The sequence below is a fragment of the Apteryx mantelli genome, chromosome 3 (genome assembly GCF_036417845.1).
Source record: "Apteryx mantelli isolate bAptMan1 chromosome 3, bAptMan1.hap1, whole genome shotgun sequence".
NCBI lineage: Eukaryota > Metazoa > Chordata > Aves > Apterygiformes > Apterygidae > Apteryx > Apteryx mantelli.
In genome coordinates, this window is record NC_089980.1 from 11,496,977 (window position 1) to 11,625,650 (window position 128,674).

Genomic DNA, 128,674 nt, shown 5'->3' on the forward strand with positions numbered 1-128,674 from the left:
TTTTGATAGCATTGTAAGCTTGCAGCTTCTTTATTTTGAATTTATTTTCTTGTTACATGTTGCCTATATGCCAAAATTAAGGTGTTCTAAAATAGTTTATTTTTATTAGGATGGGCTTTCATGCCTTGATGCTGGTTTTTTGTACAATGTCAAATGTTTGAAACACCTTCCATAGTATCACTTTAAGACTATTTGTAAGTACTGACTGAGGCAGTTTAGATAATTAGACTAGAAAAAATTTTTTTGCTGCTTTAGACTTGACCAAGAGTGACAGGCAGATAATCTGCTAAGAAGCAGTTTAAGGGAACAAAACTGAGCTATAACTTTATGTAGATGAAATGTGAGTGGTTGCATGTAATTAAAATATCAAATTAGCGTGTGAAGTTGGAAACACGGCAATCTTATTTTGTAAATTCTGATTTTTATTTTTTTTCCTCACCATGAATATGTAATACTGAACCACTTGTAGATTTGACTTTTTTTTTTTTTGGTAATCTACTGCATTTAGGGAGTATTCTAATAAGCTAGTTGTTGAATACTTGAACAGTAGAATGTCCAGTAAGATCACTGTGTAGGTTTGCCATAGATTACACTGCCCGCCTTAACAAGTGAGGAAATCAAAGTGCTATTACAATGTTTAAGATCAAAAGGCTTATAAACATAGTAATCTCAGTGGTTAACCATTGAGATCATGAAGATACCTTGTATTGTGATATTAGTGTTACATGAAAATGCATCTTTGATGTGTTGTTCCTGGCAATAAATCTTGAAAAGTAATATTTATTAAATTTTTTGTATGAAAACATAAAACAGCGTGGAGATTATTGAGCTTGGAGGCACTCCCAACTAGTTAATTGTGCAAAACCAGTGGAAGGTGGCGCTTTACACTTCCAAGACTCGATACTGATTTAGGTAGAGTCCTTTTTTGTTAGGTGACTACCCCTTCTCATCTGGTTTTGAATCAATTTGGAGGGATTTAAAAGCAACATGTCCCTTTTTGTTTGTTTGCTTGTTTGTTTACTTGTTTGGTTTTTTTAATGTCTTTTGACTCCATGTATTTCTAAGAGAATTGTGATGTGACTAGTTTACTTTGCATGGGCCAATGAACTACCACCGGTGATAGTAAGCAAATCTGAGTAGCTAGGCAAGATTCAAACTGCTGACCTGGATGGGAAAGGATCCACAGATTATACTGATCTCTAATGGGCAAGAAGTGCTTCGTAAAGCACAAAATGAACTTTTAAAATATTCTGTAATGAGTTGATGCTTAACTAATGCAGCCTCTCCCAGTTAAGAGGGGCAGCATAGGGAAGTATTGGTTAGCTGTATGGTAGCCTACTCTTATTTTAGCACACACTCCCAGTGAAATGAAGCTGCAAATTTGTTTTGGTAAGGTACTAGTATAAATCTGAAGTAACAATTAAGTCTGTAACAAACTCGGTTGCAAAACAATGTAAAATAGAGTCAGGCTGCTTCTTGTACTTCAGTTTAAGCCAACCTGCTACAAGATGTTGAAAGATAATAGGCCTTTTGTTCTATATTTGGTTTGTAGTAAATGCAGAAGCTTTATATAGAAAAAGATTGCTGTAATATCCATACAATGAGCACTTGTTTTTCTTAAAAAAAAAAAAAAAAAAAAAAAAAAGGCAAGAGATCTTGTGCTTTGTAACTTTTCTACAGCTTTCAAAAAAATTTGCCAAAATCTATTTAGTATTACTTTTTATTTCAAACTCACCTTAGGTGGGATTTTTAACTAGTCACTACACTGCAATGAAAGGGGTACTATTTTTCTCTTTCCGTTCACATACTACATAACTTACAGAAGTATCAGAATTTTCAGTTTACTGCTCACTGAAGGAGAAGTCAACAAGACTAGCTTCATCTGACTACTTCAATAATTCCTCATCAGACAAACCCCACAACTAATATTCTCCTTTGTTTCCAGATTTCTTCCACTCTGCAATAAAGTAAACAAGTCACAAGTCACTTTTTTTTTTTTTTCAAGAAGCTACTTAAAGCCACAGTGATGATGTTACTTGAACAGTTCTGTACTTCTAATATTGAATTAACGGTCTTCCTGAAATCTACTTGCCATAAGTCTCAGAATTTTAGTGATGCATAAGCCAACTACTTCTTTTGAATGACTGAGCTGTTTATGCTTGAATTTGTAAGAAGAAAGCTGGGACTGCCTTCCATTGAGCAAAAGAGAGGAGGAAGAAGGAGGGGAGAGGAGGGGAAGAAAAAAAAAAAAATAGGCCTAGACTCTAGGAATATGCATTTGTCAGGCCATCTTCCCAACCTGCTGAAGTAAATTCTAATTAGAGTCTCAAATGGTTTTGTCTCTGTATTTACTGATTAGATCTCCAAAGACTCAATGTAGAGGAAAATCTGGGTTCCTTAAGGTTCAAAGCTTGTTAAAACTTTGACGGCACTATTTATTTTGAGCCTTTGCAGGGCAACAAAGTACGACATTGACCATGTAGAGGTTTTTGTTACGGCATAGTTTCTCCATACATAGCATATTTTTCCTATATAACTCATTTAATTGTCAAAGCAATTGAAGTCTGCGAAACTGCTATGATGGTATTTTTAAATTACATCCTCATGTGTTAGTTGTAGCTTCAAAACTTACTTTGGTGAGTTTAAAACAAAAACAGTCTTCCAAAGCCCAGAACCACCACCAAGTTGGGAGCTGGTATAGTGAGTGTTTTCCATTGTCATAAAAATAAATAGAAACACAGAAGTTTCTAACTGGAATATCAAGGCCCATTTATTTCTGTGGAAATTTTACTTTGCCAGTTCACAGTTTACTACTCCAGGAAGATACATTCTGTTCAGTCAGGGGCTGTTTCCTGCTGCTACTGTGTGTTTATTCTTTGGATTTTTATTCATCTAAGAACTGAAAAATGTCCTGAGTTGTCTTTTAAATATAAAAGCTTAAAAAAAAAATCACTCTCTGCTCAGCTATACCTATAGCTAAATGAACCTGTCACCTGTCATTTTGGTTCAACATGAGCTGAATATAGCCACATCAGTCACTGCACCTCTGCATGGAAAGGGCCCATCTTTCTTACATAGAGGTAACTTAGAAAAAGGTGCTGATCCTGCATGTTATATCAGCCTTAATTCAATATATCATGTCACTGGGGGAAAGACAGCTTTGGGAACAGCCGCTTCTGCGTTAATACAAGCAAGTGACAGCTAGCGAGTGCTTGTACATCCGAAGCCTAGCAAGCGAGTAACATAGGCTAGGGCCTAAACATGCGACTAGCAGCCTCCAAGCAATTTCACTGATGAAACTGTTTTCATTGGCCACTTCTGGCACAAACTGATACATTTCCACAGGAAGAATTAATATTATTAAAAAGCTCTCTGCCAAACTAGAGAATTTATAAAGTTGTGCTTGCTATTGCTCCTTGACAATCACAATTCAGCTGCTTATCTACCGTCCCCCAATGCAGCTGCTTCAGCCATTACACTAAGCTAATCTTGCCTCCTCCTCCTTGATTCAGAGGCCTAGATCACTACTTTTGCCATTTTTAGAGTCCCACTGGAACAAGTCACAAGGCAGAGGCTTAATGTTTTTTATTAGTGTATGCGAAGAGGATGAGAAGTTCTAATAAAGGAAGTGCCAAATTCAGCCTTTCTCCTCCCCAGAAGATGGAAGTGATTGCATAAGCTCCCCCTCCCCTTCCAAAAATAAGAAGCAGGATTCTAACATATGCTTGATATTTAAGAATTTTTCAACTTCCTCTTTTGCAATACTGACACTAAAGGTCTTCATGATTATTGTTTACTAGCACATACAGAGCTTTTTAAAACATCATTGGCTATTGTTCACAACAAAAAAAAATAAAATAGCAAAATTAGGAGAGGTGTGCTGCTGGACCTTGTACTAACAAACAAAGAAGGACTGGTGGAAGATGTGAAGGCTGGGGGCAGCCTTGGCTGCAGTGACCATGAGATGGTGGAGTTGAGGATCCTGCGAGGAGGAAGCAGGGCAATAAGTAGGATCACAACCCTGGACTTCAGGAGAGCAAACTTTGGTCTCTTCAGGGACCTACTTGGAGGAATCCCATGGGTTAGGGCCCTAAAAGGAAGGGGGGTCCAAGAGAGCTGGTTAATATTCAAACACTACCTCCTCCAGGCTCAAGAGCGGTGCATCCCTATGAGTAGGAAGTCAAGCAAAGGGGGCAGGAGACCTGCATGGATGAGCAAGGAGCTCCTGGCAAAACTCAACCAGAAGAAGGAAGTATACAGAAGGTGGAAAGGGGGACAGGCCTCTTGGGAGGAATAGAGGAACGTTGTCAGAGTATGCAGGGATGTGACGAGGAAGGCTAAGACCCATTCGGAATTAAATCTGGCAAGGGATGTCAAGGACAACAAGAAGGGCTTCTTCAAATACATCACTAGCAAGAGGAAGACTAGGGAAAATGTGGGCCCTTTGCTGAATGGGGTGGGTGCCCTGGTGACGAAGGATACAGAAAAGGCAGAATTCCTGAATGCCTTCTTTGCTTCAGTCTTTACTGTTCAGTCCAGCCCTCAGGAATCCCAAGCCCCGGAGGCAAGAGAGAAAGTCTGGAGAAAGGAAGACTTTCCCTTGGTTGAGGAGGATCGGGTTAGAGATCATTTAGGCAAACCTGACACCCACAAATCCATGGGCCCCAATGGGATGCACCCACGAGTGCTGAGGGAGCTGGCAGATGTTATTGCTAAGCCACTCTCCATCATCTTTGAAAGGTCATGGAGAACAGGAGAGGTGCCTGAGACCTGGAAGAAAGCCAATGTCACTCCAGTCCTCAAAAAGGGCAAGGAGGAGGACCCAGGCAGCTACAGGCCAGTCAGCCTCACCTCCATCCCTGGAAAGGTGATGGAGCAGCTCATCCTGGAGGCCATCCCTAAGCATGTGGAGGAAAAGAAGGTGATCACGAGGAGACAGCATGGCTTCACCAAGGGGAAATCATGCCTAACCAATCTGATGATAGCCTTCTCTGATGGAATGACTGGCTGGGTAGATGAGGGGAGAGCAGTGGGTGTTGTCTCCCTTGACTTCAGCAAGGCTTTCCACACTGTCTCCCATAACATCCTCATAGGGAAGCTCAGGAAGTGTGGGTTAGATGAGTGGCCAGTGAGGTGCATTGAGAACTGGCTGAATGGCAGAGCTCAGAGGGTTGTGATCAGCGGCGCAGAGTCTAGTTGGAGGCCTGTAGCTAGCGGTGTCCCCCAGGGTCCAGTCTTGTTCAACTTCTTCATCAATGACCTGGATGAAAGAACAGAGTGCACCCTCAGCAAGTTCGCCGACGATACAAAACTGGGAGGGGTGGCCGATACACCAGAGGGCTGTGCTGCCATTCAGAGAGACCCGGACAGGCTGGAGAGGTGGGTGGAGAGGAACCTCATGAAGTTCAACAAAGGCAAGTGCAGGGTCCTGCACCTGGGGAGGAATAACCCCAGGCACCAGTACAGCTTGGGGGTTGACCTGCTGGAAAGCAGCTTTGCTGAGAAGGACCTGGGAGTGCTGGTGGACACCAAGTTAACCATGAGGCAGCAATGATGTGCCCTTGTGGCCAAGAAGGCCAATGGTGTCCTGGGCTGCATTAGGAGCAGCATTGCCAGCAGGTCGAGGGAGGTGATCCTCCTCCTCTCCTCAGCCCTGCTGAGGCCACACCTGGAGTCCTGTGTCCAGTTCTGGGCTCCCCAGTCCAAGAGGGATGTGGCTGGAGCGAGTCCAGTGAAGGGCTACAAAGGTGATTAGGGGACTGGAGCATCTCTCTTTTATGAGGAAAGGCTGAGAGAGCTGGGCCTGTTTAGCCTGGAGAAGAGAAGGCTGAGAGGGGATCTTATTAATGTATAGAAATAGCTGAAGGGAGGGTGTCAAGAGGATGGGGCCAGACTCTTTTCAGTGGTGCCCAGCGACAGGATGCGAGGCAACGGGCACAAACTGAAACACAGACAATTCCACCTGAACATGAGGAAAAACTTCTTCACTGTGAGGGTGACAGAGCACTGGAAGAGGTTGCCCAGAGAGGTTGTGGAGTCTCCTTCTCTGGAGATATTCAAAACATGCCTGGATGCGATCCTGTGCAACGTGCTCTAGGTGACCCTGCTTGAGCAGGGGGGTTGGACTAGATGATCTCCAGAGGTCCCTTCCAACCTCAGCGATTCTGTGATTCTGTGATTCTGTGCCAGGGATGGCCGTGCAGGTGTGCCTGGTGCCAGCACAGGGTAGCAAGGTGCCAGCCAGAGCGACGCTCTTGGGGCCGGGAACGGAAGGCCTGGGGGGGGCTGGCACTGCGGTTTGGGAGATCTGCAGTGCACACGCAGACTGCCAGGCAGGCCAGCCGGCGTTCAGGTTCCGTCCCAAGCAACAAGAGCATGCCGGCCAAAGAGCCCAAAGGAGGAAAAAGGGCCAAAGCGTCCTGTCCAATGGACTTGCCAAGCACAGGCTTGGTCTTTCAGGCTGGGGGGGGGGGGCTGCCGGCTGCTGCCCCTGAGAGCGAGCCCTGTGATGTCAGCGCAGCGTCCCTGTGACTCCCGTGACATCACGCCTGTGAGGCGGCCGCAGAGTCGGGGCCCGCTCACTTTGCCCCACGCTTGTGGCCAGGCGGCACGCGAGGCGCCGAGGGCCCATCAGGGGTGCGGCTTCGTGGCTGGGGCTTTTTGCTTTGCGGCCAGCAGCGGTTCTGCCTGGCTGAGGTGGCGGCTGCGGACCCTGCAGGGCTGCTGTCCTGCAGCCAGGGGTGCCCAGCGGGTGCCAGGGCGTTGCACAGCCCCGAAGGATCACGGGGTGCTCCTCGCTCTGCAGGGACAGGCTTTTGCCGGTGACCTGAGCTGCTCCGAGTGCGGCAGGTAGTGTGTGTGGGGGGGTGCGTGGGGTGCTGGGGAGGCTTGGAGCTGCCAGCTCCTCTCCCGCCAGCGCCACAGGGCAGGCAGCAGGGGCTTGTCCTGTGCGCGGTGCAGAGCGCGGCTTCACCCCTTGGCAAGTGGAGGGGCAATCAGGGCCCCGCCCTTGTGCCCTGCTGGCCACGCACCGACAAACTCTGCCCAGCCACCAAAAAGCGCTCCAGAGCTCTGCCAGAGACCTGCTCTCTAGCAGCTTGTCCCTCTCTGATCCGGCAGCAGAGGCCAAACGTCTCCCACCCTGTGCCTTTGCCCCATGCCTCCCTTGCCCTCCTTGGCCGGCGAGACTCTTTGCCCAGGAGCCCCCCTTGCCCAGGGGAAGCCTTCCTGCAGGAAGCCCAGCACCGCAGGTGTGCAGGGGGGCCTTTTGCCCCGACCCCTTGCCAGCAGGGCTCCTGGGGGTTTTCTCAGTCCCGAAGGAGAAGATTGGGCACCTCGGGAGCTCTCGAGGTCGGCAGCTTTGCTACTGCTTCTGGCTCAGCCTGCATGGCTGTTCATGAGCTTTGCCCCCCTTTCTTTGGTAGCACTCGACGTTGGCAGCGGAGGACTTTCCAGAGCACAGCGGCTTTTGCCCCGGAGTCAGCGTGAGCCAGGTGCCTGGGGCAATGTGGCTGCACGCCTCTGGAGAGCAGATGTGCCCCATCTGCCTGGGCACAGTTGAAAACGTCGCCTACGTGGCCGGCTGCCTGCACGAGTTTTGCTTCAGCTGCATCCGGCAGTGGTCCGCCACCAAAGCGGAGTGCCCGCTCTGCCGGCGGCCTTTTCGCTCCATCCTCCACCGGGTGCAGGGTGACGATGACGTGCAGGAGTACCACGTGGCAGGCTCCGAGCATGGCTCTGGGGCACGCCAGCCGCGAGGAAGACTTCCTGCCCGCCTTTTGGCAAGGAGGCGGCAACGTTCTTCCGCCCGCCGGCACAGGAGCTCCTCCATGCCCCTTTCTGCCCGGGGGCCCTCGGGGGCACGCGAGAGGGAGCGAAGCAGGTCCCCGAGGAGGGACCGTGATGGCCACCATCAGTCTCAGCCCACAAGGGCCGACGACTCCTGGCTCCACACGGTCAGGGCGGAGGAGCGGGGCTCAGGCGACCACCGAAGGCAATGACAGGCCAGCTCCTAGCTCCGAGTGCCAACGCCAGGCCTTCTCGGGGAGGACCAAGCGGTGACACCGGAGAGGAGGCCACGAGAGCTGGCATTGCTCCTGGCAAAGGCACCGAGCAGTGGCAGACGATGGCAGCGGAGGTCCTGCAGCCGTCCTGCGCGCAGGGACTGGGAGCACGCCACAGAAACCCGGGATCCGCGCTGCTCGCCCTTTGGCCATTGGGGCAAATGCGTGCTTAGCCTCTTGCCAAGTCGTGCTTTTGTGAAAAATAAACAATGATGTCCCCCACGTGCCAATCGCCTCGCACCAGAAGGGGCGTTTTTGTCGGGCAAGGAGAGGGGCTGGGCGCAGAGACAGGCCTTGCTCTTGGGCAGGAAAGGCACTTTCGCCACTTTGCAGGCTGTGCTGCCCAGGCTGGGTGCCGGGCGGGCGTCCGTCGGCACGGGGGGACGCTGCCCCATGGGGAGTGCTGGTGCCAGCGCTGCCACGTGCTGCAGCTGTCTCCGGAGCATGGCTCCACAGGGAAAAGGAGTGGCAAAGCAGGCGCCAGGGCCTGGCCCTGCAGGGCCAGCCCAAACACCGCACTCCCCCAGCTCGGCCTTCGCTGGCGCCTGGCAACCCCGCAGCAACCTGGCTGCGGCTGCCCAGGGCAGCCGGCGCAGCACAGCTCCACAGCCACTGGCGCCCAGCTGCCGCTGCCGTTCCCTGCATGGCCGACCTCGCGGACAGCCCCGAGAGCACCACACAGATCTCTTAGCCGGGGGCCTGCCTTTCTCGGCTTTCCCGGGTGGCCTTTGGAGCACGGGGGAGTCCTGGCAGGGGCACTTGCTCAGCGCTGGCGCTCCTGCACCCGCCCTTGCCATTGCCGGCCAGGACTCCGTCTGCGAGGGCGAAGCAGGCCTTGGGCACAGCAGCCGCCCTCTTTGCTGGCGACCGCCGGGCACTGCTGAATGTGGGGCTGTGTCGCCTGCCGTTGCTCTCTGGGTGCTGCCGGGCAGGTCATTTGGGGGAGCTGCTGCGATCCCGGGCTCCTGCTCAGCAGGTAGTCAGCTCTCAGCCAGCATTTTTTCAGGTGGAGTTTGCAGGGCAGCAGCCTGACCTGGGAGCTGGGGCGCTGGTGAGAGCTGTGTCGCTCTTGCCCCAAGTCTCCTCTCAGTTAGTCGCCAGGGGCTTCTGCTCAGCACAGGCGATGATGCTCTGTCCCTGAAACGAAGTGCCCAAAGCCCCTGTCAAGGAGCACGGGCCTGACGATACAGGATGCAGGGGCAGGAGAGGAGGAGATGGTGGCGAAATGCCCCCAAGCGTCGAGTGACTTTAAACTAGGAAAGATGGGGGAAGGGGAGAGTTTTAGTGCCAGGGTAGCTGGCAAAAGACTGCTCAAGTCAGGATGCCTCCAGCAGGTGAATGCAGCCAGGGAAGTGCGCATGGGATGTGGCTATGGAGGATCCTCTTTTACCCCTCCTGGGAAACCTGCATGCTCGATCACCTCTCTGAAATGCCTGTACACCAATGGACGCAGCACGGGGAACAAACAGGAAGAACTAGAGATGTGTGTGCGGTCGCAGGGCCATGATCTCATTGCCATTACAGAGACGTGGTGGGATAGCTCACATGACTGGAGTGCTGTCATGGATGGCTACGTGCTTTTTAGGAAAGACAGGCCAGGAAAGCGAGGTGGTGGAGTTGCTCTTTATGTGAGAGAGCAACTGGAATGTATTGAGCTCTGCCTAGGGGTGGATGAAGAGCGAGTCGAGAGCTTGTGGGTAAGGATTAAAGGGCAGGCTAGCATGGGTGACACTGTTGTGGGTGTTTACTACAGGCCACCTGATCAGGAAGAGGAAGTCGATGAGGCCTTCTACAGACAGCTGGAAGTAGCCTCACGATCCCAGGCCCTGGTTCTCATGGGGGACTTCAACCACCCCGATATCTGCTGGAGAGACAACACAGCTAGGCACAAACAGTCCTGGAGGTTCCTGCAGAGCATTGGTGACAACTTCTTGACACAGGTGGTGGAGGACCCAACAAGGAGAGGTGTGCTGCTGGACCTCGTACTAACAAAGAAGGACTGGTGGAAGATGTGAAGGTCGGGGGCAGCCTTGGCTGCAGTGACCATGAGATGGTGGAGTTGAGGATCCTGCGAGGAGGAAGCAGGGCAATAAGTAGGATCACAACCCTGGACTTCAGGAGAGCAAACTTTGGTCTCTTCAGGGACCTACTTGGAGGAATCCCATGGGTTAGGGCCCTAAAAGGAAGGGGGGTCCAAGAGAGCTGGTTAATATTCAAACACCACCTCCTCCAGGCTCAAGAGCGGTGCATCCCTATGAGTAGGAAGTCAAGCAAAGGGGGCAGGAGACCTGCATGGATGAGCAAGGAGCTCCTGGCAAAACTCAACCAGAAGAAGGAAGTATACAGAAGGTGGAAAGGGGGACAGGCCTCTTGGGAGGAATAGAGGAACGTTGTCAGAGTATGCAGGGATGTGACGAGGAAGGCTAAGACCCATTCGGAATTAAATCTGGCAAGGGATGTCAAGGACAACAAGAAGGGCTTCTTCAAATACATCACTAGCAAGAGGAAGACTAGGGAAAATGTGGGCCCTTTGCTGAATGGGGTGGGTGCCCTGGTGACGAAGGATACAGAAAAGGCAGAATTCCTGAATGCCTTCTTTGCTTCAGTCTTTACTGTTCAGTCCAGCCCTCAGGAATCCCAAGCCCCGGAGGCAAGAGAGAAAGTCTGGAGAAAGGAAGACTTTCCCTTGGTTGAGGAGGATCGGGTTAGAGATCATTTAGGCAAACCTGACACCCACAAATCCATGGGCCCCAATGGGATGCACCCACGAGTGCTGAGGGAGCTGGCAGATGTTATTGCTAAGCCACTCTCCATCATCTTTGAAAGGTCATGGAGAACAGGAGAGGTGCCTGAGACCTGGAAGAAAGCCAATGTCACTCCAGTCCTCAAAAAGGGCAAGGAGGAGGACCCAGGCAGCTACAGGCCAGTCAGCCTCACCTCCATCCCTGGAAAGGTGATGGAGCAGCTCATCCTGGAGGCCATCCCTAAGCATGTGGAGGAAAAGAAGGTGATCACGAGGAGACAGCATGGCTTCACCAAGGGGAAATCATGCCTAACCAATCTGATGATAGCCTTCTCTGATGGAATGACTGGCTGGGTAGATGAGGGGAGAGCAGTGGGTGTTGTCTCCCTGGACTTCAGCAAGGCTTTCCACACTGTCTCCCATAACATCCTCATAGGGAAGCTCAGGAAGTGTGGGTTAGATGAGTGGCCAGTGAGGTGCATTGAGAACTGGCTGAATGGCAGAGCTCAGAGGGTTGTGATCAGCGGCGCAGAGTCTAGTTGGAGGCCTGTAGCTAGCGGTGTCCCCCAGGGTCCAGTCTTGTTCAACTTCTTCATCAATGACCTGGATGAAGGAACATAGTGCACCCTCAGCAAGTTTGCTGACGATACAAAACTGGGAGGAGTGGCTGATACGCCAGAGGGCTGTGCTGCCATTCAGAGAGACCTGGACAGGCTGGAGAGGTGGGCGGAAAGGAACCTCATGAAGTTCAACAAAGGCAAGTGCAGGGTCCTGCACCTGGGGAGGAATAACCCCAGGCACCAGTACAGCTTGGGGATTGACCTGCTGGAAAGCAGCTTTGCTGAGAAGGACCTGGGAGTACTGGTGGACACCAAGTTAAGCATGAGGCAGCAATGTGCCCTTGTGGCCAAGAAGGCCAATGGGATCCTGGGGTGCATCAGGAAGAGTGTTGCCAGCAGGTGGAGGGAGGTGATCCTCCCCCTCTACTCAGCCCTGGTGAGGCCACATCTGCAGTACTGTGTCCAGTTCTGGGCTCCCCAGTCCAAGAGGGATGTGGCACTACTGGAGCAAGTCCAGCGAAGGGCTACAAAGATGATTAGGGGATTGGAGCATCTCTCTTATGAGGAAAGGCTGAGAGAGCTGGGCCTGTTTAGCCTGGAGAAGAGAAGACTGAGAGGGGATCTTATCAATGTGTACAAGTATCTGAAGGGAGGGTGTCAAGAGGATGGGACCGGACTCTTTTCAGTGGTGCCAAGCGACAGGACGCGAGGCAACGGGCACAAACTGAAACACAGGAAGTTCCATCTGAACATGAGGAAAAACTTCTTCACTGTGAGGGTGACAGAGCACTGGAAGAGGTTGCCCAGAGAGGTTGTGGAGTCTCCTTCTCTGGAGATATTCAAAACCTTCCTGGACGCAATCCTGCGCAACGTGCTCCAGGTGACCATGCTTGAGCAGGGGGGTTGGACTAGATGATCTCCAGAGGTCCCTTCCAACCTCAGCGATTCTGTGATTCTGTGAAAATTATTAATTATAATTTTGGGGGGGTGAAGGAGAAAAAAGGTGAAGGTTCTGAAATGTCTTTTGGCCACTGGATGGAAGTTCAGCTGATGGTTTACCCAGGCTCACTTGGGCAGCAATGGAGTGATGTGCTATCAGACAGGGTGTCAGACCAGGTATCCAACCCAGCTCTTCCAGTGTGCACCTTCTCTGTGATGCGCAAATTGTTTCAAGCAATTTCTCAACAAGGTGGAGAAATAAATCTATTCTTTTCATTCTAGCACTATGAGATCATTTTATTATTAAAACAGAGCATGCCCCTCTCTAGAATTGTAGCTCAAGACACTTTTCTTTAAACAGTTGATGCATAAATCAAAAAGACAATTATTCTGGCAGCAAAAGAAGCAGTTATGGAGCTAGATTAACAATTCCTACCAGTGAAGTATTACTTGAGGGGACTATCTCAGCTACAGTAAAGTATGTAACTTTGACAACAGGTTAGCAAATTAGTGAAATTCCCATTCACAAAAAATGCATTATCATCAGCTCTCTCAGAAAACAATTCCCAACTCTGAAATAATTGAAATGGACAGTGAAGGAGGTAGGATGGTGGAGGTTAATTCCCTGGACCATTTTCAGGTTACGGCTCAAATGCCCTGTGCCACTAAATCATTTTCACAGCTCTTTTACCATTTTCCAGTATAAGCCCTTAGCAACAAAAAAGATGGGTCCAGGGTAAAAATGTCACCTGACTGCCATACACCCCTACTAGGTTCCATTTTGATTATCTGGCGGAGGGGAAAAAAAAAAAAAAAAAAAGCGAGCAGAAGGGAGAACTGTGTTCAGAAATACTCAAATGAGTTGACAAAAGAATTTGCAGTATAAGTTCCTTAACCAGCTTGCATTACCTTGAAGAAGTTGCTTACCCTCAGTGCTATCCCAACTGTCAAAATAAGCATATTCATATTCCTCCTAGGTTCAGCTGTTTGTAGAGCCCTTTGATGAAAGGCTAGATGTGCAACTATTCCCCCATCCCACATGTTCTTGTTCACATAGGATGTTTTTTATGCTAGTTAATGCTTCTTAGAGAAGCAAAAAAGCAGAAAGCAAAGGAGTGAGGAGTGTCTTTTATTAAAGCTAATTTCTGAGGCCAACTCACACTTCCCTACTGCTGGCTAAAAGACATGATACTATTAACTCTGTTTGCTCAAGCCTGCATTAATGTTTTAATACAGTATGAAACATTTTGTTAGATACTGATATAGGCAAGGAAACAACTATTCATAACACAAACAATCTGGGATATTCTAATTACATTTTTAATATCATTCTTCTTTCAATTGCCTGTTTATCAATGCAAACAGAAAATTCTTTCCTCCATCTTTTCACTTAAAACAGAATCTATCATTTTCCATTCAAAAGCCAACAAGATGATGATGTTAAAATGTCAGCTGAAACTCAACCCACACAAAACACATGCAGAGTTGTTAAAAGGAAGGAAGTTTACTCTGATTAAATGAACTTCTTAGGAAGATTTCCTAACACCTTGCTAGGACAAAAGTTTCTGCAGCCATGAAAAGTCCTGGTTTTAAGATTCTCCTTTTTGTTAGAAACAGGTGTTCTTGAAATTTTTCTAAGTGAAGTGTTAACACTGAAATGTGGTATATAATGGTAATAACATGCTAACACACAGTCTAGACCATACTATGCAGAACTACAACTTCACAGATAGTATCAGAGCTAGCACAATGTTTATTACTCAGAATAAATCTTGCCACAGTTAAACCTTCTAATAGATCAACACCGGCCAAGGGAGATTTTACATCAGCTGCTTCCTTTTAATAAATATGTAAAAGTCTGCTCTGGCTTTTGATGTGTGTTTAAACACGGAAGTTCACTAAACAAATATTTTTAACTACTTGGATATAAAGAATAATGAAAATGATAGTCTGCATGTAGAAAATATTTGCCTAGGGAAGGATTGTTTCATTATCAGCAAACAGCACAGACCAAATTAACCAGCTGATTTATTTAAAAAAAGGGGGGGGGTGGAAAAGGTGAAGGGGGCTTGCTTGAACTAGACAGTTATTTCTTTTTAAGGACAAATCTCTATTTTTCAATGTGAACTCTGCATTTTAGGCTTTAGCCAGTCAGTTCCTCATAATCTTGATGTATGTCAGAGAAGCCTGAAGAAGCTCTGAAAAAGAAAAAAACAAACTGAACCAGACCAAACAGAAAAAAAAAAAAAAGAAAAAAAGACATTGTTTCTGTGCTTCAATGCCAGTTTCAGAACAGAATAGCGCCTTAAATATTTATAACTTTTAGCTGAAAGATATGCTAATGCTGCTCTGAAGCAAATCTGTAATAGAAAGCCAAGGCCAAGAACTGCAAAATACTAGTTTTACATTACTCAGGCTCAGTTTCCAATCTTTTTTTTTTTTTTTTCTATTCCTAAACCTGATTTGGGAAATAAGGTTTGTGAATCAAGAGCATCTCAGACCACACAGACCTGTCAGTGATCCAGATGCAGGTGGACTGTAGATAAAAACCCAAAGACTGAAGAGAAGACCTTAGGGATAAAATACAAAGATAACAGAAACTTATGGTAACAATACAGTTGAGATGTCGTAAAAATCACATAAAACATCGTTAAAGTTTGCAAAAGGAAAACTTTTATAATAGTCCTGCTGTACAGAGAAAGAACAATTTTGGGCAGCAGCACCAGCTAAAATCCAAAAATGATCATGAATTTAAAGCTTTTCCCTGAATAACTGCATTTCCGAGAGGATCCAGGAGACAATTTTTCAAAGTAATGAGACTCTAAATATGTAGCAAGCACACAAAGCAGTGGGTCTTTCAAAAGAGTCTAGGAGGCCAACAACCCACTAATTACAATAGGAGTGAGGCAACTATGCACTTTTTCAGAAGTCCAGTTGCAATCCTTCTGAATCTCTAGGCCTCTAACACTTTTATACAATCTAGCCCCACACTTCTTATTGTTACTTGTCACAAGATTGCTGTTTGAAAAGGAGGATGTTCCTATGTTATCAGTAAAGTGATGGAAAACGGCACTGTAACACAGCAAAAGATCCTAAAGGCAGAACCAAGTGTTCCCAGCTGAATAAATAAAAACTTACCCAAGCGCCCTATACATGCACAATGACATTTATTTGTAAAGATGCATACCTGCATATGTTATTTACCTAAGATTAAAACTAAATTGTAACCTTATGGTTAAACTATGTATAACAGTAATACTATGTGATGATACCTACTATCTGTGGTTAGAGTTATGATTTCTAATACGTGAAGTAATTCGATTTGGAGAGGAGAGGGGCAAGAGGAAGGGAAGCTTCAGAATTCAAAACTGTAAGTTGTAGTACTTGCTTAGGCCTGTCCACAGTTTTCACAGGTACAATCACTGTGTTTCCCAGTTTGGAAAAGTAATCATAAGATCTTTTTTCTATCCAGAATAAAATGAAAAGAAGAAAAGAAGAAATGATTTTCTAAACTCAACATATGTCTGTCACAGTGTAACTGTCTGAACCCCTCTTGTAGGTATCTGTGTTATACCCAAAAACATAATAGAAAACTCACAAGGATTCAAGCAAAAACAAAACAGAAAAAATGAAAATTTACAGCTGTAGCCTAGAATATATGCTTGTATCAGTTTTTATCAATTTATATAGTGCATATATATTTTAAACAATCTCTCCAAAAAATACATGCTAAGACTTTAATATAAACTCTCAAGATGATTCTATTTTAATTACTCTTATTTTTCTGATAAATAGTTCAATAAATATATCCTTGTACCTCTTTCAAGTCCATCAAAAAAGTGCTCTTCCTCCTTCCCTGATGTATAACCTAGCATCTTTAGCCCATACAAAAGACAACGGTAAACATACCTTAGGCTATTCTTCTTCCAAACCCATGTTCATTTGCAGCTTTGGTTTTGCTTGTTACCAGGAAAGATCTTTTTGCAGGCCTGAAGATTGGTAAAGCATTAGCAACCTTATTGCGAAACACTGTCAGAAACACCATGCAAACAGACTGGAAGAAAAAAAGAAAAAGTGTCTTGTAGTGGGCATGCAGAATTTTTTTCATCTATAGGAAAAGCTGAAGTTATTTATAGCAGCAAAGATGCTGTTCAGTCAACAGTGCCTTGCTGTCAACTGCTGAGTTACTATCTCTCATAAGGACCTGTACTAAACTTACTATTAACTCTAATGCTTACGTGAATCTTCCTACTAAACTAGGTAAGGATATCCGCAGTAGTGACTGTTTGTCAGTTAGACTTTGCAAAACTTGCTTCACATAAAATTTCTGTGCTCACATTGATTTTGAGAGAATGATCAGAAGGAAATTGCTTGTGATTTTATTTTACCTCTTTAAAAAGATAAACGTGAAGTAAGAAGTTACATTTCCTTAGCACATTAGCATACAATTTACAAATGCAGTATTAAAAAGTGCTGTACAATTAAAAATTAACTTCATCTTAAAATAACAACTCACGTATCACTAAGACCTGAAAAAAACAGACATTACAGTACATTGTATTACAGTTGCACACAAACAGGGCTTGATTTTGAAACATGCATGTGTGAATATGCTTATGCATGTTTATGTATGATTTTTTCCCAATAGCAATGTTTGCACATGCAGGTGACTGCAAATATAAAACCTATCTTAATTTTTCCAAACAGAGAATACAGGATCACTTGTATCCACAGTTCATGTTAGAAATACATATTCATATCAAAACTGCATAGCACAAACTATAATTATTTTGAAACCCCACTGAAAATATAAGCCTTAACTTATCAGCAATATTAAATGCTGGATATAGATTTGATATAACCTGAATTTGCTTTACTATTGTAAAGATCATATGAATAAACCATGAACTTTCTAACACAGAAACAATTATTTCAACTAATATAAACAATTATATGTTCAGAAACAAGCAAAAACTGGTAACTATAGTTGTTAATGGCTCATGAAAGTGGTTTTAACTTTTGCTGTCACCAGCTGATACCAAGTTTTTTATAGTGCCAAAATATACATCCATCAGAAATTTTGCTTAGTAAATATTATAAGAGATTTCTTTCTATAAATACTACTTTTCATACAATAATACCAAAAAACTTAACAGAATTATCTTAATTACAGTTCCAAATCACAGAGCTGTTTAATTACTAAATTTGCTTTAAAAGTTTATCTAATTCAGACTTTTTGCATTTTTACTGTTTTTCATGATTTTGAATCGCTTCCTACTTTTTATATACGCTTTCTGAATACAAATCTGGTTGTTGATCCATACTATCAAGGTAATATTTAAGACACTATCATGACTTCTTAAGCCTTCGCAGTTTTAACTTTCTGAGACCATCTCCAACCTCTTTTTTTCTTTTTTGGATAGGCTTCTCTGGAGACATAGACAGCAGTTTAAAATGAGATGATGAAGGCATCAGAGATAAATCTTCAGTGGTTGTGTCTGGCTCATTTTTGTTTGTCTGCACTATATTGTTCCCCACAAGAAGAGGTCTGGAGAGGTTTTTTTCCAAAGTAAGTGACTCTTCATCAGACATCATCTTTGTCAAGTCTTGTTTAGAAAACAATCTTGAATCAAATGGGGTCTTCTCCTCCAAGAACGGACCTGAACAATCATCATTGCACTTGCTCATTTCTGTATTGTCAGGAATTAAAGGAGCCTCTTCAGAAAACACTTTTTTGGAATGGTCTAACTTTTCTTCTGAACCACAACTGTTTTGTTGAGCCTGTGTTTTAGTCACTTTTTGACTTTGTTTTGGATCTAGCAGTGCTGACTCATAGCTACAAGGAGGGTTCTTGCTTAGAAGTCTCATCTTTAACCACTCTGCAGAGTGAGGTTTTTGCTGGCTGCTAGCATCATCTGGCTGTCTCTGATTAACATCATTTTCCAACTCCAAAACAGGAAGCTCTAAGTTGCTCTCAGATGTATTTATGCAATCCTTTAGTTCTCCTATACTCCTACATTTTAATTCAGATGGAGGACTGGGAGAAGTTTGACAGTCATTCTTTCTGTTCCCTTTCTGTGAGTCCACTGAGCCAAGATATACTTTCTCGGAGTCCTTGCTGGTCTGAGGTTTGCTCACGCTACTTTTCCTTGGTTTTGTCCTTTTCACACTGCAATAAAAAAGGATTTTGTTTTTAATAAAAAGGAATCTTTACCACCTCAATCTGCCCTTTGTGCAAACTCTCAAAGACCAGTAGGGCAACCCTCCTTCTGAATGTGGAAAAAAAAAATGTGTATCACCTGACAAGCAGTAATGTTTGTCTAGTGTGGATAATACCAAGTGTTATCCATCTGATTTTCCACTGCACTAGGGGAATCCTATTTATTAATGACTAAGCCAGGAAGGAGTTCACATTCTATTCCAAGAGGCAGAACTGGATTCATTACAGATGTTAAAGGTCAACACTGCATAAGTACATTGAATTCCTTCCCAAATTAGCTAGATAAAATAGTGTTTCATAAGTGTCTAAATGATTTCAAACCATTCCCATATATTCATATACATTATGCATATCTAAAGAATAGAGGGGGGCAGGCAGGAAGATGCAGTGTGTGTGTCTGTGTATGAGAGTTTCTAATCTCTAGTTTAGAATGTTCCTCTGGAATTTTTCCCAGGACATTTCAAAGCATTACTTTAAAGTTAACCACTGCTCATCTAATATCAGGCCTGCTCATCTGGGAAGGACTTCGGTAACACAAATAGATGCATTATTTTAAAAGGAATTATACAGGAAAATGAAATCACAAGAGACATGATGGAGTGTTAGTACATAAACAGTCTTCAACCTACAAATCTAAACTTCACATAGGCTGTAAGATGAACTTTACATACAAGTATGGAAGCTGCCTATGTAAGATTTAAAGTCTGAAAACTATAGCATAGCTCCTCCCATGCTGAGACTGCTTTCTGCAGCTCTGCTGATGCCATCAGTTCGCAAGTCAGCATATCTAACTTCAGAAAAGGAGGACCTTCCAAGAGCTGGAATAGTAGCTCCAAATCTAATTTCACTTCTAAAGACAGCACGGATGAGACAATGTGGGTTAAAACAAATTTTACCAGGGTTCACAGCAATCCCCTAATTCCACAATAAACATTTTGGGCTGCTGGCAGCTCACACAAGTAAGAACAGCATAGTGGTATAGCACAGGACCACTGAAACGTTCAGCTGACCAGCTAACCTTCCTTATCCACTAAGCTATATAGCTGTACAGGGCACTCTTTAGTTGTAGCCAAAAATCCTGACTAAGACTGTGGTACATTGTACATTCTCAAAATGGAAAAAAAAAAAAAAAAAAGTATTTGCAAAGTGCTTTTTTTCTTTTTAAACCAGATTCAAACATCACATGTATTTATTTTGGCTCAGAGCTTCATTCAAGAAAAAAACCCTGTTTTGATTCTGCCTACTGCTATGTGAGATAGCTTATGTGGGTTGCAATAGCTTTTTTCATGCCCTGCAAAATAACAAAGAGCATTTTATGTGCTTATCCACAGTACAGTATCAGTCTCTTAACAATCAAAAATAATCTTTTATATAAGAGTTCATATTATTTGACATTTCATTACATACGCTGGGTCCTATTTACTCATATTTTGTCAGATTATAAATTTAACATCTCAGGAACAAGAGTGACGCACATTTCTTTCAAGATGTCTTGCTTTATCTGTTGACTCAGACTAAGCTTAAACTTTTTGTTCTCAGCAGATTCAGTAAAATATTCAGACGTCCCATTGGAAAGTTCTTCTTTCTGCTCCAAAAGAAAACACAGGTTTAAAACATGACACATTAAGCTATGATTATTCAACATAAAACTCCATTTGTACTACTAAGGCTTACAGATGTTCTTTATTATATTGATGTGAGCGGTCTAAGAGAAACAGCTAAGAACTAAATTATTTTTAATCTTATAATATCTGGGAGTCTGTAGTCAGTTTACTCTGCTTTCAGACTCCCGATGAACATACTTCATATGCTAAAATATACCGCAAACAAACAAGACTGCAATGTAAAGGATGTAGCTTTCCAAACCATCTGAGGAAACTGTTGGCAAATACTTGACATCTTTGTGGCTCAAACTGTGACAAATGCCAGGAATCTCTGTTGCAGACAGGAGCATTTTTGTCAGTGTTTTCTGAAGAGACTGACTGGCGCAGTGGTCTATAGACTTATTCTCAAAAGAATTCCCATAATTTTCTATACTTACAAAAAATATACAGAGTATTACTTGCTCATTTAAGAAGGCAAGGGTTAAAAGTTTTAATACTAACATTCGGACGCTCACAGCTTGTAGTGGTTGGCTACTACAGGACAACAGGGGAATTCTTTCTGGTCTCAACTAACAGCAGTACCATGGTTTTATATAATATGAGACTGGGGGGGGGAGGGAAGGAAAATGCTCTTTTTCTTCAAACTGTGAGCATTTCCTTTCACAATGAAGCAATCTCAATGAGAGAAGGGCCATTTGCTGACTTCACTATTAACTACCATATACTTCAAATAAATACGATCTCTGAGGCTACGGAGAGGAGAGAAAAAATGTCACAAAGCCAAGAAGAGAAGAGGCTTTGTGCTTCTCCTTTTCTTTGACAGCATTTTTCTTCATCAGCCTGGATGATGCAACTTCTGATTGGGGCTCATCAAACGTAGGGAGTACTCATTTATACTGTTGCCTGCTTAACATTGTGAACCTAGTACGTTAGAGCCGGGCAAAACAAAAGAACCGAAGAAAGCCAAGAGGGACTGTGGAGGCACAAGGCTAAAGCACGTACATGACCACTAGCTGGAACACAATTCGGGAACCTTTCACTTATGGGGGATTAAACCCTGCTGTTTTTCTAAAGGAGAGGAGGTAAACCCTACTTCTCTTCCCAAGAGAATGACCTAGTAAAAACAACTTCCTGTTTTGTTAAGGAGAAAGAGAGTAGTCTGGCAAAGAAACAGGGCATTTTGACAGTTTAAAAAACTGCAGATGTTTTGAGCCTCTGTTTCAGATGCAAGTTATGCAAACTTTTCTGTGTGTATTAATAGATGCATGAAGTTCTGTGCACTGCTGTTGCAATATGTGTGTTTACAGTAGGCAAACAACACATAAGACATACATGCAATGTGATTTCAATCTCAAAAATCAAGCCTAACTAGTTTAAGATAAGGAATGAATAGCTGCTTCTATTCTTGTCAGAGGTATGGACTCCCCTAACTTGACTTAATATATGTTCATATTTTTGTAAACTATTACAAGGAATAATAATATTATTATGATACTGAAAAGCTTTAAAAAGAGGCACAGACTCTTAACTTTAAAGCCAGTAGCAACTATTCTAATTTCCAGTTACAGCCCCACAACTTAGACTGAAGATCTTACACAATAATTCTGTATCAAAACCATTGGACAGCACTCTTATTTAGCCATAGAAAGCAGCACAAGCAGAAGCATTTGCACTTTCCTTCCTTATTCTACTTTATGGTAACTGGGAAGGCTATTCATATTAAATCTTTTCCAGTCCTCAGCTCATCAACAAGCTCATCAAGAAGGCAGACTGACAGAATCACCAGTCCACTAAGGCGCTTCTTTAGATGTGGTAAACCATCTTCTAGATGGGTGGAAAGTAATGCTTTGTATAAAACCTGAGTGTGCCAGTGAAGACAAAGGAGGATTATGGGCAGGAACTGGCCACACGTACTCACTACCGTAGGTAAGCCATAAACCTCAGATCTAACTTGTATCCTGTTATGAACAGTGAATGACTGTTGTCTGGAATTCAAAGCCATTTTAGGGTGTGAAGAGCAGACCCTAAAGAGAGGCAAAGACAGCAAAGTCATTTCACATGTGAACTGAGTCAGATTGGAAGTTAATAGTTCAGAGTTGAATGGCTAACACATTCACTTTCTACACCACCTTGAATCTTTTATTTTGTTTTCAAGTAACTTATTCCATCAAGTAGCAACAGAAAAGGGTTAAGATATTAAAAAAAAAAAAATTTATATGTGAAACACTTCTGAACATGCCCTCTAAGTACAGTAGATTTTCCCCTTGGAACCACACCCTGTAAGTGCTGTATTTTGAGAGCTGAACAATTAACATAAGGCATATGAGTCAGTCTTTGAAAGACTCTGTGGGAACCAGAGAGCCTTTTGCTATTACGAGTGATGTAAACTCCCTAAGGCTGGAATAAGTCCACAATAGAAGGCAAAAAGAGTCATAAATAACAACAATGGGCACTGCATATACTACTAAGACACTCAGCCATTATTGGTGATACTTCCTTTATTTTCTTTATTAAACTTAATAATTTTAGTTAACTAAAAAATTAAAAAACTGTCTGTTTTGGGAATACTATTTATTTCCTATGGGAACTTCAGGACTTGTTAGAGAAAGAAAAAAAAAGCTAATCTGCTCTCATCCTGTCTAGTAATCCCAAATTCCTTTTAGGCAGTGAAATAATTAAAGAAAAATATTTCAGGCATAAAAAGGAGGACAGCAGAAGCAGACTTCATATAAACAATGACACCATGACAGAGAAAAACGTCAAAGCACCGCCAGACTTGCGACTTGACTCTGAAAGAGCTGCAGGGAGTGGGATTGCTGCTAACAAATTAAAACCACATTTCTTGGCAAATTGTTAAAGACAGACATATTTACATTTGTATAGAGACTGGGTGGGCACAAAAGATTAAAATGGTTCTTTAGCCCTTGAACTGCCAAGTTCTATTAGAAATCTGTGCTCTGAAAATCCTAGGGTAAACTCACTCCTTTTTGTCACTAAAAGTCAACGGAGAAGGGCCTGCAGAAAGGAGGCTTACAAAGAAAGAGGAGTCACTACCTACCTGCTCATAATACTTGCTTCACAGAACCTGATTTGCAGATCCTTAGTACTTACCCAAACAGAGGTCTGGCATCAAGACGAAAAAACCCTATTAAGACCTACATAGAAACTTGACTGTTAGGCACACAGCATACTTGCTTTAAGGCTTATCAAATTGCAAATTTGTTCTTTTACTATCTAGACTCGAAGTGAAAAAGAATCCCTCAAAAATCTCAAAAAGAGTGGTGATTGCCATATGCACCTCTCTCCAGGAGAGTCTAGTTTAGCTATACAGCATTAAATACCTATAAAAGTATTACTTATGGATGTACACTTGTGAAGAATTCTTACAATTAATCATATTGAAGAAGACTGAAAGGTTTGGCCTCTTCAGAAATCAACCCGACAACACTGCTCACACAAACATTGAAATTCATGTCTGGTTAAAAAGAACACATTGTTTTTGAATTGCACTTATCAATGTGACTTGACTCATTCATCAAACAACAAACTTAATAGAAAACATCAATGGGTGCAATAAATCAAATTTAGTATCAGAGTGGCATATGGAGGTCCCCACTGAGGCCTCATATAGCACATGTAGTGAGGCAATCCCTAACATCAAAATTCCTAGACTCTGAATATAATAATGTAGATGAAACAATGGAATAAAGTATTATCCCAATTACACACAACTGAATAAAATTAAAATTAGTAAAAGGAATCAGACAGAAGTAGTTATTCTTGGGAGCGTTATCTGATCTTGTACTTCTATGATTTCTCTTAATGCCACCCTAGTGGTATCATGAGCTCAACCATATAAGCTTTTAGGTCTCAGAAAAGTTCTAATACATGACTGGCAGAGCGAAGAGGTCATATAGGACTCTTTCCAATCTGATAAATATCAAAGGCTTCCTAAAACAGGCCTGTGAATGAAGGATGAATCAGATCCAACTGACAGAAAATCAACAGGCATGGGACACTGGGTCTAGTCTTCTGGCTGACCCCACATGAAAGAAAATCTTTCCCTAATGTCTCCTTTCATGACTCCTACATGACCCAAATTCTTCAGTGTTTTTAATGTAGCACTGCATCTGTCCTACAGATTCCTACCATACCATAAACCATTCACAGAAATGTTCCAAGTACAGAAATGGATATTCTTAATCTGAAATAATGTTCGCTGGTTGGTCTTGAAGAATTTTGCTTTAGATTTTAAAGTGGACTGTCCCATTCTACAGGTCAATAATTTGCAACAAAAAACACTAAGGATCACATTCCACATTACAAATGGGAGTATTGATTTCCATATTTGAAACAGGTATTTTTAAGAAATGCTGATGGTTTTGAAACACATTCTTTTGACAAGACTGAATATCAACCAGAGAAAGCCACATCTCTCTTGTAACAAGCAGAACTGTATGACCTATTAGTAGCATACCACAGAAAGCAAGGTCTAACTTCTGGATCAGTACAGTCTTCATTATCTACTACCAAAATTCACTTTCATTTGACACTATGAATCTTAACTACTAAGTTTTTGCTTGCCAAAAGTCCCTGCAATCTGCACTGTTTAGTCCAAGATTAGGCCCTATTTGTTACAAGCCCCTGTGATACACATTCCACTTTCTCAAAACACAAGGTGTGAATGTGGGTATCGCACCTGCTACATCAACTACTGTCAATTCCGAACACTCAAGAGGTCCTCAAAACATCATTAGATTAGTTTACAGCATAAGACTTCTATCAGAAAAATGCCTTCTTGCTTTTAAAGTCTTTTGTATGTATTTTAATCATATTTTGGGTAGAGTAGGAATCCAAAAACTGTTCTGAATTTGAGAAATGACAGATTAACAAAACTAAAGAGTTACCTAGATTTTCATTTGAATACTTGCTAGGTAATGGAAAAACTCCTAATATGTAGTAAATGGCATAAAACAAATAAAAGTTGAGAGTACATTAAAAAACTAACATTACAAGGGGGTCTGTTTAAAACTTCATACTCATTATGTAATACAGATAGCAAGAAATTACATAACACTTTCTAAACCCACAGATGGTGCTCCTGAAACAAATGATTTATTTACATACTTAGAAACACGTGTGATACATACTGTGTGCATTTGCTTGAAGGCAAAAGTGTTAAAATTAATGTTAACTAATTGATCTGTTAATCACTCTGATTTTATATAGTATCTGAATCTGGCAGCATCACTATCTTCAGAGAGAATGTCCATTGATAAGGGAAGGAGGAAAAAGACATTATCTTTTCAAGTAAAATAATGTCTCTCAATGATACTGAAGGAAAATTTAAAGCATAGCCTGAATTTTTTTTTTTTCAAAAACATGCATCTTCAGCCAACCTTTCATATCGATTTTAAAATTCCTGCCTTCAATAGTTATAAAAGAGGACATGAATGTGAAACATTTGTGTTTTATACTTTAAAGATTTTTTTATAAAATAAAAAAAATAGTAATTTTATGTGTAGCTCAATCCCTTCACCCGAATTACAAACCACAGGAGAAGGAATCTACTTCTCAACTGTCACATGGGTATCTGGAAAAGCAAGGCAATCCTGTAATGATGTACTACAGCTTTTAGCAGTCTGAAATTTGGATCCTCTAAATGTAAGTGGTATATCAGAGTGAACCACTGCAGATGTCTAAACCAATATTAACAATCAGTAATAATTTAAGTAACCTTTGTATTTATCCTTGCAGATATAGTAAAATTTCCTTTGTTCTGGGTTATATGACATAACAGAACACTAATTAAAGTACATGACCTATACAACGTAATGACTGATCTACTTAAAACATCAGTTCTTACAGAATAAATACCTGGAAAAATAATACACCAATTTTAAAAACAACTGTTGTATTTATACAATTACAGTAGCATTTAACAACTGTAGGAGATCTCAGAAAGATTAACATTCTTGATCTTGTTGGTTATACAAATAGGTAGAAACAGACAAACTAACAGGCCTCAGCCCAGTAACATAGCTGCACAGCCTGGGAAAGCATTACTGTTCAACAGTTTAGCCAGTGTTTTAGTTTGGTTTCCAAAACAAAACAACCCCCCTCACCCCAAGATTTCTGAGCTCATGCTGTGGGCCTGTCCCTCCAAATAATTTCTAAACGTGCAGGTCAATCGCAGGCAACTATGACAGACTCACTGAGGTCTCAAATTCAGTAAGTTCTTAAATGTTTAAAGAAACTTAACAGCCAGGAAAAGGAAAGATCCCTTATAAATGTCTTCCCAGAGGGAAAGGCAGAGCTAGCTCAGTCGCTGTAGCCATTCAGCTTGCTGACAGCTGGTATGCAATCCAAACAAGTCACAGCTCTCCCTGGCCAGCAGTTCAAAGGCAGGTTAGGAACACTAGGCAACTGGAGGAGATTCATGGGGTCAAAAAACCCAAGGGTACCGTGGAAGAGTTATGTGGGCACAGAGAGAATTCCAGTGGACGTTGCAGTGGACGGTTTAGGGAGCGTAGGAACGAACTGCAGGCATGACATAGGGATTTTCTACCACACGTGGCAGGGAGCTGAGGTCACTCAGATGGATGAGGCATAGGAAATACATGAGGAAACTGGGGGTATCGTGGTGAAAGCTGATGGCTGGAGAAGGCAAAAGAGGACTCAGGATAAATACAAAGGCAATCTTCTTTATTAGTTCCAATAATGACAGAACAACCTGTTAGATTTTTTTTCTAATAAGGATTAAGGACACAACATGAGGAAATAATGAAAACGGATTTCATTCTATATCAACATACTCATTCTGAAACTCAGTCTTGGTCAGGTAATAGTCATTATCTATTTCAACCACATGGACAATTTGTACACAGTGACTGTATGGTGAGCAAAAAACACATCAGAAATGTTTGCATAAGGGTTGAATATGACAGAACTGGACTGCAGAAATTACAGATTGGTCAAAAATACATCCATGAACCTTCCCATTCATACATTTCAGCTTACTTTTCAATCAAGTTATGAAATTCCTACTAGTTATTACAGGGTTTCCTGCTGAAGGCTGAGGAACAGATTGCTCTTTAAAATGATATAAAAAAACTACCACATATTCTTTGGACAACAGGAATATAGAGAATTATTATCACAACATTAAGTCATTTAAGTCTCTTTCAGTACTTAAGTCATCAAAATCTCTCAGGTGCACAGTGACTAACAAAAATCTTTAGCTCACTGCAGCTTTCAACATTAGCATATGCCCATCCTCTCAAAGTCTGCAGAGAGGAAAGAACATCATTCAGTGCAAAGTCCAGAATCTTAGCTCAAATACACATTAACCACTAGTATAAGCTGTGACATCAAGAGAGTGAGAGTGGACAGGAAAATGATGCAAGTGAAAGGATGATGAGAGATAATATCTTAAATAATCACAAGGCTTTGACAAACAAGATCATGTGAATGCTGCTAAGTAGTTACTTAAATCAACTGGAGTACTCACATAAGAAACAACTACTAAAATCAGTAGATTACTGAACTTGTCCCTGCTTTTTGAATATTGCTTCATATGGGAATCATTTTATGTGCTTAATAATTTATATTGCAGCTGCAGGACCCTTCTTATTTCTGTTATCTTTCATTTGGATTTGCACAATGAGAAGTACAAAACCTTTTAATGAAGATGGATTCAACTTATTTATTGGCATTATCATAATTCTACTATTTTTTATTTCATTCTTTACGCACACTTATATTCTGTCTGCTTTTCAGATAAATAATGTTACTGAACAATCATTTTCAAATTAGTTCCCTGTAGCAATATCCTGGTCTTTTTCCAGAGATCTTACAGTTGATTCACTCAGCAGCATGCATGAAAACCGTAATTGCTCTTTGCAGTATAAATTACTTCACACACATCAACGCGTAATTTTCTTTTAGAGTCCTAAAGACCATTTACCGATCTCTATGAGGTTTCTCCAAAATTCTCCATAGTTTTCTCTAGTCTTGACTAATTGAAACAATTGTATCAACTTCACTATTTATCCACTTCTCTGGATCATTAATATAACAAATAGCAGACAGCTATTACACTTTTCCCATGCAGAAAATAAAGCAGTCAGTTTGTAAACTAAGAAACTAAGACGAGTTCAGACAAATCTCACTGAGGCAATCCACATTACCACTCTCAGATATCTTCCCTCCCCTTTTGCAGGAGGCTTCTGCCCCCACAGCAGGGTTGGCAGAAGGGAACACACACACACGCTCAGCTGCTCCCACTCATAGTTCAGCACATTGGCTTTAAAACCCAATAAAGTTTGGTTTGCACGAGTCCACAGCACTGTGATGCACAGCAAGATGAGGTGCAGGCACACATACCCTTTGGCAAACTGTTATAGGAGTGGTAATATCCAAGAAGAGGAAGGCAACTGGGACAAAAGGGAGTATCTTAAATTGCTGCAGCTTTCTTCTTTATGACTGAGTCAAAGACCTTAGCTCCACTACTTTGTGATTTAGTTTCTCAGAGAGTAGTTTTATGATTTAAGCTAATTTAAAGCTATATTGACATTGAAAGGGAAGCCTCACCCTTATCAAACACCTGGTCCTGCCAAGTCCCTGTATCAATACAAGCACTTATGCAGCCACATAGAGAGTCTGACCAAAGGAATCCAACTGAAAGCTAACCACGCAAACAACAACAACAAAAAAAACATTGTTTACAGATGGATCAGTGAACTAATTCAACTCTCCACACATGCTGATACTGACAGAAGTTGCAGACAAGTACGCATGGATAATAAAAGGGAAGAGAAGGCAGGAGAGATTGTATATCTCAGTGTCGTCAGTCTTGCGTCAGCTTGCGCTGAATATGAAGGATGAGTAGAAAAAGGTGACAAAAGCTTGAAGTGTTGAAAATGTAAACTCACAAAAGGAAAAAGTAATTCTTTATCTGTCCCGCTAAGAGATGTAGGGATAAGGCTCATTAGTCTGCAGTTTCCCTCTTCAAAAAAAATAATTGAAGTATTTGCTCTGATAGTTGTATTACTTCTACTACAAACAACTTTTAAAGAAAAATTGCATGTATTTCCTACAGTTTGATTACCTTTTCATTTTAATTCCTTAATAATTCTTGAATGAACATGCCGTTTACATGGTGACTTGCTGCTGCTTAACTGATAGATGTGATGGGAATTGCAGGAACAAAACTGTTGCTTAAAATGGGCACCAGTAACCAAATAGAGCATAGGGGCAGATTTGAAGAACACACAGAAGTGCCAGTGTCAGCTTGGTAGGTACAAAATGTCAAGAGAGGTATGGCTCCTGAATCCTAGCTCCCGGTGCATTTCTAACTCAGTATTTCAGATATATGAGTAAGCCTAGCAGCATAACACATCTGAACAAAGCAGGAGCTAAGAGGAAGATGGCCCTGGGGGCCATACCTCCCACCACACCTTTCCAGGTGCAGTAGTTCCCACCTCTGAGTTTGGGATTCAAAAGAAATACAAAATACATCTACACACAGAATAAAGGAGAAGTGACATAACTCAGTATTCTTGTATAATCTTGTTTCATATAATTTTGAAGAAGTCATGAATGAATGATAGGTTGTGACACTATCTTCTGGGCCACTGAGACCAGTGCAACGCATTTAACCCCATTCATACAATATATTTAAGCCTGTTTAGACAACTATCAAACTATAGCTTAATATTAAATTGTTCTCCTCTAGTTATGCCTCCTGCAACGGTTAAAAAGAATTATAGCATATTATCTAAACCCAAATGAAAATTAGATTTTATGAGGAAAAAAAAAAAGGATAATGCAATGACTTTGAAGAACAGTCAGACATGTATTGCGTCAAATGTAAAATTAATGTGTGCTTTGGATGCTACTCCCACTCCAGGGTAACTCTGCTGCTGCCTAAAGGGGTGGTCCTCCACTCTTCTTCCAAATCCTGTCACGCTCCTGCAATGTTCTTTGTGTCACAATTGGCAATTGCATGAGCACGGGATGAGTCGGTTCAGTGAACTGACATGACAGAAAACTAAGCCTCCAATAAAAAAAAAACAAACAAAGAAATCTAACAAATAAATAGTTTTCTGCTGGATCAACTCCAACTGATTTAATCTCAACTGAAGAATCCCTAGGCCCATTGCAACAGAAAGGAAAGCAATATGCAGCTGGAAATAGAGGGGACATTGACTGACCTTGTCAGGATTAGCCCACAAGTACATCAGTTTAACTGTGATATTATATATACACAACACAGTTTCACGCCAAGGTTAGCACCCTGTACACCGTGAACTGTACAAGTGTATTTCATGGTGTTTTCTCATTCCCTTATCTAATCTGATATCACTTAAGAATAAAATACTGTCTTTAAGGTATTTAAGATAACTGAATTTAACAGAAAATCTTCTACCAATCTTTACAAATTGCTCCTACCTAAAAAAAGGTTTTTCTTTTCATTCTACCTTCAAGTAGCCATAACTGCTAGTTCCAGCAGCACATCCTCTATTGAACAGTCTCTTGCTAATTCCTGCTAAATCTACGTGTTTTAATGAAAGAACTAGAAGCCTCTTCCCAACATAATCAAATTCCAAGCATATTATGTCACCTATGCTCTTAAAATATTTGTTTTATTAAAGAGAATTCTCTAATATAAGTACGAATTCACTAATATAAGTCTGAAGTATGTTACAATGACACAATTTATAAAATCAGACATGCATGAAAAAGACAAAATGCTTTGCTTTCTAGCGCTTACTTATCTGTTGGGGTTTAAAAAGCACTCTGCATATTTTTTGTACTTTTCTCTTTTTGTACTTTTTAAGAGTCAACTTCTGTTTGGAAAATCTTAATTTTTCCATAATATTCCCTATAACATAATAAGGCTCAGTGGAAACCTTGAAACCTCTTAAATCAAGACAGGATCTCCTACTCTCCATTTTCTTTTCCAATTTCATAGGAATAGTAATTTCAAATTTCCATTTTAATATCATCATTAGCTGAACCTCTTTCATGCTTTCCCTACAAGCACTTCCTCTCATAGATTCCAGTATAAAGCTTATGTGGTTATCAATGAATACTCCATTGTTAGCACATTTTAAAAATGTTCTCAAGCCTCCAATAAGCCTTCCACCCATTTCCACTGTTTCTTCAGATAACCCAGTTCCAATTTTCCATTCTAGCACTCTAAATAATAATCATTAAGAAAACGTCGTCATTTTGACACAGATGACTAATGTCTCTATAGCTGTTATATTTCCCTAGGTTTCCTCTTTTGCCATGTTCCCAAAGCTCACTCTTTTTTCAAGATAAAACTACTCAAGATTACAAATATAATTTGACAAAACATGAAACAATGGTTTTATGCCTACACTTAGCATTAATCAGCCAGGCTTTTCTTCCATCTTTTCTTTGAGACTTCCAATTTGTTCATGTATTTTTAATAGCTTGTTGTATTGTTTCTTTAATAGACATTTGCTTTCTTCCAAAATGATGCATTTTTGTCTGCAGCCAGTTTCCTAGATATGATCACAGCAACACCCAATATGGATTTTACAAAATAGAAAGTAAAATAGAAGACAACCTACTGATATTTAATTTCAGCTCTATTCCTTAGAAGTGCTCTCAAACTTTTTATTACATTTAAAACTAATTTGACAGAGACTGTTTAAGCCACAAAACACATCACAGAAGGCTTCAAATTGCTACTTTCAGCAACTGCTGATCAGATTTGTGCTTGTGAATATCTCAAAAGCAATCTAATCATGATTCTTCTTAAGATGCAGGATGTAAGGATTTTATTTCATATCTGGCTACATCTGTTGAAACTCTTGGTTTAATGAAGGCCTATTTTGGGAGATGTAGAGAATAGCCTAAAAGACAGTGAAAAAGCAAAGAACAAACTGCTGAAGATAGGTGAAGAACAGAAGAGTTGCAAGTGCGAAAGAAGGAGCAATGAATGAAATAAATGTGCCTCTATCAGGCTGACATAAAACTGGTTCAAAGTATTCAAAAGGAGGGCATTGAGCCTGACATTATTTGACACATCTCAGGCATTAAAGCTTGACCCAAAGCATAAAACAGCATAAAAGCAATTAAAAAAAAAAGATTTTAAAGTCTTGACTAAGCCAATGACAATACATAACACTGAAAAGTGACGAAGTCACTGTTAACTACTAGACAATTACTTTTATAAAACAGAGATAGACCCTGAAAGAGCTAATGAAACATCTAAAAGAACTTAAATGCAATTATGAAATGATTCAAACTCAAACAACATACAGAGGAAAAAAAAAAATATATGCCCCATTTTCAGTCCATGGCAGAATACAACAGAGTCTATCAATGGAAAGGTCTTCTTGGTGGTCTTTTGTAGTCCAATTTGGAATTCAAGCATACACACTGTTAAATTGCATAGAGGAAACCATATACGTGTAAGTGCAGATCCTTAGTTTTTACTTCTGGAGTGCCAAAAACCTGAAATTATCTTTCATTGGCAACTGAGGACTCGCCCAGCTTGGCAAAATAGTCAACGGGAATATATAACAAACTTGGTACTAAATGTGCTGTAGGAGACCTGGATCATCCAAACAGTCCCCAGCGGAGTTTTTAAGTTAGTGTGGCAAGAGTTAGGAAGGCACTCCAAAACATTTGCTAAAGATCTGTTCACATCATCTTAGTTCTTCACATCGGGGAAGGTAGCCTGGCAGTAGCTATCTTATTCTCTTCCTACCAACACATGACACTAAACATTCCAGTTATATGTGCCCATACTGCATCTTTAAGTAAAGCAAACTCCCAGAACTCTGCTATTGATTAGGGTATGATCGCACTGAGAGGTCTTTTAAACTTAAAGCTCATTTTTTGAACAAGCAGGAGTTTCCACAGATCAGATCATATTTTGAAATAATCACGCTGAAGTTCAGATCATTAAGTTTTTTGTTTACCTTCTCTTTACTAGACAGAATCATGTGAAAGAAACTAAAGAAGAAAACTTGTAAACTGTTATTTTTTGGTAAAAATTAAGAATACCAAAGGTGTGTGTGGGGGGATTGGATGTCTCATGTCAGATATTTAAACAAGCAAAAAAAATATTTCAAAAATGCAATATTTCAAAAAAATGCAGAGACAAGATTTTCTGTTTAAGGTATCTAAGTATTTTCAAGACAATACTGAGAAAGTAATTTTCACCAAGCTAGGAAAATACTTCTAAAGCAATTAGATTTTCTTTTAGAGAGAGAGAGAAAGACAGATAGATAGATAGACAGATTTGCTCAGTCCTTTGACACTTAAGAATACTTATCAATTTAGGAAAAAAGATAATAAAATCTGAATATAGGAGAAGAAATAAAAACACCCCGTTTGATATAAAAAAATCTCATGTTCAATGAGTAAAAGAAATGCTTTTTTTTGTATCAAATATAGTTAAATATATATATATATAAAATATATAAATTTATATATAAATATATATAAATATATAAACCACTAAAATATACATAAACCTCAATGTGTAATCCTGACTCTTAACATGAGCACAGAAGAGACTGCCTGTCATATAGCAGGCCACCTGGGTCAATGTGAGCACTCCTGAGACAACTGTCAGTTAACTGCAGCATAAAATATATAAGCCTTTAACCTTGATGAAGCCTTCAGGATGAAATATTTAAGTACAACTTTTATGGTATTTAACTATCCACCAGTGCCTTTTTCCCCCATAAATGACTGGGAATTTTTCTTCCCAGCAGGGCTAGCACCGATCCATTTGAGTTGTTCTGCAGAACAGAAACACTAACAAAACATACAAAAAACCCACAGTCATTAAAAACTGCTCCATAATCATTCTGGAAAACGAAGTATTATAAAGACAAAATATAAAGGAAAAACAATCCTAAAAAAGATCCCTAAAGCCAAGGTGCTGAAAGCATCCCTAGCTTTCTAAATAAGTGGTCTTATTTTAATGAATAAATAAAAACTGTGCTTCCAAAAATTCTCATTATTGTCTGTTTCAGACTCACTTTAGGATCTCCTTTTGAATACTTCAGTCCAACTGTTTAGGTGATTTTCTGGTTCCAACCAGACATTCACAAATACGTGAATAACTACATCTATATACAAACATTCGTCTTACCACTCTACAATAAACAGGAAAATCGTAGAACTGTTTTGTACATACCAAAGCACCATTCTCACATGTCCAAGCACTTGGATTAGATTCAAGTTTACTGACACAAACCACAAATCTGTCTGGAAATACACGTAGCTCTATGCAAAAACAATTGAAAAGAAGATTACAAAAATGATATGTATTCAAAGACACATAATGGCAATATGCATATTATTTTAATATAAAAAAAAAAAAAATTACCTGCACAAGAACTCACTTAATCTACTCCACTACTGGGAATTTTATTACCTTCTTTCTTCAACATCTCATCCCTGGTTTGGGTTGCTTTGCCTTTTTAAACCATTCAATAATCAGTAAGTGAGAGTAAGCCCAGCCCTCAAGAGGACAGCCATGGCTGCACATTAGTCCACTCAAGGCCCTCGACAAACATACCACGTAGAACCCACAGACAAACGACTTAAGATGATTTCTTTTGCGCTATTCTGGTGATTAATCTTTTCATAACAAAAGCTGTAAATCATGTTTGTTATGCAACAGAATAGATTCAATCAAGATCTAACACAAAATTCAACACAAGGCAAAATGTTTCAAATTGACTACTGCGAATTTGAAGTCATTGAACAAATTAGTTAAGTTTTACTGAATCACATATTTTATTCAAGACCACAAGGTTTGTAACGAATAAATAACAAAGCTTCTATTTACAGAAGATTAAAAGTTGAAGGGTTCTCAGATTAGAATAGATCAAACATAGCTTTATTCAGTAACTATCAGTGCTATGAAAAGAGGACAGTTGGATATTCTGTTATTTTACCAACCAGGTAATTTCCAGATTAACATCTTCATATTTTTGGCTCAGATTTTTTTTTTAAGAGACATATCAATTTTTATGTTTGGCATAATTTAAAAACAAGCCAGAACACCTGATCTTCTGAGATAGGGAAGAAATAAGCATGCAGAAAAACATCAGGCTGATCTGTTGGAGCTTCTGGTAGAGTATCTCATCACAAGGAAGTGAGTGTGGACATGATGTGCACAGTTTACCAGCGAGATTCAGGTCGTCCCTATGCATGAGCGTCTCTCTACAAGATAGTGCCCTTTCACTGAAAGCACAGCTCAATTAGTATCTGACAAACTCCTACAAGTGCTTACCAGCAGCCCCAGCAGTAACTTTGCTAGAGTCATTACAATGAAAGATGGAGATGTTAAAACATATTACCTTATATTTGCCATTAGTTAAGAAAGTGTACACATGGAGACCGTAGCTGCAGCTTAAATGCCACAATAGCTTGTTAAACTACTGTAATTTGATTGTGAATACAAGCTACTCACAGTGATTTCAGAACTACCAACTCTGCTAGCAGAACTGTGTCCAAGGAAGAACTGATGTTTCCATGCCAATAGTGACGAGATTACTGTTTCTTTGTTTGTAACCTCAAGACCTGAAATGCCTCCCTCAAAGGTCTAGTAAAATGGCTTTCAAACTGTAAGCAGTCTACTAATTACTGTATGGTCAGCTTCACATACATCCCTGAGACAGTGATGGAACAAATGATCTGGAAACCATTTCCAGACATATGAAGGATAAGATGATGCCTGGGACTAGTCAGCATGAATTTATGAAGGGAAAAATCATGCCTGACCAACCCAATAGCCTTCTACAATGAGATAACTAGCTTGGCGGATGAGAGGAGAGCACTAGATATTGTTTAGCCTGACCTAAATAAGGCTTTTGACATTGTCTGCCATAACATCCTCCTAGGCAAGCTGATGAAGTACGGGCTAGATAAGTGGGCAGTGAGTTGGACTGAAAACTGAAGCCTGAAATGCCAGGCTCAAGGTGTTGTGATCAGCAGCACGAAGTTCAGCTGGTGGCCAGTCACTAGTGGTGTGCCCCAGGGGTCAATACTGGGGCATACACTCTTTAGCATCTTCATTAATGACCTAGACAATGGGGCAGAGTGCACCCTCAACAAGTTTGCAGATGATACAGAACTGGGAGGAGTGGTTATGTAACCAGGCTGATGTGCTGCCATTCAGGGGGACCTCGACAGGCTAGAGAAATGGGTAGAGAGGAACCTCATGAAGTGCAATAAAGGGAAGCACAGAGTCTCACACCTGGGGAGGAATAACCCCATGCACAAGTACAGACTGGGGTCCAACTGGCTGGAAAGCAGCTTTGCAGAAAGGACCTGGGGGTTCTCATGCACACCAGGTTGACCATGAGCCAGCAATATGCCCTGGCAGCAAAGGTGGCCAATAGCGTCCTGGGCTGCATTAGGAAGAGCATTACCAGCAGGTTGAGGAAGGTTCTCCTTCTCCTCAGCACTGGTGAGACCACATCTGGACCACATCCAGTTCTAGGCTCCCCAGTAAAAGGGAGACAGAGACATACTGGAGCAAGTCCAGTATTGAGCCACAAAGATGATTAAAGGATCAGGGTATCTGTAACAGGAGGAGAGGCAGAGAGAGCTGGGATTGCTTAAAAGGGGGAATCTTATCAATGTGTGTAAGTCCCTGATGGGAGGGTGTAGAGGAATGGAACCAGACTCTTCTCAGTGGCATCCAGGAAATGGACAAGAGGCAATGGGCACAAATTGAAAAACAAGAAATTCCATTTAAACAGAAGAAAAAACTTTTTTATGTAAGGGTGGTCAAGTATTGGAAAATACTTGACCCAGAGAGGCTGTGAAGTCTCCATTATAGGAGATATTCAAAACTCAACCTAAAAATGTCCTGAGCAACCTGCTCCAGCTGACCTTGTGCTGAGCGGGGGGTTGGACTAGATGATCTCCAGACCTCAAATATTCTGCAGTTCTGTGAGAGGGGCTACAGATGAAAAGCAGGGCAATTATTGCAAGGACCGAAATTGTTATGCGGGGTTTCAGTAATAATCTCACTGGTAAACTTATTTTAGATATTGAGTATCACTGATTACAATATGCAAGATTCTTTTTAGATTAGGCTTGATGTCTGTTTTTTGTTCATGAAGCATTAGGCGTGTCTTACAGAAAAGAAACATGGGCACCAAATTGTTTACTATTTGATGATATGTATTTATTTTGGTATTTGTTGGCAGTGAAAACCAGTAAAATTAAGCTCCTCTCTATTTAGAAACTTCACGCAGAAGCTGTGTTTTGACTGGAGAATTAAAGCCTCTCTTTTTGGCAGCATTAGCAAAGCAAGTTAATTCTAGCTAGCTGTTTTTATTGTTATATTTTATAATAATCTCACTTGCTGGCTAACAAAATAAATATATCTTTAGGCATTCATTGACGCTTAAAAAAAGTTAAGATTTAATACTCAGAAAATAATGTTGAAACAGCATCACAAGCTTTCTACTATCCTAACCTAACTATTCTTTCAGCAGGCCAGGAAAACGAGTTTGACAAAATATTTAAAATCAACACTAATCTTTTCAATCACTATGGAGTTAGAAAAAAATTAGTTGATATTTGAAGAGAGATTAAAACATTCATGAATATAATAAATTCCTGTAAAAAACAAGAAATTACAAGAAGATTTCCATTCAAGTAACCATATTTTTAATGCCACTTAGTTGATTTAACTATTCTTCTTTTATATGAAAAGATCAACACAAAGGGCAGTGATTGTTATAGCTCCTTTTTATTGTTGTTGGCAGGACAGGATTGATATAATTTCCTTGCAGAACATCTTGGCCTGAGAAAACATGAAAAAAGTTCTGGTCCAATGACATCACTTATGCAAAGATTTTATAGCACTGAGCCGAATGAAAGCTTTTTCTTGCATACACTTGTACCATACAGTTGATGTCACAAGACACTCAAGCAACAATGAAGTGATTCATACTGCAACCTCTGGTTGATTCATCCTGCAGAAACTCAGTAAAATGCTGAGTCTCATCATACTTACAGAATTTGGTGTAGCTTAGCAGATTACCCTGAGGCAAGGCATACAAAATTTAAAATTAAGTTAAAAAAAGAAATCTACCATATATTAAGAAACACTTTAATTTTAGCAAAAATCCTCTGGAAAAAAAACAAAATCAAATCCTAAAAAAATTTTGATTAAGTATACCAAAAAGACTAACAGAAGTATTAGTTTATGAACCCCTTGCTTTCTACCTGAAATGCAAAATTCTAAGTAACATTATAAGAGATCTCTCTCTTACCACGATAACGTTTCCCTACAGCACAACGAAGATTGACCCATCTCTTCATAAATTGGGCAGTAATGTGAAAACGGTTGCCTGCAACACAAAACAAAGCAATAATAGTAAATGTAAGGGTATCTCGTGCATTCCGGTCTCAAAACTTTGCACATCTATGAAAATAGGACTGTTGGAGAGAGAGAAGCAGCAGCAGCTCATGAATACAAAAACCCCACAACTTTAAAGGAATATTTTAAAAAAGGAGCTACATATACTGAAGTCTGAAGAAATTAATATCTGGAAGGGGGGAAAACCTAAACAATTTACTCACTTCCAAGTTTTGTTATCCAATCATAGAAATGAATTTAAATCAATTAATTGATCACAGAAGATGTTCCATCAATAGCCCTGGGGACTAAACTCCTAGTCATACAAATTCTACATGAAGACTACAGATGACCATTTCCTTAACTGCCTTCTAGAGAAACATGACATACTTAGAGCTGGTAAGAAAAATGTTGAAAAAAATGAATGAAAAAAATCCATGAAATGTCTTAATCATTTACAACTATATTAAATTAAGTGAAAAATGCAAACATTTAGAAACGTCAATATCTACAAGTACACAGAGTCACGCTGGCTGCCCCAGCAGATACCTGTAACATATACAGAGGCTTCTTCAGTTCCCATTCCTGAGAACGATAGAAATCCTTGTGCTTCAGGAGCATAAGAAAAGGCTAGAAAGGACTATCTTATGGTTAAGAGACTATTAGGTCTAAGGAAACCAGCTTCTACTTCTGTTCTATTTAAATTCCCAAAGGACCCTGAGTAAATCAGTCAGGACTTGATTCACAAAGGTACTTAGGAACCTAGCTCCCACTGAAATTGAAAGAAGTCTGAATCTGTGACTCCTCCTCCATAGTCTCTCTGTACAGCTCACTAAAAAAAAATTTGCAGAAGAGGGTTAATAATATTTCCCCTAACTCTTTAGGGTATTGCAAGCCTTAATGTATTGCTCCTTCCAAGACAGTCAGACACTCTAGCTGCAAATACCACAGAAGAGCTTATAAATCAAGTGGTATTGCTGTTCTTCTAACAATTTAAAGGAAGTAAGGAAAGACCCTGTGTCTCAGTCTCAGTCGCTGCTGAACAAGTGCCAAGGCATGACTTATTTCCAACTATAAGCCTGAAAATGCATGTCCTCTCCTGCACAGTCTACAACTCTCCTACGCATACAAGATCTCCTGGAGCTCACCATAAAGTGATGTTCTACAACATCATCTCTCATTAAGTACTGCGGTTATTGATCACAATCAATCCTTTGATATTTATCAGCCATCTTTTTTCCTTCCCATTAGGAAGATAACTAAAACTTCACTTCCCTTTAAAGATCAAGTCAAGATGTGACAAGTCGAACCATCCCTTAAAAAAGATGAGTACTTGAGAAAAATTTCGATATAATCCATCACCTTTATCAACTGTGTATTTACGAACACAATTAAAGAAAATTACTTTTAGCTATTTCCAGTTTGGTATCCACAGTTCTTCAACACTCTTAATACGGTAAGCAAAATCAAGGAATTTGCCCTTTATATAAACAAATTATTAGTGTGATAACAGTGTCTTCCACTGTGACTGCCATAATACTGAAAGAGTAACATTCATAGAAGTACAATTTTGCAAACAAATTTCCAAAGAGAATAATATTAAGAGAGTCTTTCCTCATACATGGGTCTAGGATATTCCAAAAGTGTTTTTCTTCAGTAAGACTTAAAATAAAAAGGGGAAATCTTGTGCTTTTCACAGAAAAAAGCATGATACTTCATTTCTGAAGTTCTTTTAAGATTCAAGTGACATGTATACCTGTTTATTTTGCTTGCTATCCTGGTGTTCTCTGAGAGGTAAGCTTTTAATCATATTTGATTGACTAATGGCCTGAACAAAGTCAGAAATTCCACTTAAAGAATCTTGATTCAGCTGGTTCCTGTTCTCTGGGGTATAACACCTCCCTTAAATCTAACAAAATAAATAATACATGCATACATAAGTGATCCAGACAGCTCTACACTATGTTTGCAGAGTCACCTCAGATCTGAAATATTACAGAAACTTCACAGGGTGTTGTACCTGAGAAAAAGCTCTGCCCAGAGGGACTAACACTAGAAGAGAATTTCAGTTTCCATGACTATTTACTACTAGACTTTGTTGAAAAAGCCAGAACAGATGCTCTGCTGTAACTGCAAGAAAACATTAAGATGCGTTACATTCAAGAAATCCATATTTTAAAACTAAAACACAGCTATGCTTATCAAATATTTTGAAACTGTCTTTCGCGGAAGCTGACCTAGCCCATAAAGTCACCTGGAGTTTGCAGAACTTCCCATAGCTTTGAAATTGTCAGAATTACTGCAGCGCTATAAAAGCTGCAACATTCTCTTTCTGCTTCCACCGAGAGAAAAATATTATCCAGTTAATCATTCTTCTTCATGAAACAAAAAAAAAAGCCTCACAAGAATACTTTATCTGACAACCTTATGCACCTTGCAGTTTTTTAAACTTTCTATACAGTTAGGGAACACGAGTCTGAATTAGTTCTCAAATCTAGACTTGTCTACCATCAACACTGTTTATATACAGGGAAGAAGGCCAGTATATACTCATCAAGGACCAAAAGCTACTGTTCATGCTATCTGGAAGGATGGAACAAGTGAGATGTTTCAAATATTCCAGCATTAACTCCTTCTAAGCAGACTGTAGAAACTTACACACACTGTTTTGCAGCCAGTAATGTAGAAAGTTAGTTCATGGACCTCAGGCTCAGCAAGCCCACTCAACCAAATCTTAAATTTCATCTTCATCATGCAACGCAGACATAACTCCCTACGCAGACTACCAACGTAGACAGAAATAACATTTCTGCTAGTGTTTATTTTTTCTATTTTTTCAAAACTGTTCATCTAAATCATCAGATCCAGGTTCCAAAAAAATAAACTACCAAATGAAAAAGAGAGACCCGGGAACCCAGAATGTGACTTAATAAAAGTAGTTCTAGAAAGGTTGCAGTTCAGTTTCAGCTGTAATATGCACCAGTGAGTAATGCCTTTTAAGGGAATGGTAATTTGCCCTGCTTGTTATATTTCATAGTCCCAAGACACTGAGAGGAAGTATCAGACACTGACTTTTTTACTGTAAAACTATCCAGCAACACTTGTTTTCCAAAGGAGTTACAGCCAAGTTGACTTGAGCTTCCACAAGGCTGCCAAGAAGAGGCTGTGGTACAGTGTATAACAGTGGAAAGCCCTCTCCCACGGCTATTAGAGACCATTCATCTGGGAGCCTGGGAAAATGCCTCTGAGCTGCTGAGTTATCTGGAGTAGCCTGGCAGGTGTTCACTTCCCAGCAAAATCTGGCACCTGCCTGGCTCTGTAACTAAATTCAGCAAAGTCTTCTCCAAACCCACACTACAACCCTAGGAAGGCCTATAGCCCCACAAACAGTTCCATATCTGGCAGACAGCTATTTCTGATTGAGCAGTATTTTTATACTGCTTTTAAAAACATCCATTTTTTCCAATAGCCTAGATTATTCCCAGTTAGAACCATCTCTATGTTTGTACAGTAAAATCTTAAATCCTTGCAACTCAAATGTATTGAAAATGTAAGAAGGTGAATTTGTTATGTTAAACTGTGAAAGTAAACATATAGACTTTTTGAAATATTACATTGTACATATAAAACAAAATTTGAATTTTGCTTATGCTAGTTTAATTACTCCACACAGATTAAACTAGAGTCGTAATAATGTTTACAGTACATAGGGCTTTTCATCTTCAAAGTACTCTACAGACATATTATTATGATGCTTTTTTAGTGGTCTCCATTTAGAATTATACACCAACAAATTCCTGATCATTTGTAAACTAAAAAAAGATAACCAAAACACCACACATACAATAAACCCTTAAACAAAACAAAACAACAGAACTCCTACTGCTAATTGTGCAGCCTTCCTTCCCCCAAGCAACTGCACATATTCACATCATCTGCTACAGGGTAGTTCAGCCTTTCTAATTTAGATGAGATTCAAAACCAGATGTTGGAGTCTAAGTCTAGCTATACGGACCATGCACGGCAGAAATTGGGAGGGAACAATGCAAGAAGCTATCAGGACTTCTTGAGTCTATTCTGGCATTCTGTAGAGGTAACAGAATGTAGGGCACTATCTCAAACTACAAAAAAAAAAAAAAAGGAAAAGAAAGAAAGAAAGAAAAGAGAGTATGAACTTCACAGTTAGTGACCACAAGCACAAGAGATCTTCATTTAGTACAAGCTTTTATACACCTAATAGTGGGCCCAGAACAACGTAAACCATCCATTCCTTCCTTCCATTCTGCCTTCAGTTCAAAGTACTTTATCTTTTTTTTAAAACTGTATTATTCCAAGTGATAGTTACATGCAAATGCACAGGAAAATGTATTTAAACTTTAAGCAAACCCTAAAAAGGTAGATTCCGGCCATTAAATTTATATACATAAAATGTGGGAAAAAAAAAGAAAAAAATGTGGGTGCAGTACTGATTTCTATAAGAATATACATATATTAGTGCATATGTCTGTTAGGAGGAGGGACAGGTAAGCTAAAGGCATTTAATGTAGCACTGCAGGCGTGATTTTGCATGCACAAATTAAAGCACTTCCTCTGTACAGTTTTAACAAATGCTAAATCATACTGCAAATATGCAGGGTCTGATCTGGAAAAGTTTCATAGCTGTAAATAAATTCAATGAAGTAATTGGCTTCTATCTCTTCCAGGATGTCTAACAGTCAACGTAAACCAAGTATAGGCAAAAATGGACTACTGAGTAAGGAGAAAAATCCTTACTTTTCCCCTTCTACAATTTTATTAACATTAGTGTCATTCTTCTATCAGCTAAATCTTCTGAACACAGGCCAGTTGCTAACACAAATAGGTGATATCTTCCTGAAAGATAGAGCAAGAACCAGATTGTAGGGCTCTCCTCCAGCAAGACAAGCCTGGAATACACTCTGAAATCACAACTCTACTGACCAAACTGGATCCAGTATGAGACATTTCTCAGCCTGCTTGTCATGGGTATTCTGGAGGAAAGAACTGAGAAGTAAGGCATTCATCAGTCTGTCTGGCCATAAGATGAGAAACGCATCTAATGGAGGTCCTCAGAACATCCCAGCTCTGGAGTCTCCCCTTACTAACACTTAAGATGAAGAGGCCAACTGATCCAGTTCTGGAAAACAGCTCTTAAGATACAGTCTTTCAATACCTATTCATAATGTGTAAGAGTTAAGTAGCTAACACCACCTGCTAATGTATTCAAGCAGATAAAGTAGAGCCACACATTTGATGGTCAGTGAACCATTACCACAGACAATTGCTTTCTAACAGGAAACAGGATTTGATTTCACCCTTTGGTTGATCTCCCCTTACTGATCATGTTATTAATTGTATGTGATGGGCTTTAACATATGAGCTTTCTGAAAGCTAATTAGGAATTCTGCACTGTTTGGAACATATAAATTGTATTCCACAGGAAACTACATGCCTGGGGGTTCTTGAACCATTGGAAAGAGCCCCACTGTTAAGGAAAATGCTATCTGTCAGTATCAGCCAAAAGGCAGAGAGAACTGAAAAAGATCTCTATTGTAAATGCTGTCTGACACGTCACCAGCAGAGGAGAATCTCACATCTCTTCAACATGGCTATATCTCAATGAAGGAGCAGCTTAGTTAAAAACTTTCTGATGTCACATTTGCATATACTGTACATTCAGAAAAAAACTAAGTGTGTCCCCCTAACTGGCCAGGCACATCTGTATCCAAATGGACAAATGCCACTTGGTTTATTTCATTAAATTCCTCCCACTGATTAAACAAGCCTGTAGAAGCTAGACCTTAGCTAAAACGAGAATCCCATGAAACACAGACATTGTGACTTCCATGGTCCCAGGGAATGGATACAGAGTGGTCTTTAAAGCACACACTGCCTTCTAGAAATATGTCCTTTATGCTAATTGTCTGTCTAGTCAGACTATCTTCTTTCTTCCTATGAGGGTACCCACGAGCTCATGAAGATTTTTGATGCCATAAAAACTTGAAAGGGAGAATTCTGTATTTTAAGTGCACTCCCTACAAAGCAAAATCACTTCTAGTACAAAAACCTGACCGTGATGTGGAAATGAGCCTTTCAGAGTTTAACAAACATGACTGGTTCCCTTATTGCTCATTAGAAAAACATTATCATAGGTGCTAATACTATAATGCTAAAAAGACTTTCAAATAAAGGCAAACAAACCCTTCATGGGTCTGCAGACTCTATTTTTCCCCTGGCAATAGGAAATAGCTTCTGCAAAAGCTTCCATGAGAGGAAAGGGTACTAAACCTCTCGCTCCCAAAGCTGACAAGACTTCCATCTTCTACCCATAACAGGAAGTCTAGGCAAGGGTCACTAAAAATGTCAGGAAGAAGCTCTGAACAGGTGGAGAACTGTATATTGTATCTCACAGCTAGAAAACCTACGGGTTTGGTGAAAAAAGTCAGTCTGCCTCTGAATACATGATGGGAGAGAAAGAGAGGGAAAGAAGAGCTAGTACAGGTATTTCCAGCAGAATTTAGAAAGATGGCATGAATGTGAGAAGGTTCAGTTTCTTCAAAGTTGATCCTGATATATGGCAGCAAGGAATATCTTTGTCTCTTTTTTTGAGGAATACTATTAAGATAGCTCAGTGGAGCCAAGAGGTAGATGTTGATGGTCATGACCTCTCTCTTCCACTCTATGACCTAAAGGCCACTTAAAAAGAAAGTGAGTTTTAAGAGATGCATGTGGACATGAACTACCATGCATTTCACACTGTTGTCAGAACAAAGCAAGCTGCGGTTGGGGTTCACAGGTTCTTGTCTTTTCACACAAGAGACTCTCTTTAATGTTTATAGGAACTCCTCAGAAGATAAGTGGAAAGCCACCACAATGGAGCCTGTTATATTTTCTCTTTTTAGATGCAGGCAAATGGACCACAGCTCAGCTTTAGCAGTGAAGCAGGTGATGGTTGTGGTGAAAGAGCTGGAGCCTGATCTCAGAAGGATTGGTAACAAGCTGCTCATTTTAGCTTACTCAAGAACACAGTATTGTAATGGACCACCTGAATGACTTACCTCAGTCTCTTGTAGTCTCTGGCATCAGTGTAACAGATGCTTCATGCAAAAAGATACACAGAATATTCTCTTTTTCAACATTCAATGGCAAATTTAAGATATTTAAGACCAAAAGCCATGACTCTACCATGTGCCACAGGAACACAGCAGAAGAGATCAGACAGGCATTATCCGTGTCCTATCACAAACACACACACACACATCTCTTAATCGAAAGAATAATGAAAACAAATTCTGTAAACAAACACAAGACTGTCACCTTCTATCCTTTCTTTAAATGACAAAGTAAGCTTCATCATTTAAACAACTTTGTTTTGCATGAATTGGTTTAGTGAATAATTCAAAAGTAGAAAGTTTCTCTCTGAATAATCATAATTTGCTTTACATTAGAATCTCTCTTATCTGTCTGAGGTTGATGGAATTCTGTTACTATATCCACAACACACATACAAGATTGCGCTGGATTTTTTTTCCTCCTCTTTTCCAGTGAAAGGCTGTATTAGTTGCTGCAGAGCTATAATTACTAGTAAATTTTAGTTCACTTCTATATATTTTTAAAAAATTAAGACCTGGGCGCTGCAAAGCACTGCTTGTGTCGCTTTCTTTATGGTCTGCTAGTTGTGCCTTTGTAGTCAATGGGAATATTCAGTGTGTAATAAACACAGCGTATCTAGGACCTTCACTGGGCACAGCTCAACCTACAGAACCAAATACACATAACTGCTCTTAATGAATTACTTATGTAAACAGAGCATGCATTTTTTTTTTTTCCAGGATTTGGCCCTCCATCTCTATCTGGATATAGATTTCTCTTAAGCACTTAAAAAATTCTAAATATAAGTAAACCCACAAAAATGTTTGTAAATTAAAGTTTTGTATTTTCTGCCTACCTTTTTCATGTGATAATGAAACAAGAACAAAAGAACACTAAGGAGCGTATTATTGTGTAATATGGTAGCAATGAGAGTTTAAAAGAAATCCCTATTCATATTTTAACCATCAAGTCACACTCTAAATTACTTCTGATTATAATGAAAATACAAAGGACACCTGTGTTCAACACATTTCTATACTGATCCTTTTTGTAAAATGCAATGTCAATTTTTGTTTTTGTTGGACTATTGGTGATAGTTTTGGGACTCTTACTTTGAGAATTTTAGGGAAATCAAGGGTTAAAGACATGTAAAACAGATTTTCTCACAGTTTAAAGACAGCAAAACAACACATTTAGGAAACCAGACAGCTAAAGGGTCAAAACATTACACTTCCAGGTCAGACTTCTGGTTGCAATTAAGTAAATTCCTCCAAACATTTCTAGGGAAATCATATTTCTTTTAGGCTTTATTTTAAACCCCTATTCTTTCTGGCTTATGCTGTAACCAAAACACTATTGCTCTCTTTAGTAACATTTAATACAGAGTACCTAGTTTGGGTTCTTTTTTTTTTTTTTTTTTTTTAAAGGGAGCCTGATATTTCATCTCAATATAAAAATCAAATCTTTAACTTTTTCCATCTCATTTAATTTACAGTTGAAAAAAAAGAACAAAGGCAGAAGAAGCTATCAAACTGAAAACTAGTAAATTTAAAAATAAGGCACAGTTTTTCTTTTCCCCTCAGAAAAGATATTTCCTTTTTCATCTACTTCCTTTTGTATTTTCATAGTCGTATTTCTTTTTTTAAACTAAACCAAGGTATTCTTCCTTCCCAGGCAGTTATATGAAAAACTCTGACACTGAAGATGCTGACAACGCTCCCAGTTTTGCAAACCCTTATGTGCCTGCTAAAACATACCAGTAATCTCGGTGACTTCTATCACTGCCCAACAAGACTACTTATGTCTACAAAAATAGAATTTAAGTCCCAGTAACACACAGATTTTCAGAGTCAAGATTCCCAGTCTTGCAGAAACCCCATATACACGGCCACCATTACTAGCAACATGCACATGAGTAGCAAGCTCAACATGAATGCAAAGATATCCAGTGGATATGTTTTTTTGTAATACACGAGCAGTAGGCCTGGCATGCATCTAATCAGCCTGATCTACCATGCATGTAAATAAGTGATACACGTGCTCATATGTTCCCAAGCAGAAAAACAGGTATTCTAAAGGTGTTTCATATTACAGGGATATTTAGCCAAACACAAAATACTTAAGTAGATTCAGATACTATTTGCAATCACTTTACTTCAGCATAATGCAAGTATTATTACCAAACTCCATTCACTAGGAGAGAAGCACACTTGTACTTTAGCCATAAAATATTCCAGATAACAGTCTTCAGGTATCCAATACATATGTTTGATATGTAAAGATAAGAGTTAAGGAAAGGAAAAACAGATATATCATACTGACCAAATAATTTCTCTCTGATATTTTATACACTCTAATACAAAGAATTTGAGCATCCATTAGATGCTGACCACAGGACCTATGAAATGCTCCTAGCAGAAATTCAATTTGCCATATTGACAAAGGATGGAAGAATATACCTGAAAATCAAATTTATTCTTCAGAAAATTCCATGTGAAACACCAGAGGATTAGCACTTAACAGACTGGATCAAAATGTCTGATGAAACACTGAGCACCATAAAGACTAACTGCTGCCTTTTGTAACTGTTCTCAGTGCTTAAACAGGCCTAAAGAAGCTGAACATTGATATCCTAACCTCTAGATTCCTGCTTTCAAGAGACTATAGAAGCTTTAAAAAAACTATACAGTGCACAAAATAAAGAATACTTTCAAGTGTAACAGATGTTGCAAAGAAGAATCAGGCAGTCAAATAAGAAATGGCAAGTGCTTAGGGAGAGATTTTCAAATTCACTCCACGTGGATTCCAAAAATGTTGAGTTCTCACTTACAAACAGGTGCTAAGGTCTCTTTCAGATGGTAGCTACATATTCCCTGGCCTAGATGACAGTCATGCTGACAGCCTCAAATGAATATAAATCAAGCAAATTGGAAGTTAAGAGAAGGGTTCATCTTGCCTAACTTGAGACATCTACATCAAGCTAGTGTTCTAAACTCCATTTTTAACTACTAGAGAAAAACAAACACTTCTGCAACATGACTCACACCATCCCAGACTGGGATGAGATTAATTCTGTCCTGCATATTTTGTATGGGTGAATTGTCTATTAACTTCTAGTCAGCTTTGGTAAACTGGAACAGGAGACATGATTCCACTTTGTAAGCGTACAGGATTACTTATACCGAATTTTTGCCTAATTACACAGTGAACATTACAAAAGTAAACTTTAAATATGCATAAATAGGTGCGTCTGTGGAAACTGAAGTACTAACAGCAAAATAACTATGGAGTTCTACTTGGATACTACAGAAACACCTTTATAGCTTATACAGATGTATAAGATAATAGCTGTTACATTTGTGTGCGCAAACACAGGTATTTTTGGTGCTCCTGCATACACATATTAATTTTCATAACATTTTTTCTTTTCATAAAACTCATATGGAAATGAGACAAACAAAAGATGGAAATGAGATGGAAAGAAGACACTGAAATAGAATGAATATAAGGCAGACATTAATTAAAGGTCAGAGGTCAAGGCTGTATTTAAAACTAAAATCAAATTCTTTCTTTTCACGAAAATACATCAAATTAAACAACACGTCTATTGTTTTATACTAACTGATAATTCTTTTCAATATTAACTATATAAAACACTTTATTATAGGGTATCTTTAAAATAGAAACAGTACTATTTCATTTCCTCTCCAAGACCCTCACATGGGAGCTGCAACTAGGGAAGAAGTAAAATAAAGATAAAGCATTCAGCCCACCTGGTACTGCAGCTGTAAATGTCCCATGGAAGACAGGGACTGCTAAAGTCTCTGCGTGTATCAGCATAATATCAGGAAAAAGACAAATACAGATCCTTGAATCTAGAAATTCCAGAACCTTCTCTGACAATCTTTGAAACATACCAACTTTCTCTGACACACGGATGAGTCTTCACTTTACAGGGCAGGCTTTTGCTAGAAAAGTATGATGGTAAGAACATACGAAAGGCCATACTGAGTCAGATCAAAGGTCCACACAGTTAAATGTTTTGCATTTAAAAGTCACCATAAATGGATACAAGGGGAGAATAAAAACAAGCAGAAACATATGTGGTATCTCGCCCAGTAGTCTCCCAGGCTCCACCTACTCTCAACTTGGGCCTCTCCTGAGCCAGTGGTTATTTCTGTGTATTCTGTAACCTCTCTGTTTCCATGTTCTCGTCCAATTCTGTGAACTCACAAACTTTTAGCATCCCCTTCATCCTCTGGCGAATAGTTTCACAGGTCTGCTAACTATTTTGGTGTTCAAAAACTTGCTTGTATGCGGTCTTGTTCTCGAATTGAAAGAGAAGGACAGAGGAAATGATTTTGTAGACCTCTACTGTGTTCTTCCTAATTCATCTTTTTTCCAGGCTGAAGAGTCCTAGCACACTGAGCTGTTCCCTGTATAGAAGCACTTCCTCACCTTTAATCATCTGTGTTGCTCTTGAGCTTTTAGCAATTATATTTTATTAGAATCTAAGATAAGAGAAAACCTCTAAAAAAAAAAACAGAGCAGAAGTATTTGTTGTTGTTATCGTCAAATATCCTCTTTCCTGAAAAAGGAATAAAAAATTCAGATACATAGCTTTGACTTTTGAAAAGAAAAATGTTTTGGTGAAAAAAGATGTATTCATTCTCCATTAGCTTGTTGTTTAAAAAAAAAAAAAAGGCAAAAGCAAATACAGAAAATGTTAAGTTCAAAATACTAATCAAAACATCCTGGTGATAAGTTATTGCATACTTCAGAGAGCTTTCAGGCTCTGTTGTCACACAGGGGTGAATGCAAGTTTAAGGTTCATTAAGACCTGGAGGACTGTGCCACAAATAGAATGAATCCATTGCAAAGAAGCTTCTATATAATCCTTTGAGAGACAGAAATTATAATGTGCAACTCCAAATATCAAAGTTCATTTAAAAGACTTCTGCCCTCCCTCAGGCCCCTGCTGTAGCTTATTTGCTATAGTTTTCTTTCACCTCAGCTGCGCCCATCAAATTTTTGTGGGGTTGCCCTTTAAGCAAGATCAGTGAAATGATTCCAGTTAAAAATAAACAAAACACTATTTCACAGCAGAGGAATAGGAGGTAACAGCTGGAAGGGCGGGAATACTTTTTATCAGTTGTGCCACTAGAAGACTGTAACATGGAACATATCCTATGAATTTGTTACACATTTCATATTCTACAGCAATAGTGAAAACTCTTAAGACAAATTAGGGGAGTTTGAAGAGGGTGTGTTTTCTCAAAAGCCACCAAAACATTTAAATCAAAATGCAAGGCCAGAATAGTTGGAATATTTACTACTGCAATTTATTTTATATTGTTTGGGTGGTCACAGGAGCTAAACAAATAGTTCATAAGCAACAGAACAAATGAAATATATTTTCTTATGAACTTGTACCTTACGCATTCCTTGATATTTTAAATAACTTAAAGATGATTTCCTTGATATTTAGTAAGACATGAACCTTCACTGCAAATCTTTGTAAGGTTGGACTATTCATAACAGTGCTTGCACTCCTTCTAGTCTTTCATTTCAGTAATCTCATCAGAAGTTAATGCCTGAGAATTCAATGTCCTAGACTTCTGCCTGTTAATAAAGTTCACTTGCATTTGGAAAACACAGTTGGGGGGGGGAATGGATGGGCAAACAGACACACATAGAGAAAAAGTGATCACAATGAGTATGACTTTCTTAGAAAACCAGGTAAAAAAATATTAAAAAAAACCATACACAGTCCCAGGGAAAGCTGAAAAAAATCAAGTTGGGAGTTCTCTGTGCCATGTGACAGCACGCACTCTAATTATTTTCATTGTAGGAGAAACTGTATAACACAAAGATCTGAAATCAGAGCAAAAATGTTCCATCGTCAAGCCAAGAAAAACCAACAAAGATGCTAGGGAAGGAATGAGAAATAATCTGAAAATGACTAGTAGGATAAATATCATTAACTTTTTCCTCCCTCAAGAGGAGGAAGAAGGTGGTCAGTTTACAAGATACCGTCTTCCTTCCTTTCATTTCTTCAGTGGAGATTTCTACTAGACATATTTTCTTTACGCATCCTCCTTATTGTTTCCTCTCTAGGCATGTAAACTTTGCCTTCTTCCTTAATTTTTTCTAGCTTTCCCTTTAATATTCCCCTGTATTTAAAAATCTCTGTTCAGTCTTCTTTATAGCCTCTTGTTATGTAATTCTCTTTGCTCTTAATCAGAAACAGCCACCTTTTGCGTAATACAAAAAAAAAGGCTTTGCTTTTGTCCTGTTCAGGTCTATACGGTCTTTTTATATCTAGGTGAGCATTATGTGCTTGACAACATCACTAAAAAACATATGTTATCAAGCAGTACAAGCAGCGCAAAGAGAAAACGTATTGCATATATATAAAGAAAAGTTATAACTTTTAAGATTATATAATTGTAAAGTGAAGTAGTAAAGTACTGTTCTTAAATGAATAAGCAAAAATCACTAATGTATGCCTTTTATTATTGGTTGATTTATACTCATTGAATTTCAAATAATGCTATTGAAACATACATGATCGATGGCTACGTGCTTTTTAGGAAAGACAGGCCAGGAAAGCGAGGTGGTGGAGTTGCTCTTTATGTGAGAGAGCAACTGGAATGTATTGAGCTGTGCCTAGGGGTGGATGAAGAGCGAGTCGAGAGCTTATGGGTAAGGATTAAAGGGCAGGCTAGCATGGGTGACACTGTTGTGAGTGTTTACTACAGGCCACCTGATCAGGATGAGGAAGTTGATGAGGCCTTCTACAGACAGCTGGAAGTAGCCTCACGATCCCAGGCCCTGGTTCTCATGGGGGACTTCAACCACCCCGATATCTGCTGGAGAGACAACACAGCTAGGCACAAACAGTCCTGGAGGTTCCTGCAGAGCATTGGTGACAACTTCTTGACACAGGTGGTGGAGGACCCAACAAGGAGACGTGTGCTGCTGGACCTCATACTAACAAACAAAGAAGGACTGGTGGAAGATGTGAAGGTTGGGGGCTGCCTTGGCTGCAGTGACCATGAGATGGTGGAGTTCAGGATCCTGCGAGGAGGCAGCAGGGCACCAAGTAGGATCGCAACCCTGGACTTCAGGAGAGCAAACTTTGTCCTCTTCAGGGACCTACTTGGAGGAATCCCATGGGTGAGGGCCCTGGAAGGAAGGAGTGTTCAAGAGAGCTGGTTAATATTCAAACATCACTTCCTCCAGGCTCAAGAGCGGTGCATCCCTATGAGTAGGAAGTCAAGCAAAGGGGGCAGGAGACCTGCATGGATGAGCAAGGAGCTCCTGGCAAAACTCAACCAGAAGAAGGAAGTCTACAGAAAGTGGAAAGGGGGACAGGCCACTTGGGAGGAATATAGGAATGTTGTCAGAGTATGCAGGGATGCGACGAGGAAGGCTAAGGCCCGTTTGGAATTAAATCTGGCGAGAGATGTCAAGGACAACAAGAAGGGCTTCTTCAAATACATCACTAGCAAGAGGAAGACTAGGGAAAATGTGGGCCCTTTGCTGAATGGGGTGGGTGCCCTGGTGACGAAGGATACAGAAAAGGCAGAGTTACTGAATGCCTTCTTTGCTTCAGTCTTTACTGGTCAGGCCAGCCCTCAGGAACCCCAGACCCTGGAGGCAAGAGAGAAAGTCTGGAGAGAGGAAGACTTTCCCTTGGTGGAGGAGGAGTGGGTTAGAGATCATTTAAGCAAACTTGACACCCACAAATCCATGGGCCCTGATGGGATGCACCCACGAGTGCTGAGGGAGCTGGCGGACATTATTGCTAAGCCACTCTCCATCATCTTGGAAAGGTCATGGAGAACAGGAGAGGTGTCTGAGGACTGGAAGAAAGCCAATGTCACCCCAGTCTTCAAAAAGGGCAAGAAGGAGGACCCAGGGAACTACAGGCCAGTCAGCCTCACCTCCATCCCTGGAAAGGTGATGGAGCAGCTCATCCTGGAAGCCATCTCCAAGCATGTGGAGGAAAAGAAGGTGATCAGGAGTAGTCAGCATGGCTTCACCAAGGGGAAATCATGCCTAACCAATCTGATAGCCTTCTATGATGGAATGACTGGCTGGGTAGATGAGGGGAGAGAAGTGGATGTTGTCTACCTTGACTTCAGCAAGGCTTTCGACACTGTCTCCCATAGCATCCTCATAGACAAACTCAGGAAGTGTGGGTTAGATGAGTGGACAGTGAGGTGGATTGAGAACTGGCTGAATGGCAGAGCTCAGAGAGTTGTGCTCAGTGGCACAGAGTCTAGTTGGAGGCCTGTAGCTAGCGGTGTCCCCCAGGGGTCAGTCCTGGGTCCAGTCCTGTTCAACTTCTTCATCAATGACCTGGATGAAGGCACAGAGTGCACCCTCAGCAAGTTTGCTGACGATACAAAACTGGGAGGAGTGGCCGATACGCCAGAGGGCTGTGCTGCCATTCAAAGAGACTTGGACAGGCTGGAGAGGTGGGCAGAGAGGAACCTCATGAAATTCAACAAAGGGAAGTGCAGGGTCCTGCACCTGGGGAGGAATAACCCCATGCAGCAGTACAGGTTGGGGGTTGACCTGCTGGAAAGCAGCTCTGCTGAGAAGGACCTGGGAGTGCTGGTGGACACCAAGTTAAGTATGAGGCAGCAATGTGCCCTTGTGGCCAAGAAGGCCAATGGTATCCTGGGCTGCATCAGAAAGAGTGTTGCCAGCAGGTCGAGGGAGGTGATTCTCCCCCTCTACTCAGCCCTGCTGAGGCCACATCTGGAGTACTGCGTCCAGTTCTGGGCTCCCCAGTACAAGAGGGATGTGGCACTACTGGAGCAAGTCCAGCGAAGGGCCACAAAGATGATTAGGGGACTGGAGCATCTCTCTTATGAGGAAAGGCTGAGAGAGCTGGGCCTGTTTAGCTTGGAGAAGAGAAGGCTGAGAGGAGATCTTATCAACGTGTACAAGTATCTGAAGGGAGGGTGTCGAGAGGATGGGGCCAGACTCTTTTCAGTGGTGTCAAGCGACAGGACGCGAGGCAATGGGCACAAACTGAAACACAGACACTTCCATCTTAACATGAGGAAAAACTTTTTCACTGTGAGGGTGACAGAGCACTGGAAGAGGTTGCCCCGAGAGGTGGTGGAGTCTCCTTCTCTGGAGATATTCAAAATGCGCCTGGATGCAATCCTGTGCAACGTGCTCTAGGTGACCCTGCTTGAGCAGGGGGGTTGGACTAGATGATCTCCAGAGGTCCCTTCCAACCTCAGTGATTCTGTGATTCTGTGATGCCCTTCTTGCATGGTTTTGTCCATGCAGATTGGGTGCAGGCAAAATTAAATCTTTCAAAATCTATCACATTTTAATTTTCTCTTTAAAAAAATAAAACAAACTAAAATCAAACACATTTGGACATTAATTAAACGAAGGAAATGGAGAGTTTATACCAAAGCCTATGTCCAAAGATTAAATTAAAGCTTACTTTGGCAAATCGTTCACACTGGCCATTTGGGAGGGGCAGGGAAATTGTTCAGACAGAAGGAAGAATAGGAAGAACTTGCTTGTCTTGGCTACTTTCACTCATTTTTCCATTCTTTCTTTCTTTCTTCTCCTATGTACAACACCCACAGATTTCCTAATGAGACGGTATGCGACCCACCACGCTGCTGTGTGGGTGTAACTTAAACGAAAAAGAAAAGTAAATTAACAAGTATGGATATTTACCTTATGTGCTGTAAAACTGAAAGGTGGTATTAAATAATATTAATATAAAACATAATATAATATTAAACAGAAATTGTGATATCTGCTAATTTTCTCTTCAAAATAGTTATGGTAGCCATTGTAACAGCCTCTCCTCTGTTCTGCAGAGCTGGAGAGCAAGACCAGATCTGCTAATCAAAGTAAAGCAGCTTGGCTTTTATTTCTGAGAACAATCCTAACACAACATGCTTCAGTGTTAAAGGTGGTCTAAAATTTCTACTAATAGTGGCCTAATAATTCTGACTCTAGTAACTTTTGAATACATCCTGCAACGTGGAGAAGAAATAAGTAATTAAAAGCGACCTGAAAAGATGCGAGTTCAAAGAGGGGTGAAGTGCTGACCAGGGATACTCGACGTAGTAAATAACCAGCTAAGAAAGCATCTTAATTCTCTCCATAGATACGCTCCTCCTTGCAACAGTGGGGATTTCACAGCAGCGAAACTCTAGACACAGACATGCATAACTCTGAGCAAAAGAAACCACATTCAGTTTGAAGAGCTCCAAAACTTTTAGTAGCCTCCAAACGCAACAGTAGCTGCAAGCTTAAACATTGCACCAGCAGCACCTACAGAACGTACGTGCAGTCATCCACATACAGAGCTTGCACGTTTCTTTGTATACTCCAAAAGACTGTCAGCTAAACACTGACCAGCTATCTTGTGCTTCATCTAACTGGTGGTGGTGGGGGCGGGGGGGGAAGAATCTTTGACCAACTGTGGTCCTAAAGAGGAAAATAGGCACAAGAGCTTTTGGAGCCATGCTTGAGCTGTAACTGCTAAAGAGAACCAGACGTGTGGCTCACCTAAAAGGGTCAGTCCCTTAGAGGCAGGTCCCAGTTGCTCTGGTGAACACCCACCTATTCTATTTCTTTCTCAGGTAAGAGTAAACTTGAAAGCAACTTGAATAAACTTGATTCTTGGACTCGAACAAAACACCCCTTTCTTTCGAATTACAGCCCTGAGCAACACAGGCTGAGAGAAGAGGAAAGCGCCGGATTTGAAATTTTGCTCAACACGAACGTTCGTTATCACAGATTGCTTTCCTCCTTTATTCTTTAGTGTTAATTAATGACAGTGATACTAACTGCACAAAATTGATGAAACAGTAATTCTGCCTCATCCAAAGTAAATACTCTTTAGTCAAAAACAACCACAGACATTACTGATTACCTCTTTCAATGCATATTACTTAAGTTTTTTTTATTTTCAGGAAATAAGGGAAAAAGTCATGCAGAAGATCAGTTCACCAACCCTAGGACAGTGTACCAGTATTCTGACTGAAGAGTTTGGGATATAAAGGAAAATGCAAGACCTTAAAATCTCACACACCCCCCCTCAAATTTGTGCATCTGTCTGCATATATAAAAATTTAGCTTGTCTGGCAGTTTTGTCTCACAAAATTATTGTTTTGGAAAACATACTTTTTATTCAGGCAGGAAACTTTAAAAAATAAATAATATGAAAAAAATTGTTTCTTGGTTAAAAAACCAAACAAAAAAAACACCTTCACATAATAATTTTTCCTCCCACACTTTGTGATGTCCCTCTGCTTTCACTGTAAGAAAATTCTATTTATTTAGTCAGAACTAGAAAAGTACAGGAAACTAGAAGTTCATATGTTTTACAAATATTTATAATGTTTTAAAGGGATAAAATGAAGTTCCCACTTGCAGGGGAGAAAAAAGTTTGAAATTCTTTAAATGGCCTGAGGCACTTTTTGCTTATTTTATATTTTGTACTTGTGTGGAAGGAAAAAAAAAAAAAAAAGAAAAAAAAAAGAAAAAACACTCTTGTCATGCCATAACAAACCAGCTCCCGTGTATTCCTAACATATTTTTACAAGGCATTCAATAATCTTGACTGCAATACTGAGCTAGCAATAGTGTTTAATCTGTTTTCCTTATTAAAAATAATTCATGTTAATATTGATAATACTGTTTAAAGTTACAACCATCAAATGGAATCTTACAGCAATATACCTTTACAATAACTCAAAACATTTTGAGAGGCAAAGAATTTGTTCAGAATTAAGATTTTTAATATATGGCATACTATAAGTATATAATTACTTTCATTGCAGAATTAATATTTCAGTAGACATCTATTTCAATACATTTAAGGAAATGTAAGAAACACAGCTATTACTGTCCTTTTCTGTGACAAATTTATAATGCACTCTAAGCTGGTAATAATCAAAAGTCATTATTTCACGAAAACTATTTGAAATTAAATTGATTTTGTGCTATAACACCAACAGATAACCCTCTATAACACCAACAGATAACCCTATCCACTGCAGAACCCACCACCCATACTGGTGGGTGCAGAGCAGCTAGTGCAATAACATTATACAAAAATCGGCAAGCCATTTAGAGCCCCAAACTGATCCAACATTAGAACACAGGCTGTAGTAATCAGTATCTACGAGCCTAAAACATGAATATATTCGTAAGTGCATCTTTTTGTCTCACCACCCTCACAAACACACACACACAACCCAACAAAACCGTTCTGATTGAGTAAATGTTCTTCCTATTGCTCTTTTCTACACGATAATCACCCCAAAAGGCTCCCAAGTGCATCAATCCTACTGCCAAACACGCAGTAACACACGTGAAATGACAAATGCCATTTATCATATCATAACAAAATATAAAGCGTGAACAGAATGTCAGAAGAAGGAGAATGAAAGAAGTATTATTTCTAATATAAAAAATGTTAAAGTTTAAGTGGAAACCAAACCAACTAAACAAAACAGCAAGATTTCCATCAATTTTGGAGGATCCAGGATTACACCATTTATTCTTTTTAATTCTAATGATAGACTCAAATATTAAAAATATTCTGTTCTTTTTTTCAATTAACGTACAGAAAATTGAAACCCACTTAATATTTTCAATAATGTAGCTGAAATGATTTTACATATAAAAAACTAGACACTTTGGGATTACTGGATTTTCTGATGTCAAATTTCTCATGATAAAAGTAAAGAACGGCAGTTTCTACAATACTTCGTTTTACAATAAATTAAATAACTGATTTTACCTGTTAGAAACAAAGGAGCAGATGCTGCATGTTCCATCGATTTCCATTGACCGCGTTGTTTGGGAGCTTCCAAGTAGTGTTTGACCCTTGAAGCAACTGCATCTTCTAGCAGCATGCAGAGCTCCTGAAAGAGTAACCATTTTCCTAGCTAGATCTAAATTTACATACATGCACATAGATGCACAACAAAAATAAGTATCAAATCACTCCCTTTAACATATAAAGAAACACATATATGCAATCAAGTACTGAGGTACTAAACAGAGATCAGAAGCACATAATTTCAGAAGAGCATTGGAACAAGAGAAACATGGGGAAAAAAAATCAAATAATTTTGTTATATATTTTGAAAAATAAAGGAGGAAGTACATTATGATTCAACTCGGACACACTGTGTGATGTGATTTACATTATTTATAGAAAGTCTTTAATGTTAGAATTCTCAACAGGGGGGATGAAATAAACTATGACATTACAATACTACTATTCATTTTTGAACAGCAAATTACCTAAATTCATTTGCACGCAACCAAAGCAGGAAAAAAATAAGGCATGCTAAAAATGTACCATAACATGAGAAATTTAAGCAGAATATTAGGGAAAATACTGCCAGGAATTGTCAACACACTATTCCTCTGCAATAATTCTTATAAAACACAGCAGATATTTTGGTTTAATTCAGTGTAACATTTTTAGGGAAGACCTGGAGCTAGTTAGGTCACAGTAACCTAACTGCTCTCGCTTATTTTGATCTTTCTCCTTCTAAACATAACCATTTATATCTTGCACACTTCTTTCAGCAAAGCACAAAGAAAACCATATACAATCCAGAGAGAAAAACAGGCCTTTCAGCCAGAATCACCATTAAAAAAATAAAATTAAAAAAAATCTTGGAGTAAAAGCAAAAATTAATCTCTCTAATACTAGAATAAGTTTTCAGATTAATTCATATGCACATATTTTAGCCTTTTCCCTTAGTATTCTCATTGTCCATTGTGCATAACTATGTGCTCACAGAAATGATACTTTGTGGGATACAAAGATATCATTTTACCTTTTTATAGTGTTTGGACAACAGACAAAGTTATATTATCACCATCTAAAACAAAACAGCTTGGCTTTAAACATACCTTAATCTATAAAGTATGCAGAGCAACAAAATGTTAATGTATTGCTCTAAATTAAAGCAAAACATATAGGTTGGTGAACCACAAACAGTATTTTCTCCCTACAGTTAGGGATATAATTTCCTTTCAGCTTGAAGAATACACTTATGAAACATAGGATCTTATTCTTCTGTTTAACTCGTTAAAGCAATCTCATTACACATTCCTTCAATAGGACTATGGATTCAAGTTAAAATGAAAAGGTCTAGAAAGCAGCTGAAACATGCTATGCATTTGGTTCATTCTGCAACAATAAAGATTAGCATGCAATTCCTTACTTTACATGCAAAATATTTATTTTAGTTTGTATGCTTATGGAAATATTATTTAAATAGTCCTCCATAAAGTAGTATATAGACCTGTATATATGAAATTATAAGCAAGACCAATTTTAAAGAGAATCATCACTGCTTATTTCCCACTGCTAAAAAGAAAGTATAACTGAGACCTTATACATGCATAGGGGGAGACCATAACAGTGTCATGAATAGAAGTCAGAATAAAAAAACCTGTCTCTCAAAGTACAAAGCAAAAGCTGTGACTTTATTATTCCAGGCAAAAAAAGAGGTCGGTCAGAGAGGCAAGGGAAATTAGAAGGGGCAGAAGGACAGAAAAAGAGATAAGCTCCAAAATGCCTCAAAAGTATTGATGTGCATGTAGCAGCACTTCTTGACAATCCCAGGATGATTCTATCTACACATGACAGTAGTGTGCAAACTGTGGTCTTTAGAAGGCCCAGCTACACAACGTGCACTGTATTTTCTCACACAACCCTCATGCTTACGGGCCCTCATTTAGTTGCCAGCCTGCTCTACACAATTCACACTGCAGCAGGAGCAGGCAGTGGACCAGCCAGCACTGCTCCCTCCTTCCCCTGGGAATCACATCACGGAGCAGTCCCATTAAACTGCGATCCTTGTTCTGCTACAGTGCTTCTACATGGGTGCGGGTGCATACCCACGTAACAGCCTTCGAGAGGGCTCCACTTCCTACCAAGAGCAGCCACTGAATTTCATCCAGCATAAGCAGAGGATCAGAAGACATCAAGGTTGTGTTACAAGGGGTCTGAGAAGCATCTGCTTTTCTCACTGTCAGACAGACAAGCAAAGAGGGCCATGCCACCATTCTGCAGAATTTGGAAAAGGCAAAATTGTTGAAAACTGCTTGAAATGAAAATTTAAAAGTTCTGAGGCTCTTCTAAGTTTTCATAGGGGCACAATTTGTCTGCAATATCTTACTGACCTTTTTCTTCCCACTTTAACAAAGACTCTGAATACAATTTTCAGGAAGTAAACTGTAAAGCTATTCGAATCACACTTCTTAGTTGTTGAAAATATGCAACCTTTGTACTTCACTCAAAACGTGTGGTCATAGAAATGTAATGAATGCTGCCCTGTCATGCCTCTTTATTAAATCAATCATGAGCTAATTTCCTGAAATTTATATCTTTTGTTTTGGCAGTCATACAAATACATTTTGAAAACATTTAAAAGTCAGATAACCAGGATGGTAAAGCCAGTTATAAATAGAAGCTGTAATGTGTATTCATTCATTGAGAAAAAAGAAACCTAAAAGATCTCCCCTATTTTCTTCTTTTGCTGGTTAATAAAGCGCAAATCAGATGAATCACATACTATTAAATATTCTGCTTTCACTCTCTCAGAATATTAATTTATTGTTTCTTTTAATTTTATTCAAATGTATTACTTTGAGAAATACTAGGATGCTCTGTAGTGACAAGTTAATTACACCATTATTAGAAAACCTATCTGCTGAAAACTACCGTAACAGAGACTTGCGGGAAAGTCCACAGGCATTTGAAACATGTCTTGCATTCATCTTCCAACAGGGAACTTCTCAAGTTTCCACACACACTGAAATGGGGAAAAACTCCTCCCAATAATTCATCACAAGATCCTAGCAGAAATCACATCGAATCTCATGAACGTTACATTCTTAATTTTGCTGGTCACTGACGCACTGATTTTACAAGATTTCATCTACTCTCAAGGCATTTAACAATACATTTCAAAATAAAGACTGGGAATCTCTTTTAATAAGAGATAAAGGATCTACTATACTTGATCATGCATACTCATGAAAACATTTCCTTGCACTTATTCTCTAAGTGTAATATCATTCACATTTCTCAGAAGATGACAAAACAATTAATAAAAAAGGTATTTCGCTGACAAACTCTGTAGAAAAGGTATCTGTCACAATTCATTTTTTCATCACTCAAGGTAATTTGCAAACACTCACGGGAGATATTTTTTTTTAATTAAAAATTATTTAAGCCAGAAGAATCAAAACAGCAGGCACACACATGCACGTACACACACAGAGTTTAAACATTAAAAGGCAAATAACAAGTGGTAATGTAGTGACCCAAAAAGAGATAGCACATATTGTTGACTTAGGGGTCCCACAGGAACTGTTCAGGGTTAGGTATAACTACAATATTCTTATTATAACACTGAAAAATTCTGAGCACTTCAGTGCAATCCAGCTTTTTCTCCCTGCAGCCACATGCTTTTGAAGTAGAATTGATTTTTGTTGTACCTCCTTCTCATGGTCTGAAAACCAGCTGGTGTCTTTACTGGAGCCTTGAGGCAAAATATGAACATCCACCAGAACAGCAAAGTTCCCACACTGAAAAAAAAGGAAAAAAAAAGTTCAACTGTAGCTGGTAAGAAGCACATGTCTAGCAGACAAGGAAGTAAACAAGCAGGTAAACATATGCATCTGATTCATGGGTACAGCAGGCATAACGTAAAAGTTCGTAAAAGATTTTAAAGTATGGAATTACAAATTTAACTGTTGTCTGTGTGCTTAACAAAAAACAAAAGCATTAAGACATATCTTGGACAGCTAAGTGAAAACTTAATAACAGCAAGCACAAGTACTCAGAATTTTCTTCTGCTATGTATATGTCACCTTAAAATCTGAGTTTCAAGCAAATTTTAACATGTGAAAAATATGCTATTCCTTCACCAAACTCCCATCATTCCACTGTCTGAAAAGTTAGTACTAAATTAGTTATCTACTTTGCATGTTAAAATTAATAAGTCCTTAAAAACTTAGCTTCTCTAGAACTTTTCCCATTCCAAATTAGCTAACTAAAAGAAAAGCAAGTTTGAAGAATTTGTGGTAACTACCTAACACTCATTGGCATCTGTCATTTAGTCAATATCTTGAGTAGTTAAATGAAAATAAAACTAAGCTATTAATAACTGTTGTATCTAATTGTTAGGATGATACGGGCTACATCTTAAGTCTCCTCAACTATTTCTGAAATTCCTTGATAGGCCTTAATTGAGGATACCGCAACACAAGAGATTTAATGATTTTCTTCTGTCAATATATCAGTCATTACAACAAGATGCTAATATAAAGAACAAATATATCTGCTTAGTTTCACTGTGCACTAAACATCCCCTAACAAGAAAATATTTCTCTTTTCATGTGCAGAAGTATAGTACGTTATGAGCCTACACTCTCCCTTTCTTCCACTGTCACACAGCCCAAAACCTCACTAACAGCCTTAAACCAAACAATTCGCAAGGTAAAAGCCAATTTTACTATTTCGTTTTTGGGGGCTTGTGCCATACTTGTGATGTAATAAACTTCACTCTTTCAGAGGACTGGACGTGTACGGTCATGACAATTGCCCACATGGAATGTCTCACAGAATGGAAACAATATTCTGATTCCAGCCAAACTCAACTGCGTACATAAATTCCAGGTCTTAGACTTGGCTTGTTTCAAATACATGTTACAGCATACACTTCCTGTCTTAAATCTCTCTGTATATTTGCCCTTCACTGCCAAACATCTGCATAACCCAAGACAGAATTCCAATTGCTAACAGAACTATTTGTATCAATAGTAGAATATAGAGTTATTTATAAATTTACAGTATAATTACACATCACCTAGAGTCTAAAAGGTACATCTATATCTAATGCTTATGGTATAGCAGAACAGTCTTTAAAAGTCCTCTTTCCTGTATGTTTAGTATAGACAAAGAACAGCAGGATTTAGGCATGATTTTACTGGTCATAGCAACATATGCAGTAAATTATATATTTCTAGGTTTACTAACATTTAGATTAATACTCTGCATAATTAACAATGAACAGAAATACTTAAACAATTTAAATATAACTACAGTAAAATTCATGATTAATATTATATTGTAAAACTTTGGCAAATGAGAAGGGCATTGTGAAACCAACTTGAGAAACTAAGTTATTTATAGGTATCACTCACTGAAAAAAATAGAATGCTTTGATGTATTTTATTAAAAGGCTTCTCTTTCCTCCAGAGAACCAAGAATTACCAGATGGCTGCAATAGCAAACCTCTCCAAGTTTTAAATTGATGACAAAATATCTCTCAAAAATCTCTGGTGAATCATTAGTTAGCCCCAGCAAACTTTTGAGCTGACTACTGAACTTCGAAGTTACCAGACACTGCATACTTTTGGAAGAGAAAGTACTTAATTTATTTATTGGTCAGCACCTATAACAAAGGGCAAGTATTTGATATATTACAAAAATTCAAATTATCTAATGCTAGGTATTAATTTGACTCATTTTGCATTAATTACAGAAATATATAGTAGACAGAAACCTAACGGCAAACTAGAAAGAACTTTTAAAAATCTTATTTAATACAAAATTTGTATTGGAAATTATTTTTTGGGGGTATGATTGGCAAAACTGAAACCTGAATACCTGATCTGATAAGAAACACATATATAATTTTAAAAGACAACATAAAAATTGACGCATTAAGAGCCACAAAAGTAACATTTTACTGAAAAATGATTACATAGAGAAACAGATGCACCAGTGTGGTATGCCCTCATAATTCTAGAATTCAAAAATCTCTTTATTTTTCCAATCTGATTTTTTTATATTAATATACTCACTGTAACAGCCTAGTAATATTCACTGTTATTAAACAAAGGGTTTTAAATTATCTCAGAATGTTGTCAGTGTACAGTAATGGGATTTAATTCATAACATACTTCCAGGAATCAAACAGTTCGTATAAATTCATCAAACACTTCATAGATTCTGCAAATGGAAAAGATAACCAGACATGTAACATAAACAGAATGAATACCAATGCAAAGTGGTAAGTCAGTCAAGCAAAGTCATTTCCTCATAACTTGTTAAAACCTCAGCCCAGGATAAGTACATGTTTAGACGGTAGATTATTACCTTAATTCCCCAAATCAATAGATAAACCAAAACAAATATATTTTATTGCCAGGCTCATCTTTACAAAACAAGCTACTGCTATGTGGGCATTCTCATGTCTTTAAACTGCATCACTTGCAGCTTAAAAACATAAATGAAAATATGTGGGAGTCAGGGATGAGCACGGTGACTTTCTGTTTAGTTAACATCTTTCCAAACATGCTGTCTAAGGTGGGGGAACCCCCTCCCAAGACACACCTTAGTGCTTCCTATTTCTATGATTATTCTACAGATGTGGACTGCAGGGTCAGGATTTACTGATGCTTAGTTAAAAAAGAATCATACCATAATTTTGCTAGCTTCTGCGGGTGAGTGGAAAGCACACTGGTTGCAACTGCCACCAACACTTTTGCTTGCCAGAAAGACAGCTGCTAGCATCAGTGACACCTTCAGCCTAGTAGCAGTAGTTAGCTTAAAGCTTGCTGCCTCTGCTTCAGATCAGAAGGGTTTTTGTATTCCCAAAAACTGTGTGTAGGGAGGGAGGGAGGGGGGATTGCTGTATTGTCTTTCTTTAGATGAACTGATATCCCCCCCAATAAGATTTGCCTTGTTTATGATCGATTTTAATTAAAGACAATTTTGAAATACATTTCACAGTTCTGCTGGGAGAAAAGTGTGCCCCACACTGTAAAACTTTCCATCTTCCAGGATAAGCATAGAGGTGATATTTCTTCCTCATGTAGCCTCTTCTCAGAGAGTTGCAGTATTTAGTAACAGTGATGATTTTATTCCTGTCTCAGATGTCAGTAGTTTATAAAAAAAAAAGAAAGAAGAATAGACCCTGATGGCCACTCTAAAACATCACACTGCTGAGAGTGGCTTCCAAAGACAAAATTAAGAGGAGGTACAATCAGTCTCCAGGTGGCAAAAGCATGGCAAGGAAGAGTTTGAGGTTTTGTGACAAAAATAAAAACGAGCTGACATGAAATATCTTCTCTCATAATAAACAGCACAATAATGTTTCATATATTCCATTCCTTCCAAGTGCTTTCTAAAATCAGTAAAGTGTTCCAAGCTCAATTATGTAATTTCAAAAATCTACAGCATTAAGTATGACAATTATGTATTGTCATTGGCCTACACACTGTGCTAACCATATTATGACAATACATGGATGCTATCTTCGCTTCTTCTAGGCTTTTCAGAAGCAAAAGTTTCTTCTCCTTTACCTTTCTGGGTCCAAAAATATATATACATAGCAAGTTTTTCCTTTGTTTATACATCAGGACCAATGATTTTCAATATTTTGACTCTTTTCTGTTTTAGAACAATAGCAATAGGCAAAAATCACTTAAGTGAGTGAGTGTACAGCACAGGAGATGTATTTATCATTACACAAATCTAATCTGCCTTTCATTTAAAAAATGTATCTAGCAGTACTATGTTTCTAGCTAATATACAAAGCTGACCAAACTGTAGGACACTTTCCAAGTAGCCAAATGCCTCATCATGCATATGCACATGGCTCAGAATAGCTATTTATGCAGTTATCACTGCTGACGACTGTATGGGAGCAAAAGAGGTTTGGTGAACCCTGACATCATATATTTCTCATTGTTTTAAGAAGTAGATAAAGTTACATTTTGATATGTAAATGGCTTTTGCAGATATTTTTCCAGAATCTCCAGGGTTTGGGTTTGTTTTTTATTTCTTGTCCTAGGGAAAAAAAGAATTGTGCGTTTTGGGGATAGGGGGAGAAGTAGAAGGATAGGCATTTTTCATCATACAGTCAACTTTCACGGAAACAGTGCCTCCCTAGTTACTGTTCAAGGCAAGGTGATTTTTCCAACTCTGAACTTCAGGAGTGAGCTAGGAAAACAACAGGTCATCAGTGACTGACTTTGATCATCTTATGGGATTACTCAAAAGGTCACTCGAAAAGAGGGACTGAAAGTAATAAAAGAGTGGAACTCTCACCTAGTGCTTCCGAAGGAGAGTGGGACAACAGACCAGAGTGAAGGCTCTAGAAGAGGCCACACGCAGAAATTCTCTAGGAGATTATGGTCTAAGTCCATGCTTCAGAACAGTCAAGAATTAAGAAGCAAAAGCAGAAAAATACAAATATTCTTCTAATTTTGATCTCTTTTCTGGAAAGAGACTACTTAGTTCTGGAAATTTTACAAAACTTGTGGTTTGTTACAGGTATCACGTGGCTCTGAGAAGATGAGCTGTGAGCCAAAATATCCTCAAAGACGAGCCATTCGCTAAGTTATTGGGGAATCCAGAGTTCCTTGTACTAGTTGCAAAATGGGACTACAAGATTCTGAGTCACAAAAAAGGAAAAAGATGGAAGATATGCACAACTGGAAGAGTAACTAGAAACTCAAACCCTCAGACTGAGCTCTACTAAGTTTCAGAAAACTTATTTGGGCCATATACTGCAGTTTTTTAAGTGTCCAGCAAGCACAAGGAGACTCTCTAAAGTTATAGCAACCAGACTGTCTTTGGAAATCTGAAATGGGATTATACTGGAGTTACTGGAGTTTGCAAAAAGTTTTCACAAAAAGCTGGTGTTGTTAAAGAAGGTTTATAGTCAACAGCTAACATCTAGATCTTTTTAGTCTCCTGCTTTCAAAATCTCCCTAAAAAAGGAACAGCAGATCAACAGCAACTGCCTAGGGGGACTAACTTGAAGATCTGTCTTCAAAGACAGCTGTACTAAGTTATACACTGAGTCAGCAGGAATCAGCCAATCTAAAATGCATTCAAACTTTTCAAAAGAAAGGAGGAAATTCCCTCTTTATAAGCTGAATGAGGTACATCTAAGTAATCTTTCAAAAGCCAATGGCTTGCTTTTTACGTGTGTAGTCTATAGATCAGAAATTCCAAAAGGGAGGAGTGTTCAATTTTCTGGTGTTTTAGAGGAAGGCAGTAACAAATATCTAAAAATTCAAGCAATAGATTATAGGACTATTGAGACTACTCAGGGGTCCACATGTCAAACAAAGAGGTGCAAGCAGAGAACAGATCTTTCAGATAAACTTTTGAGAAAACAGTGGTCTGAGAACGACACAAACTAGGATGCAATGCAATATATTAAACTCTTAGAAGATGTGGATAGACAGAATATTATGATGAAAGATAATGGGAAAAAAGAACATGAAAGACATGTGGATGCTTCAACCCCTAGAAAACAGAGAAATCTAAATAGCTCCAAATCTGATGGAGATGTGGATTATAATGGAGACATCTAAATTAAGGACTAATACAATGTTGTTAAAACACATAATTATGAGAGATCCACCCAAATCAACAGAATAAAATAAATTAATCAAGACAACTACTTCAAGAACACCCTAATATCTGCAGTAGCAAAGCACTTCCACATTATTTAGTAAAGAAAGAATGTTTCAATGCAAATAGAACACTTCATCACCCACAATCAGGCTGAGCAGTCATTACTTAATCTAAATATCTGAACTGGTCTCTGAGAACTGCTCTATCAAGTACAATGTTGAAAAAGAGGCATAAATTGCATGAGAGAATTAAGCTTAATTTAGGTTGTCAATCTATGCTGGTCTGGTACCAATTCTGTAGGAGGTTTTGTAGCCTACATATGGAAAGGAGTCATGTAGCTGGAGCTCAAACAATTGCAAAAACCAAGTTTTTCCTCAGGGCAAAGTCTCCAAGTAACAGTGCAATCTCAACATTGTTTTGAAAGGATATATACCATGCCCCTGCCTGTGTCAGAACTGATCCAGAAAAACAGAAATAACAGCACAGTATTTGTTCAAGATAATAAAAAGATAATCTGAGATTCCAGCAAGCTGCTTTCACCCTTTTGTTCTAAAATACTCTTATAAGTACTACAGTACCTTTAAAATCATAGTTAGCAGGCCACAAAGACATACTAATCTGTTTTTCAGCTGGAGTGGAGGTAGGTTTGGGTGAGAGGCAGTGTTTACTCTCAACACTCCAATGGATAACTGAACATATTCACAATATAAATTTAATTTTTTTTATTGTAAGTATCAAGGACAGTCCTCAAGGCTTGGACACACCAATAGGGTACCACAGGATAACATGTTACTATGTATCACCCGATCTTTAGTAACTGGGTGCAAATAAAGTTTAGAGCTACCTTATCTTGCTCTCACCCTTAGCTATCAACAATAGAAGTTTGATCTTACGAAAGCAATTCATGATGAGAAAAACAGCCTTGTTAATGCAGTACGAAACTGGAATCTGGGATCTCCTTTGTGGTTTTGGAAAGTCAATGCTGGGATTTAGTTTCTTATCCATATGAAAAGATAATGATACTGGTACACACCTTATACAAAGAGCTATGCAAGTCTGAGTTCATCCATTTTTTAATGATGATCAGATAGTACAGTTACAGATATTATCATAATGAGTATGTAGAACTGATAACCCTAAATTATCATTACTTCCTTCTACTTCAGCACTGTATATCAGAGAAGTACTTAATTCACTAGCAACTTCCATGTCACTTCATTGTAGTAACTACACTGAATTTCAGATGTAGCTATTTCTACACAATCACAAATCTAGGGATTTGACAAAATAACCAGAATAATTATAGGTTCATAATCCAGAACTGGCTACTTAAAGTCCTGCCAAGAAACAGCAGGGACGACTGAAGTTTCCAACAGTCAAGCAATCTCGAGCAATAAAGTGACAATATATTTTTCTGAAGATACAATTAAAAAGACTTTAAAACCTTTTTCGAGCTTTTTACTTGTTAAATAATTTTCACAGATTTTCACATACATGTTCTACAAGTTACACTTTAGTGTTAACAAGATAAACTTTAAAACAGAACCAAAGATTATTAAATATGTATTAGCAAGCTACTGATGCATTTGTTAACTGTATGAAGAGAATAACCATACATAATGCCTAAAGTGCTTAGTAGTGCACCACCTGATTTTATGTGTTTCTATGTATTCCGGTTGTGACAATACTTAAATTGCAGTAAAATTAAAATGCAATAAAAATTAAGGTGAAAAGATATTATCCTGAATATCCTTTGATGTACATTATGTCAGAGAAAATAAATCCAGCATTTGGATACCAAGAAAAAGATGATTTAAAAGTTCTCATAAGGTGAATATGAGGGAACACACAGTGTTTGGTAAAGTAATGTGCTCATCACTGAGATGAAGGGAGCAGCAGTTCTCAAGCACATGATGCATCCAATAACATTTTTCTTGATCCACTGTACAGCAGCTACAGGGAAGGGCCAACTTCCCTCTCACAAACAGAACGGAGAAGTGTGGGCGGGTGCCAAGCAGGAAATTGTTGCACATTCCCTAATTTTGCAATTATTTCTCAAAGCTTCTCATCCTTTTTATACTAAATGAAGAAGTCTCACCTGTCCTAGATTTTACTTTCTTCCCTCCCTCTCCTGAAGATGTAACTGGGTCCGCAGCACACAGCTACTTAAGTGGGAGGCAAGGGGGAACAGAAAACCAAACCAAACATCTGCAGTCCATGTTTCACTGCAAAATATCTGCAGATGTTAAGTCTTTATGCCAAAATAATTTAACAGATTAAAGATACATTGATTACACACGCTCAGACTTTAAGACAAATATATAAAACAAAAATATTTTTATTTGCAAAGGAGTAGCATCAAGTCAAATTAAAGAATTTCTTAATATTGTTAAATTTGGTCAAGTGGTTGAAATGTTACATTTTCCAAGTGCATAAAAGAAGTATTTTTTAACTCTCCATTTTAACTAATTTGTCTTTGAAATAAAACTAAGCCAGGAAAGTTTCAGAGCTGCATGAAAGCTTTTTCCGAAATAATGTAAAAAAGAAGTGATTCACTTCTGAGAACCACATATTATAGAAGTGATACCCTTTGGACAAAATCCTCAAATTAAGCAGTAGCATACTTTACTTAACACAAAGCAGAGGAAAGCTCAACGTAAAGTAATCAAATTCTTTATCTGCAAAGGAACAATAGAAGAAACAGATGAGCTTCTCAACTGAACAAGCGACACTAAATCTTACTCCTAAAAACCAGAATCAAATGCTTGGAGAATACATTGTATCTCAAAATGGAAAAGGATTAACAAAAAATTTAAGGAATTACCAGCTGGAAGGCCAAAGAATGTAAGACTTTTAAAAGGTGCTCCAGAAAAAAAAAAAAAAAAACTTGCTTTCATCTGCCACAGACATAATAGTCTTTATGCATAAATAAAAAGAAAAACTAAGCAGGGGAGAGGGGAGGGGAAAGGAGCAACACCTGATTTATAAAAATAGATGTAAAATATTAGTATAGTTGAACCCTGCAGAGTTAGTGACAAGCAAGGCCAGCAGTGAAATGTACCACTGATTCCTGGGGGATGCCTATCACCAGAAAGGCTGTTCAGACTAGAGCTTAACCTAATAAAGAAGCTATTGCCCTATTCATTCACCCTCATGAATTCTCCCTCCACCTCACTTCTTCCAGAGATTACTGCTTCCAGGACTGAGTGAGCACAACTGTCCCTTAATGAAACAAGTTTTGACACAGCGGTTGTTCTAAAACTCATCCTAAAAACTACTAAGTTAAATCAGACCCTTTTGGGAGAAATACATAGGGACTGACTATTCACACATCTATCCTAGCAAACATAAAAAGTGGTAACCCATGGTAGGAGAATAGGGCAATGAAAAGCAGGTGGGGGACAATTATACCCTAACTTAAATCAGATGCAGCTGAAAAAGTATATCTGATTGTGTTCTAACATTAGGCCTTCAGGAGGAATTCAGGAACGCCTCAGCTACCTATAATGAAGACAAGACTAGTATTACACAGTATGCAGAGCATACTAGTAATCAGTATTTAAATATATCCAGCCGGCACACAAAAATTTCGTAATCCAAAACCAGTGAACCCTTCTGCAAATCTTAATCTTTCTGCAACTCAGTTTCTCAGTCTGTAAAAAACAAAACAAAACCAAAAAAGCCCCACAACCCTACCCCTTCAGAAGTTTTTTTTAAATTTATTTAATTAGTAAAGTCTCCTCCACCAGGGGAAAAGATTATCTAAATTAAGTAGTGCGATTGTTTTTAATATGAAAACAAACACTGCATGGATATAAAGAGAGAGAAACCCAATGCTTTCCACAGGCATAGATTAATCTATAATTGGCTTCGTCAGTTTCTGTAATTGCTTTTCATGCCACCAAGAACATTGATAGGGATTTTATTCACATGTGGTCAATTAAGGAATGAAAACGCAAGAAAAAACACTGATTTTCATATAATGTGCAGACAATATGGCTATCAAGTTGCTCATTTTCATCTATTATCGAGTATAATAGAAACAGCATGCTCTCAGGATTTCAGAGGACTATTTAAAAGCAGGGAAAAAAAGGGCAAGAAGGACTGATGTGTTTTCCAACAAATTTCTTTTTATTTCACAGAGATCAGAAAAATATGTTGCCGCAAAGAAGAAAGAAGAGCATAATTTTAAGCAATATTAAGAAGACTATCAGTATCAGCTGGTATTTGGGAACGCATTTTAACAAATCATGTTGTTGCAGTTTTAAATTTCAAAGCAATTTTTTCAAATTTCATGTGGATTATGTTACTAATTGGAAATATTTCTCACAATTATGTTTATAAAAGTCAAGTTCCAGTGATAATTAGTAGTAATCCTAACACACGGAAAACATTAGAATCACTTGAAATGATAAATAGTGTTGATTTTATGTAACAAAACGTACACTTAAAATAAATAAAAAGTTATATTGGGTCAATCCAAGGTCCACATAGACCTGTATCCTGTGCCTGACAGTGGCCAGCAGCAGATATCTACAGGAAAAATACAAAAAAGATAAGCAAATAAGGATATTTTTTCCAATAGATGTATTGGGTCTTCGGCAATGTGAGGTTCAGGGATTTTCTAAGCCACAGGTTGGATGTGTGTATTTACAAGCCATAGGTGATTTTTTCTACTAGAATTTGTCAAACAGCTTTGTGAAACAGTGTGAATTTTTGTATCCACAGGATCCTGTGGCAGGCAGTTCCACAAACTGATCACACGAGCATGAGGAAGCATATCTTCTTGTTCAGTTCAAAACTACCATGTTGGTTTAATTTCATGCCCTTAGTTGTTAAATTAGAATAAATGGTCATCTCTTATTTATCTCTTCCCGCCACCCATGATTTAATAGACCACTATTAATCCCTTTCCACATAATTCCAGCTGTCTCTTTGCCACGCTGGAGATTTTTAAATTGTTCCTTATATTGAAGAAGTTCCACACCTTTCTAATTTTCTTAGTGCCACTAAGGAGAACTATAAATGTACGTAGTATTTCAAGAGCAGATGTACACTTAATTTGTACCATGGATCAGCAATTGTATTATTTATGCTTTCTTCCTTCTGTTCCTAATAAATCCTAAAATTGACTTTGCTTTTTGAATTACTGTGATTTAAGCTGATGCTTTCATAAAGCATTATATACTCCAAGAACTCATTTCTGAGTGATAACACCTGACCAGGACCCACTGTTTGTATATACAAATTTGGAGTTCTCCCTCACTATGTGCATCGCATTTACTATGTTGGATTTCATCTACCATTTTATTGTACAGTCACTCAATACTATTAGATCTTTTTGCAATGCTTCATTGTCAGCCCTTGTTATTCAGCTCCCTTCTCAGATTATTTACAAACACTTTGAACAGCCCCCGCCCCAAAAGTTAACCGTTTGACTCCAGTACTTACTCCACCTCCCTTATCCTTTAGCCAGGTAATCTATGAAAGGACCTTCTTTTTCAGCTCACCTGCTTTAAGTGACTCTGGTGAGGCACCTCATCAATCGCTCTTTGGAAACCCCAAAGGGTTATAGCAACCAGATTTCCCTTTTCCTCACACTCACTGATTCCTTCAAAGGAACCCAGAAGGCTGTGATGCACGACTTCTCTTTACAATGGCTTCTCACTGCTTCCTCATGTACTGCACAAATCTACGTATCTATTAATTCTGTTTTAGTGGAGTCGGTACTAATTTGGTTGATATAGACATTAGACTTGCTGATCTGACAGACGTACTAGTCCCAGCATATGCGGCACTGTCTAATATTTGGAACTAAGGCAGTTTAAATGCGAAGAACAAGAAGGTCTGCCAAAAGCTTATTATTCAAATGTATATGCTAATATTTGCCTTTTGTGTACTTATTCCAGTTCAGAGCATGAATTAACAAAAATAGAGAACTATATTAAAACCCACTGTTTATTTTACAACTAAGAACCTCACAAATTCAGAAAATTAGTTTTCAGAGTTAATGTGCCTGTCTTCAAAATTGTCAGCTTTTTAACAATAACATCTTAGTAAATAGTGAAACTCTGCAAATGCATTTTAATACTCTCTGCTCTTGTGTACAAACACACACAGCATCATGTTCAGCTAGTACCTTCTCATGATTCTCCTTCCTCAGGAGATAAGTCTTCACCCTTGTCTCCCAAATTCTCCCCAAATTAAACCAAACAACTGCAGAAAAAATATGCATCTAAGATGAGACTCTCCTGTAAAACAGTCCCTTAAAAACAACCTTTTTAATTATTTTAATGGTTTTAAGCCAAAGATATGTATTTTTACTTTTATCAGATTATTTTTCTTCTTTCTCTGTCATCAAGCATATCACAAAAAGCTGCCATAGGTTTCCTAGCACTTCATAATATTTTTCATAAATTTAAATCACCATTCAAGATTTTCTTCTTGCCTGTCAAGGTCACAATTCCTCCCTAATGCATCTTCCAAATGGGTGAGGCCTACAGTTCATTTGATAGAGGAGAGCAGCTTAGTAAAATAAGATATGCCATCTAATACCAAGTATCTAAGATGTCAACTAACTGAATTAAATTCTGGCTAATTGCAATGTTTATGTCTAGCCAACAACACATTAAGCTTAGTTAAGTTTTAAAATGTCTTCAATGTAGCTAAGTTTCTGTAACCAGTATTCACCTGCTTAGCTCTGTAAGGAGGAAACAAATACAGTTCACATGCAACAAACACCCCTATCTGCTGCACAGCAATTCAATGCCAGCAAACAATAAAATCAAGACAACTACCATTGCCAACTCCTTTAAATCCTGCAAGGGATGAATCATTTCCACCAGCTCTCATTTTGCTCCCGTGAAAAATGCTTTCCAAACTGACAAAGATAAAGAAAAGTCTGAGAGCAATATAGCATTTTACGACAGTAAAAATAGTGCATTTTTAACAGGTCAATAATCAGTTACCAGAACCATAAAAATTGGCCTAGGTTACATTAAGTGCCAACAAAAACAACTGTTTCTTAACTCACTAGTCCTTTCAATTTATTACCATAGCTAGGACATATAACTCAAAGTTGTAATCAACAAAGAAATAATTATTGGCGCGTTAATGCGGGAGAAGATTTTTTTCCCCTGCCTGCTGAAATACAGTTCTGGTCTATATCATTCTCAGTTCCCAAGCTTCCTTCCACCTCTCCTTATCTCTGTCTTCATTTTCCCACTGTCAAAGCCTGTTTTTCCAGGAAGGAAAGTTATGGTAAAGATGAGGAATATTGTTCAGCACCTCTTTGCCCTTTGGCACCGCTATCAAACACTGGGATTTTATCTGCCACATTAGCAAAGATCTTACAAAAAACACATTCCTTTTTGTATAATGTACATGGTGGTCACTCAAACAATAACCAGTAACAGATGTCTAAAGTGAAGAGAATGGACTATTTAAATAGAACTTTATAAATTCTGATGATACTTTCCCAGATTTGAAACCGTAACACTTAATTTATAACTATCAGTATGGCCGTATACATTTCTTTGTGTGTTTATTTCTAGTTCCAACCTCAATAAGTATACTTTGTCCATCATGTTTTAAGTTTCGTTGCGACCTTGCAGATAATCTTACTCTCAACTTGCATTCACTCAATAGTGTAAAGATAGTATTAAAAATGAAAAACTCTGTACAAATAATCCAAGAGCGAAATAAGGAATTCTATCAGGGACTATGAACTTAAATGCTTACATGAAATTACTGGTCACATTCAGTACCCTGCTATGACCATCTGGGAAAGTTTTATTTTAAAGAAAACACAGAAGTATAAAAGAAATGTAACCTGCCAGAATCTTTCCCATTTAAGTTTTAATGTTACAAAGATTTTTATTTAGGTCTGCTTTCCAGGAATTTTTTTAAACACTCTAGACCAATATACATGGGAAATTAAGGATTTTAAAAGCAGTTACTCTTTACAGTTTAATATTACAAGAAAACGTTGGATTAGTAGTTGGAGTTTTTTGAAGAAATTTCTCCATGAATCTATATACTTAAATCACATCTGCCACTAGCACCTTTTATTCCTGTATTAATCATTTAACTAACGATTAATTTGGCATAATGAAGAAGCAGTTCAAGACTGCAGTCTTTACACTACTGCATTACATTTAATTACCTTGTTTTCACAATCATTTTTAACAGATAAAGATCCCTATAAGTATTTTTGTTTATACCTGCTTAATGAAAATTTCTTTTTTCTTTTCTTTTAATGACTGTCATTAAAAATCCACCTCAGCTACAGAAACAGACTATACTAACAATAACAGCAGCAATGGAAAAGAATAGATTTCAAAAGATAAGGTCAAATTCTGCCATTGTAACATCTCTGCATAGATGTACAGAAGGTTTAAAGACACACACTCAAAGACAATCTGTATCCTTCAGGATCTTTATGACTTGCTGTTACGTAAACACAAGTAGATCCAGTATGAGTTTGACACTCCTGATTAAATATTTTTAAACAGTTGACTATAAGATGAATAAAAATCTCAGAAAACATGCAACTCCAACATATTAAAGCTTTGCAATCACTTGCAAAAGCATAAATCTACTTGCATTTTGCTCAAAATATTCAGGCACAAATTTCAGGATCATTTTGGGGGAATACACTTCCCCTTGGAAAAAAAACAGAGCAACAGTAGCTTCCTGTGTAAAGGTTTTACCCTCTGCGGACAGTAGAGTAGATAAACAGATCTATGAAGCATTCTTCCAATAGATGGATCCTATTACAGGTCAGAAAGTTCCTTTTCTTCCTGTTACAATATTCACCTGTACCCATGTTACTGGAAACCACAAAGTTCAAAAAGACAGGTGGACAAGACGGAAAGGCCTCTTTATACAGAGCAATAACTTTTCTGTTAGAACTTAACAATGCTTGCCAACAGTCAGAAATTTATTCAAATACATAAAGATAGACAGAAGGACAAACCCTCACTTGGTCTGAACGTCACCTACTAAAGACAACGGCTGATAAGACTGTTTATGCCAACTGAGGTTTTTCAACAATATCTGCAAATTTAGACTTTTATGATTGAGTTTTCAGTTCCTACACATCTGCATTTTTTTTTAAAGAGCCAATATGTAGAAAGAGGAGATTTTAAATTAAGTAAAGAAAATGTATATTTTTCCTTGGATTTCAACAGGAAAAAAAAAAACACATTTGAGATTTAGAGGAAATTATCCTTTTGAAAGCAATAGCTCGTTTTTTAATTAAAAAAAAAAAGCATAGTATGCTAGCTTCACAACTGCCTTTGTTAAAAGAAATGAAGAAACAGAAATGAGTAAAAACATCCAGGAATGTAGCAACAGGAACAAGGGAAGACAGTGGCTGTTTTATCTGTGTCACAATAATAAGAGAGAGAAAAAAAGAAAATTGATTTAGTGTGTCAGAGAATGTTGCTAAACTTCATTATACTACTTACACGCATATCCATGTATTCATATCTTCATATTATTTTTTCTTAAACTTAGTAACAAAGATCCACACAGTTTTATAAAAACGTGGAAAGACAAGAATTTGTATACAGCATGCATAGCAAAAACATATGTTATTAATCAACTGATATGACCTATGTTGCTAAGGGAAATAGTTAAACGAAAAGGAAATATTCCCTTACTTGTCAGACACCAAGAAAGAATTTAGTTGATCTACTGTAAAGTAATTAACATCAAAGAGAACATTACAGACCAGAGAGTGTAAACATTTAAATTTCATTAATATTAATAACTATCATGTGACAGAAGTGCTAGATGCTCCATATCTTGCTGGCCTTAAAGTTTTTCAAATACAGCCTTCAATCTTCCTTAATTAGGCTGAAGATTACTCATAAATAGTTACATGAAAAATTAATAGATTAAAAAGTCATCCTGAGCTTAGCAAGAATTACATCATCCTGAATTCATACAACAGTAAGTCATGAATAGCTGAACATGCATGAATAGAAAAAAAATTCTAATAAACTGACAGTGCTCAGGAAAGCCTTTCACAGGTCAAAAAATTCTATAAAATAACGATGAGCTGCAATCAAAACTGCCACTTTATCAAACAAGTATCTCTTGAAATATTTGGCCAAATACATAAGTGTTTAAAAGAGAGTAGCGGAAAAGTATAGGTTTCTTGGATAAAATGTTACCTACATGTTTCATATAAATGTAGATGACAAAAAAATATTAAAATCAACTAAACTATTCTTACAGGTTTTCTGCAGTTTAAGTTTTGGGGGGGTTTTGTAAACAGTTTCCTTCTATAATACTGAGGAAATAGAGATTATTCAAATTTATTTTATCCTCCATTAACTGATTAGGAGTAGTAATACTTAGCAGATAAATGTTTAAGAAATGTTCTGACCTTTCTACTAAAGTCTTTGAAAATGGACTCCTGGGATAGTTTACTTTATTCCAGTTAAGTACACCTTTAAATACTTCAGACTTGTTCATATAAGAATACCACACTAAAGTGAACTTTATTTTTTCATCACAAACTGCCTTTCACACACATTGTTCACCTCTTTGTAAGGAAAACGCACACAACAAAGCAGGAAGAGACTAAAAACACAACCACAGCATACTACAGAAAGACTTCAAGGAAGACGGAGGACCTTGCATATGCCCCTAGATCACTGCAGGTAAATTTGATAAGTTCAACCATTTCCCAGTACGACCTTGGTAAAGGCAGGTAGAAGACTGATTAAGTGAAGTTTATCATATGGTAGTGACATACTGACTCCATCAGGGAAAAGAGCAGGATTGGAAGCACCACGGAAGAGTCTGCCAATTGAACCAAGACAATTAACCAACAGTAAACCATCATTCTCTTTGGATTAGTACTAAAGAAATATAAAATATTTTGTGAGAGTGCTTCCCTTCAGGAGCCTTAGGTTCTCTTTCAGGGTGCGAAAGAAAGCACAGGCTATAAAGCAGAAAATTCTGTCCATCATCTCCCAAAAATGACGCTTTCTGTCCTCACACTTCCCACATTCCTAGTCTCTTCTCTATGTCTAGCTGTCAAAAACAGGCTTTTGTCCAGCAAAAATTAATCTTGCCACTCAAGATTTCCCATCAGTTTGAATATCCTTTACTGCTCCTAATCCTCATCTCATTATCTAGCCATTACCAATTCCTGTTTTACTCTCCCTACCCCATACTTTGGAAAAGGAAAGGGCAAGCAGGACACCTGTTGCCCTGATGTTGAACTTCTTCCCATTCAACCCTCTGCCTTTTAGTTCCGTTTTAGTTTGACACTAAACAGAACACGTGTTTGGCACACGTCTTTGCCCCAGTGTTCATGTATATCATCCTCTCCTCCTCATTCCTGCCTCACTGGCTCTCGTAACAGTCTCAATTCCTCAGCTGCTCACCCAAACTAGTGTAGTGGACTACAGTCCATTCTCAAGACAGGCCAGCCCAGTCCCTCTCCTATGCCTAATAGGGAACTTCAACAGTTGTTTTTTTTTTTTCCATCATCCCTTAAGATCACCACCAAGATCACCACCAAGATCACCAGAGATTCATTCTCAGTAGAGGGTTTTCTTTGCTAAAAATCAGAAACTTTTCTATTGAAAAAAGCATTAACAGATTTTCCAGATATGTATAACTTGGTGGGGAGATATTCAAACCTATGGCAGAGTTCATCCTAAAACTCAACTTGCAGTTACTGCTGTTTCTTAAAGCCTGTGATCTGCTTTGATACAAAAGATCACAGTAAATAGCTGGTAGGTATGTCTAAAATTTACCATTTTGGAGAGCAAGCAGTAAGAAGTCAACTTTTTAAATATATGTATTAATATATACTACACTAACAAAGATATAAACGTTGTTCTGTTGAAGCCATGTCAGGTCTCAAGATAACTGAAGCCTGAAAGAGATGCATGTTTCTGTCACTATCACTAATTTCATGTGAAATGTAAGTTACAGAATTTTATTTCATATATTTTACCTATGCACACCAACATCAAAAAGGTATAACAAAAGTGTTCATAGAATTTATTGCTCCAGTTCTTTCAAAAAGCCCAAAACCAGCTAAAAAAGAAGAAAAACTTTGTTTTACTGAAACCATAATGATAATGCAAAATATTCTTTGATCTATTATCTATTTGAAAGTACTAAGCTAACTGCAGACAGTAAATGCTGACAAATCCCAGTAGTAAACAAACCAGTTTCAGATTTTACATATTATCAAGAGGCTACAGAATGAATGGTTACGGCCAAAAAAATGTTGACACAGTTGCACATTGAGCTTTAACATGCTGATCATGTTAAAATAGTGCACAAGAAATATTTTTCCACTTTGTAAAAAGTCAGACTGTTTACATGCGTAAGTGGCTAGAGACTTTGCTGTCTGTGTGTGGTCTTAACATTTCAGTATCATAACCATGAATATAAGGAGAAGCAGCATGAAATAACCTATTATAATTACAATGAACGCCAGATTGCCAACATTAGAAGTGTTGAGATTTAAGTTTCTTAAAATGAGTCTTAAAATATATATAAACCCACATGTTTACCCCCTTTTAAAATTTAATTAATAACTAAATTTAAACAAAGCATTTCTAAAAGTAGCCAGAGAACTGATATTTCAGGAGGGTAAGTTAATTTTTTTTCCCCTTTATATTGTTTAGAAAGAAAAAAAAAGAGGGGGGGGAGAGGAATGCGGAAATCAAGAAATTAAAAATAACAAACATCCTAAAAACAACACTGAGATATTCTGAAACTCTGGCAACTTTGCTCTTATCCTCCCACCAATTAAGCTGTAATAAATTATATTAAATTTTATTACAACTGTAAGTATAATAATATTACAGCTATGGTACTTGAAAGTTTTAAGCCTTCAATTTGCTTTTGCTTTGTTTAGAAATCCCTGGGGCTGCAAACATGTTTACGAAGTGTTCTGCAACTACTGGCAACGTTTTTTTAAACAAAGCCCTACTCTTCTCATGGTTTACTGGGGGCAATATTGCATATCCATTAAGGAAAAGAGGATGCAGCTATCTGCAACACAAGGAAATCAAATAGTAGATTTACCACTCATACAGTTATAAAACATCTAAAGGTTGACATAGCTAAAAAGTGTCAATCTGTCCCATCTTCCCATTACACGTCTAGTAACAAAACATGCAATGTCCACACTTTTGAAAGGCAAGTAGGCAGTATGAATGATACACTTTCTTCAATTGCCCAGGACAAGAATTCTCAATGTTTTCCACACTGTGATGCTGAACTGAGATTTCCTCCCCTAGCCAGCAATAAAAAGCAGAGATCGTAATCTTTCTAGTATTTATTTGTGAACCACCCCTGCCCATACCAAGCTCCCTGTCAGATGAAGTTTCTAAAATCTTATTGGAAATTCCAAAGTCACGACTGCACTAAAAGAATCTAAAAGGAGTATGTGCAACATATAACATAATTAATTCTATAACAGAGTTGCATATGCTATTAATGATTATTAAGTATGGAAACTACATACAAAAGATGGATTGAAAGTACAAAGTTGTATCAAGAATGTGGGTGTAAAAAGGTTAGAGACAGAGGTTTCTGCTTCCTTATTCTTCTATTTGCCCTTTTTCTAATTTCATTTCTAATTCTAATTTCATTCTAATTTCATTGTAGGAAGGGGAAGCAGAAAGGAAAAGTTGCCTGTTCCTTTAGGTCTTCCATATGCTTACATATTACTGACATTTTTACTGTGTACTGGGAAAGCAATGTTGTTTAAAATAGCTTTTTCCCCCAAAATGACTGTATTAAAATTAGAAGAGAAAATTCAGAGATATTATGGATGAACAGAATTAACATTGTGGGACCATTCTAATGTCATAAAATTTCACCTGAGATGCACATGCCTCATGAGATTGTGTTTCTGACCCAAAAGCATTTAAGAAAAATAAATTTATCACCACAAATCTTTAATGGGATGCTTCCTACATTAGAAAAATGATCAAAAAGTTATTAGAAAGAAAGATAATCTGCCTGAAAACAATTCATTAAAAGAATAACCAGTAAATGACCCTTGAAAGAGGTCCTTCTGCATTTCCTCAGAGAAAGCAGAATGCCTCCGTAACTAGGCAGAACTGAAACAAACTAACACTGGTTTCCATTTCTGTTTGGAAAGGAGGCCGAGTTAACCAAACTATACAAGGGTTGAACAAAACGAGCAGTATTACTCGATTTCTATGTCTATACTGACGAGTCAAGCAGGGCATTAGACTAACTTGAAAGCTCTCGCACTGGAATATAGGCCTTTCAACCATGGAAGAGAAGCCAGAAGGGTAAGAGCAGTGCTCAGCGCCAACCTCGAAAAGCCGCTGTCCGAGATCAATCTGGTGCTGAAATGATCCCCCCTCTCTTCTCCTACAGCATCCCATGGCCGTGATGAGGTGGGGTCACGATTTATTATAGTTATGGGCTGATAGAAGCTTCCTCCTTCAGCAATATTATTACCTTGTTTTTTAATGCATACTGCTTTTATACCATTGGTTAGCTAGTCTCAGCACAACCTGAGCTTTCCTCTATTAGTTATTTTCCTCCCATCCAGAATGCAGGATCAAAACCCCATAAACTCCACGCTCCCATGCTTTATCATTCTATTATCCATAATTACTTCAAAATAGACCAAAATTTATTTTATATCAAAGGAGGAATGTAAGAATTGCATCCCAACACGACTGGAAATATTGTTGTAAATAATAAGTTGCAAATATTCAGCTCCTGCACTAATCCAAAAACATTAATGGGTTGGTTGAAGACAGCTGTAAAAAAAGAAAGGTCTAAGTTTCTTTCTGCTTAGGTAGTACATAGCTGTTACAATCCCATACCTGCTCGCATACAATCTATTCCTCATAGTATTAATGGTAGACTATTATATTTTTATGCTTATAATCTGTAGTTTAACTGCATTAAAAAAAAAAAAAAAAGTTAAACACATGCCCTTGCAATTCAACAGCAGTTATACAAGTGAAAGCTTATTCCAACGTTGCTCCCCGCATAGGATTCTGATCTTCCATAGCCTGCTCCACAACCCTCACACTTTTGATTTTACTCTTTCTTCCTCTAGTTCTGCCTGATTTGTAATAGCCTGAAATGTTATTACAAACGTGAAAATAAAAACAAAGGAGCTCTTCACTGATGAGAACGAGCTCTCACAGAACAGAATTTTGACAAGGCCTTTTCACATTGTGGAAAACGCAAAAGTCTGGAATCTTCACCTTCAATAAATGGGAATCCCAATCATGCAGCTCACAATGGAACTACATTTCAAGAAACAAACACCCCCCCGCCCCGTTTTTCATCACACTAATAAGATAATAAACAGCATCTAATTTAAATTATATTATATTTGAACAGGTTTGGATTAATGTCTTGCCATTATAACATTTAAATATGTAGCATACTGACTTTTTGAAGAGGTCCAAAGTATTACTGAAAAGACAAGGGAACTAACCTAAACATCCTGAGGATCACTGAACTAATTTATCGATGGTCAAATTAGAGAAAGCGAGCATGACACCATTACTGATCAAGGTCTTACCACAAAATCTGTGTGGCAACCAAACAGAAAACAAGAAACATTCCACAGTCACATACTAATATGATGATAGCCATCATCAGCAGAGAAGATTTTGGTTTGGGAATTACTATAAAGCAGATGTTCAAGCTGGATGAGTTTACCTTCTTAAATTCCATTGTGTTGCCTATTCTGAAACTATAATTTGCATCAATCTTAAATCGCTAATCTCTATGCTAGATGAAGTCCGGTGTCAAGGACACAATCAGTTCTCACATGGAACAAAAATACTCGGGAGGAGACAGCTTAAATTATTCTACGAAGATCTGTACTCTCTGAAGAGTAAGTACAACTCTGTATTACTATTCAGTCATTGTTCCAAGAAATGCCATATAACAGAGCTCACAAATAATAAGAGTTAGTGGTGCTACTGAATTTCAGTTTCCTGATTCCTAATAATGGAAAAAAGCTGAAGTTCATGTTGCAATTTTAAACGTTACTTCTCATTCCACAAACTAACACAATAAAGTCTTAATTCATTCAACATACGAAGTGAGTGATGATATATTTTCAGCTGAGAAAGTTTTCTGCAGTTTTGCAGTAGAGAATTATTTCTGGCTAGAAATGGATACTTTTTTCTGTTGCTAGGACAACATGACAAATAAGTAGACTTAAAAAACTATTTCAGTGTAGGATGAATGTTTCTATTCTTATGTACTAGACTCCTTAGGTATCTCATTTACCGTATCACAACCTTAAAACAAGATCTATCATCCTGGTAAATTTAGTGACACTAGCAAAACATGAAGTTTTTTGTGGAAAGAAAATGATCAGCCTTTCTCCAAATGCTGCACTTTTATAAGCTGCCTCCACTACAATAATGGAAAATTATTATTTGGATAAATAAATTCCCAAACAATCATATGTTATTCCAGTGTGAATATATTATATTTAAGAGTACTTCAACATCCACAGTTATTTCTGGTTAGAAAATAGTCAGGACACCCAAATCCGGAAGTTACACTAAAAGAATGCCTCACTGTCTTCCTGAACTTACTAGCAATGTTCACATTCTAAAGACTGGCCAGAGAACCAGAAGATAATACAGCTGCTAAACTGTAAAGCTCTTTTGGGGACTATCCCAAAAGCAGATGGAAAAACAAAACAAATATAGAAAATTTATTTGACAACTATCAAATGATAATATTCATGTAATATCAAAGACATCTTGGAAAAAATTCGTGAAGGCTAGAATTGTGCTCAGCACAAATTCTGTGCTAAGTAAAAAACAGAACTAGACTACCAGAATTACTTTCTTCATTTTTGCTAATCTTCAAAATCTTTTGGACTAAAAGAAAAACAGTGCATAAAATTAATGCCAGTTCATTAAACAACAGAAAAATTCTTTCTGATCCTCAATACCACCATGACTCTAAGTATTTTCTAATGAATTTCTTGATTTCAAAGTATCCAGAGATATTCTTTATTTTCACTGACTCATTATTGCTCAAATAGGGCCGATCTCAATCCATAAGAGCTTCCTATAACCTTAGTATATCCAGTTAAGTTTTGCTTCTACCAAAACAGACTGACATTCTACTATTCTTAATATCTCTAGGTAAAGGAGAAATATTAAATTGGTAGAGCTTATGCATGGATCTCCAAGGAACATGACAAGCAATGCTGCTGGTAACTTCAGAAGTATTTTCTCCCTCTAAACCAGTTTTGAATCTGTGTTCCACTGTCGTGCTGAAGATTAAATTCTCTGTTATATTTTAGCAGTCTGTGATCATCAGTGGTACCCATAACACCAATAATCAGGGTGAAGAGGGGATAGAGGCAAATAAACATCACATTTTCCATAACATTTTTGAAGTCTTCAATGGTGATGTCTAAATGCTCCCCCCTGTCCTCACCAAAAAGAAAAAAGAATTCAATTTTATTCTTTGAAAGGCAAGTGAATTGACATAAAAATATTTAAAACTCAAGAGGAATTCTGACACACTTCCTGAAGAAATCAGTTATGCTCTTCTACTCCAATCCTTCTGTAAGATTTAGCTCTTCTGAGACACCCACATCAGCCAAGGATGATTTAATCAATCACAGCTAGTCTCTTTTGTATTAAACTACAAATACTCAGTAAACCGGACACTTATTTGAGGGGAGAGGATGTTTTTGTCTGATTGGTTTTTTTAATTGTAGGCCTCATTTTCACCTTTTGGCTCATCAGATCTACTCCTACCATCTAAATTGCTTCTAAATTCTCTGAGTCATGAATTACCACTACACGACAGTTGAACACCTCACAAAATAAAACTAGAGACTTGCAGACAACACCAAAAGAATAACTGTTTATAATCTTGTTTTCTCTTACTGAAGATTACCTTACTACAGTAAGGTAATGCACTATGAAAGCGCTACTTATTTTACTCTCCTATTTTTGTACTACATTAAAAAAAAAAAAAAAAGAGTTATACACTGCACGACCTGCTAACTGTCAAATCCTAGGATCTTGGCATTGAACAGATCCTCTTTAATGGCTCAAGACTTAGCTCTTTCCCAACTTCTTAGTTCAGCAAATATTTTATGTTCAGATCTATATGCCTCTCTTATCAGCTTATCATCTGGATGATACAAAGCAGGATAAACCACAATCACGTATATTTGGTTAATTATGACTGCTATTAAATCACTGGTATATTCAATGAACAAAGACAACTCTGAGTTTAAAACAGAATATTGGCTTGAACTTGAAAGACTGTATTTAACTGTATCTTATATAAACTATTGTTGAACCAGCTGAGCAGTGTCAGATACACCAGACACCTTACTTCCTCCTGGAGACAAAGCAGGGCCCTGCAAAGAGGACCTTATACTTGGGATAGAGTTTACTTTAATTATTGCAAAGGTTTTTAGAGCAAAATGAGGATAGAGTTCTTGAAGAACATTCAGGGATATCCTCAGTCATCCACGATAAGAAAACACTGAGAAAGTGTTCTGAGGCTGCACCACATTTTCTTGTGTGTAAACCAGTGACACTATGGCCTTCTTCCTCACCTCTGCTCTCTTCCTCATTCTCCCTCAAGACTAACAACTATTTTTCAATAAACATTTGACACAAGATATGCATAGCAATTCTCCACTTGAATGCTATTTCACATATACACTGCAAATTACATAGAAAAAGGAACAAAATCTTCGTTTTGCTGAAGCATGTAGATTCAGGACTTCATCCCAGACAAAAAACATACAGACAGCAGAAATAGCAGAGAAGCCTGAAGGAAAGATGTTACAAAGACAAGAAAGAAGGCACTTAAAGCTTTATGAACACACTGCACTTCCCCAGCAAAGTCTACATAGCCAATAGGAAAAGATCATCTTAAAACATTCAAATCCCAGAAGTTAAGATTTTGGTTCAACATTGTCTGCACATGACCTAGACCACAAACTGGTTTCTTCCCTGGTGTAGCTCCCAAGTGAAAATTTCTCAGCTACAGATAAAGAAGAGTGTTCTGTAGTAAGGAAGGGGAGTTAACTTTTGTACACACTCCAAAAATATTCAGTACTATGCGGCAAGGAAATAAATAAATAAATAAATCAGTTTGATATGCAAAGGTAAAACCACCTTTGCATACCACCTTGCTTACCAAAGGTAAGCAAGCAAGACATATCTTCATTTACCATCTCTTTGTACAACTAAACCTATATAGCCAATCCAATTAACATTTGTTATCTAAAGGCTACCTAAAGTTTATTCTTTTCTGTTGATTTGCCCAAGTAACATCACACCACAGCAAAAATGGACACCCTAGTCTATTCTGTTGAGAAACAGAGCATAAAAAAATATATAGTAGCAGATGGGCAGTAATACAAGCAAACTCTGCAGAATATATCATCTATAGTAAGAGTTCTTCTTCGTGGGTTAGGATACCACTTCATCTCATATTATATAGTTTGTTTGTTTTCCAAACGTACTTCTGACACTATTACTGAATTTCATTGTTAAATCTACAACTTTTTGCCTCTTCATTACCACATTTCTGGTAATAAAAACAAACAAACAAAAAAACACAGAGGAGAGGGATTCAGGGATAAAATACATGCTATGACTTTTCCATAGGTAATTTCTCGACGCAGTCTGTATGACTAATACTATAGCATCTAAAACATTATCTTGTTTCTATTCGTATCTGAAGTTAATATTTGATTCTGATCAGACCACTCTTTCAAACTAGCTGGGTACCTGTTTTTAGCATAGAATAAATAAACCACATTCATCACCTAAGTTTGAAATAAGTCGAAAGGAAAATAAATGGAAAACAAAAAGAACAGAAAATGGACTTATAACTAAGAAAACATTGTTAGAGCCTTCATACTAACTTTTAAAGCATGAGTTTTACTAATTCATCATCTTTTTAAAAAAACAAGAATACTTCCTTTAGTCTTCTATTTCTACACTCGTTCCATACATATACCAACATTATCCATTCTAGCACAAGTTTTAATCATACGCATTTGTAATCACTAAAGTAATATTTCAATTTTCTTAAGCATGGTGGGCCTCATAGCACTTCAAATTAGAAATACTTGCAGTCAAAAGAGTGAAACTAACATACAACAAAATCACTAGTGGAACTCCTGATCGTTTAAGAGTGAATTAACCATGCCATAGATATAAACATATTCAGATTGGTTCCACATGAGCTAGCTTGCAAACACACAAAAGTAAACAAGGTTACATAGGCTACATTACATTCAATTACTTGTTAAGTCCTGTTAGGCTGAGGACCCAAACATCAATGGTCTTTCCTTTCTCTGCTTTATAACACATAAGTGTACACTATTAAAGTCTAAATTCAAGGTTTTTTTATAATCTTGTTTTTGCTTTATCCATCTTTTCCCAACACTAGGTAATCGTGAGTTGGCAATACAAGGGCAAGGTTTTATTTCCCCTCTCCTTTTTTCTCCCTCCACAAGAATCCCCATTTCATATTAAAATTAACATTGATTTTTAATTTATTATTTGGCAGTATTCCTTTTCAATATTTTCAAAAAAAGAAAAAAAGGGATAAATTAAACCAAGTAAGGCTGTTAATGAAATAAATTAGCATATCCTTAGTTAAGTTACAGTATGAAAGCAATATACTCCTACAAGCTCTGATCCAAAGCCCATCAACTTCACTGAGGTTTGGGTCAGCTCCACCATAAGAAGAACTTAATTCAATAGTGGTAAATGAAATCTAAGACATATAACTTGATTAGAGAGCATTTCAAGTAACACTGGTAATAACATTGGTGATTTCTTCACAGTTCATACAGATTTTAGTTCCTTAAATTATTAAAAAAAAAACCCACTGTCTGGAATTTATAGTGTTTGCCAACCACATTGTCACGGCTTAATTGAGCAGCTGTCAACTGTTAGAAAATAAGTGCATCATCATCTCTTATAGAAGAACTGCTGTGGGAAGTGAAACACTTATATGGGATATAAAGTTTCTGGAGTCATGGTAATGAATCTGTTTTCATCAGGTGACCATGAGTCATCATTTTATCAGCAGTTTAAAGGGTTTTCACAATAGCCAAGCGTCATTATGGCTCACACTTAACAATGACTGCGTCAAAACACCAAAATATGTAGTATGCCATTTCCTGTGGTACCATTATTTAAAGAAAAGTTTGGTTATTGAGTCAAGAAAATTTGCAAAGTCATTGTTGAATGGTAAGTGCTGTAGTGTACACAAAATGCCCAGAAACTAAAATTTTATCGGAGAACTGAAACCAAGTAATAATTTTGCTTTTTAAAATAGCCTCATTTTAAGGAAGTAGTGAACTACTTGGATCAAGTTAAGGGAGAAAACTAAAATGCACTGTCAGCCTATTTTCTCCCTTCTCCTCTTTTATTTCACACTTCAGTCAGAACATTCCTACATCTCAAACATTCAGATAATTTCCACATATTAAAATCCATGACATTGTACAGGATGGGGAGAGACCATGTGAAACACAATACAAAAATTTTTATATTTGGTTTTCACGATAGTAGCACTAAGAGCAAAAACCGTATCATTGCATCATTAAACTTTTTGGACATAGCATTAGTGGGTACTGATGGGGGGGGGGTGGTGGAGGAAACAGGGATCCCTCACCTCTCAGCTTACTAACCCCCATCTGAACTCACTGGAGGGAATTGAAGAATTTCACCTATAGTGCAGGCTGAAGCCTCTCCCAGGACCTAAAGACATTCACTGACCCCATGCAGCATCTCTGCTAAGCTCTGATGCTTTGCTGGCCTGAGAGAGACTGAAGTCTGCTCCTCAGTTCCTCATCCCTTCCTCCCTCATTGTTGGACTGAGGGGTCATGCAGGCAGTACCACCAACACCTCTGAGAGGCAGAATGGTAGAGAAGTAAAATATGGTGGTGCTGGGCACAGGGCAAGTGTCATCAAACTAATTATGCCTAAAAAAAATTAGTATCGTTTGGTACAATGTATATTTAGAATCCTAATACCACTGTCACAGTAGTATAGTACTCACAATTAGCAAAATGCTTATTTTCTGGCACAACTGCTGCTTTTAAAACTAATCAGATAAATTTATTTGAATTACCAAGAAAAGTAATGCAAGCTGAGCCATCCTTTTATTCCTTATTTGAAGTGATCCCCATGAAAGCAGTGTTTCCACTGTTGATGTTTATCCCTCTGGCTTCCTATTCCTTTCCCCTTCTGCTAACACTTTAATCTCTCGGCTCTTCATCCACTCATCATTTCCCCAGGCTTGAAATTAATCCTCTGAGGTCAGTGAGGAAACTTCCACTGGCTCCAGGAGGTTTAGAATTAGACTGTACACTTAATTTTCCTACCCCCTCTACTCCCCAACTTCCTCTTTTTTTCCTGGAACTTACTTACTCATCACTTTAGTCATTCCATATCATCCCATTTCTGATCCCATAAACTAAAAATGAAATGCATAGTTACAAGGAATGAAAGGTAACTAAATAGATGTCTCTCCATCCTTTTTTCTTGTTTCCTACCTCCTGTGTTAAATCACATTTCCCAAAGTTCCTTATTTATTTATTTAAAAGATTTTAAGCCCTTTTAGAGAAGAACCATATTGTATGCATTTTTACAGAAACTAACACAAACATCAAGGTGGAGTGAGGTGTATGGTGCCTACTTTATAATAATTTTCATCACTTGCATTTATAGTTGTTCTGACCAATGTAGCTTTAGAAGAACTCCATCTCTAGAAACCCATCACTATGTGGATAATATAGCATTTTCTTAATTTAAAAAGCAACAACCTTTAATCAATTCAGAGAATTTTGGTACCTTACTTTTAAGTTTCAAAATACTTTTTACAAATTCTACCTGATCTTAGAAAATGGAATCTTACCATATTTCTATTGAAACGTTTGTCAGTATTCCAGCAACATAAATAGTGTGTTAAAACACATTGCTTTGCAATGAAAAACAGCAGAAAAAAAACCATCAGAAATACCGTATAATAGTTATTTCAACTAAGCTCTCTCTTAAAAATCTGACTCTCAGACAAGAAAACAGTATGTTAACCAGTTCAAAACTGTGTGTGTAAAAAAATATACATATATATATCTGTAATAGGAGTCTAATAACTCTGAGCAGTCACAACAGAAGAAAAATTTTAGTTTAAACACAAGTAAGAACAACAATCTTTCAGGGGAAGCATTCCTAATTCTCGCTCTCCACTTTAGAACAGCACATGCATATTCCTATGGACTTTATATAGCAGTAAAATGTATTTACTGTTCTCCATGACCCATTATATGGTATCACACTAAATTAGAAAATAAAATAATTTTTAAAGCCTCTACTCATCTTTCCCTCTTTTTTTTTTTCCCCCCCCTCCAGGCAAACAATTTGCTAGAGGAAACAAACATGTGACTTTCTCACAGGGGAAAATATTTACAGAAACATTGATCAGTTAATTCAATAGACACACTTCATAGAAAAGCTAACTTCAGTCTGCCTTGCTCACTTAGATGCCACCTAAGAATCATTGAAGCAGACATATCTGATATACAAGTCCACATCAACGTATTTCATTGTTAACATATTTCCATTGTATTACTTTTGTATTACTTTTCAACAAACAGTAAAAACAGTATCTTGCAAGCAGCGAGCAGGCTGACCCGAAGATGACCCGTAAAATGACAGAAGCACATGCTAGCATACAGTCTGACAGGAACATACCTTCCCATCCTTTCCTACCTAGTGTTAGGGCTTGTAATTGACATGCTTTGTACAGTTCCTTTCACAGAGCGTTAAGATATGCAAAGACAGATGTCAAGACGCATTTGCTTATAAAGATTTTAACTATATCTTAACAGTTATCTTCAAAGTGTATTACGGATAATTAAGTAATGGATACATATGCAAGCAAAATGAAGGTGAAAACTGAGCATGTTACAGTCACACCGTCATTTTGCTGTCCAATCATATCCAATACTTCCAGCCTTACTCCCAATACAAAATAGAAAGAGATGTTCCCTGCTTCAAAGGAGTTTGCAATCTAAAGTAAGCAAAAAGATTAAAGTAGGAAGGACCAAGAGTTTCATATGCACTCCCAGCATGCAATAACTAACAAAGAGCACATTTGAAAACCCATTATAGAGTGTTCTGGATGACCAGAGGGAACATTCAAACTATAATTACCTTAATCTCAGATATTGCTAGTGAAGGCCTACAAGTCTTAGAACAGAGCTCTTAACTTCTGAATGTAAGAAAGACCAAAGTAAAATAAGCTTCCCTTTGAGTTGAGATTTACCGAAGTACAGCAACAGCTTAAAAGTCTACAGCGTCTGGCAAATGAACAAATTAGAGAAAACAGTAAACAAAATTTTTCTATTACAGCTACAAAAATTACTATATTTAGTTCTGCAGTATGGCACGGATAAACTCAGTTTACATAATTTTGGAAGAATTCTTCTTTCTAGTTTTTCCATATTTTTAAACAAGGCCCTAGTGATATTAATTCTCAAGTCTGTATACTGTTTGCGATTTTGCTTTAAGCTCCACCAATTAAAGTTAAGATTTATTTCTCAGAACAGCAGTAAAATATTTTAGCAACATAGACACACAGAAAGCATAATTAAATTCATATGTCCAATTTTCCAGATTTAGTGATATTTTACCACACAGTGCTTTATGAAGTATCAATATTACTTAAAATTGAAAATTACTGATCAAATAAACTTGTATAAAATATCATCTATTGCACATAGCAACACACCATGGCATCCTGCCACTTGGAAGTGAAGAATGTGTGTTCAGGACTTAACTGTAGCTTTTGTATTAAGGTTTAAAGCAATTTTACTGCATCAATTACTTTATTTCATTTGCTCTTAATTGCCCATAAAACCATGCTTATGATCACCTTTCAAAAGTAGACCAACTACTCCCTCTACTGAAAGTAACTGACCATTACATTGAAGCAACACGTTTATAAAACACGTGGTTAAGAAGCAAAGCCATTAAACACATTATAGGTGTTTTTCTCTTAAATTATGTTTGAGTCTGCTAGGACATGAAAGATGAATAAGCTGTACTCTTCAGGGTCTTACCAAAAACATTAACATACACACATATATATTTTATTTATATATATACACACACACTTCCAAAGACAGAAACTTAAAAGGAGAGTACAGAAGATGACACATGCATGAAACATTTTCAAAACCATCAAAATACCTCTATCAATTTCAAAGAGATGAGGAACCTAAAAAGTAAGAACATAGTATCTTTTATACTTTCCCTGTGGAGAGGAGTGAGAACATTTTCTGCTCTTTAATGGAGAGCCTTTTGCAGAGGAATCTTCCTTGAAAAATATGAAAGTTGAACAGTCTTTAAAAACGGAATATTCACATTAAATATAAATCCAGTGAATATAAAGAAGCAGCCCCCCCCCACACACACAAAATCCCAGATCTAAGAATTAAACTGTTATGCATCTTTCTGCACAAAGAAATTCCAACAATTAGATTTTCACATATTTGCCTTGACTAGAGGATATCAAATAGGCAACGTAAACTCAATATGAGCTAATTTTCAGCATTCTGTATATGCAAAAATTTGCCCTCATTTTTCCAGTGCTACCAGGAGGAAAATAAGTATGTCATAGCTCACTGACACTCTCAGAGGTTCTATCTATGATATCGGCTAGCTACAAATACAAGCTCAATGAGAAACCATCCATTTGCTCAGATAATGATGTCAAACTACTCAGCAATTGCCAGAGTACATACTGGGTAAAGGTACAGTGCCTATGCTGGATTAGCAAAATAACAATAATGTAGATCAGTAATCAAAGATCTTAGGACATTTTAATCTAGCAAAGACATTTCAACTCACACCCCTTGCTTTCTTTGGCACTTGTATTCATGTTGATGATATCAAGAGATCTCAGCTGAGAAAGATAATGGCTTCACCCTCAGATCCTGTTACCACAGGGTAGTAGCAGACAGAGTCAGAATATCAGCTAAAGTATGCTCAAAATCAAATGTATCCCTTCTAACTCCTCCTGTATCAGTTGAGGAGCAGTGAATAGTATCTCAGGCAAGGAGATCTCTAAGAATTAGACATAATACCATCAATTTAAGTTTTACAATCAAGTTAAAGTGTAAGAAAAAAAGATTTGAGCAAACGTCCCACTAAATGAGTGGTTTTTCCTGCAAAGAACACAGATTTTACTCCATACCACAGAGAATTAACTGTTCGGTCTGCTTTTCGAACAGGTTAGTTACCCACAAAACCAAGTTTCCACAGCTTGAACAACCAGGAAAACTTTTGTAGCTAACCTCCAAAAAAGCAAAAACAAACAAACAAAAGCTTATCCACAAAGGAAACGCAGTCTCTTCTGTGAAGAAAATTCTTGGGAAAACCATTTCCAAGAGTAACATATTGCTCTAATCATGCAGAAACGCATGCATTGCACTACCCCAAACAGACAAACAGAAACAGGAAAGAGGGTCCAAAAGAGAAGGTTGCACAATTTTTACTGGACAATCAATAGGTTTTTCTTCTGCGTGGTTTAGTTACTAGCGAGCCGAACTAGTTAAGGCAGAATGTTTATTACAGAATGTTTTGAAAAGCATTACTCTTCAGATATATATCCAAATGTTAGAGACTGTTTGCAAAATAAACTTCAAAAGCATTTTACTGGATGTTTATAAGATGTCTAATACCTGAAAACGGGAAAAAAGGCAAACTAAGATGCAAACGAAGAGTCAAGAGTGATAAAGAGTTTAAGAATATTATTACCCTTTAAACCAGGAACTCTTAGATTATCTGGCAAGCACATGAATAATATCACAAAATTACAGTAAAAGAAGAATCAACACTAAATTTCATTTCAGGTAAGCCAATGCTGTTTTACTGAGAATTCATGCAATTTCTAATTCTAACTATACAACTAATCACTATTAGGTATATGTGACTATTTAATCTTCAGCTAAAAGGATCCCAGACACACTCTGCCATGATACAGCAGTGCTTGAAGGAGTTTGCTTCCCAAGAGAGGAAAACTGAAACAAAATATGCTACCATGACCAGAGGCCTGAAGGATGCATCTCTTCTTCATTAACTGTTAAAATTCAACATACACATACTCTACTCGGTATTACGGATTATCAGGATTTTTTTTAAATGAAAGCTATGAAATTCTACTTACCTTAATGACAAATTTGCTGGATGCCATGATAGTTCAATGTAAACTGGTCCTATAAAAATATGAATTAAAAATGATCAGCACTAGAAAGAACTCAGATCTCTATGCCAAATGACAAGGATTATTTTGATCTAGTCAACACTAAAAAACCTAGCTGATTTGGTCAATACTGCTGCTTTTCAAATCCTCTACTCTGCCTTCAAGAAATCCAAGGAAAACTCTTATATAAAAGAGAATTACATAGCAATCTATCTTGTTTTCTTTTAATGAGCTTCATTACCATTCAGGCACTGAGTATCCAACACCTGAAATTGAATATAGAACTATTTTTCAGACCAGTACCAAGACACAGACAAACTCACCTTACTTATCCACAAGAAGCCTTTGGGAGAGCAGCAAACTGAACTTGGAATATTACCTCGACTACTGTCTCATCCTCTGGCCCCCACCTGTATGGTCCTGGCCTAGTTTCCCTTTCAAAGTAATAGCTTTCAGTTAAAATTCCTTTGCATAGCTCAGAGGAAGAAAGAACGACGAAGAAAAGAGGGAAAAACACGCATGCACACACACACACATTAAAAGAAAAAAAAAATCCCCAAATTCCTGGAGCTACTTGTTTAAAAAAAAAATTAACATATGAAATAATACTTGCTCTGTTCAACAGAGTCCTCAAATCTTTCTTTCTCAGTGAAGCTCATTCCCTCCTACCTCATGGAAACTCCATCCTTACTAAGCTAGGGAGCCTATGGCAGCCTGTATACATCCTATTGCATTTCACTCAGTAGCCCTATAGAAATAATGTCCTCCATCATGCTCTCTTAACAGGAACTTAGCAACATCAAGCAGCAGTAAGCAAATTTTAGAATTAAGAAATCCATTCCCTACTTGCAGTTCTGATAATCAGCTGCATCAAAGCTTGAAAAAGTTCAAAAACAAAGCACGGTTTGGGGGGGTTGAGGTTTTTGGGTTTTTTTTGAAACTATAGCTTCTGGTCAGATTTCTGACAGAAAACCTACGTAGTATATGCATATATATTTTTATATAGATATAGATATTTATTTTAATTTTATACTATTATACATATAAGAGAAAAGTGACCCAAGCATTATTCTCTGCACAAAAGAAAAACAAACTTCAGACATCCCCTTCTCCTGCTTATTGCAAACAGTGTTTAGATTGCTTAATTTGGGTTATTGACTGAGGCGCACCCAGCTGCACAGATCCTGGCCCTGCCTCAGGCCACTCCAATTAGCTTAAGAAGAGTTCATTCACACTGAAAGCTAAACATGCCCTTCCTTGGGTGTGAGAGGAAAGTTCCAGAAACTCCTACTATTAAGAAACTCCACAATTAACATAATTCCTGGATCTTGAAATCTGTTCTACTCTCCAGTGGACAGTTAGATTTACAGGTTTCATTAATATTGTTAATCACTAAGAACTTTTTTTTTAGAAAAACACTATCTCCCTCAAATCACCACAAGTTTTAAGTAGGCTTGCAATTCAAACACCATAGCTCTAGTCACCTTCCAAACAGATTTCAGTTTTTTAATTACCTTTTTCCCAACTTACAACACAGTTAGGGACACAGCACTGAAACTACTAGGGAAAGATCATCTTTCTCCACATTAATGGGAGCTAAACATTAATTTGTCAAAAAAATAACATAAGGTGTTGGGCAGGAAAAATAGGTAAAAATCTTTCCAGCTAACCCCACAGTGTTAGGGTTCAGAAGAGACATGGAATGGGTCTGACTGCACCATATTTGTACCTTTGAAAAATAGGGAATAAAAGGTTAAGATGAATACTATTTTCACACAGGATAGGACCAAAGGCAACAGACAAGGAAGGGACCTAGAACAGAGAGAAAATCAGGTGAACAAGGGTCTCAGTATGCTGGCAGAAGAGTGAGTACCCAAACACATAGCTCAAGTTTCAAAACCAAGGCAACAGGCAAGCTCCTGTAGCTGCTGCCTGTAATATACGAACTGCAACAAAAAGCACATGGAGAACAGAGTTGCCTTTTACATTCCAAAGCTTCCTAAAGAATTAGTCTCTTAACAAGCTAGAGAAGTCTGGTCAATTTTGCAAGAGATAGTACAGAAAAAGAATACAAATGGAGAAACATATACCAGTTTGTCACTGCATACTTCAAGTTATTGCAAACCACTGTGACGGGGCTGTCAAAATTTCAGAACACGAGTCAGGTCAGTGAGGTCTCTATCATGAACTACACTTATGTATTTCAAAATGCAGTTGTTATCCTTAGTTAACTTCAAAAAATCGCAAAACAGGATAAAGAACCACTGAAGAACTGCATAGCATAGCAGAGATAATTTTGATCTTAAAATTGAACAGCAATAGTTTTGAACTAAATAACTACTTCTGGGCAGTTTTTCCCATTCCAAATACCCAAGTGTTGAGACATGACATCTGAAAACAACTACATGAAAATGAGAAAGCAGCAAGAGCACAATCCCATAACCTGGCTCAAAGAAAATCCCCAATGATTTCAATGATTTGCCTGTATATAACATCAATATCCAAGCAGTAAGAAACAGAAATAGTAAAAAGATCACAGTGAGAAGTAAACTAACTTATCTGTCTCTTTTATATAACAAAGCGTATTACTGTAACCAAATACAAATGATTTTGAACTGTGAATTACTCTACAAGTAACTACTGAAAATGAAAGTTAATTAATAAAAATGAATGTTTCCACTATGTTCCGAAAAGCTCAAAAGTAAAGGATTCATATCTATTGTATCTCATCAGCTACACAGTAATAGTAAGCCGAAAGTAATACAAAGCAAATCAAGTTTTCAAATAACAGCAGTGCAGATAGAAGCTGGGATGCTGTGCCATGCTTTCTGCCACATGAACTACCATTCTCCCTTGCACATAATAGTCCTAGAAACTTTGTTATTGGAGTAAATTCTGTCAACTTTACTGATAACAATTTCCAGAAACACAAAGTAGGGAACAGTGGTCTGGACCACTTGGAATATCACATCATTTGCTCTGTTTCAATTCATGCTGGTAGTGGTACTCCACATAAGTAACATATTAGAACTACTATAAGAATCTTAGTAAGAGATAAAAACCTAGTAAAGCTTGAAACAGCAGCTGCTAGAACTAGGTTGGAATAGATGCTAAAAGAAAATAGCAGCTGGCAAAGTGAAAAACAACTGCACTTCTCAGTTTCTTTTAATGGTGTATAACATCATATTATTAGCATTCAAGAACTCCACGGAAGGTGTATCCTCCCCATCATGCGAAAGTGAAAACCAAATAAAACACCTGTCAAAACACTACAAAACCTAGGTAAGCGTGACTCTTCAGATTCTCTTAGAAAAATAAATAAATCTTGTTTCCAAATTCACAGCAGCATTTCAGAGTTTGTGTTTTTTATTTTATTTTATTAAAAAATTTAGTATCAGAGCTTTACTAATGATCCCTAGCTTCCCCCACACACACCAAAAAGAACCAAAGGAAAAACAGTGGCAGAGAAATAACAACAAATACTCAATTTGCTGTGGAGCACACCATCAACTAAGAGCTCCTGCAACAGCACCAGTAATATTAAACAAACCTAATGCTTACACTGAATGACCTGTACCTGGGCATATGGTAAGTAGAAGGCTCCAAATGAAAGCATGAGAGGTAATTTGCCATATGCAGCTCAGAAAATGACATACAACCTAGGTAAGCTCCTATGTTCCCGGAAGCATATGACTCACAAGGTTTCTGCAGGCTTGTGAACTCAAGGACAATGTTTGGACTGTTAATGTTTTATCACCAATTCTTACAGTAGTAATGATACAAGTAAGAGTTGCAACAAAACATGCCAGAACATTATCTCTCCACCGCATGCTCATGTCCCACTTAAAAACAGACAAAACATGAAGATGAACCAGCTGATATTATTCTGGCATCACAAGGCCTTTTTAGCCTAACAATTTGCCACTCAGAACACTACTATTGCAACAAATACACTACTACTGCAGTGACAAGGAGCTTTGGCAGACAAAAATTACTCTCCAAATCCAATTTATGAAACTATGGAAGACAAAAAGATGTGCAAGGGAAGTTATCTTTGATTCAATTTCCACTGCATGAGAGTAAGCTGATTTTCTGCCTCTTCACTGGCAGTACAGACAAGATAAAGGAAATGCAGAAGACATAAAAACTGTAAACAAATCTGTAAAAGAACAAAAAGAATATGTCTAATGCATCCATCAGGAAAATCACAGATCTGTCAGAGATGCAAAAAGATCAGAAATTCAGAGATGAAAAAGATACCTAATACTGAAAGAACAGGGAATGAGAAAACCACCCACCTGTCAATTTTACAAGAAAAGAAGCCAGCAACCCACCAAACACTTAGCTTTGACATTTTCTGTGTTGCAAAAAACACGAAACGTAGGGAACTACTACAACTGCTACTGTTTGGTGACAAAAATCTGTTTCCTGAAATACCATATCTGTCATAAACTAATCTAAACCTGTAAAGTAACTTGAGCATAAGGAAATGTGGAGATAAGCAAAAAAGACAGAAAAACTCTTCTCAGAAATTAGTCATATTAAAAAAAAAAAAGAAAAAAGTCTAGACATGGTATTTCAACACCCAAATTTCTGATGGCAAACCTGTACAAGAAAGCAAAATCTAGGATTAAACACCTAGGTTTCCTTTTAGCAAGAGTCAGACATGTTTCAAAAATGACACAGTCTTTCCTTCCTAAATTTGAGATTAAGTGGAATGGCAGAAACTCAGCAGAAGTCAGGATATACGGCCTTTTAGACAGCTAAAGTGGTTTTGTTTGTTTGTTTTTTATCAGCTGATTATCAGTATTTTACCTTTGCAAAGAAGCAGCTTCCAGTGCTGAGGGAATCTGGAACTCACTGGGAATCAGGAACTGAAAACTTCAGCCACACACACCCCCCTGCAAAGTTATGGCAGCTTCTAACACTTTGGTAGCACTGTTGCAAACGTTTCACATTTGCCCATTTTTGGGTGTCTTTACGTACAGGGAGAATCAGGCACCTGAAAAAGGCAAAACCAAAACCTCAAACACTAATTGAAGAACTCACTAAGACAAGCCATTATTAACAATTTTTATAGAAGAGTCAAAAATAAATATCACAATGTAATACAGATTTTTTTCCGAATTCTCCAGACCTTAGGTATTTAAGTCAAACCCTGTCCACTCCCAATTCAGGGCCCAGAGTCCTTTATGGAAGCCAGGTACCTGTGAATGTTCTTCTAGCATAACTACAGCTCTTGTGCATGAAATGCAGTGTCTCAAACCCCTTTTCTTAAGCATACAGATATAAGTTAGGTTGTGGCAGACACTTCTCCATGCCTCCTCTTGAAGCTCAGCCAACATGCGGAAAGGGACACGAGATTTATAGGGAAAAGGTGAAAAGAAAATCGCGCTCCATGGTTTAGAGACCAAAATGTTTACCTAGCAATGGCAAGGAAAACTTGGGATATGGCTCTTATGTATGGAATCTTTTCTTCTTTTTAATTCAAATCCTCACCCCCACCCCCTATCTTATTATTTTATAGTGAGCCAGCACTTCATAAGTCAAGGCTCCCAGGAACATTAAGTTCTGAATCCATTCCTTCATCCAGTTCCTAATGCATGCACTAAAATTCTTTTTCTAATCACAGGAACATCAGTGTTTAGTAAAGTGCAACACTCAGCAAAACTCATATTTGGTAAATTATTTCTAGTTCTGGAAGGACATATAAGACTTTTCAGGCTTTACTATCTTGTGATTTTTCAGGCCCACTCCTCCCAATTTGTCCGCTTAACCTTTGGAAGCTACTCTTCCAACAGGTTTACATATTTTTACCTTGTTGTTATCTAAACTTCCTCATTCAAAAATTGCTAATGCATTTTTAAAAGTTCAACAGCACAGTAGCAAAAATCTGCTTTCACCATGCAACTGCAGAGACAAACAGAAATGAGAAACTCTGAGAAACAACATGCCCCTTACAGACAGTTGTTGCTTATTTTGTTTTACATTACAGAATGCTAAATCCCAACTGTTCTAGGAAACTTAGAATTTTTTGTTATGCTCCTTTCTGCATAGAGACTATAAATCAAAAATGTGCCATCTTTTTGTTGTAAACTTTGCAACTATGCATAAAATGCAAAAGCTTTACTACCGCTTGTTGAAAGACACCACCATGTGGCTCACAGTCACAGGTGACAGTTTTTCACAACAAAGTGCTGCAGGGCAATAAATATGATCAATTTTTTCCCCTTCCAGGAAATAAGACCATGCAATAAACGCATTAATATGATAGAAGATATTCCTGGCAGTGACTCCAGGAGCAGAGGGAAGGAGGAAAAGGGAGTGAGTAAAGAAAAGGTGAAGAATAGAACAAGAGCGGAGGTAAGAGTAATTTTGAGAAGAGGCCAAGCAACTGGCAATAAAGGGTTTGGGGGCGTTGGGTTTGGGGTTCTTTTTTTTTTTTTTTTTTGTCAGGGTATACTGTCTACCTGGAGGAAGACTCAGGTGAATGAGTAATGCACAGTGACTGCACTGTGATTGTGAGTTATGCAGGAAAGGAAGATTAGATTTTTTTTTTATTATTATTATTATTATTTTAAGCCTGATGGCTGATGATCTAGAGGGATGTATTTTGAAAACGGCAGAAGTGGATGTGGCTGCCACGCCGGCGGGGGAGAGGCGGCGGCAGCAGCAACAGCGTACGCAGCCAGGCAGGGAGGGGGCATGCTGGGGGGGGAGGGCTTGGAGGGGGGCGTAGCAAGAATGGGTACCAGCCTGAGGCGGTGCCTGAGGCAAATCCGGAGGGAGCCGGGCAGCGCCCTCGCCACAGCAGTTATCCCAACAGATAGAACATCACCTAGCCCGTTTATTTCGAGAGAAAAGCGAGACTGAAGCCCAGGGGCGGCCGCTCCCTACAAGCGGCCTCCCCGGGCGAAGGGACAAGCGAGCGCAGCTGGGCGGCCGCTCCATACTCACATCGTACCTCCTCCCCACGTCGCGCGTGCCACCAACGCCTCCAACGGCTGCTCTGCCCCCAACCAAGATGGCTGCAAGCTTCTTCTCCCCTATCCAAAACGGCCGCCGGCTGTAGCCGCTACCTACCCAACTTTGCCCAAACTCAAAATGGCTGGCGGGACAGTTGCTTGCTGAGCTCTTTTTTTTTTTTTTTTTTTTTTAAAGAAGGGCAAATGCCCTTCGCTGCCACGTGAGCCGGGCCTGGCCAATGGCGGGTGAGAGGGACAGTACGGCGCCGGCGTTAGCCTCAACCACCCTGACGTGAGGGGAGGGGGGAGCGCAAGGAGACGTTTCCGTGGCTCGCGGAGGCCTCGCTGCCGTTGGGGTTTAAACGCGTCGGGGGGCGCGCGGCCCTGGGGGTCGGCCCGCTCAGGCGCTGCGCCGCTGAGGCGGCAGGCGGGCGGGCGGAGCGCTGCTCGCGGCGGGCGCCCGTGCCCTTGCTGAAGCCGCTGCGTGCCCTCCTCGCCCGCGAGGGGCTGCGGGCCGGCTGCCGCCGGAGCCGAGGTGAGCGCCAGGAGAGCTCCGGGGACAGGGCGGGGGAGCGCCCTCCCCGCCCGCAGCCCCTCGCCCTCAGGAGAGGGGGTGAAGCCTGCGGTGCACGGCCCGCCGGAGCCGGGACTGGCCCGCGGCCCGGCCGCCGAGCCCCGGGAGTACCGAAACGTCCCCGTCCCTTCGCCCTCGGTTCCGCCGTTAGCCCCGAGCCGCCCCTTGCCCGGGGGCGCCGCTGCCCCGACAAGAGTTCGTGGCGCCAGGCCGCTCCGGCACGGGTGGGCTTTAGGTGCCGCGGGGGTCGGTGGCGGACGTGCCACCCTGGGGGCCGGTCACCCGCGGCCCGCCCGTCCCGGCCCCGCAAGCGCGGGGTAGGGCCCCTTCTGCTCCGGGCTGCGCCGCCGCCCGCTGCCGCCTTGCTAGTCGCGCGTGCCGCACAAGCGTGTATTTGCCGAGTCCACTTTGTTCTATGCACCAAGTGGCGTAAAGCGGTGCAACCTCCGTGGCGTGGCGGAGGCGGACCCGGTAGCCTCCCGTCATAGCGTCCTACCTTACCCCTGTGAAGAAGCGAATGGATTCAAACTGGTTGAGAACATCCGCTCTGCGGCTTGTACCCTTGTAACCGTTAAAGGAAGTAGTTATTTTGATACAAAATCTGAGCATGCACTTTTTTTTTTTTCTGTAATAGTAGGTACTTCTTAACGAAAATCTGTGGAAAGTAGGATCTTGTGTATTCCTACTTTTTAGATGAGGGAGAATTTATTACTTTTGAACTGATGTTGTAGTAACTTCTAAAAAACAAGGATAAAGAAGTAAGATAATTGGGCATGACTGCCTCTCAGATATAGCAACTAACATTTTAAGATATCTGAATTTTTTTTTTTAAAGCCCTTGTGTTGAAGTTCACAACGTAAGGCTTTATTTTGTCATTTTGTGTTTTAATCACTTGCTGCACAATAATTAACAATATTAACATTCAGTTTTATCTGTTCTGTGCTATTATAATAGAGGATCAAAGGATTTTTAGGATATATTTTAAATAATAAATTATCTTTATCTAGGTAGATGCCAGTTTACAATGGGTCTTAAAACCTTCTGGAAGAACTACAAAGTTCTGATTGTTATGGGACCTAGCCTTGGGCTGGTGCACTGGGGGTGGTTTCACATCAAGTCCAGTCCTATCTTCCAAGTGAAGACAGAGGAGAACTTTGTTCCAGAACCTGGGATTGTGGCATACATGATGCGAAATGAACACAAAAATAAAGAAAAGCAGCAGTAATGCTATGTGTTATGGGTAAGTTTCCTAATTAGTTGTATATGTGTCTTTGAGAGAGTAGATGAGTCAGTTAAATCAGAATTTTCTGACAGATGCAGTCTTGCTACTCTAGTCTTAGTCTTCCAGACGTGTATTCTTTTTTGAAACTTATTTAACCAGATAGTTGTATAGACCCCAAAATACATCATCCATCTTCTCAAAAATTACTACTAAATCCTGTGTGATAGAATCAATTAAGTTATGTTATTATACGTCTTAAAATTGTTTAAGAACATACAAAACCTAACAACTTGGCAATAGTCAGATTCTTGTAACTGACTTGGGCCTGAAAGGGCATTGTTGCAGAGCAAAAGAGCCCAGAAATAACTGTGACTTCACATAGTAGTATAGTCTATGTTGTTATAGTAGCAATAGCCAATACTATTTCAGAAAAGGCAAGACTATTACGTATTAGAGAGGCTTAAATACTGTAGTGACTACACATAAACGTATTAATAGAAATAAGTAGTTCTGTTTTAGTATCTTCAGTACAAAGTCGAAGGCTCTTTTGTTCTTGAGAACAGTTACAAGTGACCTTCAATTATAAGCACCAGTATGTGCTGCAAACTCTTGACTTGGTAATGCTTGAAGAGTGCATTACAACTACCACATGGATTCAAATAGGTTCAGGATTAATTTCATGGAATTATTTCTTTCTACAGCTTAGCTCTTCTCATTGAGTAGGGTATCATGCTTTTTTTTCTCACTTAATAATTATAAAATTCTTAAGCACCAGCAGTTGTCCCTTAAGTTTTCTATTTGGCTCATTCAATATTTATATTTAACCATTAAGGGTTAAAGATATTCAGGATCTCTTTGAACATACTGATTAAGTGGCATTTTACATACCATCGAAGACATTTACTGTTGTACAGTAACATTTTTCTGTACCATTGCAAGCAGTGGTCAGAGTGAAATTTTACAAAATCCTAGCATGCAGTCTACTCATGCTGCACTTCATGCTTTAAAAAGTACTAGAATGGTATATCATCGTACTACAAGTCCATTTTGGTGTTTGACTAAAATAATAAAGATCTTAGTGTTACGTTTATTTTTTAGTGTTTCCAATATGCAAGTTGTCAGTGTTGTTAGACTGGTGGACATTCTTTATTTTTGAAAAGGCATCACTTGTCTTTCCTCATTCATCCTGAAATGCTGGATCTTAGAACTGCTACAGGAATGTAACGACACTTTGGCTGGTACTATAATAAAGCAGGTGTGGGGGTTTTTTTGTTGTTGTTGTTGTTTTTGTTTTTTTAAGCAATTACCTTGACATGTCCAAACCCTTGACAGCTTGACAGTCATATAGAACAGGATCTCGTTAGTGAAAACTACTGGATACCAAAGGGACAGACGGTTACAACATAGTTAAAGATAGTACTTTTTAATTTAAAACATCCCTTTAAATTCTGAAGTCTTTAAAAGAGGGCTGAGAAAACTTATATATGCTAGAAGTTTTCAAGTAAGAAACCCTTCTTTCAGAGGCAAAGAGTTTTTAAAGTTGTTTGAACATTAAGAGCTTTTGTTTCTAAAGTTGTTCCCTGGGAAGCAGTGCTGAGTATTTAGTTCTTTTGTTCTACAATATAAAGAGCTTAACAACACTATAACCTTAACGTTTTCATATAATTCACTGCAGTTTATAGTGGCCTGCTGTTTACAGGCCTACAGGTAAGACAGTATACAAACTGGAGGTCAGAATTAAATATTTTAATTGACAGAAATGCATAATTTGTGTACCAGCTGCTTGTATTATATATGGTATTAGTAGGTTTTTTCAATTAAATAGCACTGTAGTTTGCTATTTGTTAGCCCGTATGTGAGTTTTTCTTGAAAAATAGAATAACAGTTCAGGCTATACAATATTGTTGTAAGATTGCACTAATATTTTCATGTTATGTTTGTTTTAGGTATAATTAGCTCTGAAGCTTTTCAGCTTTGAGTGCTGCAAAAAGACAAGATGAAAACTAGCTGGAGTAGGAAGAACTTTCTGCTTGTGGCAGGACTGTCACTCATAGGTGTCCATGTTGGTAGTATGCTTGTAAACTTAGTTGCAAAAAAATCTGTTCAGTCACATTCAGAAATTAAAAAAGATCGTCGTGAATGAAATAGCTTTCTGCTGTCATTACCACAATAGTATTTAAGCCAGATTTTAAAAGATTTGTGGCGAGCACCTAAATGAATGTAGTTGTTGTACTGTATGTGCTGTATTACATTTCAAATAGTAATCCTTGGCTGTAAAGAATAAAAATGTACCATTTTAAATTTTAGAAGTGCTATGAATTTGAGATTCAAGTGAAAATGAAATCTGGTGTTTCATTGGCCAGAATTGAAATCTTATTTTGAAAATGTCTCGTGTTGAAGCTAAAAAGCCTTCATTATATATTAGTGAACCTTTAACTAAAGATATAGTTCATCAGTCACTGTCTGTGCTACGTGGTGTGTTGAAATCTTGCTATGGTCCTGCTGGTAGGCTTAAACAGCTCCACAACGGTATGGGAGGCTATGTTTGTACAACTTCACGATCTTCAGCTGTACTCCGTTGTCTTTCTGTCAGTCATCCTGTATTAAAGGTTTTGACAGCCTCTGTACAGAATCATATATCCCGTGTCAGTGACTGTGGCTTATTTACTGCCATTCTTTGCTGTAGCTTGATCGAAAACTTTAAAAACATAAACTTCTTGTCTTGTACTGTTATTAAAATAAGCAAACATCTTTTGAGCTTATGTACTGACTACCTCAAATCTGAGGCCTGTGGTTGTCGAGTATCTGTGGATTTTAGCAATCTTGAGACTCTTTTTTGTTTGGTACGTAGCATATTAATGAGCAAACCTGCTTGCATGCTCAGTAAAACAGAAATTGATCATCTCACTACACTGATTGTAAAGGCTTTTTTGCTTACTGTTCCATGTCATGTTGAAACTAATGCTGTTTTAGGAAAGTGTATAATAGTGCCTGTGAAAGGTAGAAGAGTTGTGGATTCTACGGTTTTTCCTGGATTACTGCTAGAAACACCAGAAAATCAATTGGCAAAACCACTATCTGTCAAAAGAACTCCTTCAAACATTATCAAGATAGCACTTTTTTGTGTGTCTATGTCAGGAGACCTTTTCAACCCTGAAGAAGGAAGTATAACAGTCCGTCACGGAATTTCTCTAGAAATGTCAGAACTGGATCAGTTACTTAATGTAGGAAGGCAGTTGGTTAATGATGAGATTGGCCTTGTAGTGTGCCAGAAAGTTATCCATCCATCTTTGAAACAGTATCTGAAAGAGAATCATGTTGTTGCTGTAGACAGAGTTGGACTATCTATGATGGAGCCCCTGAGTCAAATGACAGGTAAGACTGAGTTTTAGATGATAAATATTCTTAATGTTTGTCTCGTAATAAAAACCTACAAAATATGCAGTGAGTAAAATAGTTTAGTGTGGTTGCAGGGTAAGGATTCTTATTTCTGTTTTTATCCTACCTTTTGCCATTCTCTTCTAGTTTGAAAACCTTCCCCCCCTCCCCACCCCCCGAGTGATCAGTTTTGTGCTGACCAGCTGTAATGATGACGTAAGTGCACGAGTACTGCTTGCTGCTCAAGGAATGATAGAAATGGATGGCAGATGTAGATTATTTTTAAACTCCATCTAATCAGAATAATGAAATTACTTCTTTTATCATGAACTATCACTAAATCTTACACTTAGAAAACATTGTGTTGGTTTTTGCTAAGGATTTCCTCTATAGATGGAAGTGCTCTTTGAACATACCTTGAAGAACATTTATCATTTAAAAATCCAAGAGAAAAAAAATAAGTTCATGCTTTGTGAAATACAACATTACAACAACTATTCTGATGACAGTAATACATGCTGCTCTCTGCTTTTTTTTAATTGAACAGGTTCAAAGCCTATAGCTTCCATACATTCTTTCTCTCCCAGTTGTTACGGCAGTTTGAAGGATGTGTGCACTGAGAGTTTTGCTTCAAAACATTTTGTGCATCTAATTCCTAATGACACACTTGTCTGCAGCTTGATGCTCTGTAACAGAAGTGAAACCACATGGGATGAGTTGAAGGTAGGCAAATTTTCCTGAAATATTTCATTAAAAAACATATTTTCAGTGGAAAAAAATGAAAGAGGGTAATGAACAGTATAAATAAAGTGAGTTTAGAAAAGAGGTTTTCAGTACCTTAATGGAGCTTAATTAGAATTTAAGTACACAACTTCAAAAAAGGAATTCAGAAGCTACCTCTTTCTGGAATTACAAGAACTTTGAAGTGCTCTTGTTCATTTAATGCCTCTATTCTAATCATGGAAGTCATTTAGAGACAGAAGCTTTTTTCACCTGTTTTTGAGGCCAGTGCTGGAGAAACATTTTCATTCTCATTACTTGATCTATGAGAGGATGAGGAAAAAATTGCCCAGCAAAAGGTCAGCAGCAACACCTGCAACTGTAGTCAAGCATAGCTCTACATTGAATAGTTGCTCTAAAAGTGATATTGTTACTGTTTGAATGTTATGAACAATTTCCTTTTGCAGAAAGGAATCAGATATAGCTATTTCACTTATGCTTTTCAATTAGAAGTGTGGACAAATAAACACAATTTTTTCATTAAATAAACATGTTTTGGAAATCCCTTAGCAGGTCTATGTTTGCACTTAATTCAACTTTACAAAGTATATCCCAGAAATTAAATTTTGTTTCAGTAGGTTTTTTTTTTTAATAGGAAAGCCTATTATGGTATGTGTAATGACAAATTCATATGGTTTTCAGTGTGCCTATGAAACTGCAGAGCGTGTGTTACAGTTAACTATCAAGGAACCTTTGGCACTGTTAGGAGGTGGCTGTACAGAAACTCACTTGGCTTCGTACATAAGACACAAGGTATGTAAGGCCTTGTGAGATTATTTAAAGCTGCTTAACGTACTCAGGAAACAAGAACTCAGTTTACGTAGAATTACTGTTACAGTTAAAACACTTGTCTTCCGTAGATTAAATTAATAAATGTTGCACTTTTATTCTCTAACAACTAGTATAAAACAAATATTTTGAAGTACTCGGTGCTAATGACCTCTGTTTCAGGATTTCTCTGCTGTTAATTTTACTGTATTTGTACTCCTTAATGTCACTTTAGGTATCCATTAATTATAGTAAACGTTCATTTTTTTCATGTGTTTGACTTAAAATAAAAATGTGTAGAATTTTTGTCTTGTGCTAATCATGCAGAACTCAACTCTGACTTGTCTAGAAATCTTCACTATCGGGAAAATCCATCACATTAACAATTTTTTTAGTTGACTGATGTGAACCATCTGTTTAAAAATTGCAACAGTACTATATGCGTTTATGATAAAGTTATCTATTTCTGTAAGAGTTTTCTAATTTTCTGTTGATTTTTCTGTTTTGTTTTTTAGAGTTGTAATCTGTCGACTAGCAGTTTTAAAGCTATAGATTGTTCTCAGACACAGTACCAGTTGGTTGCTGATGCCTTTTGCCGCTCACTGGAGTCTGTAGCTTGCTCTCTGAATCATGATGATGGAGACATTTTTACAGACGTGGTTTATGGACATTGTTGGTTTGTTCCATCAGGTTTTTCTTCTGTCTCTAACTGGTCAGATTTAGTTTCAAAATGTGGCTGTGGGATTAATGATAACACTCAGAATCTCAATTGGAGGGTTTTGCAAAGCCAATTTAGCTCTCCTGTTCTACAGAGCTGCCCTAAAGAGCCTTCAGTAAAAGCTACTGACTTTCTGACACTGGACTGCTTTGCTGCAAAATGTAGTGGCTTACAAGTAGCTGTGGAGACAGCCAATCTGATTTTAGATCTTTCATGCATAATTGAAGATCAAAATTAGTTCTGTTCTTATGTGAATTGTATTGCACAGCAAGCTACTTACTTGAAAGCAGGGTAATATACAACATGTTAAGATACACTTAGGAGCAGTCAGAGTATGGACAATAGACAAATTTTAAATCAGACACTGTTGGCCATTAAGTACTTTTCTGATTCTTAATCTGCTGTGCCTTGTAGGCTTTTCAAATACTTTTTTTTTTTTTGTTAGAAACTGCTAAATGATTAGCCAAGTATACAGCAAATCATAGTAACATATGACTTAGAGTATTCCAAGCAGTATATTCAGACTAGTGAATGACACTTCAAAAATTGTGAGTTTCTTGCATGCTTGCAGGAGATTTGAATGTGCTCTTTCAATATATTTAGTGCTGAATTTAAGGTGACCCACTTGATGTTCTCCATGTATTATGCAAGTGTTGAATGTCTGTTAGCTCTGGTCTCTTCAGAGGAATGTGGAAAATTTTATTGAGTTGATGAGAAAACATATATGTTATGGATTAGATTTTATGTAGCCTCAACAAAAGCTTTATGCATTCAGACAGACTATTGTATTGCAGCAAGATATTTATCATTGGTAATTTTAATTTTGTAAGTAAAAAGTGAGTGAAGGCTTTCCTTAGCAAGTACCTTGAGCCACTTTTCTTATTTTCAAATTTTGGTCTGAAGATCTTATCACCATATACTATATACATTTCCTGTTTCTAATTTGCTGCAAGATTTTCAAACCATATAAGTAACTTATTTAGCAAGATACTAAAATTCAGCCTCAAGATCTTAAGGTAGCAGGTAATGGAAAACTTGAAAAGAAATGGCAGACTGACCGTTTTGGGGGGGGGGGAGCCTTTTGTACAGTGGAACTTCATTGTTTTCTGTGGAATACACAGCAGTTTGTAAATAAATAATGATGTTTTTGTCATCTTAAGCAAAGGTGCAAGTAACTGAGTTACTCTCAGGCTAGTCTGCTTATTTGTTTCCTGGTCTCCTAAGTTTTTAATATATGTACTGAATATAAATAGTGGAATTGTGTTTTGTATAACTCAGTTTTGAAATATGTAATTAAAAATAGAACTTTTCAGGCCTTTTTACACAGTCTTTCTCATTTTTAAGAGTATAAAATTTCATTTTGTCACTGTAAAAAATGCAAAGCTATTTAGATTTCTGTATCTCTTTAAGTGATTGTTTCAGTGCTATAAGACATCAGTTGGGAATTTGTGAAAAAATATTGCAAGTGTTAAGATGAAGACTGTTTAAAGTTACGTAATAAAAAGAATGTTTTCATCTATTGATCCTCCCATATACCATGAAGCATATGAAGACATCAAGAATAATGGAGCTAAATGATGGTGTGTATTTTAAAACGCAGAAGAATCTTGGTGATACGTCAGCTAATGATGAGTCTCTAACACAGAGTACCAAATTAGAGTATTTTGCTTTCCATAATAGCAGCTTGTCATGCAGTGCAAAAATGTTGAGTTTAGTGAGTACAGCTGTTAAGTGAAAATTAAAGCAATATTTAAGTAGAAGTAGTTGCTAGTATCCACTTGTCTTGGTATCTAAAGATCAGTTCACAGCCACTGTAGAACAGCTGAGTTGCCTGTGATTCTATTCTTTTTTTTTCCCCTCAGAGTTTTAAGAAAATCAGAATAGTTAGAATATTGTGAAAGCATCTGGAAAACTTAGCAAAATGTAGCATGTTGTTGTCTAAAATATTTTAATAATAGCAAAAGAAAGTGTAAACTTTCTGATGTAGAGCAAGTCTTTGGTTAGATTTAATTTTTGATGAATAGGTAAAAATTCCTGTAGACCTGAACGAAACAAAGATTCTGTCATGTGTAAATGTTTTTTTAATAACAATAAATTTTAGTCTCCCAATGTGACTGAAAAGAAGGGTAAATGAGCAGCTAAGCAATCTATCTATCTTATGGGCAGTTTTGTTCAGTTCTCAGTTGTGCTACAGTGTTCCTATAACTCTTAGTGGGTAACTTAGGTATCCAATATTTTTCTGAAATGCAAGTAAAGAGAATTTTGACTCTGAATCTAAGAGCAGCACAAAAATAACTTTGCTCCACTCCCATGTTTCATGATAAAATGTACTTAGATGTGAAAAGGGCAATTTCTTCCCTGTGTTTTGGGATTCACAAAATGAAATATCCCCATTTCTAAGTCCTTTGAGAAGCCGCTATGGTTTTATTCCCTCGTTCTTGAAATTTAAAGTCTTTTCTGCAGGAGAAGTTAGCATTACACAGTTATTACTGAAAGACTAGTGTTTTCTGATCATGACCTCAGTCATGCCTGTTGCTTTCCACAGTTTGCTGAGGTTATTCATTTTAAAGCATAGAGATTTGTGGGTGAGGAGTTCTAAATAAGATCCACATGTTAAAATGAAAAATTATTTGTTACATGGGAACAGAGAAATAGATAATTTGGAACAAACTCGAATCCTTACTAAAAGAACATAGGCATTTCACTAAAGGAGCTTTGCCCAGGATTTATATAGGCTCCTTGAAAACTAATCTACTAGGAAAAACTCCCCTGTGCACCCTACATATTGAACCAGGAGGCTTGGCTTTCCCCCCCCGCCCCGCCCCCAAAACTCCAGGAGCACCATATTACTGTAGCTAACAGTAGCCTAATTCATTGCCTTACATGTCCAGTGCGTGTCCAGAGAAGTGTGAATTTGTAGCTCTATGCAGGAATGGTTGAACTTGAAATATAAGCACTGTCAGACACCTCAGAAATTCTTACTGCACCATGTATGTCTTCTGAGTGTGAGCTCTGCATGTGTTTCAGACCAGAGCCTCATATCACGTTAGTTGATGCAGATCCTCAAGGACAGGGTAGAAATGGATTTATGAGCTAGGGAAACCTAGCATGTTGTATCAGTAGGATGATACTGATTTTCAGAAGTGTTTGGACGTTTCTAGGGTAACCAACCATTACAGCTTTTGATCTCTCCATGTAAGGGAAGAGAGAATTTATCGTTGCCAAAGCTTATGAGAAAAATACTACTTGAAGTATCACGAGTGCAGCAGAGCATCTGCAAAACAGAATTCACATTACCCAAAAACCGAACTTTGAAGTTTTGTGCCCTTAGTTTGCTGTGCTGAGCAGCAAAATGTAGTATTTGTCATATTTTCAGCAGCACCACATGAAGTGACTCATAAGTACTATACTCTTCAGTCTCAGAAAAATCAATATCTGTATGTGTCAGTCAGTGTCATAGGAAGAACTTTTTTAAACTGGATTTGCCTTTACTACTGTTCTGAGACCAAGATGTAGAAATAGTCTGTTTTTATTGCAAAAGAGACTGCTTCCAGCAGGCTTATAAACTGTGCAGAAGGGCTTTGTGAGAAGTCAGTAGCTAACCATGTTACAATATATTTCTTTATTTCTAGAACTTGAGTATCTTTAACCAGAGCTCATATGAGTTATTTATGCGTTTGCTCATCGGCAAAGAGTGGTTGCATAGTACTAGTTAACTTTATGGCCAGTAGTACTCCAATCTTAACTTCACAGTTATGGAATACCTTTACTTTTTGTCTACATACATTGTCCTGTAAAAATTAGTCATACATAGTATAAGCCCAAGAGTATATACAGATGTATTTTTTTGTGCTGGAAGCAGAAATGGGCTTGCAGTACATGTAGATACAGCCACCATGTCTTCAGTTCGGACACCAATAAAACTAATTGCAGAATAGGTTCCAGCATTGGGCAGGTTACTTTGTATCATTGACTCTGCTGACTTCCACTATTTTTGACCTGGATTTACATTAAGTATATGCAAATAATCTGTAGACATACCTCCTGCAGACTTTTATACCTTACTACTAAAATATTCTTTATAAAGTTGACCTTTCAAATCTGCTTGCACACCTAAATGTTTTGTTCAAGTTTTCATTGTGTATCTTGAAGGCCACAGCTGCTTCTAGTCTGGGTTTTCCAGACTGACTACTAGTGTCTTTGTTATTTTCTGTTCTGACAACATTAGATTTCTTCAAGTACACATTAAATACTAGCTTCTTCCTATTATAAGACTATTACATGTTTTCCACTAAGCATTTGCTTGGCAGCATATTGCAACACAACAGCTATTCCTTATCTGTAGCTTTCTTTATATAATATGATTAAGTCTTTTGCAAACAGAGAAGCTAAACAACCCCTTCTTAATCTTTAAAAGCTATCCTTAGTTACTCCAGTCTGTTACACCTGGTGAGTACTGGGTAGAGAAAATAAGAGGTCAGGGGAAAAACTAGTTTCACAGTTTGTGGCAATGACTCAGCTGGACTCTGAGTCATCATTGCTTCGGTATGAGACTGAGAGGATTCTCTGCTAATAAACAGTATACTCAAGAGTTACAACTTAGTGATTTTCAGGGAATAGTAGGGACTATAGCAATTTCATTACTTGAAAGACTTTGTGAGTTTGAGAGTCAGAAGTGAGAGTATCGTTGTTCCCTGATTTATTCCTCTGTGTTAATGTGTATCAGTGGGTACTAAGCTTCAACAGGGATTGTGTTAGAGTTACTAGTAGGGATAGGACTAGGGAGCAGGGAGAGGTTTGAGAACCTAAAGCCTCCAAAGTCTCAATATTTATGGGACTTGGCATATTCCAGGGAATTCCAGGACCTCAAGATCAGTGGAAGTTGCCTAAGCTGATACACTGTGTGGCTGCAGAGTGGCTACACTATAGAGTTGGGAAGGGACTAGAGTTAGGGATAGAAAATGTACAACACAGATGTTGCTTTCCTGGGTAATCTGCAAATACCAAAGAGAAAGAGTAATCAGTCTTATGTGACTGGTTCTCTCTGTATCTGTGGGTGTGTTTCTCCACTGCTGCATGGAATGGTCTATGGTATGGTCCGTGCTAGGCATAGGAAAATAAGGCAGTAAAAGTCTGAATATCAGTGGGGTCTTACGGGTTTGAGAGAGAGGGTGGGAGTACATTTGATTGGATTACGAGTGCACTTTTGAGGGAAAATTTTCCAATGTACTATATCCTGTTTTGTAGTGTGGAACAGCATCTGATCAAATGAACCGGGTTCGTTTTGGATGATGCTAAACTGGAAGATGCATGCCAGGCACTTGTCTAATAAGCTCCAAGTGCTTAATGGGCCCTTGCTCTAGAGGACCAAACTAGAGCTAGTCGGAAATATATGGTGTAGCTGCAGGGTCCTCAGCACCAACAGCTTCACTGCACAAAATCTGCTCCTATATGTCCTCCTTATTTGCTGATACAGACGTTACCAGAGGCTACTGGAGCCAAATGCTAAGAAAATACCCTCTAGTTTCCCAGTCTTGCTTGTCACTAACACACTATAGTCTGCTGGGTATGCTTTCCTTTATCTATAAGGAAGACAGGGACTTGAACTAGGCTGGTATTCAGATGCTGAAGATCAAAAATACAGCAGATGATAGAAAAGGTAATTAGGAAAGCAAAACACTTGCAGATGTGGGCAGAATATGATGGGCAGCAGAAGAAAAATGCATCTGATAAGGGCAAAGCTGGTAGGAAAAATGAACTGCAGACTTTGGCAAAACCTGTTGGGTTACAGAAATACCTCAGAGGAAGTAGTTTTGTGAGCGCTCTTTTTGTTTGATTGCTGAGAAATTGCTGATTTTAAAGAAACTTGAGGAAAAAAGTTGAGCTAACAAAGAGCACTAAGTGTTAGCAAAGCCTAAGACCTGGAAGAGATGCTGGAAAAAAAGATTGTTCTGTTTGCGTAGTGAGCACTTCAGGAGACATACATGCTGCTCCTGGAGATCAACCAGCTAAAAGGAGCGACCTGTGACAAAACAGAAAGGGGTAAAGAAAAATCTAATTTTATTGGTTGTGCCCTGATAAGAATGTAAAGTGTGGTTCCTGATGAGGGTTATCTAGGGCAGCTGTAAGAGCACTGTTCTCATTTAAGAGCCAGATCACTTAATGCTGTTGCTGTTATCTGAAGATGTTTGTACTAAGTGAGGAGGATAGCAGTTAGTTAGATTGATCCTGAAGTTGAAAAAAGACTTTAGTGAAGGAGAAACTGATATACTAGCCTGCTAATGTTTGAGATGTTAGAAAGCACCTGTCTTTTTTGTTTTTATTTTTCTTTTTTGGCTAGGATCTACTTGTAAAGAAAAGAAGTCTTGAAGGTGTGCTTAGAGACTGAAGCTTCCTAACCTGATAGCCTTCTGGGAAGCCTGAGAAGGAGAAGTATCTTTTGAGAAGTGGAATTATGTGGGAATTAGCTTGGAACAGACCATGAGCTGCTTTACATAGGATTCCTAGGCTGGAACTTTGAAGAATGGGGGAAGACCATTTACTTATGCCTATAAAAGTCTATTTAAGCATGGTCTAAGGATAGATATGAGAGCATGTGTGATATAGCTGAAGGATCAATGAATGGTTCCACCCTTGCTGTATGAATGTGGTAATCTAGGAGGTGATTCAAAAAACTGAGCTTTCCTGTGTTTACTTTGCTCTGACACAGTGTCTACTAAACAGTGATATATGTGGCATGGATGACAATTTATGCCAACTTCTTTTCTCTTTTTGCTTTCTGTCATGTTAGCGTTACTCCCATTTTAAGCAAGCAAGCAAGAGATACAGCACTCCTTGTGTAACTAACAAAGACAGGGCAAATTCTTCACTTGGTTTTATATGCCATAACCCTGGTTCTTTGTTTTTCATCTTTGCTGGGATCAGGCTAACAACTGAAAAATAAAAACAAAATGAGAAAAGGAAAATTAGATTTCTAAATTGTACTTAAGTTCCTTTTGTGTATTTAAAATAATACTCCTAGAAGTGTCTGCTCAAACACTGTCTATCCTTCTATTGCTTAAATTTCATACCTTTCTGTTTTCAGTATTACAGTTATTTCCATGCTTGATGTTTGGCTTAAGTATGTTCTCTGAATTATCTCAGGTCTTGAACTGTTCTGTCCTGATGCTTTACTTGTAAACATGAATTTGACCATAAGCTATACCTGTTCAATATTGTACATAATAGCTGAAGAAGTGTTTGGTATGACCACTCAAATGTGCTAATGTTTCCCAGTTGGGAACATCTCTGATTGAAAGTTTCTCTCAGCTCAAATTGATTAGGGATTGATTAATCAAGGAATAGCTAAGACAATGGAAGATGTCCCTGCTTTCTCTTACCTTTGAAAATAAACTATTTTATATGTGTCAGTAACTAGAAGAATATAATACAAAATGCTAAATACTCAAGCCTCACCCTGAATAATCCAACACTTTTTTTTTTTTATTGGTATGGTGAAGGTCTTTCCAATGCTGTATTCATATCCAAAGCTAAACAGCGGAGAAAATGGTTTAGATTTTCACTAATGAGAAATGCTGCGTAAAATCTTCCTTTAAGTACTGAAATATTTACAGTATCAAATAAGAGCTATATGCATTTGATGTCATTGTGAATGTAAAATCTCTTCAAGGAGTACTTTATGTTGGTGTTCAAATGAACAGCAGCATTTTGAGAGGAAAATAAACAAGTACCTTTGAGTCTTGTTTTCAGGAGTTAAGAAGAAGATAATTCCATTACATCTGTTTAATCAAAATGGCTGCTAAATAAAAAAAGTCTTTTTCTTAAAACTGCATGCTAAACAGCAGGTGTCACTCCAGTCTTTCTGTATGTGGGCCAAAGAAGAACTTGCTCCTACACAAGAATAACTTATGCGTGCCATTACTGCTTACATTTAATATAGCATAAACTAAGAAATAGATACAATACATTATGGAATTTCTGAGGTTAATCATAGATTGCTAGTTTACATCCTAGAGAAGCATTCTGTTTCTGGACTGTATCCATTTGGAGCTGTGCATGTTGGCAAGGGCTGGAACCAATTTATGAAGATGTGGGCAATGGTAGTAATGCATACCATTCTCTAATAAATGTCTTATGTTTAAGACAATGCTGTTATCTATTAACTGAGAAAAATATACAGCATTATGATTGAACTGTTCTAAGCAATTGCTTTAGGACTGTATTATTAGAGTTTCTAAATTCAGAATGACGTTAACCTTTCAAGCAAACTACAGGAAACAGCTTGAATAAAAGCTATTTTACAATTGCTAGCTATATTAGAAATTCATATGTATAAAAACCCAGAAAGGAAATCTAACATTTCCATAGTGGTGCTGATTTAAGTTTGCACATCTTGTATGACTTACACGTAGTGCATTTTACAAAATGTAGGCCAAAATTCTCATAGCAAGGTGGCTAAAATTAGTTTTCTACATTACATACTTAAGGATCATAATATAAATGCAACCTTATTTTTTATTTAGCATCCACAAACTCTATAGTAGTTACTGCAAGTACTCAGAGTAATCTTGAGAATGCTATTCTTTTGGGTGGGTTTTTTTTGTTTGTTTTGGCAAACTTGTATGTATCTAAAGCCCACCTTGGGCTCCTTTGCTGTCGATTCTAAAGACACTGGAGCCAAAAGCAAGGTACTTCCATTTTATACGTTACTTTTACTTGCTTAAAACTCTTGCTTTTATGGATATGTCTGTCTAAATCTAGTGTTTGAGTGTAAGGGAAGGAAGATGGAGTCATTCTTATGTTTGAACAAAAGTTTTACAATATTAAAATGCACTTTTCAGGAAAATATCTGTGGTATTTTGTTAATAAAAAGAACATTTTATTTTCCTACATGTGTCTTTGGAGAAGGGACATCATAGCCTTGCTTTTTTCTTTTTGTTTTAAGAAAGTTAGGACTAAAAAGCCTCTGTTGTTCCAGCAAGTAAAAGCTTAGAAATTGCAGATATCTTTGGTGTAAAAATTTTTTTGTGTGATTGAACCTGTAAGTTCAATCCTCAATTATTAGGGCTTTTTTTTCAGATTTGGATCTTAGTAACACACAAGTTCTATTGTTTTAAAAGCTTTGCAAGCATGGATAGCCTCTCCTCCAGTAAGTTCATAGTCTGAATTGTGTTGCTTGGTCTTGGTATTTTATATAATTTTGGATTTTCTTTTTCTCTTCATCTTGAAATCGTGATTTTTGGAATCTTGTGTGGGGTTTTTTTTTGTTTTGTTTTGTTTTTTCTTTTCCAGGAAGAACTCAGCAGGGTGTTTGGTTTTTTTGTTTTTTAGCAACAGCAATAGAAAAGAGTTCCCACACCTGAACATCTATCCCTCATCATTGCTGGGGTAAAGTGAATATTTGGAAAAAAAGATACCATGAAAGGTCAAATTATGAAGTGATTGAAGAGACCTGAACATCCCATTTAAAAGAAATAATGGTAAGAAAATGTTTTTAGACATTAGTCATGATTCTTTGGGAGAAAATTAATTGGGTGGTATTTGGCAGTTCCATTAAAAGTACCTATGAGCAGTAGCTGAAAATTTGGGGGGCATAATTGCTGACCATGACGTGCCTAGTCTCTGAGAATCATCCATGTGAACTGAACAAAAAACAAGGCTTTTCATTTCATCGAGCTTTGCTAGGTATAGTTCCACCTCTGAGATGAGAGGGATGAGTTTACATTTTGCCTGAAGCTTTGCTTAGTGAAGGCTGTTGAAGATGGTCACTTTTCTAAACAGGTTAATAGGCAACCTCTCTGGACTATGCCTATCAACTTTAGATGGACTGCTTGTACTGCTAGGAAATATGAGTTTATTTGCCTCTTTAAGGACTATTTCAGGGTGATTTGGTCATGCATAGCAGCTGTTGTAAGGTGCCTGACACAGGGTATTAAATGATTCAAAATGAAGCTGCAAATCTGCTTTGCGAGTCATATATTTCTCTGTTCTGCTGTGAGACCTTGTAGAGAGGTGACCTGGCTTGCTATGAGTTTTGCCTTCAATTCATCACTGGCTTGCCATTGCTAGAATTCCAAATCTTTCATATTTATCTGTATTTATACTGTCCATAGAATATTTGTCTGCCTGAATGATGACTGGGAATGCTGAGTGGTAAATCTGGCAGTAATTGTAAGGCACAAAATAGATTCCATAGCTGTAATAAATAGAATTCTAGAAACAGCCAAGAAATGCAGAGGAGCAAGTGGATTTGGAGCCACAGGCCAGAATATTGTTTTTGTACAAGGCAGGGGCAAAGCACTCGATTTTATCATAATTGTGTAGAAAGGCTCCCTGAATAGAGAATTAGACTGATGTTTCCAGGTAATAAAAACACAGAATAGCTTGTGTGACTGCTCGTAGGAAGGTTACTATGGTCTTCATTTTGCTGTTAGTGAAAAGAAAAGCTAAACAGAAAATCGATACATTGCATATATAATGCAATAAGATTCAACTTTATTTGGTAAAGATCATCAAACAAACTACATCCAGTCTGCTTAGCACTTGCATTCAGGAGTGTTCTGTCAAGAATTCGTCTAAATTCCTATATAGATTTACTCATTTATAGCTGTCTCAGTTCAGAAAAAAAGGATTGGTAATATCCAGGGATCTGGCTATCAGTAGAAGTCCAACTGAAAATGTTTATCTTTTCCCTATTGGAGATTTTATGTGAAATGCCTTCCTAAAGACTCATAGCTTCAGCCAGAAGGTAGAAACTGCTGCATTGCAGGAGCTCAGACTAACTTTTATTGGTTTCTTCTGGCCTTAAACAATGTGCCAGGCATCTAGCTGGAGGAAACTGCCATAGTTCTGTGGACTCTTTGGTGTGCAACAGCTAGAGTCACTGAGATTCTGGCCTTTTCAAACTTAAAAACACTAGCATGTTTAGTTTTCTTTTGATTAACTGATTATGTATGTTTTGATCTTCAAAAAGATCTTTTTGCTTTTTTTTTTTTTTTTTTTAAATGGAGGGATTACTGTCTCCTATATGATACCCACTGGTTTGTATGTTAAGAAAAACTGTAAAACTGATTTTATTCCAATTTTTAGGAAGGGAAATATTCAAAATTTTGGCTCAATCATAGAAATCTAAAGGTTGATACCCTTCTGGGAGTCTCTCAGCTATCTGTTCTTTGTCCTGGCAGCATGAAGAAGTCTGTCATTTTTCCCCCCGACTATGCTGAGTATTTGGTGTCTGTTCCTTGATGCTGTTAATGAATGTGAAAGGTGCAAAGCAAAGTACAGACCAAAAAGATGGTCCCTGTCTTCAAAAGATATGATTGAAGATGAGACAAAGTGAGAAGTCTAGGATGAGATATAGATCCATGTAGACAATTATCTTTGGTCTGTACGGTGGCCTGTAAGCGCTTGGAGGGAATTATAAGGAACAGCAAGAACTCTGCTAGAAGCTATGAGAGTATTCCAGGAATCAGTAATTCAAGGACTTTCTGGGCCAGGCTACATTTGGATTGCCATTTTAATAGGCACTATTAGACCTGTTTCTCAGTTATACCTGAATGTGTGTTTCTTTAGCTATGTCCCTATTTGGAGCCACCTTTTTTTAAATCTGGCTCAAAAGAAAATAAGCAGATGAAGCATCAAGTGCTCAATTAAGATTTTGGATCTACAAAGGAACATCTCTAGGGTTTAACCTCACTTGTGCTATTTCTGACTAACACCAGTAGCTAAAGCCATTGTGAAAATATTTAAATGGCAGGATGAGATAGAAAAGTGTTTATATGGCCTGTCTCTAGTTAAGACCCTGAGTCATGCTTTAGAGAGAAAGATTTTCAGGCTCTTCTTTGGTCATGAGATCGTGGAGATACCTTTCATCTGCTTCAGGGACAAAACAAGCTTAAGAGCCAAACATTGTGTAATAGCAGGGAAAAGAAATCTATAAAATTCATGTCTGTCTTGAATTCTGTAGGTGTCTCTATTTCTCTAACCACCAGTACTGAATCCTGTATCTTCTATAGCTCATACAATCAGATGATAACAGTCATAACACTGAATACATAATATTTGCAGATGAAGTTGCCTAGGGAACTTATTTCCTAGTAAATGCACTCCAGACTGGCTAGCTGTTCTGTAATAGCATGTATTTAAGGTGATTTAGGTTCCTGGCGCCTAAATGTCCACATCGCTCTGAGTAAACAAATGTGTTAAGTTATTATAAGCGTGCAAAATAGTAAAACACTGATTCAGAAATCCAACTGCAAAGCACAGTGCAGGCTGGACAAACCATCCTAATGCAGTATTGTTCTGTGCAGTGGGAGCAGCCTTGAATTGTTTGTAATGCAAGTGCTGATTGCAAGTGCCCCCAAGGTAAATTTAACAGAATTTTTTTTTTTTAAATGTACATGGAGGAGTAAGATATGGACCATTTTCTGATGAAATAATGAGTACATTAAAATAAACTCTATTGCTTTCTGGGAATGAAGGAAGTTAGAAAAGACCCACCTAGGAGTTTTCAATGTTCTCCTGATAAGGACATTCACCTGAGAAGCAAGATAAAAGTCCTTGTGCTGTGTGACAGTATCCCATAGTCCATGGGAGTGCCCTAACTACCAGGCTGAATCTTTTGAGACCAGGAACATGTATTTCACATTTCTACTCTTAAAAAAAATAAGCAAACAAAAATATTTGTTCTCCACCAGGCCCAACTGTCTGCATATAGAATAAGGGGTAGATTTTGTTGGATAATCCTTTCAGCAGAGCAAATGTAGAGAGGTGCAGTTTCCATACTGATTAGAAGAGGAAGCCCGAATTTGAGATACTGCTGGTCACACCTTCAGTGAGAAGAGCTGGTATTTGAGCCTTTGTTTCATGAGTCCTAGACTCACGTCTTATCTACAGAAGGCCTGAGGTTTTCTGCTTTGCATCCACATCTTTATAAATTAAAGAATAAGGGTTTCTTTGATCTGGACATTTGGGATTTTGCTGCTCTGTACTACAGTTCTATACCTGTATATGAAGCTGATACTCAAGTTCATATTGCAGTAAAGGTTGGATCCTTTGAGATGCCCTTGATACTGAAGATGAGAGAGTCTGTTCTTTTAAAAGTATTTTTTGTCAACATGTTAGACTAGGGAAACAACCCTATGAGAGGGGAAACCTACCCCTTTGGCTGAATTTATATCTGGAGTAACTATGCAAATAAAAGAAAAGGCACCACTCTGCCTGTATGATTTTGCTTCTTTTCTTCTCTTTGCTATTTGTATCCTTTTACACTTTCATCAGTGAAGGACAGAGAAAATGGCAGGTGTCCAATGCTTCCAAACCCAGCCCCATTTTGAAAAAAATTAAAAAAAAATTGCTTTGATAAGACTAAGTCATCAATTTCTCTGGCTTGCTGCAACTGTCACAGAACTGTACTCAGTACTGCTGTGGTGAGGCAGACAAACCTTACTCCCAATGCTTTGGTTTAGTTTGCATAAAATGCTTATGAAATTTAAAACAATGATATAGTTGGATTGTAAATGTGCTTTTTACACTTGGTTTTGGACGTACATATTGTCAGAGCAGCTCAGGCCTGAGCAGTCTTCCTCCTGCACTCCCAATATACCAGTGAAGCACTGCAGTGCTGTTTGTGTTGGTTCCACAAAAAGGTAAAGTGAAACGTCTGAGATTCATGGCAAATCTTTTGAAGAACAGGCTGTTGAACTCATTCTTTAAATGTTTTGGCACTGGCTGGTGGGTAGGAATAGCATGACCAAAGAAGTCAGTGGCGGGTGGTCTGGCCTGCCCTTGTGCTTTCACCGCTGAACTACAGCTCTTTAACTCACAGCCTTTTAATGCAAATCAGTGATGACTAAAACAATGCTGTGCTATAAGTTGAGGCATTTCAATAGCTGATTCATAGATGCTTCAGTTAATTATATAGTAAGCATGGGACAACCAGTTGGGAGTGCTAGCCTAAGCCACTGTGCTGTCCTATCATTGAACAGACAACTTCAGGCCACTGCCCAAGCCAGCAGTCAGTCTATCTTTCCTCTTTCTCATTATCCCTTTTGGAATAATCACTTGTTTGGGTTCTCTGGGTTATGTGGAGGGTTTGGGGGGGGGGGGGGGGGGGAGACGGCAGGCATCACATGACATCCAGGGCTTGTTCTTGGAAGAGGGAGCCAGAACAGACAACAAGAGGGGAAAGTGTAAAGCCTGTTTAAGCTAATTATAATGGTACTCTATAATGATCTGCATTAATATTCAGCCATTAGATATCTGTGTGATATACAGCATTCTAAGCAAGAGCCAGCCTGGGTAAACAAAGAAGCTAAAGCTGGAACTTTTTTCACGTTAAAAGCTATTTACTTGGATCTATATTTGTAACCGTTTTCTCTACTAAATGCCTCTGTTTAGGAGGGACTGTCATGCCATATGTTACAACAAATTCAATATCAAACAATTCCTGATGGCTGAAAAGCATTTATGAAATGTCTGGTCATCATCTTTGCCTTTTCATTTCTTTTCAGTGGGCAAAAGCAATATATGAAGTCATGCACAGTGTATCCACATGCTGCTGTTCTTCTGAGATCTGTCTAAGAAGCATTCTCCTTCTGTGGGTTCAAAAGCAGAAAGATTAGAGATCCAGAGCAGCTAATGACTGGCTTGAAGTTTCCAGTTTACTGGTATGTCCAGGATGAATGCAGATAGGTCCTTTCTGTAAAGACTGAGTGTGATCTGAGTTCTTTCTTTTTTTTCCTAAGACCAAGCTCATCTGTAGTTTGGTGATGCCAGGTCCCATTTCTCTTGGTCTGTACAATCAGGTTTATATCTAAGATGGGTATCTAGATGACTGCAACATTCTTTATGCAGTACATTAAGTATTTTCCACCCAAAATACCAGGTTTCCTTCCTTATCTGGCCATGACTGTGTCTCAGGATTTCTGTTTGTTAGACAGAATTTTAAATTTGCTTTCCTTTTCCAGGCAACTGCATCTTGAATTATGTCTAAAAATGTCCTAGTCCAGTTACTTTATTATCCACTATATTTACTAGGTTAACCTGTTGGTCTGTCCTAATTTTGGCAGAAGATAGTGGAGAGGAAAGCATTACTTCTTTTCTATTAGATTAGCAGGAATGGTCTTAAGCAGCAACAAAACATGGATGTGGTTTCTGTAACTGAGAAATTGAGAAACTAATTTTTTGCATGCTTCCCTATTGGTACTTATTTTAATTGTGCAGCCAGGAGTGTCATGGCATTCAGAAGACTAAGCTGCTTAGGTTTTCAATGTTTCTGACATTTGAAGGCTAATCAGATAAAGTTTAGGAACAGTGATGTATAACAGGCAGCAGTATCTCACTACACAGTTTTTTCATGGCACAAGCAAATCCTCTCTGTGTAACACACAATTTGTTCTCTGTTAAAATGGATCCTTCCATACTTGAAAAGACTGGAGTTGCCTCTGCAGATACCTGTTACAGTAGTTCAACATTTAAGTTTGCATTTTATAAAGCAAATAGCTGGTCTTGAGCTACAGGTCCTGCTAAGACATCTCATATTGCATCACCTTGGCCTCCCTGTGTGTTTCACAGGTAGAGTGACCCTGTGACTTTGTAGTCACCTGCCATACCCCAAAGTGCCGAGCAGTAGCATCTTTTAAAAAAAAAAAAAAGGAAGGGAGGAGTGGGGAGGAGGACATCATTCAGATTTTTGCACTAGTCACTTAAAAATTGTTTATAGCAAAAATCACTAGTCACCTCTGAAAACCATCTTCCTATGGTAGGTCTGTGGCTTTCTGACTTCTTCTTGTCTACGCTCCTGCTATTTGTGTTTCATGTGACTCAACAACAGGAGTGCTTCTGCACTTCTGTGGCTGGCCTAGAGCTACACTGTTCGTTGTATGGAAATGTCAATTTATGTCTACACAGTCCTCTTAGTTTTGATATATTTTAATTGCTTGATGTGACCTCTGAGTAGGGGGAGCTAGTGAAGCTCTATGTAGGCTAGTGCTTGTCCTGTGCTGACTGTACTAGAAGATGTTAGCTGATAAGCAGTGAATTTTGCACAGCTTTAAAGCTTGATGGGAGCCATGACTCTTCTGTGCTTAGATTTGGCATTGCTTTTTGCTAGTCTCAGTCTCTATTAATTCAGCAGACTTCCTCTGTACTCCCACCTCCTTGCTTGCTGACAGACTCTCCCTGCCTCCTTTTGCTCAATTCCCTTGCAGCTAGCTGGGCCAGACAACAAATAGCTTCCTCTGCAAAATGACCACTCCTACAGTCCATTTTCTCAAGTTTTTTCTGTACGTAGTTCTCATTTTCCAGTGGTCCCAAGGTGCCTTATCTCTGCAGCTGATCTAGTGCTTAGATGTTCTCCTTACAAAAAAAAAGAAAAAGGTTGTCTTCACATTTTATTTTGATATCTCATTCCGCCTGCTTGGTTAATTGGATATGGGGATCTTAAGGCAGAACTGATAATGGTAAACTATTCAATCTAACTTCCAGAGTTCAACACTATAATGTATAACCTGCTTGCAAAACGAAAGCATTCTCAGGAATGAAATATATTTTTGTTATTGAAGAATTCCTGTCACGAAAATATAGGAGTTTTGCACCAGGAAGAGAAGAAAAAGCAAAAAACCTTTCTTGTTTTAGTAGCTCAGAGCAAATGAATGTTTAACATAAAAGGAAATAAAGATAAAAGAAAAGTTATCAGTTACTAAACTTGTTTCCCTGCAGGGGCTTTTAACAGCTTGACTGAATTCATTTGAGACTACTGCTTTGTGATATCCTTCCCTTTCAGTTGGTGTTTTAAGTTAAAATACAATGAAACCTGTCTTAATCACCTGAAGATGTGATGAAAATAGGATTACTCCAGGGTTTTTGTGGGGAGAAAAAAGGATGCTCTGTAATCCAGATATTTAGACACACTTGAAATGGGCTCATTAAACTACAGGTTACTTAATAAGGGTGAGTATTAAGTGTCTGCCTTAAGTTAGTTTTGTAATTTAACACAAGGAACGCAGTGCTAGGGATTCTGTGACTGACAGAAGCTGTGATCACTATTCACTGGTCCAGTCTTAAGAGGAGTCTTCTGTTTTTTAACTTTGTTTCTTAACCAATGGAAGTGAGATGAAAGATGATCACCCTATCTGCATCACATCAGTTCAATAACTTTGAACTCCCTGAGTGATTTAATCCAAACTTTCTAGAAGGCTGAAAGTTCGGGAATAATTAAGTTACTATCAGATTAGTAAAGCCAGGTGGTTGCCAAGAAAAGCTTCCCATGTGTTACATAGCTCCAACATTCACAACTTTGTCCTTGATAACTTTGTAGCTCATCGGGTATTTTTTTAAAAACTGCTACAGCTTCAGTGTTCCTTCCAAAATACTTTGCAATTATAAGGGTTTTTTTTAAAAAAAGAGAGGTATTTCATAGGTATATTTGAAATTAGTGGAAAATCTTAGTGTAATTCGGTTTAAAAGTCAAGGAAGAGACTTGTGGGAAACAGAAGAATTGTACAGGAATAGAAGGAATAGCAAGAGATTGCAGGGGACAGAATTTTCTTGGCTTTGCCATTCATAGAACTCCTTAGTATGCTTGGGCCAGTAATTGAGCAAGAGTTTTCTAGGCTTAGCCAGCCAAAGCGAGGATGGTTTTGTTTGCCAGTGGCAATTTGCCAAAATACTCAGTGCCACAGTCTAAGCCATTAACTTTCTTTGTGTTTTTCCACCTAAAAAACAACAAATAAGAAGGACAAGCACACTCTGACAAACACAAAGGGGATTCTTTGTTCTGGCTGCTATGCATAGAGACCCTGAGATTCCTTGATTTGTATCCCCCAGGAACACAAACTCACAGGCCGTCACGGTATAAATTACTGGGATTGATTTGTTGGAGAAATGGCTGTCAAGTGTATTCTTGAGTCTCTATTTACTACTTACAGCTGGTTACCTATGTTCTGCTTTCTATCCGGATTAGTCTAAGGCTTTCAAATAATAAAAAATCCTTTTTCGCTATTTTACTTTTAATGGAATTGATATGAACAATTAAGATAGCATTTCAAAAATTGTGAAGACTTTGAATTGTAGTTTATATATAATCTCAGGGCTTCTTATCAGACAATACGAAGAACTCCAAACAATTAGGTTTACTGCAAAGCTAAGAGCACCTTTACACAAAGGTTGTATATGACTTACTGGTAGCCACAACAATTATCTAATGTCAGAGAGCAATTGTAGCATACTCTCAGCTAGATGCAGTTGTAATACCACTGGCATGACATCTTCATTGCCACCCTATGCCCAGGTTACAGTCCTCTCATTTCTGTGTAAGGCAATTTCTGTTAGCCAGTATGCTGATGGCCACATTCTCAAATGCTTTTAATTGGAAAATTCCACCAAAGATGCTGACCAAGGCAGTGGCATGAGGAATTGGGCATATTCTACTTGAGTTGTAGCAAGAAGGAAGAAACAGAGCTGAAGTAGCTGGGGGAAGATGGGCATTTTTTTCCTTGGTGCCAGCCTGTTCCACTAGTACAATAAAGACAGGCAAGATTAGAATTTTCCCAAATACTCCTCTTTGTCAATGAGCTTGTGAATTTAGGCACATATTTTAAAACAAATTTCACCATAAATCCTACAGTTGTTTTGTCTATATTCTGGGATTTCCCAGAAAATAATCTGAAATCCTGCTAAAACTTTAGTAATTTGTATCTTGAATCCAAAGTCAGTGTTCTTTTTCCTCCTTACATTATTCTGACTTTGTGAACAAAGTCATTCAGCAGTATAGAAGGCCTTAAGCTTTTTGTTAGAGCTCTCTGAAGATGCGATTCATTTCATCCCAGTAGAGCATTGACTATTATTAGCCCGAGCCTTGTTGTACTGATCTTTGTGTCCCTTGAT

The 128,674-nt window shown here is 38.2% G+C and overlaps 2 protein-coding genes across 7 annotated transcripts; one reads left to right on the forward strand and one right to left on the reverse strand.

Annotated features, from left to right (window-relative positions):
- Window positions 1-16,667: 16,667 nt before the first annotated feature.
- Window positions 16,668-103,442, reverse strand: SLX4IP (SLX4 interacting protein). 6 transcript variants are annotated; one of them, XM_013949865.2, is made up of 9 exons: window positions 103,420-103,442; window positions 100,200-100,386; window positions 95,349-95,397; window positions 62,155-62,244; window positions 58,427-58,550; window positions 38,426-38,503; window positions 34,321-34,409; window positions 20,001-20,110; window positions 16,668-18,474 (listed from the first exon to the last, which is right to left on the reverse strand). In XM_013949865.2, exons 3-9 carry the CDS (start codon window positions 95,373-95,375, stop codon window positions 17,655-17,657), a joined length of 1,338 nt encoding a protein of 445 aa, XP_013805319.2. In that variant the 5' UTR covers window positions 95,376-95,397; window positions 100,200-100,386; window positions 103,420-103,442; the 3' UTR covers window positions 16,668-17,654. The 6 variants fall into 6 exon arrangements, with proteins under 6 accessions (XP_013805319.2, XP_067148805.1, XP_013805301.2 ...); XM_067292704.1 differs by having other exon boundaries at window positions 103,425-103,436; XM_013949847.2 differs by lacking the exon at window positions 103,420-103,442 and adding an exon at window positions 102,349-102,417.
- Window positions 103,443-106,292: 2,850 nt separating this feature from the next.
- MKKS (MKKS centrosomal shuttling protein) lies at window positions 106,293-111,111 on the forward strand. The gene is made up of 4 exons (XM_013949834.2): window positions 106,293-107,520; window positions 108,071-108,246; window positions 108,946-109,056; window positions 109,587-111,111. Exons 1-4 carry the CDS (start codon window positions 106,530-106,532, stop codon window positions 110,025-110,027), a joined length of 1,719 nt encoding a protein of 572 aa, XP_013805288.1. The 5' UTR covers window positions 106,293-106,529; the 3' UTR covers window positions 110,028-111,111.
- Window positions 111,112-128,674: the final 17,563 nt, after the last annotated feature.

Coding starts and splice junctions, on each gene's coding strand:
- SLX4IP (XM_013949865.2), bottom strand. CDS start 95,375: ATGGCATCCAGCAAATTTGTCATTAAG. Junction 38,504..58,426: donor TGCTCCTTTGTTTCTAACAG/GTAAAATCAGTT, acceptor TTTGTGTTGCAG/GCAACCGTTTTCACATTACT. Junction 20,111..34,320: donor CATGTGAGAATGGTGCTTTG/GTATGTACAAAA, acceptor CTTTTGGAGCAG/AAAGAAGAACTTTCCAATGG.
- MKKS (XM_013949834.2), top strand. CDS start 106,530: ATGTCTCGTGTTGAAGCTAAAAAGCCTTCATTATATATTAGTGAACCT. Junction 107,521..108,070: donor GCCCCTGAGTCAAATGACAG/GTAAGACTGAGT, acceptor TTAATTGAACAG/GTTCAAAGCCTATAGCTTCC. Junction 109,057..109,586: donor CTTCGTACATAAGACACAAG/GTATGTAAGGCC, acceptor TTTGTTTTTTAG/AGTTGTAATCTGTCGACTAG.